This window comes from Callospermophilus lateralis, chromosome 18 (genome assembly GCF_048772815.1).
Source record: "Callospermophilus lateralis isolate mCalLat2 chromosome 18, mCalLat2.hap1, whole genome shotgun sequence".
Classification (NCBI taxonomy): Eukaryota; Metazoa; Chordata; class Mammalia; order Rodentia; family Sciuridae; genus Callospermophilus; species Callospermophilus lateralis.
This window is the reverse complement of record NC_135322.1, coordinates 63,050,535-63,156,371: the sequence shown is the minus strand read 5'-3', so window position 1 is coordinate 63,156,371 and position 105,837 is coordinate 63,050,535. Positions and strand designations below refer to the sequence as shown.

At 59.7% G+C, this 105,837-nt stretch overlaps 1 protein-coding gene and 1 long non-coding RNA gene across 4 annotated transcripts; one reads left to right on the top strand and one right to left on the bottom strand.

Moving 5' to 3' along the window:
- Positions 1–9,720: 9,720 nt before the first annotated feature.
- LOC143383922 (uncharacterized) lies at positions 9,721–11,593 on the top strand. Of its 3 annotated transcripts, none has more exons than XR_013154562.1 (2): positions 9,721–10,042; positions 11,249–11,593. It is a non-coding gene; the product is annotated as an uncharacterized LOC143383922 (long non-coding RNA). The 3 variants fall into 3 exon arrangements; XR_013089219.2 differs by lacking the exon at positions 9,721–10,042 and adding an exon at positions 10,065–10,840 and having other exon boundaries at positions 11,317–11,593; XR_013154563.1 differs by lacking the exon at positions 9,721–10,042 and adding an exon at positions 10,065–10,840.
- Positions 11,594–24,923: 13,330 nt separating this feature from the next.
- Positions 24,924–73,897, bottom strand: Crispld2 (cysteine rich secretory protein LCCL domain containing 2). The gene is made up of 15 exons (XM_076837750.2): positions 73,800–73,897; positions 60,290–60,599; positions 55,741–55,859; positions 53,653–53,785; positions 53,140–53,255; positions 50,737–50,837; positions 47,431–47,574; positions 46,047–46,107; positions 43,123–43,189; positions 42,524–42,654; positions 41,965–42,008; positions 40,515–40,587; positions 37,957–38,032; positions 34,519–34,652; positions 24,924–25,044 (listed from the first exon to the last, which is right to left on the bottom strand). The coding sequence occupies exons 2-15, from the start codon at positions 60,542–60,544 to the stop codon at positions 24,990–24,992; spliced, it is 1,509 nt and encodes a 502-aa protein (XP_076693865.2). The 5' UTR covers positions 60,545–60,599; positions 73,800–73,897; the 3' UTR covers positions 24,924–24,989.
- Between the last annotated feature and the right edge of the window lie 31,940 nt (positions 73,898–105,837).

Sequence of the window (105,837 nt, the reverse complement as noted above, 5' to 3'; positions counted from 1 at the left end):
CTGCGGTCACCACGTCACCCACCGTGCCCGTGGCTCACACCGGATGGACACCTGGGAAGGGAAACACCTGGCAGAGCCGCCTGGGGCAGAGGCCCGTTCCCCGCCACCCCCACCCCCCATGAAGAGAGAAGAGGATTCCTGGGGTTTGTCCTGAAGATGGACGGGGAAGGGGAGGACGCCGCTGCCCGTGGGCACTGTGGCCCCCTGAGGAGGGCTGTCTGAGCTGCGAGGGTGGACGGTGTGGCTCCTGGCCCAGACCTGCACTGGGCTCCTGACGTGTGTAGCTTCGTGCTGGTGGCTTTGGGGTCCTGTCCCTGGGGTGACATTAGCCACTTTCCTCTCTGACTGAGGTGGAATGGATGTGCCCAAGACCAGCTGTGCCCAACCCAGTGGCCCCGTCCCTCCCAGGACCAGCCTGCAGCCTGGCCTCCCTCCAGCCTCTGTGGAATGAGGTGACTGGCGGGTGGTGAATCACCCCCAGATGGCAGGTGGGCCAAGGACAGCTAAGAGTGGGTGGGAGCAGAGGCCAGGCCCCCACTTAGACAGGCGGGATGAGAAGCCGGAGCTGCCCGCCCAGGCCGCTGCCCGCCCAGGCCCCAGCCAGGAAGCTGTTGGCAGGAGGCGGCTGTCGGCTGGTCCCCGGGGCAGTGCCAGTCAGCTCCGGGACAGACGCAGGCCCCACGGGAGGCCAGGCCGCTCCCTGGCCAGCAGCCTCGGGTGCCCCATGACAAAGACCGTTCCTGTTCCTGAGAGGAAGTCGGGGCCTGGGGCCTGACTGAGGGGCTGGAGAAACTCGGGGACCTGGGTGCTCTTAGGTCACACGGGAAGTGAATGGAGCCACGGCTCTGCTACAGCCCTTCCACTTCCGGGTCACAGCTCTGGCTCACACTCAGCCCAGCAGCTGCCCGTGGTCCAGCCAGATCCCAGGACCCAGTGGCCCCGCGCCTCTGCTCCTCTATTGGAAGAATCTCTGTGCTGCTGACATTTTTGAAGAATATGGGCCAGTTACCCCATCCAGTGTCCCTCAGTTTGGCTTGTCTCAGCTGAGATGTGGGTGGCCTGCTTGGGTAGGGACAGCGCAGAGTGACGCGTCTCCTAGTGTCCTGTCAGGGTGCAGGCTCAGCCCCCGGTGGATGCCAGTTTGATCACTGGTCATCCTTCTCCACTGAAAAGCCACTGTCTCCGCTTTGTGAATAAAAGACACTTTGTGGGGAACACTTTGAGGCTGTGAATATCCTACACCAAAAACCCGCCTCTGGCGCTGCACACACGGAGGGTCTGCTCCTAGTGCACTTGTCAGTGGGCCTCCTTGGGGCCAGGAGCAGAGGCCGCCAGAAGCTTCTGGAAAGAGATGGGTCAACTCAGGTGCTGGGTGGTGGACTCTGTGGCTCCCTGGGGGACTGTCCTTCCCAAGACACTCAGACGGCGAGATTGGGCGGCGTCTCTGGGGAAAACAGCCTGCCGAGTGGCCGGCTCCACCTGCCCTGCCACTCTAGGGGCAGAGCCTGTCTCCGTGGCCATCTGGCGGGACATGGGTGCGGGGTCCATTGGGGAGTGCTGTGGGAAGAAGGCCACCCCGTCCAGGTGGGTCACGGGGGCAGTACTCACATGGGAAAAAAGGAGGTCATGGGAATCTGCTGTCCCCGCCCTGTGTCTGGGTCCCCTCTCTCCCCTCCCAGGGCTGGAGGCCGGATCCCTGGGAATTGTCACACCTGGTCAGAGACAGAAATGAGACGGGGACACCAGAGAGTCAGAGGAGCTGCGTGGCCTGCAGCCGAACCCAGGACAGCGCCCAGGGGTGGTGGGCACCAGCAGGGCCGCTCTAACCAAGCGGCCATTTTGCTGGGCCTCTGGCCGCTTTCTGTGATGGCGGCAGCAGTACCTGCCCACCAGTGGCCGGCAGAGCGTGTGGCACATGGGCAGCACTGATGGCCCTGGCCGTTCTCACAGCTGAACCCCCACCCAGGGTTCTGGGGCACGGTGACCCTCCCCGACTGACTGTGTCTGTCTACACCACGGGCTGGCCTGACTGTGACCTCATGCCCTGGCCCTGGTTTCTACTGTGGCCTGAGACTCATGTCCCCAAACTTCAGGTGGAAACTTGGAGGCCGAGAATCGGGAGCTTCCGGTGGCACAGAAGGTCACTGGGAGGGGCAGCTGGGCAGGAAGGACACGGCCCCCCGGGTGGCCCTTTAGGCAGGGAGTGTGGGGAACAAACGCCCATTCACCCTCTGGTCTCCCACAGGCGCCACCCTAGTTGAGGGCAGCGGGTCCCTCCAGGTGGGTCCCCAAGGCCAACACCACAGTAAGGAAGGGTCAAAGGCCAAGGGCTCTCTGCGTGGACACGCAGGACCCCATGAGCCCCCTCTGCAGTTTGTGACTTTGGAAGACCAAACCCCCCGCTGCAGGCCGCGCCTGGGTTTGCTGGAACATTTGGAAAAAGTCACCCTGTTTCCCAATTTCCACTGACTGCTCCTGGGCGGTGGGACACTGCCCTCCGTCCACCACGTGAGGGACACGGGGAAGAGAGTGGCCCCTGCACTTATGCTGGTGAGTCACGTGACAGGCAGGGGCTTGTGTGGCACATCGCCAGCTGAGAGGCCGACCTCACGGAGCTCTGTCGCAGAGGGTGGAGACTGCAGAGGGTGATCCGGAACCTCCGGACCATCTTCCTAGATCTGTGCTCCTGGCCCAGGGCCCTGTGGTTCCGCTGCCCTGGTCTGGGGGTCACACTCTGCTCCTTGCCTCCGGGATGCCCCCCTTCAGGTTTCCCAGAACATTCTCTCTTCCCAAACTGGGCCAGAGCCCGGTGTGGGTCCCCAGGCCAGTTCCACAGCCGTGACGGAGGGTCTCCCCAGCAAGCTTGGGCTGGGCTCCCCCGAACTGCCTCTCGAGGGGGCCTGGACCTTGGGGCTTCTGGGTGTCCTCTGTGCTCTCCTGCTTTAGCGAGAACCGCTCCCGCCCGCTCAGTGAGAACCCCCCTCAGTGGGTGACACCTTTATCTCTGGCCCAGCTCCTGGTTGCACTGCCCCAGGTGGGCTCTGGGGTGGCCACCCTGCCCATGCCGCCCTGCCCTGTGGCCACCCCGTGGGGAGCGAAGCTGGCTCCCCCCATGGTGATGCCTCAGGAGTGTCCTTTGTCACTTTTCTACTCTGTCCTGCTCTGGTCTTTTTGACAATCGCATGGTCCGTCTTGCCCACGGCCAGCCCCAGTGAGCGGGTGTCCACCCTGTGCAAGGTGGACGCGGGTTAGGGCATCTGTAGAGTGACTGGATCGTGACTGGAGACCCTAATACAGGGCCTCTTCCGAGCTTGTCCCCAGGAGTGGACACGCGGTTGATGGGCTCCCTTGCTCTCCTTCCCCGTGTTCTTGGTGTCTGCGGTGCCAGCAGGTGGGACAGCAGGAGCCGTGTTCTGGAGGAGAAGCTGCGCTGGGCCACGTCGCGGCTGCTCTTGACCCCCAGGGGGCCGAGGTTTTACGGCTGGACCCCCACTGTCCAAAGACCTGGGCTCAGGGGAACACAGAGCGTCCTCCTGGGCTCAGGGACTGTGCCCAGGATTCCCACATGACACCACGGGGTCTAAACCTGGGGCAGGATCAACGTTCAGATTCAGGGCCTCGGGTCCAGGTTTGCGTCCAGGTCCCTGTCAGGAAGGGGACGGAGGCCTAGGTGGCCAGAATGGCCTGCGACACAGTACAGAGAGTTCCCCTGGAATCGGGGTGGGGACCCCAGGGAGCCACAAGGCATGTGGACAACACTGCCCAGCCCGGCCTGGCTGTGGTGACCGCCTGGGCAGGAATGGCCGTGAGCCACGGTGGCTCTTGGGACACTGAGGTACGCAGACTCCCTGGGCCCGCTAGCAGCTGTGCAGAAATCCAGGTCTGGAAAATTTGTGCAAGAAAAAAAAAAAAAAAAACGGAAACAAACAAATGTGAATAAAGAGGGAAAATGTTTCCTGTTTTTAAAAGGACTGGAACCAATTCTGGGGTTGGACCCAGCTGCCCACACAGATTCATTTCGTCTTTTAAGCGTTATTCTATATGATTTATCTCCTGCTGCAGCGTCTGACAAGTATTGTGTAAACATTTCCACTTATTCCGAGGGGCCTCGGCTCCTCTGGGGCAGGCCTACCAGGCCCGACCAGATCGAAAACAACAACTGGTTTTGATTTGGAAAAACAAAACCCAGAAGAAGACGGAAGAGTAAAATAAATGCTGATTCCAAGAAGAGCTCAGCCGTCCCACAGTGAGTCACCAGGCCCCTCTGCCCTGGCGAGTCCTGGGGTTGAATCCTGCTGTGTGTCCTGTCAAACTGACTGACCTTTCTGGGCCCTGTTTCTTTATCTAAAAATGGGACACGGAGGATGTGATGGGCTCTCGCTGAGACTGGGCCGGGAGCCTTTGGGAGGCCAGCTGGGCGGCTGTTCTTGGACCAGGAAATGGTTTGAAGGTAAAGGACGTCCTCCTCCTCCTCCTCCCCTCCTCCTCTTCCTCCTCCCCCCTCCTCCCCCCCCCTCCTCCTCCTCCCCTCCTCCTCCTCCTCCCCACCCCCTCCTCCTCCTCCTCCTCCCCTCCTCCTCCTCCTCCCCCTCCTCCCCTCCTCCCCCCTCCTCCTCCCCCCACCCCCTCCTCCTCCTCCCCACACCCCCTCTTCCTCCTCCCCCCTCCTCCTCCTCCCCACCCCCTCCTCCTCCTCCTCCTCCTCCCCTCCTCCTCCTCCTTCTCCTCCTCTTCCTCCTCCCCCCTCCTCCTCCCCCCCTCCTCCCCTCCTCCTCCTCCTCCCCTCCTCCTCCTCCCCTCCTCCTGCCCTCCTCCTCCTCCTCCCCTCCTCCTCCTCCCCTCCTCCTCCTCTTCCTCCTCCCCCTCCTCCTCCTCCTCCTCCCCTCCTCCCCCCTCCTCCCCCCTCCTCCTCCTCCCTCTTCCCCCCTCCTCCCCCCCTCCTCCCCCCTCCTCCCCCCTCCTCCCCTCCTCCTCCTCCTCCCCCCTGTGCTCATTCATGAATGGGCTTGTGCTGGAAAGGCTCCAGAAAGACGGGAGCGGGTTAAGATCAGACCAAGGGGGCGGGGGAGGGCTCCTTTGTTCAAGGACTGGGTCAGCTTTTCATCTGAGAGTGGAAATGGGATTCCGTGCAGGAAGCAGGCTTTGCAGACCCCAGCCAGGCCTCCCTTCACAGCCCCCAAAGTCCTTTCCCAACTCTGTGAAGTCAGTGGGAGAAAACAGCTTCCCTGAGCCAGGATCCAGGCACGTGGGGTTGGGCGTGCAGGGGCTTCTGGGCCACTCGCAGGAACCAGGGCTGAGCTGGGACAGGCGAGCCCGCTGCTCCTGCGGCAGGGCCAAGGCAGGGCCAAGGCAGGGCCAAGGCAGGGCTGGGGAGACCTTGCATTTTGCCGTGTAGACGGGGAGGGACTGCAGATGGCAGGGCTGCTCTGGCCTGCACAGGGGTCCTGGAAGTCAGGCCCCAGAGGCTGCCATTTCTGTGGGATGTGAGGGGATGGCCTCCTGGTTTGGCCAGAGTCCAGATCGACCCCATCTGGCTGGCTGGACCATGGCTCCAGCCAGGTCAAACTCAGAGACAGGCCCCCTGCCACCCTGGTAAGTCTACCAGTTCATCTGGGCACCCCGTGGCCACCGGAAGAGAGGGGCTGGGGGCCAAGAAGGCAACTCAGGGTCAGCATGGCAGGGCCAGGCCGGCCCCAGGGCCAAGCCAAGCACTGCAGGCCAGCCAGCACCAGGACACTGACCAGGCCTCAGAAGGGCCCAGCAGTGGGTGGGAGCTGCTTCCAACCCCAGGGACCACAGCAGAGCCCTTGAGGACCGGAATGCCTGCCCTGGCTGTGGCCCCTGCCACCCAGGCCTCTGCCTCCCCAGGCCTCTGACTCCCCAGACCTCTGACTTCCCAGGCCTCTGACTCCCCAGGCCCCTGACTCCCCAGGCCTCTGACTCCCCAGGCCTCTGCCTCCCCAGACCTCTGACTCCCTAGGCCTCTGCCTCCCCAGGCCTCTGACTCCCCAGACCTCTGACTCCCCAGGCCCCTGACTCCCCAGGCCCCTGACTCCCCAGGCCTCTGCAGCCAAGACCTCTGCCTCCCCAGGCCTCTGCCTCCCCAGGCCTCTGCCTCCCCAGACCTCTGACTCCCCAGGCCCCTGACTCCCCAGGCCCCTGACTCCCCAGGCCTCTGACTCCCCAGGCCTCTGCCTCCCCAGGCCTCTGCCTCCCCAGACCTCTGACTCCCCAGGCCCCTGACTCCCCAGGCCCCTGACTCCCCAGGCCCCTGACTCCCCAGGCCTCTGCCTCCCCAGGCCTCTGCCTCCCCAGGCCCCTGACTCCCCAGGACCCTGACTCCCCAGGCCTCTGACTCCCCAGGCCTCTGCCTCCCCAGACCTCTGACTCCCCAGGCCTCTGCCTCCCCAGGCCTCTGCAGCCCAAGACCTCTGACTCCCCAGGCCTCTGCCTCCCCAGGCCTCTGCCTCCCCAGACCTCTGACTCCCCAGGTCTCTGACTCCCCAGACCTCTGACTCCCCAGGCCCCTGACTCCCCAGGCCCCTGACTCCCCAGGCCTCTGCCTCCCCAGGCCTCTGCCTCCCCAGGCCCCTGACTCCCCAGGACCCTGACTCCCCAGGCCTCTGACTCCCCAGGCCTCTGCCTCCCCAGACCTCTGACTCCCCAGGCCTCTGCCTCCCCAGGCCTCTGCAGCCCAAGACCTCTGACTCCCTAGGCCTCTGCCTCCCCAGGCCTCTGCCTCCCCAGACCTCTGACTCCCCAGGCCCCTGACTCCCCAGGCCCCTGACTCCCCAGGCCCCTGACTCCCCAGGCCTCTGCCTCCCCAGGCCTCTGCCTCCCCAGGCCCCTGGCTCCCCAGGACCCTGACTCCCCAGGCCTCTGACTCCCCAGGCCTCTGCCTCCCCAGACCTCTGACTCCCCAGGCCTCTGCCTCCCCAGGCCTCTGCAGCCCAAGACCTCTGACTCCCCAGGCCTCTGCCTCCCCAGGCCTCTGCCTCCCCAGACCTCTGACTCCCCAGGCCCCTGACTCCCCAGACCTCTGACTCCCCAGACCTCTGACTCCCCAGACCTCTGACTCCCCAGGCCCCTGACTCCCCAGGCCCCTGACTCCCCAGACCTCTGACTCCCCAGGCCCCTGACTCCCCAGGCCTCTGACTCCCCAGGCCTCTGACTCCCCAGACCTCTGACTCCCCAGACCTCTGACTCCCCAGGCCTCTGACTCCCCAGGCCTCTGCAGCCCAAGACCTCTGACTCCCCAGGCCTCTGACTCCCCAGGCCTCTGCCTCCCCAGGCCTCTGCCTCCCCAGACCTCTGACTCCCCAGGCCCCTGACTCCCCAGACCTCTGACTCCCCAGACCCCTGACTCCCCAGGCCTCTGACTCCCCAGGCCTCTGCCTCCCCAGACCTCTGACTCCCCAGACCTCTGCCTCCCCAGACCTCTGACTCCCCAGGCCCCTGACTCCCCAGGCCCCTGACTCCCCAGACTTCTGACTCCCCAGACCCCTGACTCCCCAGGCCTCTGACTCCCCAGGCCTCTGCCTCCCCAGGCCCCTGCCTCCCCAGACCTCTGACTCCCCAGGCCCCTGACTCCCCAGGCCTCTGACTCCCCAGGTCTCTGACTCCCCAGGCCCCTGACTCCCCAGGTCTCTGACTCCCCAGGCCCCTGACTCCCCAGGCCCCTGACTCCCCAGGTCTCTGACTCCCCAGACCTCTGACTCCCCAGGTCTCTGACTCCCCAGGCCCCTGACTCCCCAGGCCTCTGACTCCCCAGGTCTCTGACTCCCCAGGCCCCTGACTCCTCAGACCTCTGCCTCCCCAGGCCCCTGACTCCCCAGGTCTCTGACTCCCCAGACCTCTGTCTCCCCAGGCCCCTGCCTCCCCAGACCTCTGACTCCCCAGGCCCCTGACTCCCCAGGTCTCTGACTCCCCAGACCTCTGACTCCCCAGGTCTCTGACTCCCCAGGCCCCTGACTCCCCAGGCCCCTGACTCCCCAGGTCTCTGACTCCCCAGACCTCTGACTCCCCAGGCCCCTGACTCCCCAGGCCTCTGACTCCCCAGACCTCTGACTCCCCAGGCCCCTGACTCCCCAGGTCTCTGACTCCCCAGACCTCTGACTCCCCAGGCCTCTGCCTCCCCAGGCCCCTGCCTCCCCAGACCTCTGACTCCCCAGGCCCCTGACTCCCCAGGTCTCTGACTCCCCAGGTCTCTGACTCCCCAGACCTCTGCCTCCCCAGGCCCCTGCCTCCCCAGACCTCTGACTCCCCAGGCCCCTGACTCCCCAGGCCTCTGACTCCCCAGGCCTCTGACTCCCCAGGCCTCTGACTCCCCAGGCCCCTGACTCCCCAGGCCTCTGACTCCCCAGACCTCTGACTCCCCAGACCTCTGCCTCCCCAGGCTCCTGCCTCCCCAGACCTCTGACTCCCCAGGCCCCTGACTCCCCAGGCCTCTGACTCCCCAGGCCTCTGACTCCCCAGGCCCCTGACTCCCCAGGCCTCTGACTCCCCAGGTCTCTGACTCCCCAGGTCTCTGACTCCCCAGGCCTCTGACTCCCCAGGCCCCTGACTCCCCAGGCCTCTGACTCCCCAGGCCCCTGACTCCCCAGGCCTCTGACTCCCCAGGCCCCTGACTCCCCAGGCCCCTGACTCCCCAGGCCTCTGACTCCCCAGACCTCTGACTCCCCAGGCCTCTGACTCCCCAGGTCTCTGACTCCCCAGACCTCTGACTCCCCAGGCCCCTGACTCCCCAGGCCTCTGCCTCCCCAGGCCCCTGACTCCCCAGGTCTCTGACTCCCCACGCCTCTGACTCCCCAGACCTCTGACTCCCCAGACCTCTGACTCCCAGACCTCTGACTCCCCAGGCCTCTGACTCCCCAGGCCTCTGACTCCCCAGGCCCCTGCCTCCCCAGACCTCTGACTCCCCAGACCTCTGCCTCCCCAGACCTCTGACTCCCCAGGCCCCTGACTCCCCAGGCCTCTGCCTCCCCAGACCTCTGACTCCCCAGGCCCCTGACTCCCCAGGCCCCTGACTCCCCAGACCTCTGACTCCCCAGGCCTCTGACTCCCCAGACCTCTGACTCCCAGACCTCTGACTCCCCAGGCCTCTGACTCCCCAGGCCTCTGACTCCCCAGGCCCCTGACTCCCCAGGCCCCTGACTCCCCAGACCTCTGACTCCCCAGGCCTCTGACTCCCCAGGCCTCTGACTCCCCAGGCCTCTGACTCCCAGGCCCCTAACTCCCCAGGCCCCTGACTCCCCAGGCCTCTGCAGCCCAAGACCTCTGACTCCCCAGGCCTCTGCAGCCCAAGACCTCTGACTCCCCAGGCCTCTGCAGCCCAAGACCTCTGCAGCCCCAGGCCTCTGCCTCCTCACCCAGACTCCATGCACCTGGCCTAAGTGCCGCTCTCTCCCCTGAGCTCTTCTGAGGGCTTTTTACAAATAAGCGACCCCATGTGCCCAGCACTGTGTCCAGGCTCCCAAGCTGCACCACCCCTTTAAGCACCACAGGTGTCCTTCAGAATGGGGACATTAGCACACCCTGCTCCCTTCAGCCACGAGGAACAGGGGAGGGCCCGGGCAGGTGTAGTGGGCATGGGTCTCGGGCTGCTGCAGGACCCGTCGCAGAGACCCTGAGTCCCTCTCACCCGTGGGCTGCACATCCAGCTCTTCTTACAGAGGGTGGCCCCCAGATCCCTGGGGACACTCCCTTTTTCTGATGTGGATGATAGACCCGCTGGAGCCGGTCCGGGGCCAGCACGGCTCCTCCTGCTTTAGCTGGTAGCCCAGCTCTGGGCCAGGGTGGTGGACCAGCAGAGGTGGCCAAGCCCTGGGTCAGGCTCCTCTAGGCCAAAGGAGACATGGCCCCTTGTAGCTCTGCAGAGGCCTCGTCCCAAAGTCACCCTTTCAGAGTTGGCAGAGGGCCTGAGCCCTTGGCCAGGCGTCCTCAGTCCTGCAAGCCCACCAGCTGAGGAGGAGGAGCTGGCCGTGAGCCGGGCGCCGAGCCCCACTTCTCACCTGCACAAGGAGCAGCTGTCCCTGGCCTCCAGGTGCTGGGCAGACCAGGCGAGATAACCGAGGGCCAGGGCTTGGGAAGGGCACCCGCGGCTTTGGGCACCTCACCAAGAGCCTGCGCGTCCAGGCGGGGGAGGGAGCGGGCAGGGGACCCGCAGTGTGAGCCCTGCCCTCCGGGGGTGTCGGTGCAGCCTGGGAGCCAACCAGACCAACTAGTCTGCAGGGTGGGCCCGCTGGGCACAGGAGGAGCATCTGGAAGGTTCAGGGCAGGGCAGGAGGGGAACCACTGGAGGCCCGAGTGGGCAGTCTGCAGGCCACAACAGCGCTCCTGGAGGGGGAGTCTTCGAATCCTCAACCGAGGCACCAACCGCCCCAGGACGGCCCCCTCCACTACAGGGACACTGAGCCCTGGAGGGAGGGGCTTTCTGTGGGCATAGAGCTGGGACCTGGGGAGCTTGGTCCCCTGGCCTGGGCAAAGGCCAGAGGTACAGGGAGGTGGGGGGGCAGGGTGGAGCCATGAGTCCACAGAGGCCACCAGCAACCGGGTATGGGGCCTGAGGGTCACCCCCTAGCCTGATGGTGAGGGACGTGACCAGGTGGGAGGGGGCCACCCAGCAGCTTCCTCCAGGAGCCCTGCCTGCTCCCTGAGACTCACCCCTGCCAGGGCAGGGGGAGCGGTTCCTTCTGGAGGGGCCATGGCCTGTCCCCACCCCCAAGCGTCTGGAGCAGGACAGGATCAGAGCCTCCTGAAGAGGCGGCCAGGCCTCGAAGCCTCCCTCCCTGGCGCTGCCTGCAGCAGGGTCCGGCTCTTGGGGCCTGGAGCTGCTGTAGTGGTAAGTGGCCAGCGCCCGACCCCTGCCTGTGGACCTTACGGGCTTCGCCTCCCTCGAGGTCCCCGCGCTGTCTGCAGGCCACCTGCGTCCTGCAAACCCCAGCTGCAAAACTGCCCTTGAAACCCCTGGTTCACAGGAGCCCTCAGCTCTGCTGTGCCGAGGGGCCTGGCCACGGCAGCAGGGTCAGCGCAGAGCCTGACCTGAGGTGACCTCCAGCTCAGGGGCTCAGCTGGACGTCTTTGCTTGGGGTTTACAACTGAAACGTTCTCGGCAGCCCTGTGTCCCCATCAACAATAAAAATGGTCCGGAGGGTCTCGGGGAGCGTGGATTTTAGAGCAGCTTGTTTAAAACGTGATCTGCACCCTGGCAACTCGCCAGCTCAAAGTGTGCCCTGGTGGCTTCCCACAGGGGCCCCAAGGCTTGGCGCTATTTGAACTGTTCTGACCGTAACGGGGTCCCTGGCCTTCTGAATGCAGCCCCCATCGCCCCAACTCACTGGCCTGAGCACACCACCGGAAGGAGAGGCCTGCGAGGATCTGGACGTGGACACCTCCCAAGTTAACAAGGGAACCCTGGCACCAGGGCGCCCGGGGCCCTACCAGAGCACGCCTGGAACGTGACCCTTGAAGTTCCTCTAAAGCACCCCTCCCTGTCCCTCCTGAGGGGGAGACTCGCAGCCTTTGGGACGGGGGTTCCCCGGTGTTTCTCCTCTGATAGCAAAGCAATAAAACTTCTTTTTCCTTTTTCTCAAAACCGTGTCCTCATTATTAAATTGGCACTGGGGACAGGGACGGAGCTTCCGGTCACATTTCTAAGGCGCCCAGGGCTGACAGCCGACCTCTCCCAAGGACTCTGTCCTGGCGACCAGGAAAGCCTGAGGAGGACCCGGGGCTTCTGCTTGAACACACTGGGCTCATTTTGGAGAGTGGACACTGTCCCGGCGTTGCTCTCCGACCCCTCCTGGGACGTGCCCTGGCTTGGTGGGGTCACCTGTCCGGGGCTCTTATTCCTTCGGCACGTGCGCACTGACTCAGGGCCTTGGAGAGAGGGGCCTGTCCCCAAAGCCCTTCTTGGAGAACAGGTGTAGTGCCTCTGTGTCCCCCACCTGCGCGTGTCCAGGGCATGGACGGAGCAGGGCTGATGGAGGGAGGAGGCCCTGCTTGGGTGGGGGTCGGTTCACCTTATGGTGGCCCCACAAGTCCCTCTGTCCTCGGCCGTCCCCAGTGCTCTGCTGCCCTCTAGTGGAGGGAAGCTCTCTTTTGAGAGGACGTAAAGGGGCCTCCCCCAGGACCCCACGGCCAGGGGGCCCATGATTGCTCTCCCAGGAGGGGACCGCTATCGGCCACCTGCGCCTCAGTAGGAATGAGCTCAAGTCCTAGGTTCTCTTCTCCTGGGGAGAGCGACGCTTACACCCTTGGACAGGAAGGGTCACGCTTGCCTTTGGGCCTCACGTACAGGGACAGAAGAGGGGTCCTCCAACAGCCTTGCTGACCCAGTGCTGGACCCCTGCCCGAGGGGAGGGCTGTGCCGTGAGCCTCCTGCCTGGGGAGCCGCCAGCTCTGACTTGAGCCCCCACCAGGGGCTGGGTGACCGAGGCGTCTCCCTGGACACTCCTGCAGGCCCCGGGTCAGTGCCCATCCCCCTCCTGCAGACAAGGAGTGGGGGTGCCCCTGGCTGAGAGGTGCTGCTTCGTCCCTGGGCAGCCGAGCATGGAGACGGCCACGGCCAGCGGGCTCCACAGCCTGGAACTCAGGAGAGCAAGAGCTGAAGAGGGGTTCGGGGTCCCCACCATCCGTGCCACTTACAGCCAGGGACAAGACGGCTCTCAGGGACAGAGGCCAGAGGCCAGGCTGGCCTGGCAGCAGGAACCAGAGCAGAAGCCTGGGCGAGAGTCCAGGGAGAAGGCGGGCGGCCTCGAGGGTGTGAGGACGGCGGGCGCTCTCAGCAGACCCCGGCGGAAGGTCCACTGCTGATGGGCAGCTGTGCTTGGCCGAGGTGCAAAGCTGCCTGCTTGGGAGAGGGGCCTGCCCAGCCCGAGGCACCATTCTTGGGTGGACGGACTTTAGGGTGGACAGACTTTAGGGTGGATGGATTTTAGGGTGGACGGACTTTAGGGTGGACGGACTTTAGGTTGGACAGACTATAGGGTGGATGGATGTTAGGGTGGACGTCCACGTTCCTCATCACGTTCCTCGCATCACACAACACGTAGTAGGTCCATCTGCCAAAGACATGCCCACATCTAAGCCCTGAGACCTCGGGTGACCGCCTTTGTGTGACCAATTTAAGGATCTTGAGATCGTCCCGGAGGGCGGGCTGACATCTAATGACAAGGCCCTCAAGGGACAGAGAGGAGAAAACAGGAGATGTAACGAGAAGACACGAGCCAAGGCCGCTGGAGCCGCCACAGCTGAAAGAGGAAGGAGGGACCTCCCGGAGCCTCGACACCTGCAGGTGACCACAGCCTCCAGAGCCAGGGATCCGTTCCTGTGGTCTTAAGCCCTGCTTGTGGTGATGTCACGGCGGCCCCAGAGGCTGAGACGTGGCACCGACGTCTGCGCGTCTCTCAGCCTCCCCTCCCTCACTGGGACATGGACGCCCGCAGACATGGAGACATTCTGGGGGACCACTTCACCTACAGTAGCACAGGCCGCCAGCGCTGGCCTTTCTCCAAGGACGAGCTGAACTCCTGCATCAAACAGCAAAACGAAGGCCCCCGGCCACTCCTGGACCTGAGCTTGGACTCTGGGGGTGGCCCCTGCGTGAGCAGGCAGGACGCAGGTTCCTGATGAGGCCGCCGGAGGTCTGGAGCCGCACAAGGCCCTGGACATGCTGGGAGGGTGGCCTGGCACAGGGACATGGCCGGGAGGGAAGGGAGAGACAGAGCCATTGTTCAAGGGGAGGGGAGGCCACCCGTGTGCCTTCCTCGGGGGCTGGGTGGCAGTGTGTGCTGTGGGTCCAGGTGTCCAGGGTCACGGGGACCCAGGGGCTGCTGCTGGGTCAACGCTTGCACTGGGCACGCCGGCTCTTCCTGACGTCTGCACAGCTGCTCTGTGTCCAGGGGAAGTGGCCGTGGCTGACGTCCCGGGAGCAGCTGGCGGGCTGGGCTGCAGGGCCATGTGGAAGTTTTCAGGCCTTGGGGACACTTACGTAACTGGCTCCAAGGGGAGGTTGGACGATGGATGGTCAGGGGCCAAGATCAGACTGAGCGCTGCACAGGCGGGCAGGGCGGGGCAGGCCGGCCCAGCAGCCCGGATCCTGTCGCGTCTTCAAGGTGCTTGGCAGGGCACTGGGCACGTGGCGGGGGCTTGGATGTGTGTGGATGGACATGCGTGCACGGGAACGGACCGGGCAGAGAGGGGTCAGCCAGCAGGACAACCAGACCGGCAGCGGGGTAGAACCCGGGACAGCCCATCCGTGGGCTTCGCCCTGCTGGGGGTCTGCCGCAGGCTCCAGAGTGAGCGGCTGGTGGTCAGGCAGTGAGGGCGGTGACAGCCACTGCACACAGGGGTGCCTGGGGCACTCAGCCACCCAGCCCCTGCCAGCCTCAGGCTGAGGGGACCCGCGTCTCCAAGGTGGCCCAGACACTTAGTGGTGCCCCGTGCCCCCTGGGCGGCGGGCTGAACCCTGGCTGGATGGACAGGTACCAGGGCGGGGAAACCTCAGAGCTGGGTGCAGTCCTGGACGGCCTCTCATGGCCAGCAGGCCCCGGAAGTCACTGGAAAGCCCTGTGCCTGCTCCCCCCGCCTGCAAGCGGAGGGCGGTGATCGCAGGCCCCTCCCCAGCCGTGGAGCCTGACTGCTCAGGGACAGTGAGCAAGGGGCCACCGTCATCGCTGGGCTGGTCCCTCTGCCCACCCTGCCATACCTGAAAGAGAACGTCTCCCACGGCACACGCCGTGGTCTGGTTGGCAGGTTTTCTTGGGAGAAAAGATTCTGTTGAACTTTAAAAGGAATTTACAATGAGCTGTTGGAATTCAGAACCCGAGGCACGGACCTAGATTTGACAAATGCACCAAGATGTCTCTTTCAGAGAGGGTCCCACGGCGAGGGCCAAGGCTGGAGGCAGTCACTGTGGCCACGAGGACGTCAAGTCAAGGGTCCAAATCCTGAAAAACCCTCTCCACGAGGGGATGCATGAGTTTTCCTAGAGCTGTTTTCCCAAGTGTGATTCCCTTAACTATATTCGCAGTTGAACATTAATGAAAATCTAAGTCATAGAGTAAAAGAGAAGACGATCCTATGTTCCCAGAGAACCTCTCTTAAATTCAGTGAATTTCCTTTCTTCTGTACATTGTATCTTATTTTTCTCTACGAGGGACCAAGTTTTCTGTACATTTTAGAACAAAGATGCTTTCACATGGTGGACGACACTCCATATCTTTTCAAAACCTGATATGACAAAGAATTTTACTGCTGGCTCCCTCCCCAACTAGAGTTACCATCCGTCTAGTTTCCTCTCCCCGCAGTCCTGTGTCCCCGTCAGGGACTGCAGCCTCCTCCGCACCCCGGTCCCTCCCATGGGGCCCCACCCGGCCTCCTGCTCCGGGGTGACCGACCCCTCTGGGCAGCCTGCCAGTCTTCACGGAGCCGTCCCCACCTCCAGCCTGCTGCTGACTGCCACCGTCGCCCCCAGGAGCTCCCCGTACCCCGAGAGTGGGAATCGGGGCCTGCAGGAAGGACTGTGTCCCCACGCTCAGCCACGGCACTTGCCAGGGAGGACCGAGGGCTGTGGCACCTGTGAGCTGTCAGGGCCGGTCACGATTCACACGGGCACTCGTCACTGTCTTTGTCCCAGCTCGGTTGGAATCTGGGCCATGTGGCCCCTAGATGACTCATCTGTGCCCCCGTAGGGCTGTGGCATCTGCCAGCCCAGGGCCTGGGGCATGGCCACTCGGCCACTTGGCCACTCGGCCACTTGGCCACTCGGCCACTCGGCTGGGAGTCGGGCCCTTGGTGTAGGGATTTGGGGAAGGGCTCCTCGTGGCCTCTGGTCTCTGAGCGCTGCCTGAAACCTCAGGCCATCTGAAGTCCTTGCTCCTGGGTGGAAGCCCAGAGGCCGCCCGCATCCCACCTGCAGTGGCCGCCCACTCCTCCCTGGAGATGGGAGATGGGAGTGTCTGTCCACGCCTCGGCCCAGCCAGGAAGGGCCGCCTGGGGCCATTTGGAAAGGCAGCTGGCGAGGTGGGCTAAGGCCACAGAGCAGCCCGGAACTCCCTGCCCTTGACCACAGTTTGGGTCGGGTCACCAAGTCCCTGGGCGCCTGCAGGACTCACAGGAAGGGCCACGCGGGGTGAGGCCCTGGGTGTGAGGTCGCTGGAGCCGGCCATCTCTGCCGACCTCCCAGTCCTCCTGCTGCCCCCGGTGTCCCTCTGGGCAGGATCGGCTCTGCTCTCCCTGGCCGCAGGTGGTGGGCCTGCTCCTCCGGCCTTCGGCAAAACAACAGGAAGGAGAAGAGCCCACCTGGCCCGTGGAGAGGCCTGACCCTGGCACCTGGACAGGGGCGCGTGTCCGCCTCAGCGCTGCCACTCCACCCAGCACTGGCCGCCTACAAAGTGGCCAACCGTGGGCCGCGGAGGCTCCTGGGGGTGACCAGGGTTCCAGCCTGGGCCCCAGGGTGGCGGGTCCCGACCTGCAGGTCTGCAAGGCTCCGGGCGGCTCTGGCAGGCGGAGGATGCGTGGTGGGCAGAGGAAGGGCAGGGGTTCCCGTCTCCCCAGACTGGGGGCCCGGTCAGGGTGGGGCTGGACGCAGTCTCTGACACTTGCTGTGGGTCAGGGCGGCCGTGCAAGCCAGGCCTGTGTCCCAGGATGACCACCCCATCCACAAAGCGGGGCTGTGTCCATGGATGGCTTGGCCAGGGTCTTGGCAATGACTTCAGTTCTCACCTGACAGGTGGACGCAGGACTTCCTGTGCCCTGGAGGGCTCTGCCGGCCGAGCCCAACCACCCTGCAGATAAGGCCTCCCAACCACGATCCAGCTGCACCACGTTTGTCACCTGTCAGAGGAGAGGAGGCCGGGGAAAGGACGGAGAGGAAGGAGGACAGGCGGACAGTGGATGGTGGACAGTGGACAGTGGATGGGTGGAGGGTGGACAGTGGGGGTGGAGCAGTGTCTCCCTAGCACCCAGCAATGCAGGGAGACGCTGGGCTTGGGCTGCCACTTGTTGGGGTTGGCCCTGGGAGGACCGGCTCTCCCACCCCGGCCCTCTCTGGTGGACACCCCTTCAGGACCTCCGGCCCTCCCCTTGGCAGCTCCAGGCCGCTCCCGGGTGTTGGGGCCCAGGCAGGCTGTCACACAGAGCCCCAGTGGTCCCCCCTCTCTCGGGCCTCCAGAGCCCACTGGGGCCTCCCCCCTCAGCAGTGACAGGTGGCACAGGTGACTGCTCCCACCACCCGGAGCTCATCCCCCTGCAGATTCAGGGGGAGCAGGAGGACCAGGGGGGAGGCTCTGCCTCAGAAGGCCACCCAGGGTCACATCACAAAGCTGGTCAATGCATCCCTGGGCAGGGAGCTGGCCTGGCCAGTCAGTCCCTCGCCTCAGGGGCAGGTGGAGGCGAGGAGTCCTCAGGACAAGCGTGTGTCCTGCGATATCTCATGGCTGTGATTTCACTCTGTCCACCACGCCAGAGGTCGCCCACCCCGTGGTCTCGAGAGGTGTCCAAGCCCCGCTTCCTTGTGAGTCAAGGCACGGCACGTCCCACGGTGCCCGGCTGCCAGGGCAGGGCGAGCAGCAGGCCCTCCAGGCGTCTACACGGCAGGCTCTGCTCTGGGACTGGGCCCCTGACCTGCAGGCATCTGGTTTGAGGCTTCTGCTCCCCGTTCTCAGGCCTGGAGGGGTGAGGACGGACGGCCCCCGCCCGCCGCTCTGGAGGCTCGGGCCCATTTCCTCCTGCCACGGCTCCCCCACCGTCTCCTCTATAGTGGTTAGACTCAGTGAGGGCGGGGGCTCCTTGGAGGGACGGCTGACTCCAGGGCTGGCCAGGATGGCCAGGGGCACCTCACGCTGACAGCAGGTCAGGAAGTGCCCGGAAAGCATGGGACCCTGTCAGCAGCACCTGAAGCCAGTGGATGGGTCCCCGTGTGCAGCCTGGGACAATCCAGGGTAAAGGGTTGCCCCCTGAGCGAAGGAGAAGGCGGAGCCACGCCCACGCCACCAGGGAGCTCAGGGTCCTGCCTTCACATCTGCGTCCGCCTGTGCCCACGAGTGTGGGTGGGTGGCTGAGTACACTGGGGGCAGGTGAGCTCCCTGCAGCGCCATGCCACTAGTGGGCACAGAGGGGCCGGGGATCCGCGCTCTGTCCTGGCAGCTGGCACGGGGTGCTTCCTTCTGGCAAGATTCGGAGAGGATCAAAGCGGCGGGCGGAGGTCTTACGGGAGCAGGGCGCCTGCCAGACTCAGCGGCTCTCCTCAAGGCGAGGTTTGTCTTAAAGATGGGGCTCCACGATGGCGGCATCTGGGCCTCCTTAGCCGCGTGGCTGGACACCAATGGGGCCTCCCCATCTGACGCAGGAGAAGGACACAGCGTCCCCTCTGCGGTGTCCCTGCCCAGCACACCCAATCTGACTCTCATCAGGAAGCACTTTGGACAGCCCGTCAGAGGCCCGCTCTGCAAGCATCTGCCATTGATCTAGAAAGAATGTCAACAGCAGAAAGGGGGATGCGCTTACTCCAGACTCAAGGACATCAGAGGGACGTGGAACGGCATGTGGCCCGGCGCGAGGTCTCCCCCTGCCATGAGGACATTGGGGGATGGGGGTGGCACCGAGCCAGGCCTGCGCGCCTCAGCAGGGGCTCTCTGAGTTGTCCCCTCAGTGCGAGGCGGTCCTCTCCCCAGGAGCACAAGCCCAAGGACAAGGACAAAAGGTCTCCAGGCTCTGCACGCCACGAGACACTGAAGGGAGATTGTGGCCAAGGGGTGGGATGCAAAGCTCATCTCTGGGGAATCGGAAGGGCGTGTGGGGTCCCCACTGCTGTCCCCGCAACTCGGAAGTCACGTCAAGTCGGACAGTCCAGAAACAGAGTCTGCGGGGGACTCAAAAGTCACAACGCCTCTGTCCCTGCCCTTCCGCTGTGGCCGCCTTCCCCAAGGGAGACGCCAGGACGGAGAGGGCTGAAGCCGGGAGCCAAGGAGACCGTGAGTGAGCTCAAAGCCGTGGGCCCATGTCACAACAGTGGTAGGACGGGTGACAATGGCACGGTGACCTGCGGCCCCACAACTGTGTCACCTGGTCTGACGGCACGGCACCCTCCGATGTGGCTGCTAGGATTGCCCCCACTTAGTAGTGAGGAAACCGGGGCCCACTGGACACAGGCTGGCCACCCGTCCGAGCGCCGGAGACCTCAATAGAGGAGGGAGGGTCTGCACAGGGCGCGTCTCCAGGTCCTCTCTGGGCCTCCGAGGAGGAATACTTATGAGGAAGATTTCGGGGTTTCAGACCTCGGGGGCTGGAAATGGAGCGAGGGCTGGAACAGGGCCAGGCCCCAGGGTGTGCCAGCCCAGGGAGAGGAGCCGCGGGGCCAGGAGGAGAAGGGCCAGGCCACCACTGCTGGCCCCAGGGACGTGCGCGCCTCTCTCCTTGGGCGGGAACGTGTCCCACACGTGGTGTCCTCCTGGAGCCTAGAATGTGACCTCATTCTGGAAGCAGGGTCTTGGCCATGTGACTGGTTCAGGTTCTCGGGGTGAGATGATCCTGGATTCAGGGCGGTCAGTCCCAACTCCAACGACATGTCTTGGTAAGAAGGGAAAGGACTGCCGGCCAGGGAGAGAGGGCCCAGCGGAGACGAGAGCAGAGGGCGTCCGTCCCCAGAGCCCCAGGGTGGACGCCCCCACCCCACCTTGGTTTTGGACCCCTGGCCTCCAGAACAGTGAGAGGGACACTTCCTGTTGTCTCAGGCCACCAGATTCATGGTCACTTGTCCCAGTAGCCCTAAGATTTGAGACCCTGCCATAGGTTCTCGGGTAAACCACCCTGGGCCCACCCAGGGCCCTTCCTCACCTTGAGCCCCTCGGGTGGGAGCCTCGTCCCCGGGCAGGGACACTCACCACCCCCCCAAGCTCCCTTGCAGCTAGGAGCAGCCGCGGGGCCACTCTGACCAAGGGGCCAGTGCAAATTACTGGCTGAGACTTTTAGAAAAACTGTGGCTCTGCGTTTTCCCCGAACAAAGTTGTAGCCTCGGGGGTCCTGCGTCCAGTGATGGCCAAGTGGCCTCCGTCAGACCAGCCTCTGCTCGAGAGCAACTCGGCAGGCAGAAACGGGGTGTCAACCCTGAGAAGGGGCGACACCCTGAGTCCCTGGTTGGTGCCACAGGGGGTTGGCTAAGTGTCCGTCAGAGCCCGTGGTCCCAAGGACCGGGTCACAGCAGTGAGGATGCGGAGGAGAGGTCATGGCCTAGGGTGAGGGTGAGCGTCCCCCAGAGGCCTACATGTGGGGGCTCGTCCCCAGCCGAGGCTCCACTCAGGTGGTGGGGACCTCAGCAGGTGGGGCCTGGGGAAGGGAGCCAGGCCATCAGGGCTGTTCCCGGAAGGGGTCACTGGGGCCCCAGCCCTTCCTCTCTGGTTTGTTTCCCACCTCCATGAGTCCCAGCCTCCTGTGTCCTCCAACATGACGCTCTGCCTCACCACGGGCCGAGCAACGGGACCAACCAACGTGGCCTGAAACCTCCAAAAATCTGAGCCAAAATGAACTTTTCGTCTTCATGAGTGGATTATCTCAGGTCCCTTGTCACAGTGGTGCAAAACTGATGGACACTTAGAAACCGAGGCACCCTTGGGCCAGCCCTGCCCACAGCCCTGGCTGCCCCCTGGGCCGGATGGCAGGCCGACTCCACGTGGTCCAGCCAGGTGACAGATAGCATAGGGGCTGTAGCAGCGGCCACTGCCATGGAACAGGACTTGGGTTTGGACCCAGCCCACCCAGTTTCCTGCTGAAGCAGAACCACAGCGAGTCTCAAACGCAGACTCGCCTGGTCCAAGAGGCCCCTGAGCATCACCCGCACCTGCGGACTGAGGGCCGCAGTCGCTGCCTCCCGCTCCACAGGGACATCATTGTGGGGAGGGACCTGAGCTGGTTATTGGTGGGGTCCTTAAGAATTTGCTGCCACTGCTCAAGAGAAAGGGCCACCAGACCCTGGAGGACCCAGAGACAGAATCAGCTGACGGGCCTCAATACTGAGGGTGTTGGGAGGTATCTTCCAAAGAGGTCGTTTTAAAAAACTGGAAATGTTATGGAGAAAATGGACCAAACGGGAATCCTGGAGCGCAGAGAGGGACGGAGGGAGGGATGGAGTTCAGCAGCCGCCTCTGGCCCCTCACCAGGTGCCCCTTCCCAATTGGCTGGAGATGCAGCGTGGGGCAGAGCCTGGAGACTGGGGCTCGACACTGCCCTGCACTGCCCGGACCCCACGGCACTGCCCCGTGTTTCCCCAACCCCATGGTGGCTGCTGTCACCTGCCGACAGTGCGCTCCTAACTGCCACTTTGACACACACTTGAATTTGCCTCCGGGAAACAGCAAGTCACCAAAAGACGTGAGATGTCACACTCAGTGCCAGGTGGTGGCACCTGGCATAGGTGAACTCCTTTTCCTGCTTTCCTGAGTCAGGCTGTGGGGACACTGCTGAGGCTGGTGACAGGGGGTGGGGGATGTCTTCAGAGCTTGGCTCTCCCTGGTGTGGCGGACTGAAGGCAGGCCAGTAGGTGCCAGCGAGGTGCCGTGCCCCTGGAGCCGGCTGGGCATGAGGGCCATGAGCCTGGTTTGGGTGAGGACGCTGCCAGTCCACTTGGCCGCGGTGAAGGGAAGAGGAATGTTACTGATATTCCACAACCCAGGCCCTTGGCCACCAAATGTGTTTTAAGAGCCCGAGACTTCTGAAGCCTCCGAGGCAGTCCAGGGAGGCCTGGGGCAGGGGAGGGAGGGCGGACATTCAAAACCCAACAACCACCCAGGAAGGGGCGGGTCTGGGAGCCCTCCGCAGCCTGAGGGCGTGGGGGCTTGTCCCCAGAGGGACGACACCATGGTGCCTGAGAATCTGCACCTGTGGCCAGGCCCAGGGAGGCTGGCTGGGGCCACAGGAGACCTCTGCAGGGCTGAGCCGGCCGTCCTCTGCAGACCGGGCTCTGGCCTGTGAGAAGAGCGTGGTCCCAGTGCCGGGCCTTGCACACATGGCTCCGCTCCTGGCGCCCTCCTGCAGGGACCCTCCACCCCAGGAGGAGCTCTCCCCAAAGGCACCCCTGCTGGTAAGAGGCAGAGGTGACCAGGGACGCCCAGGCCTGGCTCCCTGTCCCTGAGTCACCTTGGAGGCCCTCTGCTGGTGGCTGTTGCCCAGGTGCGGTGGGACTCAGCCCTAAGAGGAGTTCCGCCACCTCCTCCTGGACACCTGGACAGCTCTCAGGGCTGAAGGTCCTGGGGTCCTGGGGCAGGACGCCCCTCCCAGAGGCAGGAGGCAGGCGGGGGCCGTTTCTGGGCTGTGAAGAAGGTCTCTGTCTTGGGCCAATCATGTCCTTTCCAAACGTCCCCTAGGGAGCCCCGGACCCCAAGGTGACCGCATCTGGACTGGGCCTTTAAGGAGCCGTTAAGGTTAAATGGGTCATAGGGTGGGAAAAGAGAGGAGACCCCGGGCGTGGGCACTGAGGAAAGGCCTCGGAGGACAGAGAAGGTGGCCACCTGCCAACCCAGGCCTGGTGACACCATGACCTTCGGCCTCCAGGACGGTGAGGACGAACTGTGGTGTTCAAGTCCCCCCAGGCGGTGGGATGTGGTGAGATGGAGACCACAGGAACTGGGACCGGTCCACCGGGACCTGGGGCTGCAGACCGGCACCTCCCGGAGCCTCCGGGAAGCAGCTGCAGGCCCTGCCCAGAGTCTGCACTTTGGCAAACCGCAGTCCAGAGGGCTCCCGGCCGGGCTTGGGGACACAAGAGCAGCTGGGCACAGCCCCCAGGAACTGGCGCACCTGGACCGCGGAGGGCTGCAGGGGTCGCGGATGTCTATTGCTCAGACTCGTCCCTAAAGTGGGACACAGACGGCTTAGAAATCAAACCAGTTTTATTGAAATAACAGCAACAACACTGTGGCCCGTGTTCACGCAAAGCACAGAAAACATTCACAATAAACTTTTGTACACAGGAAGTAGTAAAATACATCGTTTTTCATAGAAAAAAGCACACACGTCAACTGCGGGCTGCGTGAGCCTACAGAAAATAGGGGACCCGCTGCCCTCGGAGCACAGGGGGCGAGAGTCTGAAGCAAGTGCAGACGTTGGTGGGGCAGGAGGCCCAGCGATGCCCTGGCTGGGCACCGTCTCCCGGGCACGGCTGTGCTGAAGGCACTGGGCACTGCTGACCGCAGGTAGAAGTGGTCCCCGATCACAGGGGCTTATCCTTTGTGTCTTATTCCCATTTTCTGGGGAAAAAATGGTTCCAGTTTCAAAATGGTCCTGGGGAAGAAGACGGCCAGGCGTGGCCCTGGGAGGACACTCTGGTTGGAGGCTGGCCAGGAGGCAGGAGGGGGCCCAGGGCTGTGGGGCCAATCACACTGGAAGCCTCCACTCCCCAGAAGCAAACCACCGGGTCCCCCGGGAGTGTCCACTGATTCCAAGACCCAGCAAGCGATCCAACTGTCCCTGCAGCGGTGACCTCGCCACAGCCAGCAGGCAGGATGCACCTTGCATCACGAGGTCCCCAGGTGCCAGGTGGGATCGAGACTTACTACCCAACAGGCTGACAACCCCCTCCCTGCGCCACGTGGGGCGGAAGGGTTCGCACCCACAAGGGCAGAGGGAGACACGGGCCAGGTGCCGCGCGTCAGGCCACGAGTGCGACTTCTTCGCAGGCCCCCGAAGGTGTCCTAATCCTTTCACCTTCAGTTTCCGCGCTAATTAGGAAACAGGAAAGGCGCCCGGGGTCCCCAGGCAGAGCTATTTTATTTTTAAACGTTCTGCTCGTCACTTTGCCTAGCACGTATTTTGATGGAGAGCAGAGTCAAATTTGCAACCAGGGCTCACAAAAGTGAGGTGCCGGCGGCCTGCTGCCGGGGGTGAGATTTCACCTTCTGCTGAGAAACGGATTTTCGGGGATTTCGTTTCACCGAGGGTTGCTGGTCTGGTTTAGGAAGACCTTTTACAAGTGATGGACGCCCACGCACCACACGCCCGGGAGCCTGGGGACCTCTGGCAGGACGCGCCCCACAAAAACAGGAAAGGAGGCACCTCTGGGCCCTGCCGTCCCTCTGCTGTCCACGGCAGGACGGGGTCGTGGCCACAAGCAGAGCCGCTAACCTCGGTGAGGAATGTGCCCGGGAATCCGTTCCTCCCGCTGCTGACCTAATTTTTAATAGGTCAGTGAAGATGGCGGCTGGCACGTCGCACGGTCATTTAAGAAGTGGCACCCAGCCTGGAGTTCAGACAAGTGGCCCCGCGGGTCTGCCTGCCAGCGGGAGCCCCGAGGCCAGCCAGGGGCGGCGGAGGCCGGGCAGAGGGGAGGGGAGGGTCCTGGTCATCAGTCCTCAACGAGACCAAAGGTCACAGCGGGAAACAGACGGGCCACAGGGACGAAGCAGTGAGGACACAGACCTCTGGGCCCGAGGTCTAAGGCACCAGCTCTGCTGAGCTCTCAGCCCCCAGGACTGCGGGCCGCGGGCGCCTCCAGGGCCAGCGGTAGGCTCCCGCCTGCCCAGCGCACTTGTCTGACCAGCAAACACTAAGCCCACTTTCCTCCACGTTAGGGACGGACTGTGCTTTTTCATTTTTAAATAACTACTTTATACCCCGTTTCCCAGACTCCCTGCGCCTGCTCCCTGACCGCCCCACGCCCCCCACCTCCGTCTCCAGCTCTGGACCCTCCGTCTCTCTAGAGCTCAGGGTCCTCCCCTCCACCCACAAAGGAACCGTGGCCAGAGCACCTTGGCACTGTCCCCTGGACGGGGAGAGGCCCCAGGCCTGACTGCTGAGCAGACAGCCCCGGAGGCCTTGCTCCAAAGGAGGGGTCCCACGTCACCCTGGCCAAGGCCACGGAGGGCGTGGCCCTGAACGCCAGCCACAGAAGCTCCCTGACTCTCTGCACCCCCACCCCACCCGACCCCAAACGACAAAGTCAAAACCAAAGCAAAACCGCGAAGCCCTGCTGCTGACGCCCGTGTCCCGGTGGTGAGCGGTCACTGCCTGACGGCAAAGATCCGGAAGGCCTTCCCGTCCCCGGGCGAGCTCAGGCTGAAAGAGAAGGGAGAGGGTGTTACTGAGGGAGCGGGCGGCAGGAGAGCCATGGAGAGCAGCCCCACAGAGGGGCGAGTGACGAGGGACACTCCCGCCGCCCGCCCGGATGAGTCAGGGACCTGGCAGGCCCCCGCTTCCGGTGCACATGAGCCCAGTCTGAATCTAGGTCAGGGCTGGTAAGTGCTTCAGCCCAACTCGGGATCCTTCTGCCACACCTTCCACCAGATCACGGCCACCTGAAGGACAGGCTCTTAGGATGGTACGAGAAGGCACAGGCTCTGGAACAGGCTCCCGCGAGGGCCTCAGCCTAGTGCACCTCCTTCCCCTGGGTAGGCTGTCCCAGGTCCCTGCACTCCAAGGAGGAGACCCGGGCACCAAGAAACCATGCGGCCAGGCCAGGTCACACGGCCAGGCCAAGGTCACACGGCAGAGTCGCACCCTGCAGCCAGCCCAACCTCCTCACCAGCTTATGGAAGTCTAAGCTGCTGTGACGGGTGCGAGTCACCAGTCTCCAAAGGCCTAACAGGGTCGTGCACTCCTCTGACGGTCAAGTCAGACCGTTTCAGTCACCCCAGAGCCTGAGCGCCTGTCCCACCACGCCCGCTGCCCCCACGTGACTGTTCTGCTGGGTCGTTAATGGAGCCACACAGGGGTCCTTTGGCCTCTGCTTCTTTCTCACAGCGTGACGCTCCTGGGCTGCTCCACGCTGCAGCAGGACCAGAACCCCCTCCTTTTCATGGCCAAGGAGTACTCCATCAGGGTGGGCCACAGCTCATGGCCCGTTCCTCAGCTGGTGGGCGTTTGGATTTTTTTGTTTGTTTGTTTTCTGTGCCAGAGATTGAACCAGGGGTGCGTTATGCAGACATGCTCAGTGGAGCCACAACTCCAGCTGCTGTTATTCTTTATTTAGAGACAGGGTCTCACTAAGCTTCTTAGGGCCTCACTAAATTGCTGAGGCTGGCTTTGAACTTGCAATCCTCCTGCCTCAGCCTCCTGAGGCACTGGGATGACAGGTGTGGCCAGTGCCTCAGTGACAGGCGTGGCTGGACATTGAATTTGTTCCACTTTCCGGCTGCTATGAAGAGTGTGTGGGAAACGTGTGTGTGAGCTTCTAGGTGGACGGCTGTCCTCCTCTCTCCAGGACACACTGACGCCAAGTGCACAGTCGGCGTTTTACAAATCTGAGTGGCACGTGAAGCAGCTGAACCAGGTGCATCCCCACCCCGCTGGCTGCTGTCTATCTCGTGGCTATCATGCCGGTGGCTGTGCGGTGGCCTCTTGGTGGCTTGGATTTGCATTTTCCTAACCACATTTCCAGGTGCTTATCAGCCACCATGTGCCTCCCCTGGCAAAACCTCTGTTCAGCGGTTTCTTGTTCTTCCTGGGGAGTTGTTAGATCTCACACACAGGCACATGTGCACACACACACACGCACACGCACACACGCACACGCCCATGGAAGACCCTCATCAGACACAACTGGTGAGAACGTCCCCTCCGTGTCCTGCCTGTGGAGCTCCTGGTGCCTGTTTAAGAGGTGCAGGGCCTCACCCGTGCTGAGGTCCACTCTGTCAACCTTTGTTGACCTTTGAACCTGTAGATGAAGCACTTGGCACTGGACCTCAGAGGTCACTGCCTGTTTCAAGACCACGGGGATGTGGGCTCACTTTCTCCTAAGAGTCTTCCAGCCCCTGCCGTGGCCCTTCCCTGGATCCATTTTGAGTTGGTTTTCACGGTGGGAAGTGGGTCTGGCTTCGTGGTTCTGCTGGACAGTGCAGCTGGGAGCCCTTCCTAATCACGATTATGATGGAGCAGAAGCTGGGCGCGGTGGTGCAGCCTGTAATCCCAGCAGCTTGGGAGGCTGAGGCAGGAGGATCGAGTTCAAAGCCAGCCTCAGCAAAAAGCCAGGCGCTCAGCGACTCAGTGAGACCCTGTGTCTAAATAAAATACAGAAGAGGGCTGGGGTGTGGCTCAGTGGTCGGGGCCCTGGGTTCAATCCCTGGTACCCGTCCCCAAAAAAAGATGGAGCAGAATCGTCCTGCCAGCACCTTCTCCTGTGTGAACAGACCCTGCTGTGCATTGCTCTGGTTTTAGAGGGACAAAGGCGACCCCTCCTTGTCCCCAGAGGCCTCTGATGGACACAGTTACGTTCTCCTCACCTTCTCCCAGGATCCTGCGTGCCTGCCACTAGCCACAAGCCACACAGAAACCCTGTTGTGCGCTGGCTCGTGCCGCCTCCTTGCGCGTGGAGACCCTCCCCAGGCTGCTGGCTCTGGGGCGCTCGGCCTGGACCCTGTCAGCGGGTGTTTAGTTCTTGCTCATCACTTGGCAGACCAGGCCTCCTGACCAGGTGCTTTCCTATCTGTACGCGTGTCCAAGGACAAGCTCCTAGCAGAGGCCGGCTGGGTCAGCGCAGGGGGACCCTTGTGACCTGCACAGCTGCCAAACCGCTCCCCACAGAGGCCACAGGGCTGACAGCTCCCGGGCGGGCATGTGAGGCGCCTCTTCAGCCTGTGGGTGTGCCAGCCCAGGACACTGCCCAGCTCTGTCCTCTGCCCGTCCAAGGTCAGGAAGGGCATCCAGTTTGGACCTGCACTTTGCCTGGTAGTAACTGAATCTGAGCAGGAGATGAGCGCCAGCCCGACTCATGAGCACTGCCCCCTTCAGGGCCGACTGGCCTCAGCTGCTGGACTCCACAGTGTTCAGGGCTCGGGGAAGCCTTGGGGAGACGGGTCCTGGGGGAGACGGGTCCTGGGGGAGACGGGTCCTGGGGGAGACGGGTCCTGGGGGTCCAGTGCTGGAGCGCCTGGCTGGTTTTCTGCCTCCCCCGGGCAGCTTCTGGCTCTTGGCTACCCTGGGACTGAACCTTGAAAACGTGGGTCAGATGGCCGTGCTCGGCAGGAGGGCCAAGAGCCCAGACGCAGCAGGACGTGCAGCCACGGGGCCTCCGGGGCCCGCAGCTCCCCTGGGCAGGGGGGTGGCAGCCTCGGGCAGGGGCTGGGGCCCAGGCTGCCCTGCGGGCTCTTGGGAATCCCAGATTTCACAGCCTTCCTCAGGTTCTGGGGCTTCTCGGTCCAAAAGGGTCCAGGAGAACTACCAGAGCCACGAGCTGCCCAGCTGCACCGCCTCAGGTGGACCCCGCAGGGAAAACTGCCAGGGTCAGGTCCTCCCGACTCGTGGGCCGGGGGTCATGGGAACAGGCGGCTCTTGCCAGCGCCCTGAGCCACCCTGACGAGGGGCCACGCAGGCGCCGTCCGGATGAGCGGCTGCCAGCCCAGGCCTGTCCACCCTGGAGGAGGAGTAGGGGGCAGTGTGCCGCCACCCCTGCCAACCAGGGCTGTCTGCGCAGGGTCTGTCCGCTCCACTGCCCCGGTGAGGAATCCCTGGCCTGGGCAGCAGGAGGAAGCCCTGGGCCCGCTGTCCAGGCCCACTCCTGTGAGGCTCCGGGGATGGCCGCCAGCGTGATGGCTTGCTGGTCTGGTAAATCACAACCCTGCAGCCTGCCCGCCAAGTCTGGCCACCCCGATGTTTGGGGCTGCCTTCCAGCGCCCGCCCGGCATGTCTGGGGGAAGGGAAACGGCCACAGCCCCTTTTCACGTGAGGAGACTGAATGACTTTCTTAGGAGCCACCAATAGTTTTTGACACAGGAGTTAAAATCCCTTCCCTTCAACCGGTTCTGAACTCAGCAACTTCCCACCATTTACCAGCGTTTACTGAGAACCTACTATGGGCCAGGTGCTGAGCTCGGTGCTGGGGAAGTGGGGTCGACAGGACTGATGGGTTCTTGCTTCATGGAGCCCACAGTCTGGGGAGGGGAGAAAAGCAGTAAATACAGGTAAGAAATAATTCCAGAGAGAGGTGACCCTGGGGGGCTAACGGCACAGATCAGCTCAGGGAGGAGGGCGACTTCAGTAGGAAGACGCGGTCAGGAGGGAGCTTCCCAGGACGGTGACATTGGGGTTCAGAGCCACAGGACCAGGGGATTTAGCCACAAGCCCATACAGGAGTTGAGGGGGCCCAGAATTGGATTACAGCAGATGCAAAGGCCCGGGGGCAGGAATGGTTCACTGTGTTACCAGAGTAAAGGGAGGGCCAGCTGGAAGAGCAGAGACCGGGCAGCCCTGAGATGTGGGCAGGGCCGGGGCAGCTGGGACCTCATGTGGCAGGGGTGGGCTTCGTTCCCATGCAGTGGAAAGCCACTGAGGAGCGGTCACGCTGCAGAGGTGCACGCGACATCAGGAGGCGCTTGGAGGCCGTGGTCATTCTGTGGTGGGGAGTCTGCCAGGAGAGCGCAGGAAGTGCTGGCGCTTGTGCAAAGATGTTCTTTCCGGTTTGTTCATCACAACAAAGAAGGACAGAAACCACCACGTCACCACGTCGGTGAGCAAGGACACCCCGAGTGGTTTGTGCGCGGGTCGCCGTGTCACCGAGGAGACCGCAGGACAGGGCACCGGGCTTGGAAAGCCACCTTCGCTCTCAGCGGCCACACCAAGGGCGTGACCCCTTCCTGGAATAAGTCTTGTATGTGAACAAAACATCACACGGTCTCGGTGGCTGTGCTGGGTGCGGGCTGTCGGTCCCGTCTCAGGAGTGGCGGGGGAGGAGGATGAGGGTCGTGAAGGCCAGGGCCAGGAGTGGACGCCAGGGGCCCTGTGAGAGAGCGGCCTGGACACTGGCTTCCTGCCCCCAGCGTTCTGGATCCTAACCAGGGAAGAGCTGGCCACGGGGGACCCATGACATAGAGGAGGACAGCAGGCACAGAGTGGCGCAGCCCGTGAAGGACGGGTCAGGAGTGTCAAAAGGACAGCAGAAGGGGCACACCTGGCCTCCTAGAGGGCAAAGTCCCTCTCATTCTTAAGGAACAGGCCGGACATGTCCACACATGCCCTCCGCTCACACACCGTGCGTGCGCACGTGGACTCTTTCTTTAAAGTATCCCAGCCTCGTCTCCGAGAGCCTCGGACCTCTGCTGAGGGAGGAGCAAATCGGCGGGACAGGCACGACCCCGCTGGCGGGGCCTGGTGCTCCCTCGTCTGGAGCCTCAGCTTCCTGTCTGTAAACATTCACGAGGTGCTCCCTCCTCGGGACGTGAGCAGAGCCAGCTCTCCAGAGGCAGCGGGTCAGCGACTGGCACGCAGCAGGTGCTCAGCAGCCAAGAGCCACAGAGTCCCACGTCCCTGGGCCTGTGCTGTCCAGGTGAGGACAAGCCCGCCCATGGCGGGCCCCCACGAATGATCCTGCGAACCCCGGGCCCAGGGCTGCCCTGACGCGCAGGCTGTTTAGAAGGAAGGAAGTTCAGCACCAGGGGCCTCACCCCAGCTCTGTTTTGGTTTTTATGTGTGCACTGCTCCAAACGCTGAGGGCAAGCTATGAATGTGCAGTAGACGGACAGGGCACTGCGGGGCCTTCAGGGGACCCTGGGTTTCTGTTCCCTAGCCTGACTGTTTAAATAACAGCACACATTTCCTTTACAACAAAAAACTTTTTGTAGTTGTAAATGGACAGAATGGCTTTATCTTATTTGTTTATCTTACGTGCTGCTGAGGATGGGACCCAGCGCCTCACCCATGCCAGGCTAGTGCTCTGCCACTGGGCTGCAGCCCAGCCCTACGACAAGCATTTTTTAAAGACAGAAGCACCTGCAGCAGCATCCAGTGCATCCTGGCTCCTCCTGGGGAGGGTCTGAGCGGACGGAGGGAGCAGGGCATGCTGGGTAAGAGCCCGGCAGCCCTGGGCAGCCTGGGTCAGGCCCAGCTCTGCCTTTGCTGGCTGCGTGACCTTGGGCAAGTTGCTTAACCACTTTTCTCCCCTTTTCTTTCTTTTTTGGGGGATGTGGGTCCGGGGATTGAACTCAGGGGCACTTGACCACTGAGCCACATCCCAGCCCTATTTGTAGTTTATTTAGAGACCGGGTCTCACTGACTGGCTTAGCCCCTCGCTGGTTCTCAGGCTGGCTTTGAACTCGAGATCCTCCTGCTTCAGCCTCCTGAATCCCTGGGATTCGGTGTGCACCACCAACCACCTGCCCCGGCTTCCCTTTCCTTTGTAATAAGATGTGGACAGTGGCAGCCCCGCCCACGGGGCCCCCGGGGATCAGATGTGCAGGAGGGAGGGAGGACCCCAGCCTGGCCCTGCCTGGCACCGGAGCCCTGGGCCCATCAGACCTGGAAATAGTGGCTCGGTGGCTTTTGCTTCTCAAATTCCTAGAAACAGATTTGAGTCGCCCAACCTTTGAGATACCCAGAGCCAGGCTGTCCGCCGGTCATGGGTGGCTGCTGGACTAAGTGGCAGGTTTGCGCTACGAGGTGGGCACAGACCAGGTCTCCGACATCTGAACAGAGGATGCAGGTCTCTTTCTGTTTTTTTGGAGGTGCTGGGGACTGAACCCAGGGCCTCTCAAGGCAAGCACTGAGCTATGTCCCCAGCCCCAAGATGCAGGTTTCTTGTTGGTGACTTTTCTACTGGTTACATATCAAAACGAGAAGGTGACGGACAGATGGAGTAACTAAAATGTGCCCGCGCTCTTCTCTCTGTCACCTCCCACAGGGTCACCGGAAACTTTAGAATCCAGTGTGTGGCTCACAGTTCACGTCTGCTGGCCCTGCACAGTGGACACCAGCCCTTGGAAGACAGGCACTTCTGTCCCTTCTGTTCCCTCTTGTGTCCCCCGGGCACAGAGGGGCTCCCCACTATGTTGCGTGAGCTCACTAGTCAGACAGAGCCCAGCCCACACACCTGGGCACACTGGTTAGGTTTTTAAAGACCGCGTGACCAAGGACGCCGTCACTGTTGATGCGTTTCCCAATCTCCCTTGAAATCTGTCTTTAAAAATGGTCCTGGTCTAGAGAAGCCCTGGGAGATGTGCATGGGGAAGGCCAGCTTCTCCCAGGAGACAGGGCCGAGCAGGGTCCAGAGCCACGGGCCCCCAACCCCCTTGCTCCTGCTCCCGGCCCTGGGTAGGAGAGAAGGGGGTTCCCTGCTGGGCCTTTCACAACCCCCGGAAGCCCTCGTCTCAAGAAGGCCATTGTGAAAGCAGAGCCGCCCCTGAGCCAGCAGCCTCGGCCGGGAGCCGGGTTCCTCTCCGGAGCACCTGGGTTTGGGGGCTGACTAAAGGGTTATGTAAATTTAAGATGCCATTTGTCACACAGCGGTCACAGTACATCCTATGTGCGCATCTCCCTTGGGACCTTGTGAGATCCTGACAGGGTCTCAGCAGCCGCTGGGGACAAAGCCACCCTCTGGCTCCAAAATAGCTTCCCATGTTCCCAGGTGGGGATGGGCTGGGGAGGCCCCGGGCCCCACGGCCCTGCAGGGCAGGGGGCCGGGGCTCCATCTACACAGGGGGGTCGGGCATGGCCACAGAGGCATCTCTGCAGACCCTCCACTGGGGCCTCGTCACCCAGGACCCCTAGACAGTGGGCTGAACCCTGTTGGGATCTCAGCTCCCCCAGCACCCCTCCCTGACGGTGACCCTGGGCCTGGGGACAGGGGTTTTGACTTCTATATTGCCCGTCCCTCACTAGACACAAGCCCCACGAGGGCAGAGATCTGGCTAAAGGGCTCCCTGTGTCCCCTCCGATCCTCAGGTAAGGACCAGGCTCAGGGGGACCTGCTCAAGGGCAGCCCGCTGACAAACAGCAGAGCAGGGCCCCAAAAGCCACTGGGTGCCACATGCCTGTAGCCTGGCACGCATGTGGCGCGAGCGCTTGTCCCTCCTGGGCTCCGGGTTCCTTGGGTCCGTCCTGGTAGCTGCGGGTGCTCCAGGACGTAAATGGATGACCTTTTTTTTGCAGTACTGAGCTTGAACCCAGGAGGGTCTTCTCAGAGCCATAGCCCAGCTCTCCCCTTCCAAAAAGATGATCTATTTGGAGATGGGGTCTCACTAAGCTGCCCGGCTGGCCTGGAGCTCAAGATCCCCCTCCCTCGGCCTCCGAGTAGCTGGGACAGGCGGTGGCCGCACCCAGGCGATGGAGGAGTCCTGGGGGAAACACAGACCCCCGCCCTTCCTGGCATTTGTGGGTAACTGCTCCAGGACCTCTGAGGACACCTGACCCGAGTTGCTCAAGTCCCTCACGAGCGTCCAGGTGTCCCCGACCTCCACGTGTACAGAAATGGCCGCCGCACGGCACTGCTCAGAGAAAACCCCAGGGAAGAGTTCGAGCATGGTCAGTAGGAACATTTCTGCCCCGTGGCTGGCGGGATCGGTGGACGTGGAACCCGTGGGGACGGGGCTGTGAGCCTGCTGACTATATGCCAGGCACACGGTCCCCTCCCGCGCTCCACACCCCGAATGGGCAGCCCGCCGGGCCACCTCCAGGCAGGTCATCAGGAACGTGCTCGGTGACAAGTTCCCTGCTGATGTGAGGTGGGTGGCCTGCGGACCCCTGGAGACCTGCAGCATTGCCCCCTGTGGGGACAGCACCACACCTCTCCCTTTACGGGCGAGCACACGGGCACGGGAAAGGCAGGCATTAACCGCCACGGTTCCAGCCCAGGGACGGAGGACGCAGGCGGGGAGGAGGCAGCAGCCCCACGGGTGGAGCCTGCGCCGTGACTCAAGCTCGTCCTGTGGCAGCCTCGGGCCCCTCCTGGGGGGACCTAGAGACTGGCAGAGACCCTGGGGGGCCTCAGGGGGCACCCAGTGTCAGGCGGAGGGCCTTGCTCTCTGGGACCACGGCCCCCCCCTGTGCCCCCAGCCCCACCCGCGGCCCTTGCAGCCCAGGGGAGGAGCCGCAATGTGCGCAGGTCCCAGGGGCAGCGGGAACAAGCCCAGCCACCCGACTCAGGAAGGCTGTTTGCTCTTAACTGGGACACAAAGCACTCCGCAAACGGGCGTCCGGGGACTTGTCTCCAGCGTGGCCAGGAAATTCCACCTAATCAGCTGCCTCATTTCCCTCCCACTGGCTCGGTGGAATTTCCCTTCATTAGGCTTCGCCCCAGCCGGGCCGGGAAGGCGGAGCCGTGGACCCAGCGAGTCACCGCCTGCACCCACGGGCGGAAATTCAGAACGCTCGTTCCCAGAGCCCTTCTCTCCTCCAGCCCTCGACAGGCCCCGGCTCAATGGGTCCAGCCAACAGAGGAGGTCAGGACCGCCCAGAGAAATCAGGGGGCTTGCTCAGAGCTGGGGCGCAACAAGCGTCACCCGAGCTTCTAAAACCCTGTGTGACCGAGTCGTGTGCGGGTTTCCATGACTGACCCCGTCTGTCTAGGGGAAAGACGCACGCGGCGCGCCCAGTTCCCACAGTGGCCCTGGGGACAGTGCTGATCAGGGCTGTGCTTTCCCGCAGGCTTATCTGATGTTTCTGCAGATTCTAGATATTCTGCAAGAACACAGCTGGGAACAGAAAGATAGTTCCTGAACGATGAAGGGAGGGGAGGGGGCCCGGCTCAGCCTGCGGCCCTGTGGAATTGGCGCCTCCGCCCACGCGCTGCTGCAAGATGGCCCCTGGCACTGGCCCCGGCCGGCCTACCTCTCAGACTGTACCCCGTTCCTGAGCGAGCCCACGTAGGCCTTCTTCTTGTCCACAGGCATCACGTCCACGTACCCGCCGCTCTCGTCCCCGATGACGCCGGCGTGCACAGCTGTCCTGCAGATGCTGGACTTCTGCAAGTACAGGGCCGAGGGTCAGGGCCGAGGTGGCGCGTCGAGCACCTGCCGATGGGGCTGATGTGGCAGGGGGTACCCGGCGCAGCCCGGCCCCTCGGGTCTCTGTGGAGAGACCCGGCCTCATCCGCTCATCTGAGTGACGGGCTGGGGCTTGGCGCAGCAAGGCCAGGGCTGACCCCAGAGCCACAAGTGACTTTCTGAGCCCGGCATGGGGAGGGCAGGGGGGTCAGCAGGGAACAAATGAAGACCCCACCTCAGGGAGCTGGGGGAGGCGGAGTGGGTCCAGGAGCAAGAGCATCTCAGCCCCAGAGGCTGAGACTCTTGGCTGGGTGGAGGCCGTCCTGAGCTGTCCTCAGGGAGACCCAGGACATCTGCCCAGAGCCCCCAGGAGGCCCAGCAGGCTCCAGCCGAGTGTGGGTGGAGGTGGCCTTTGAAAGCAGGCAAGGCCCCTGCTCAGGGCTCACGCTCCTGGCAGATCTGCCCTCAGGGGCCAGCAACTTAGCAGCAGCCCCAGAGAGATCCGAGACCGGCTTGCAGGGACTGGGATGTGGGCAGAGGTCCCTTCCCTTCCTGCCCGTCTTCCCGCCACCAGCCTCTCCCCCTCCAGGCATCTGCAGAGAGAAGGCTCCGCTCCCTCCTCCGGGCCTGACGCACACGAGCACCTGAACACTCACTGACCTCCCCACGACCCCCTGGCCCCCCACGCCACAGCTGAGCGCCCAGTGACCTGCGTCCACCCAGAGCCTCTTCCCTCCAGGGGGCAGGCCAGCACGGAAGCCCTGGGGGCCTGCCCTGAGCGTCTCCAGCCCTGGCACAGTGAGCCGGGGGCCCCAGGAGGCAGCTCTTATCATCACGGGTCCTTCTTGATGGACGGGCAGCCCCAGAGCCAGGGAGCTGAAGGCCAGACCCAAGTCACTCGGCTGGCAGTGGCAGAGCCAGAGACCATATTGCCCTCCACAGGGTGGCCACATGACCAGGAAGACCAGGGCTAAAGGCAGGTGTCTCCTGAGGTGGCACTAGTGAGACAGACACGGGACCCAAAGTCAAGGACCACTCCAGATAGCCACCCAAGGCTCCAGGGTGGGAATCTGCCTCAGGGACTCTCGAATGTGGTTCCCAGCCAGCAGCAGCCACGCCAGCTGGGACACCTTAGCAACGAGTCTCTGCCCCAACCCCTCCCCCCGCCCGCGGCCCACGAGGCGAATGGCTGCAGGGGGCCGGGGACCTGTCCGAGCAGCGCCCGGGGCTCTGAGGCAGTTAGGGTGGGCACTTCCCAGGCAGCGGGCAGGGAGGACCCAGGGAAACGGAGGTCCAGGAAGCCTCGCCCAGCATCCCACCCCGGGGAGCGTCTGCCAGGCCGGCCACTCGGCCTGGACCCAGGCTCCGCTCGCTGGGCCACGCCCGGTCGCCTCTGCCGCAGCTCGACCCAAGGCCAGGGGCAGCGCTTCAGGGGAACGGGCAGGAGTGTGGGCACTGCTAGGCCCTGGCAGGGCTGGGGCTGGCGCTCCCAAAATAAATCTCTTAGCTAAACAGACGTTTCCAGAAGCCATCATTTCCCAGAACCCAGCGTGACCTAGAAACTGAGGCCAGAAGCGAGCCGCTGCCACCGAGGCCGCTCGCCACCTCTGCCTCCTGACCTTCTTTCTGCCCGACTTTCCTTCCGTTAAGACTCTGAGCCCCTCCATTTATTATGCCTTCAACAAGCCGAGCCATCGCGGGACCGGCCCCGTCAGGAGCCTGAGTGTCAAAGCTCCAACCCGAGGGGACAAGTCAGTTCCAGGGGACACTTGGGTTCCAGCCACACGCCCGTCCCCCGCGTGACCGGGTGCTGGTGAGCTCAGCGGGTGGAGCAGCCTGGGCCACGTGCTCACTGTCACCTGGGGAAGGTGACCTGAGCTGTTTCCCCCTCTGTAGAATGGGGACAAGGACACCTGCACAGGGTGTTTTAAGGAGCCTAAGGCCGCAGGTGTTGGATACAAAGCAGCTTCACGTCACGGCCGCCCGCTGGCTGGGCATCTCTCCCTCGTCTTTGCTGCACACGTTTAGCTGTTTGTTGTTTGCTGTGTACAGATTCCATCTTGTCACTGCACTCTGTCACCACACAGGAGTTGCGTTGTCCCATTTGCTATATATGAGTTTAAGCCCACTGAGCCGGCTGGGGACGGGGACCAGCTTTGCCCATCCATCTACTTTAAATATCTTAAATCACCATCTTTCTCTCTTTTAAAAATATTTTTAGTTGTAGAGGGGCACAGACGTTTATTTACTTGTTTCTTATTTATTCATTTAGTTTCCCTGACGGCTGGGGACGGAACCCAGCGCCTCACACCCACGAGCGAGCAGCGGCCACGCAGCCCGGCCCGGCCCTCTCCGCCTCCTGACCAGAGCTTGGTCCAAGCACTTAGTTTAACAATTGCCACAGGAACTCGTTCCCTCCCAGGAAGCCTGACTTTTAGAACTCAATCTTAGCCGAACAGCTTTCAAGAAGGAAAAAAGCTGATTTAAAGAGGAAAGAGAAACGAGGAGGCAGAAAGCTTAGTCATGAAGGTCGCCTTGACCTCGCAGAGCTGAGTGACTTCACGCTGACAGGAATCGGGGACAATTGAAGGCAGATGGAGGCAAAGATGGGGGGGGGTGCCCACAAAAACATCAGGGAACACCGAGGGACGTCAGCTGGACACCAGCATCTGGGCCAGTCCCGGGGCTGAGGTCTGGAGGTTCCTGGACTAGACCACCCAGCTCTGGCCCACTCCACAGAGAGGGCAACTACTTGGCAAGGTCACACAGCCTGTCCACAAGAGAGCTGGGACCATGTCACAACCAGCCCTGGGCACCGGGGAGCAGCCAAGCCCTAGAGGATTCACTGAGAGAAGTCAGGACAGAGCCTCCTTGTTGGAGTCGGGAGGGAGGCCGGAAGGAGCCTCCGGTGCAGGAACAGGGGTCACCGCGAGCAGTGGGGTGGGGTCGTGTGTCTGGCTCTGAGCTAAGGGTGTGCAGAGCCAGAAGGAAATGCAGCGAGGGTGGAGAGATCACGGGACGTCGGGGACATGGGGCACGTGAGACCAGAAACCCTGAAACCCTGAAACCCGCCCCGCGGGGCGGTGAGGCCTGCGTGCCCTTCCGCGCCTCAGGACGGGGTGGGGACACCTCCGTGGATGCAGAGACACGACGATGCTCAGAGAAGTGACAGTCCAGATTTCCCGACAGGCTCTGGAGTGAGCTGCCAGGTTCTGGGTCCAGGCCTGGGACCCTGAGGTCATAGCAGGTCCCAAGAGGCCACAGAGGAGGCCAGAGTACTCACATCTGCGTAGATGTTGCTGCCAACCACGGGGGCCCAGTAGGACGGCTCGTCCCTACAGCGCGCAGGACAGCGGACTCTGGAAAAGAAGCGGCATTTGTGGGAGGGAACAATCAGCAGAAGGTGGAATCCCCTGAACTTGCTCTTTGTTTGCATTTCCAGACTCCAGTTTGGGAGCGCAAGGGACCCGCCCGCCATCTCGCTCTTTAGGAAAGACAAGGCCTCTCCCAGGCAGCGGGTGCTGATAACCTGGGGGGTCAGTTGCCACAGGCCGGCTCATGACAGGGGTTGAAGGGCTGGACTCCTGGTGGTCCCAGAGCTTCCAACCAGGCAACCGCATGAGCCTGACTGAAGGAGAGGTCTTTAGTGTTTATCCGGAACACTCTGCCGCAGGCTGGAGCCCAGGGACCAAGAAACCAAGATGGCGTCCAAGAGCCAGCTGGCCCCAAGGTGGCAGGATTCTTGAAGGGAAGAAGGCCAGGCAGAGGACCACAGAGGTCTTGAGGAAGCAGGGAAGGGGCGGGCAGGGAGAGAGTGGGCACTTGAAAAAAAAAAATGTCGCCCCATTCGGTCTATGAGTTTAGGTCCACTGGGTCAGCTGGTGACGTGGACGCTGCTGCTCTTTTTATTTGTATTTGGGTGAAACAGCTTTGCCCAGTAAAGTGTCAGCTGGACACCAGCATCTGAGCCAGTCACGGGGCCGAGACCTGGAGGTTCCTGGACTAGACCACCCCAGCTCCGGCCCACTCCACAGAGAGGGCAACCACTTGGCAAGGTCACACAGCCTGTCCACAAGAGAGCTGGGACCATGTCACAACCGGCCCTGGGCACCGGGGCTATTCAGGTCTATTTTTAAATCATTTTAAAGTCACCATCTCTGTCTCTCTTTTTTTTTAAATATTTTTTTTGGTTGTAGACGGACATAATACTTCTATTTCTTCTCCCACTCCTCCTGGAACGGCAGGCTGAGACTCACATTTTGGATGCTCTCACTCTACCAAGATCTTGTTAGTGTTTGTATTTTTCTGAAATTATTTCCTTCTTCTTCTCTTTAATATTCTACTAAATCTACTAACAGGCATTTTAGGGGCTGGGAACTTGGCACAGTGGAAGAGCGTGTGCCCAGCACGTGCGAGGCCCTGGTTTAATCAACACAATAAAGGCATTGTGTTCACGTACCACTAAAAAATAAATATTAAAAAAAATTTAAAAAAACCAAAAGGCACTTTAACATTGAGGGGGACCAACGAGGAGGTGGGGGACTGAGAGCCAGGGAGAGGCTCCCAGGGAGGATCCCAGGCCCCACGGGCCTCTCCTGGACAGGCACCTGCTCAGATCTCTACCTATTGTCCCTTCCAGAACCCACGTGTCCCCGGGTCCAATGAGGGCTCCCGGGCCACTCCTCACAGGCCACCAGGGGGCCTGTCTTGTCCCCTGTGCTGGGGACTCCCACTGTGTTCAGCTGTCACAGCTGTCACAGAGCTGTGGCTCTGACGGGGCAGGTGCACTCTGCTCTACCTCCCGAAGGCCGTGCAGTGGCCGCAGGACCAGCGGGCTGGTCCAGGAAGCTTGAGCCTGGCTAAGGAGGCCTCGGAGTCCACCAAGGAGCAGGTTTTCCACATCTCTCCTCCAAGGGGCTCGACAGGAACGTGGGACAGACGTGGCCAGGACACCCCCCGCTTCAGGAGAGAGGGTGTCACCCTCCGAGGACCAGCCTTCCCAGAGGACCTGCTCCTCCAGCAGGCAAGGTGGCCCTTGAGCCAATGGAACCCAAACTGAGATGGTGGCAGAGGGGACGGGCGGCTGCAGGGTGTGGGTGGGCGCTGGAGGAGGCCGCTGCATCCCTCACCTCGTACTGGTGGCTGTGCCCCACACGTCCCTCAGACACACCAGGTGGTCAACTTACACTGGCCAGTTTCACTGAGGCCTTTAATAAAAGTCATTTTTAAAAAGCTACTTCTAGACTAGGGTCCTAATTAGAATAAGAGGGACTCCACGTTTATACAAACATGTCAAAATACACTACTGTCAGGCGTGACCAGAGGACAGATTTTTAAAAATGAAAAAAAAAAAAAAAAAAAAAAAAAGCTACTTCTACTTCTAGAATAATCTGCCCAAACTAGACCAGGCCAAGAACAAAGAACGCTAAGATAACCAAAGGGGACAGAGGACAAGCAGCTTCCAGGGTTTCTGCACTGACCTAAGAGAGAATGGCAAGTGGTGCTGGAGGGAGATGGTCATTTACCCAGGAACAGGATTCCCTCCCTGAGTCAGTGTCATCCTGAGGGGACACTTCCACGTTCCTGTCTAGGGCACCATAGCAAGGATCCAGGGCTTTGGGTGGCCTGGACAGGAAGCTTAGCAGCATCCCCACCGAGAGTGGTGGCTCAGGGCAAGGGCTGGAGGACAATGACAGCACCCATTCTGGGCACGACCGCCTGGCGTCTTCCTCAACCCCGGGAGACGAAGCCAGATGCCAGCGAGGCCCCAGAGAAGGGCCTGAGCCCCGAGCCCCTGCCCACCACCCCCCGCCCCCCCATGGTGGTCACCCCGGGCCTCACCTCGGGCAGTGGGAGGCCGGCTTTTCAAACGGGCAGAGCTGAGCCACGGTGGTGTAGCAGTCCACGTCCTGCACTGAGGGGCAGAGGGGAAGGTCAGGCCCCACGGGGGGTGGGCAGTGCTCTCCCCTTCAGGCCACCTCTTGTGAGAGGGCAGCTCTGACACCAGCCTCCTGGGGTCCCTCCCCAGGCCAGGGCTGGACAACCTCTTTCTTCAAGGCTCAGAGCGTGGACATTTTTGCTGTGGCCTAATGTCACATCAAGACCGCTGGATGCTGCTGGAGCAGCAGGTCCCCGTTGGTGACGTGTGAGTGGGGGGCCTGGCCGGGGGCCAAGGAGGCTCCATCCACAATGAGGAGGCAGACAGACCCGGCCCACAGGCCAGTTTGCCAGCCCGGCCCCGTCTGTCATTTGGACGGGTCACGGGTTTCTGCAGCTGCCCAACAAAGGAACTGGCTCCGCACCCCAGGGACTTCTATTCCGCGGGATGCTGGGGCACGGGGTGGGGTGGGAACATTAAAATTGGGTTTAGAAGACTATTTACAGGCATGGAAATGCATTCCCGAGCCACAATTATTAAAGGAAAAAAATCAATTTGTAAGCTAATCCCTTTTAAATTTTAAAAGTTACCGCTTAAAAGTATACGCTTTTGAAATACAGGAAAAATAAACTAGGACATCACCCAAGGATGTGGTTACCACTAACCAGTAGAATTTAGGTCAAGTTAGCGTTTCAAAAACATTTTAAAGGCTCCACGGTATCTTTAATTAGGTGGATACACAAACATCGTTTCTGTCGTAAGGAAAGCTCTGTGACAACGTTTTTATAAGGGCAACTAACAATTCTTGCCTCTGGGGCAAATGACTAGAGTTGCTTTCCCAAAGGACGAGAGGGGTGAGCAAGTCCAGGGAGGGCGCTGGACGGAGCCCCGCTGCCTGACGCGAGCAGCCCAGGCAGGCCCACTGGGACAACCCTCGATCACCCGCTCCATCACCGGCTGGAGCCACCTCCCACGTTACCAAAGGAAGCCCCAGGGCAAGACGAGCTATCTGCAGGGGTGGCAAGTCTCCCTCCCTGTCCAGGCAGGCCTACTGACCATTACGCTCGGCTTCCTGCTGAGTCCCCGTGGAGGCTCAGAATCCTTCTCAACACAGGGCTCCAGGGGGCCACTGCCCTCCCATTAGTAACTGCAGCCCCAGGCACCAGCACCCCTGTGACATTCAACAGGACAGCCCGGACCTGCTTCTGACCCTGCCGTCAGTTTCGAGTCCAGTTATGTTGAGAAGCCAATCAAAGAAAGGACCTCTCAGGAGCCTCTGGAAACCACCCTCCTGACAGTGGGACAAAGGTGCTGGCGGGCGTGACGGAGGAGAGGGCAGTGACCCCAGGAATAAAGCTGGCAGGGGAGCGGACGTCACCCACGTGCAGTTCCCCCTAAGTGACCGCGGCTCACCTCTCACTTTGGACACCATGAATGAGCTGGAGGGCTTGTATTTGCTGGAAGAGAGAACGTCAGGTCAGGGAGCGGAACACGCCCCGGGGCCCATCCGCCCAGCTCAGCCTTCCCAAGTTCTGGAGCAGGGCCGCTTAACCTGTCTGTACCAAGACTCCTCTGGAAACCCAGTGAGACCTACAGACTCTCAGACAACGGTTTTAAGATGAGAGGATACATTCCAAACACCCCAAAGAAGTTGGCTGTTATTATGCGATGACTGAATACTGTGCTTCTTGGTTAATGCCCAGCCGAGCGGGGTCAGGGATGGGCCCTCTGGTGCCCGTCATCCCAGGGTGACCACTAGTGGGACAGGGCTTCAGACATCTGCAGCGACTGGTTCTACCAGCAGGGACGTCACCTCCCAGGGGTGCTGCATGGAGGCTGTGCCCAACATCAGGAAGGACACACTCCACTGCGCGGCGGGTGGCAGGCCTGCCCAGCCCAGGCAGCAGCCAGAGGCACCCTCGGAACAGGAAAGACTGTTTTAAGGAGCCCCGGGCACAGACACAACAGTTACCTCAACGACTCCACGCCGTGTCTCTGAGACTTGACGAAGAAGGGCACCTGCCCGTTCCTGGTGATGTCCACCAGGCCTCCTTTGTCGTCGAGGACTCCGGAGTGGAGGGCGGCCCGGCATATGCTGGACGACTGGAGGGGGGCGGGGAGGAGGCCACAAGGACAGCCTGAATCAATCTTTGTTAGAAATACCCAAGAGGTTTGTCCTTAAACCCCTGAAAGCCAAAACGCCAGGCCAAGGCTCTCTCCACCCCTGACCGTCCCCTCCCCATAACCTGGTCTTTGTTCCTGGGCTTGCTTATCTGGAAGAACCCATGCGAGTCGCTTTACCAGCTCAGGACGGTGACAAGAGCCCTTTCTCCCCACTCAGCGGAGCATGCTAAGTCTGGGTCTGACGCGGAGACAGGCCCCGCGAGGACCAGCCCCCGTCCCCACGGGTGGCTCTGACAGGCTGGGAGCCCCCGAGCCCTGATCAGTTCCAGACCCTCCAGGGGTGACCCAGGGGTGGAAAGGGAGCCCTCTGCTGTGAAGCCACCGCCTCTTTAAAAACACGCGGCAGCGTCCAGCCGAACCGCCCACAGCCACACTGACCACACTTACACTTTCATAGAACACGGACCCGAAGACCTTCGCCTTGTGGCTCAGGCAGCCTCCTGGGCACTGGTACCTGAAGACAGAAATGGCGATCAGAGGGCGCCTCGCCCATGGGGCTGCCGGCCACCTGAGTGCGCTTCCTTCCAGAGCTCCATTATCACATCTAGAGAAGCGTCTCCCAGGGAGACTCCGCGGCTCCCACGGTTCACCAGGGCCCGGGTGGGCTCACCGTCACACACTGGGGTCTTGATGACAATCACACACTTAGGGGGACGCGTCACAGGAGAAGCCCCGACTGTCCCCAAGGACGTGCAGGTGATGAGGGCCGTTTTCTGGCTGCCACTCACCAGGGCACTTGGTCAGGGGAACCTCAGAGAAGCTGCTCTGTTCGTGACCCCCAGACCCGCCAAGAGACTCCCGGGCGTGGGGCCACGCCTGTGATCCCAGCACCCCAGAGGCTGAGGCAGGGGCGTGGCCGGCTTGGGGCCAGCCTGGGCAACTTAAGGAGACCCTGTCTCAGAAAAAGCAGAGAGGGGGCCCAGGACGTGTAGCTCAGCGCTGGACCCTGCCTGGCCCGGGGAGGCCTGGGTCCTTCCTGGGACCACACAAGCACAGCACGCCTCCACGTCCACTCCACGGGCCCCAGAATTTCCCTCCAAGTCCACATCCCAAGCAACAAGTCACACGGTCAGCCCCACACCCAGGCCAGCTGTCACCATGGAGACGGGGAGGAGCCACAGGTGACCTGAAAGGGCCCAACATGGTTTGTGTAGCCGAACGCCAGCGTGTCCTGCAGCCACTCAGAAGGAAGTGCTCGAGGGATATTTCTGGACTTTGGAAAATTCTGAGGGTCCATGGGATGCAGCCGCTCCTGCTGACCACGTGCTGCCGGGAAGCTGCATGGAAAGTCCTGCTGGGCTCCGGCTGCCCTGCCCTCAGCACAGAGAGGTGGACGGAGCCTGACAAACACCTGGGCCGGGGAGACTTCTGGTTTCTCACACACGTCGGCTGTGTGACCTCTGGCCTGTCTGCAGCTGGGCAGTGCTCGTTAACCAACAGCCCAACCACCTGCAACTCGGGCACCTGCTGGAGGAGTGTCCAGCCTTGACCGGCTGAACAGACACAGCGGATAGAGGGAGCGCCACAGACACGGAGAAGCCTCGAGTGGCCTTAGGTTCTGTGAAGCCACCCCATTCCAACCGCACCGCACCCCTGCTGCGTTAGGAGTCTGCCAAGTCACGTTCCAGCTAAGTGACCAGGCCTCCCGATTGCCCAGGACTGCAGGGTCTCCCAGGACCTTTCCTACTAAAACCAGGAAAAGTCCCTGGCAAACTGGGGCCCGCTGATCAGCTGCTCTGGGGCTCTGGGGCCAGGAACCCACTCATTTCCCAGGGGCGTGCTGGAGAGTGTCCCGGCGAAGGGCTCACTCTGCGGTGGGCATGAGGGTTACTCTGGTGTTCTCAAGTCCTCTCTGCTCGGCCCCCGCCCCAGCCTGGCACTTACCCCCTTTCGGCTAAGACAAGTGAACCTCTGCAGGCCCTAAGCGGCTTATCCGCGTGCAGCTGGAAGACCCTCCTGGTCCTGGCTCCATAGGGTCCGGGTTAGGGCGACCCACCAGGCTCTCGGGTTTGAGGACAATCGTGCCATTTAGGGTTCACAACACCAGCCGCAGGTCAGAATTTCCCAGGGAGCTAGGGAAATGCTCTGGGAACCCAAAGGCCCTTGAGAGGCTGAGCCCTCTCAGGCAAAGTCAGCTTCACGGGCAGCGGCCTCTGGGACGAGTCCCTTCTGAAAGTCCCCTGGGAGCTCCTGGTGGTGCGGGTGCCAGGTTCCTCTGGCAGGGACAGCTTGTTACATACTTCGACACTGAGAGCTGGCCCTAACACGGCTGGAAACCCGGGCACGGAGCACATTCGCCCCTCAGGGACCGCACAGGCTCACGCTGCCATCGCCCTCTTGAGAGGCACTTTACCTGCACACCGCCATCTGCTGTCCCCAGGCTGCATGGGGTCTCAGTTCATGGCCCCAGGAGGCAGCTCCTGGTGTGCAGGGTGTGAGCCCCCCATCCTGGACCCTCAAAGGGAGTAAACACCTGGGCGGGAGACCTAGCTCCGTCACCCCCATGTGCCATTCTCACCTGGGGGTGCTGTCACCCCTCAGGGACATTTGTAGTCCCTGGAGACATTTGGTGGTCTCCTCTTGGGCAGCTTGCTACTGGCACGTGCTGGGTAGAGGCCAGGGAACTGTCGGCCCCACCAGGAAGACCAAGCTGTCCCCAGTGCCAGGACAGCGCAGCCCGGGCCCTGCCTGGGTCAACAGAGGAGCAGCCCCAGGGGCCAAGCTCTCGGGCACTGAGGGAAGTCAGAGGAAAGGCGGGGTGCCATGGCCAGGGCACGCCTGACCCGGGCCTGCTCCTGGCTCGCTGGGCCCAGCCTTAGGGCTCTAGGGAATTGGGCTTGGGTGTGAGGTGTCCCCAGAGCTCCCGTGTCCATGCAGAGGTGGAAGGAGGGGAAATGGCAGGACTGAGAGCTGGGACCTGTCAGCCCACCCAGTGTGACTGGACTGTCTGGACGGTCACTGTCAGCAGGCAGGCGTGACTGAGAAGGTGGTCACTGGGGTGGGCCCTGGAGGGGAGAATCTGCCTGCAGCCTGTTCCCTTCCCTGCTTGCTGGCTGCCCGGGATGGACGGCACTCCTCCCCCATGCCCTGCCTCGGACCCCAAGCGATGGGGAGGCTGACCGTGCACTGACCCTCTGACACTGTGAGCCACAACCAACGGCTCCTCCTCTGAGCTGTTCTTGTCAGGCACGTGGTCACAGTGACTCCAAGTTGACCAACAGCCAGTGTCTACGAGTGTCCACGCACCCGGCCCAGGTGCAGTGAGCCCATCTGCGAGGACCAGGGGCTCGAGGGGCAGGTCAGCCACTCACCTGTTGCACGTAGACCCCTTGCACTTGTCCTTCATCTTGGTGTCACAGCGGATGACCTGGGCTAGGAGAGAAACGGGGAGGTGTCCATCACAGCAAGAAGCCAGGAGGGCGAGTGCGGGCTGGAAGGCCTCCCCGCAGGCCATTCCGGAAAATTCTGGAGCCAAGCCACACAAGAGAAGAGCAATGCCTGGCAGCTGTGACCTTCTGGGGGCTCGTCACTGTGGTGGGACCCTGGGTGTTGGTCACTCTCTGAGGTCCCAGTTCCACACGGGGATAATCATGGCACCCGCTTGAAAGGCCCTGTGAGCATTAAAGGGTGAGCAGTGTGGCCCAGAAGCAGCCTGGGACCACCGGTGCCCTGCAGCCCCGCCAGGTCCTGGCGGCAGGACCCACAAGGACAGGGTCCTTGTCCCAGCCCAGGTGCCGGACATGGCCGCCTCCCCACAGCCAAGTGAGCTGTGCCCAGAGCTCCCGTGGCCTGGTTTACAGGGACATGTCAGGGTCCAGAGTGGGGTGGCTGGAGAGGCCCTGGCCATATCATGACTCCATACGACTACAACTGCCACCACTTCAGAGGGACAAGGGACCAGCGTCCTGGTCAGAATGAGCTGCAGAACAGTCACTGCCGTGAGAGGCTTGAAGGCCGGGGAGGAGAGAAGGATGGACGGGGCCAGGAGGACAGAGGAGCTGAAAAGACGGGAAGGGTCTCCAGGGCCAGCAGGGTCAGGGGCTCTCACAGTGAGGCCAGCTTTGTGCTTCTTGGCCCTTGGGGGGAAACGAGCCTCAGCACTCACCCGGGCCATCCCGGCCGAGGAAGTGCCCGGCCCTCAGCCAGGCCGTCCCTGGGGGCCAAGCTCTAGCCAAGCCCAAAGCTCCGGGGTGCTCAGCCAGAGGTCAAGAGTGAGCGGGGGACACTGTGTGGGCTTCCTAGTCCTGGGAGAAGCACTTGGCCTCCCGCCCATCAGGGATCTGGGGGCGCTTCTTGGTGGTCTAGAGTAGAGACACTGGACGGTCCCATCAAAGCCAGTAACCCCCAGGACTGCCCAGCGCTGGGCATGGTCTCCCCACTCCACGGAGGAGCACAGAGCCAGAAAAAAGCAAGGGGTCACCTGGCCCAGAGCTGGAACCTGCAAAGGGGTGGCGGAAGGTGCCCGAGCCCCTGGACGCGGTGCCCGAGCCCCTGGACGTGGTACGTGCTGCATTCCCCTTGAGAGGCCAGCTGCCCCGGGAGGGACCTATCTCCTCCAGGTCTCCCAGGAAGGACCTGGGGAGCTGTCTACTCTGGCCAGCCGGGCACCCCTTCCTGCCCCCTGCCGTCCCCACCCAGCTCCCCTCAGGGCACCCAGGTGGCTTGGAGAGCAGGAGGCAGGGGACCAGGACTCACTCATGTACTTGACCGCGGGGGTTTTCTTGGGCTTCGTGGGTCTGACCACCCTCGGCTGGACCCAGACGTGCTTTTCGTCAGGGACGGGGGCCGTTTCCACCTCGTTCATCTCGTCCGTCTCGGGTTTCTGGACGTGGGTCTCCTCTTGGTGGTGGCGAGGGAGAGAGTACACACTGGGAGTCAGCAAGAGGACTTGGGGGGACAATTTGAAAACGGAACTTGTTGGGGGGTCAGTTCCTCAGAAGTCATTTCAGCAGCAGAGAGAAGGTTCCATCGGGGACAGACCCAGCCGCCGGTATTCCACCAGCCAGGAGCTGGGCTCTTCCCACCACCCACGATGGCCATGGGCCCGAGGGCAGGGGGGACCCTGTCCAACCAGAGCTGTCGTCCATCTGCCGCCCACGACAGCTGTCCAAGAAGGCAGCTTCAAGGAGCTTCCCTGGTCACCGACCCAAAGCCCTTGCTGTCCCCGAGGCCCCTCTGCCCTTTCATTGGGGGAGGGTCACAGACCCAGGTTGATGCTCTGGGACCCCAGCTGCACCTCCGGCCAGCCACCTGTGCCCTGGGGAGTGACTGTGTCACAGCTTCGGGCTCATCACACACGACCGTCCAAAGACCTGACTCCGGCTATCCGGTCCCCATCCTGCCCCACAAAGGGCACGTGTGTCACATTTCTCCAACCATGACCAGGACCCCCAAGTTTTAAAATCTTTTAGTTAAATAAACAAGTTGCACTTATTAAATATCAGTCCACTTTCATTTTCGTCTTGATGGACAGTCCTGAGCTGCTGGCCCACCAGGACACCAAGCTAAGTCCAGCCAAAGCCAAGAAGTGAGAGCCAACCTGTGGCCCCGGGACCTTATCAGGGTGAGCAGATGTGGGGCTCTGCCGGGGGCCCTTTCCTCCGTCATCCACAGCCTGCACCTCCTGTCCTCCGAGACTTGGGGTCCCCTGCCTCCCAGGCTCCTCAACTGAAAGGGACAATACAGACGCTCCTCAGCTTACAAGGTGGTCACCCCCCGCCCCCGAGAAGAACTTAACACACAGAACTGCCACAGCCCAGCATGGAGAGCGCTGGCCCCGTGTCTCAGCCTGGAAGATCAAGACGCAGAGCTCTAAGTCGGGTTTCCACGGAGCACATGTGGCTTCCATGCCGGCAAGGTCAAGAGGCCGCCAGTCCAGCCACCCTGTCGCAGGCCTCCTGCCTTCCAACCCATGAGCTCTCTGCCAGAGGGCAGAGCAGGGGTTTCTGTGCACACAATCCAAAGGTCCAGCAGCACCCTCAAGCGCCATTCCAGGCCCGGCCTCCACACTGTTCCTGGCTAACTCACTGCCCACCACCCCACCCAGCCAGCACTCCAGAGGAGCATGGGCCGGGGAGCCAGGAGGAAAGGGGGCCCAATCCTTTCTTATGCTCTGCTGAGTTCACCCTCCAGCTGTGAACTCCCAAGACCAGCGGCCGCCTGCTGCCCAGGCCACGCTAACCAGCCCCCGCACTAGGAGCCACCCAACGAAGCTCACCGAGGGAGGACGGTCACCCAAAACAAAAGAAGGCCTGGCCACCCAGGTAGGACACCCAAGGAAGGGACCGTCGGGCGCCCGTGCAGGGAGCTGGAGGGGGAGCTCCCCAGACGTTGCTGGTGAACACGCCCGGCACACGGCCCCTCCTGTCCCCTGCGCCCGTCAATGTGGCTATTCAGGGCTGCCCTTTACTGAGGCCAGAGCTTCTCGGCAATGAGCTGGGTTTCTTCCACTGGCCTTTGGGATTTTACACCTCATAATCGTGGCTTTATGTAGCAGGATATAGCCTGGTGAAGCGTCCAAAGCGTTTGAGGGTGACCATTGCAGGGCCGGGCAGACGGGTCCTCCCTCAGACGCACACAGGAAAAGCGGGCTGCTCCCCGGGCGACTGCAGTTGGGCACCTCCCAGTGAGGATCCCTGTGAGGCCCCACATGGGAAATTCCTGCCCCGTGCACCTCAAGATCACTGGTCCCAAGATGGCACTCCAGAGCGTCACTTACATCCCTTGCAGGCTCTGCCTGGCCCCGCGGCTGGAACGGAGCACAGAGCTCACGTGACCCCGGGCAGCGTGGGTCCCAGCATCCCCCCACTTCCCCTCGTTCCCTTAGAGACACCATCAGCCCCACCACAGGAGACGGGGCTCAGAGAGGGGAAGCAGCCTTCCCAAGCTCACACAGCTGGGAAGTGGCCGGCAGGCATCCAGCCCCACTCCCCGACCTCCCATCCCACACGGGGGGGCTGGAGGGAAGCCAGCTTCTCTTTTCTCTCCTTATCCTTAAGCCCCCGTATCTCCATGACGGGTCAGGGCCTTGCCCGGCACCCGCGACGCGCACTTATTAAGTAGCTTATGCAGGTAAGCGGCTCTCGGGGGACTTTGCATGGCTGGCCGAGGAGACAGGAATGCCTGCCAAGAGGAGTTGGGCGTTTTCCACCAAAAATAAAGAAATATGTACACGGGGCGTCGTTTCGTGGGTAAACTGGCATCTAAGGTCTCTGTGTGCGTCTGTCCTTTGAAAGTGAGTCTCTGTGGAAATTGGGGGCATATTTAACCAAAAACCACGCAGGACACACATGCCACGTGCCCCGGCGGCCCTGAGTGCCCGGCCGGTCTAGCATGGCAGGGTTCACGGGGAGCTGGGGTCATGAGCACATGGGGCAGGTGCTCCCAGGAGGAGGCCGCCCCAGGAACAGCTGCAGCAGGGTGCACAGCCAGGGGCTGGCGGGAGGGGCTCCTCAGAGCAGACTGCAGGCAGGCGGGTCCCTCCTCCCCACGGGGAACAGTCAGCTGTACACAGCTGCTGGGCAGCAGAGTGCCCGGGTCCCTGCCACCTCCCTCTAACCCTCCTCTTCTCCCTGCCAGAGCCCCGACCGACCCCGGGTCTCCCTGCCAAGAGGGCGACTCCCGCCTGCCCACCTCCCCTGACGCAGAGCCACCTGCCCTCCTGCACGGCCCGCGGTCACTGCTGACAGTGCCGCACGAGCCTCAGCGGCCAGGGCCCATTTGGCCCTCCCTGGAACATGGCCCCCGGAAGCCCAGGGAAGGGCAGGGACGGCAGTGGGTGTCCACGCACAGCAGCAGAGGACGTGGGGACACTGCAGGCCCGGCAGCGCACAGGAACAGCGGAAGGGCTCAGGCCTTGGTGCTCCAGCTTTGGCCGCGGGAGGAGAGAGGTTCGGGGGCGAGCAGGGGCCTGGAGTAGGGTCTGGTTCCCTGCTTGGTTCAAGCCGTCTGTGACTGGGGTCAGGAGGTCCCCGTCACTCGGTGGCTGTCCCGTGCTCCTACCTCGGTAGCACAGGTTGTTTCTGCAGCTGCCTCCGTAGCTGGGCGGGCACTCGGAGCAGGGCCGGCCGCTCTTGTAGGGGGCTTCTCCGATCCAGTTCCCCCTGGAGGAGACCAGGAACACTGTCAGGAAGGCCTCGGGGCCTGGAGATGAGGCTCTCCCAGACCCACCGGGGACCCCGAACACAGTCCCACCAAGTCGGGGAGGGGGTGTGTGCCAGGGACAGGCAGCCACCAGGTCCTCCAGGGCAGTCTGGAGGATTCCGAAACCCCACAGAACCCGGCAGCTGAGACCCTTCCAGCCGGCACCTGGTCTGCCTCCTCAGCCCTGAGTGAAGCCTGGACCCCGGATGGACACCAGGTCCAGCAGAGGGACCACCCCGCCTCAGGCCTGTGGTGAGGCCTCAGCAGGTGGCCAGTCGGAAGCCCTAGGGCTGCTCAGGAGGGTTGGTAAATCAGAAGCCCGTCCAGGCTCTCCTCCCACAGCTTTCCAGGGAGGTGGGGGCCTGCTGGTGCTGGCCAGAGGACCAACTGCGGAAACAGTGCCCCTCTGTGGCCTTGAACCTCCAGATGCATCAAGGGGGTGGAGGGGTGGCAGGGGACGGGGGGCTCCACGGCTGGGGGAGGCTGGGTGCTGCCTCCATCCTCCTCACGCATGAGGCCACCACAGCATGAGCCCTGCACCACTCCTGAGCCCACCTTCTCAGCCAGTGTCCACCCTTGTGCCAGGGACAGTGCCTGGCCCAGCCCAGGATCTTGGGCTCTCTCCTTAGGACAGAAGCTGTGGACAGAGCTGACCATCACATGGCCACAGTAAGCACACACACCACGGGTGCCTCTCACAGAGGCGATGCCCGGCAGAAGGTGCTGGACACCCAGAGCCCACCCACAGCCCCTGCCGCGGGGTCCCAACCAGACAGGACCGCCAGGGGTGCCAACTGGGGCACTTTGGGAATGAGGGAGCCTGGGGCACTGGAAACATTCAGCGCTGACGCAGGTGTGGCGCTGTCACCAACGCGGGGCCTGCTGGGACAGCAGGTGTGTGCGAGCACAGGTGTGTGTGTGGGTGTATGTGGACATGTCCACGCTCGTCCCCAGGATCCGTGCATTGAAGCCCTACACCCATGTGGCCTGCATCCCGAGATGGCTGCACAGGAGGGAAGGACGCTGCAGAGGCCATCGGGTGGGTCCTGGTGCACCCGTGAGTGTCCTTCCAGAGACAGCCAGGGGGCTCACGCCCTCGCTGCCCAAGGAGCACACGCCAGGAGGCGGCCTGCCAGGAGGTCGCCTGGCCAGAACCCTGCGGGGCTGGGGCTTGACCTGCAGCTCCTGGGACCCAGCAGGGAGCAAGGAGCCTGCGGTGGAGCTGCCCCTGGCCACAGGCTGCTCGGGCAGCTTGTCCTGCACATGGCTTCCCGAGCAAGTTGGGTGCTGAGGCGGACTCCGTTCCGACTGCACCTTCCAGGTGTGTTTTTCACATAAAGAAGAGTCAGTCCAGTCACCCCTCCTCCCCGGGAGCAGTGACGGTGCTCTGTGGGCTCCTGAGCCTCCTGGCAGTGACGTCACCCTGCCTGATGGCATCTGCAGAGCTTGCTTCCTCCCGGCCTCGGCGATTCCCCGTCACCTACCTCCCAGGGCCACTCCCAACCCAACCCAAGCAGATGAGGTCATTCCCGTTTCATTCAGTCACTGGGCAAATACGCTGTGAGGGCCCCTCTGCAGCGTGCCCTGCGAGGACAGCGGCCAGCGGAGTGATCAGCTGGCAGACCGCGGGCTCACACGGGGACCGAAGCTCCAGGGTCAGCACATATTTGTGCAGTGAGCAACGGGGTGAATGAATAAGGGCTGAGTGACACGATGACAGGTCCCCCGAGGAGGGGCCACACTGAAGTCCTGTGGTCCCTCGGGCAGGACAACAGAACGAGGACGGCAAGTCGGGTCCAGCGTGAAGCTGGGTTTCCTAGGGTGCCTTCTGGGCATGCCTTCAGAGAATAGCAGCAACAGCACCTGGCAGACCCTCTGGACGCCCAGACAACAGCCACTCCTGCCTCTGTGTGCTCCAGTGGCCCCAGGGCATGACTTGGGCAGCCACCAGGGCAACCTCCTTACCACCTGCCCCATTGTCTCTGATTGGTCTAGTTCTGCAGAAGTGCCCAAGGGGAGCCCTCTCCTACCATCCTACCTCCTTCTTCTTGGGAAGATAGGATGCAGGTGGTCTGCAGCCACCTTGGGGTCACAAGGTAAGGAAGGCACAGACTGATAGGGCTGGAGTCCCCCCGACACTGCTGAGCTGCTAAGATGACCCTAACCCACTCCTAGACCCTCACTATGAGAAACAGCTGAGAGTCTTTGCTGGCGAAGCCAGTTGTAGTGGGGACCCAGCCAGGACCCGCGGCAGACGCTCACTTTGGAGAGTAGTTGCAGACGAGGTAGACGGCGTTCTCCCAGATGTCTCCCCACACGTTCATCCTCCGGCAGGTGTTGACGGCACAGCCGATCTTGGTGGTGGTGGCCCAGACCATCTGCAAAGACAGAGCAGCGTCACGGCCCAGGCGCAAGGAGCGCCTCCTGGGCTTGGGGAGGAGCTGGCGGTGGAGAGCAGAGGGGCGAGGGTCTCCCCGATCCCCGGGGCGCAGAGCTCTTTAAAAAAATAAATAAAAGATGAAAAAGCCCCGCTATTCACACATAGTGAAAATCCCCCAGCAACGTGCCAGAAGCTTCCAGTGCTGGCCGGGTCCTGGCCTTACTGTGAGCTGGGGACAAAGAGCTCAGTCCCCCAGCGGCACTCTGAGTGGCACCACGGAGGGAGCTCCGGGGCGGTGACAGCACAGAGAGGCTCCAGCTCTGGCCTCAGTCCCCAGGGATGGGGAAGCCTGGGTCGGGGGTGCGGGGCGGAGGGGGTGGCCGGTCCCGAGTTACCTGCGTGTAGTGGGTGCACATGGCCCCCGAGCACCTCTCTGGGCACCAGGGGCTGCACTCGTGGGGGTAGGGGTAGGTGTAGTCCTTCACCTCATCGTACCAGGACTGCACGTGGAAGCCCGGAGAGCGGTACCTGCGGGCAGAGAGGGCGGTTGCGTTCCGACCGCGGCCCACGGCCCAGGAGGACCCAGAGCAGGAGGCCACGGGAGGATACTGGTGGCGGCGGCTTTGAGGGTGGCCCCTGATTCCACCCTGCATCTGGCAGCGGGGCCTACAACCAGAATTGGGGGTACCCCCAGGCGTCGTGGTAGCCCTGGGCCCAGTGGGCTCCCGGGCACCCATATACCATCTGTGCGTGCCGGAGACTCTTCTTGGCCCCGCGGGTCCTTTTGGTGTCAACTGTGCACTATTCTCACCTACACTAGGGACCGTACACGCACCCACGAGCCCCACACTTCAGATTCCATGGCTTAAGAAAGTCGGGATTTCAGAGCTGAGACCACTTAGAAGACCTAAGGCGGCCACCCTCAGACGGGACACCCCTGGGCAGAGGAGTCTGAAAGTGGGGGCCTTCCCAGCTATGGGGGGCAGGGCAGAGGGGTCCCTGCTGCCCCTCAGGGAACCAAGGCCTCAGGCTTGTCCCCCTCAGGACCTGGCTGCAGGGTGCCTGAGGACTCAGAAGCTCACTGGACAGACGCATCCAGGCGTGCGGGCCTCACAGGTGGGAGGGAGGGCGAAGGCGGGAAGCCAGTGGTCTAGGGCCACACCCCCACGGGGAGGGCCGGGCACCACCTGTCCCCGAGGTGTCCTCCCCGGGGAACTGGCTCTGTGGCCGCTGCCCACCCACCAGCTTGGCCCTGTTCTCTTTTGCTTTGTTTTAACCAGGAAAGAAAACTGGATGCAAATCCATGGTCATTGTCACCAGCAAGCGTAAACAAAGTGGTTTCAATAAGGAGAAAAAGCTCCGGGGGAGTGGCCATCTGTCAGGGCCATGTGGTCAGCGAGGCAGTTGAGGTCTTGTAACAATTACTGCTTGTACCCAGAGCCAAGGGTCGCGGTCAGCCAGGGCCCAGGAACAGCCTCTCTCGTCTTGTCCTGGGGCCAGCTCGGGGACATTCAGGCTCACAGGAGGAAGCCTCGAACAGAAGGTTCCCCATGTCCACCTCTCGCAGGCCGAGGACACTGCTGGGCAGTTTGGAGGGGGACACTCGGCCAGCACAGGGCCACAGGCTGAGCAGCCCTTGGGGAAACAAGTGAGGGAGGTGCGTGGAGAAGCCCTGGGCCCCTGACCATCAACCCTGCTCCTCGGTGGCCCCAGAGCTGACGCAGGGGAGTCCCAAAACCAAACCCATGACGAAGCTGTAAGAGCAAAGGTGAGGTGCTGCCGTGAGCTGCGGCCTCTCCAGGCAGGACCCGAGGCCCGTGAGGTGAAGCAGGAGGTGGGGAAGGACGTGCACCCCGGGCTCCAGGTGCAGCCAGGGAACGCGGCTCAGCACCCGCAGGCGCCACGGAGGGGCCAGAGACCAAGGACGGAATTCAGGTCTCCCGCCTCGGACCGTCCGTGGGGCCAGCAGAAGGCCGCGTTCACAGAAAGCAGTGCCCACTGAAGGAAGCGCTCCTTCTCCCACCGTGAACCCCTGGGGCCGTCCTCAATGCCCAGGTTTGTCACCGACCTAGAGGACAGCATGCTGCCCATGGCCATAGGAAAGGCCAGGCCACGAAGTGGTTCTGTTCGAAGTGACAGCGAGCCCTGACCTCTGTTGGACAGGCCATCTCAATCCCAGCCCAGCTTTTCAATGACCAGGGCAGGAAGGAAGCAGACCCGGGCCCTGGAGAGTGGCCGGTGTGCCCGAGAGAACGGGGACTCAGGGCCAAGCTGGCCGAGTCTCTGCTGGTCACCAACACCCGTCCTGCCTGTGGTCAAAGGACATCTTCCCTCTCCCCCTCCCTCTCCCCCTCCCCCCCTCCCTCTCCCCACTCTGGGCTGAATTCGAGGACGGGCAGTAGTGCCACACCTACTCGGGGTGGGCACCTGCAGTGGTGGCAGGAGGGAGGGGACCGGGCAGCCTGGGGGCCCACAGCACTTACCTGCCCCAGTGCACGGCCAGGTTCTGCCCGATGGACACCAGCAGGCTGGCGGGCCCGTGCTCCCAGAGGCACTCCTCCGCCCAGGCCGCCGCTGACCTCTCGAGCTCTTCGTCCCAGGTCTGCAGGGCAGAGGACAGGAGCCGGTCAGGCAGGGAGGGGATGGCCGGGCTCCCTGCAGGACGGCTGGTTCCAGGACACCGCAGGAAGGACCCCGGGCTCCCTGCTCAGCCTCTACCCTGCTGCGACCTGGGGAAGTCCCTCCCCTCGTCTGGCCTTGGTGTCTGAAATGGGAAAGGTGCTGAGGCCACTCCAGCAGGCTGGGGAAGGGCCTCCCTTGGTCAGGGTGTGCCGGGGGCCTGGCCTTGGGCTTTATCCGCACCCTCCTTGTGGTCCAGTGAGGACATTGACCTCGACACTCTAATGACCAATTTCCAGGATAGAAAACCAAGATGCAGAGAAGCATGGCCACCCACCAGGGTCCCACCGCGGTCCCACAGGGTCAGGCCTCTGGCCTGCAGGGGCCTGGAGCCTGCTCTCTCCACTGGTGCCATGGTGACCCGAGGCTCTTCCCGGCCTGGAGTCTGAATCACAGGTCACACATGTGGAGAAGGCCCTGGCTCAGGTGGGTCCTGGTTAAGGATGGGTCCTGGTTAAGGATGGGCCCTGGCTCAGGGTGGGCCCTGGTTAAGGATGGGTCCTGGTTAAGGATGGGTCCTGGCTCGGGATGGCCCTGACTCAGGTGGGTCCTGGTTAAGGATGGGTCCTGGTTAAGGATGGGCCCTGGTTAAGGATGGGCCCTGGCTCAGGTGGGTCCTGGTTAAGGATGGGCCCTGGCTCGGGATGGCCCTGAGCGACCTGTGAACGCGTGTGCGACCGCGCCCAGCCCCAGACTTCCATCTGCAACACGGGCACGCGGTACCCCTGGCTGAGGGCAGCAGCGGGGAGATGAAGGGTGGAGGTGCCCAGGGATGGGGGTGGCCGGTGGGCATGGAAAAGCCATTGGGACTCCTGGGATTTTAGATTCTTGGTGGCTCTCATGGGGGACGGGACAGAAGCACAGGACTACTGGGTGTCTGGATGGGACGGGGAGAGTGGCGGGCTACCTCAGGTGCCTGCACACAGTGCCCTGGAGAAGATGGCCAGGTGTGGCACACGTTCACCCCATCCTAAGGGAAATCAGGAAGGGCTTCTGTCTCCTGTGCTGCCCAGCCCCCCGCACAGCCCGACCTGGACAGGGGCCGGCTGGGGTCTGGGCCAAGGCACCCGCACATGAGGGAGGCAGCCAGTCGGCCCCTGGGCCACGGAGCAGAGGACGCCTTAGGAAAGAGCATTAGGAGCGGGGCCAGGGCCCTGCCCTTCTGCAGGGGGAAGACCCAAGAGCCCTCCCGGCTCACCACTGCCCTCGCATACAGCAGGTGCCCACCTAAGGCCAACCGGCAGAGCCCTGGGGCCTGTTAAGCCAGCTTCAGGACCCCCAGTGCGAGCTGCTGTGGAGCTGCCCTATGCTCCCTCCCTGCCTGTCCTGTGACCCTTTTGGCCAAGATAACTGAGACTGTCCCGTGGAGGGGGGTCCCGCCCCATGGGGGGGTCCCGCCCCAGGCAGATGGTGCGGGCATCCTGGGCCACCCCCTTTCCCACCTCTCGTCTCAGAAGTGGACAGTGGGGAAGCGGAGGCTCCTCTCTGGGTGACAGAACCCCAGCTCAGTGTCCACTTAGCCCAGACCTCCCCCCAGTGCTGCAGAAGCCCCCCAGGCCTGTGCCCCCACAGCCAGAAGAGGGGCAGTCCACAGCCCTGGGTGCCCTGGGCCCACGGGGAGCCAGCCTCTGGGGCACACAGTGCCTTCCGCTGCAGGGAGGGGGCGCCAGCTCCCTCAGCCGCCCAGGGACCCCCATCCCACCCCGACACCCTGCTGCGGCCCAGGCCGGGCTCTTTGATCCTGTCCTCCGGGCTCATGGTCAACCCCCCAATAAGCCCCCGCACAGGAGTCCTGTGTCACCCGCCCCAGAGGGGCCAGACTAAGGCCCCCACACCAGGCTGGGTGGGAACTCTGCGTCTGCTGGGCCAGGTGCCTGGCTCTGCCGAGCCCTGGCCTCGCTTGTGTCCAGGAGGCAGGGGTGGAAGGACACTCCAGCAGGCTGGCCCAGGGCGACCGTGCTCCATGGCCCTGGGGGTCCTCAGCTCTCCACACTGCGGGGACTCAGCTCTCCACACCGGCACCGTCCCACGGACATGTCACGCCCTGCCCACCCCACCCGAGGGACAGCTCATGTGAGGTGCCCAGGGGACCTGGCACTGAGGACAGCAGGTGTCCACAGAGCCTGCCACACCTGGGTGTTCTTCCAACGTCCTGTGAGAAGGACGTGGCCTCCCATCTCGGATGAGGAGGACGAGGCAGGGGCAGTCGACCCACGGGGCACAAAGGAGCCTCGGACCCCACCGGCCTCCACCGCAGGTCAGGAGAGGAGACTTGCGCCCACCCGGCCTGTAGCATCGTCACCAGGTGGGGCCCAGGGACGGTTCTGAAGACACCAATGAGTCAGAGCTGTCACGGGAGGCTGTGGGGCCTTTTGAGGACCACACCTGTGCACACGGGCCCCCTCAAAGACGCCCCAGAATGTGGTTCTGGAAAACCAGCCAGGAGTGAGGCTTGCACACTGGAGCTGAGGGACAGATGGCAACGCCACCCAAGCTCACCAGGAAGCCGTCCCAAGGGCTCAGAAGGGAGAACCGCGATGGCTTTCTGTTACTCTTGGCAAAGGCCAGGATCTAGGGAAGCAGGCCACAGGACAGGAGAGGCACAGGGAGGCTGAGACATCTGGCCATAGTCATACAGCAGAACTGGGGCCCAAATCCCGCAGGCTGGCTCCTGGTGAGCTCCCACCTGCAGTCACCATGCTCAGCTGGTGGCACCTGCCCTGGCATCCAGCCAGGGTCCCAGCAAGGGTGGGGAGGAGTCTGTACCCAACTATACCCACAGTTTTATGTATTTTCAACCTAAAACAGCTCGCACAAGCTGCCCAGCACATTGGAATTTGAAAGAGCATCCATCCTCTCCCCAAAATTAGCACAAGCCTTTGAAATGAATGGCTGCACGACGTTCTTGAAGGGAAAAAAGATGCAGACTCCTAACACGTTTCCAAAACTCAGCCTCATCCCGTGGCCCTGACCGGCCAGCAGCCCTCACTGTAGGTGTGCAGCGCAGGTGTGAGAGGGCAGCAGCACGTGCCCCTCTCCAACCAGGAGGCCACACCGTCAGCAAGGGACAGTCGGCAGCTGGGTCCCAGGGATGGGGGCGGTGGCTCGTATGACGGAGGGGATGGGGTTGCAGAGGGCAGCGCCCGCAGAGCACCCGCTGGGACGCGGGTACACCTCCGGCTGAAGCCGGGAGAGAGAGGTCAGTCACTGAGACAGACAAGCGCTCCTTGCAGAAGGGCGTGCGAGGGCTGCGTCCAGACGGGAGCCAAGGCGGCCCCCAAGCAGGAGGAGGCAGGGAGCAGTCCCAGGACGGGGTTCAGGACGGGGGAGAAGGCGCTGGGAGGCGTCAGCCCCACCCGGGGCTGGGCGGCCTGGTGAGCGAGGTGGACGGCACAGGACCCGCAGAGGGTGGCCGTGCCCGAGAGAGGCCGGTGCCGCAGGGGCTGGCGGAAGGCGGCAGGGCTGGGGTGTGCTGCTGACTTCAGCTGGACCTGGGCTCAACCCGGGCTCTGGTCTCCAGCCTCTGCCTCCTGATCTTGGGCTGGAACGGCAGCAGCCCTACCTCAGGTCAGAAACGGGGTGTCAGGGGAGCAACGTTGGGGGCGGGTGGTTCACGGTTTTCTGACGGCCCCACACGGCAGTGGCTGGCCACGGTGGCTGAGTCCTTAGCCAGGCGGCGGCAGGTCAGGAGCTCAAAGCCACGCACCGGGGAGCTGCCAGGCGTGGGGGTTCTCTGGTCTGGGCAGCGCGGCCTCAGGCCGGAGAACGCACAGTGGGCGCTTCCACCAACCTGGGGGTGGGGGTGAGGTGGGGCTGGAATGAGGACCCGCTGCCAAGTGTGGGGTCCTCCGGGTCTGACGGGACCTCCAGGTCCTTCCCACCGTCGCACGCCCGGCAGGCAGCCCCCTCGAGGACTCGCAGACGGAGCCAGAGGGCGGGCGGCAACCAAGCGGGCATCGTCACCCCGGTACGTGCGGGCCTTTCACAGGTCCTCCCAGCTGACCGTCACAGGAGCAAGGGGGTGGGATTCTCAAAGTGGAAACTGAGGCTCTGGCTGACCAAGGAGATGTCAGGCCCATGAGGGCCGCAGAGCTAGGACTGGGACCCCTGTGCCCAGGCCAGTCCTCCCCAGGCTGCCCCGGGAGGCCTGGTGGATGGGTCAGTAGGGCTGGCTGAACCAGGAGGAGGAGTCCCAGGGAGGAGGCAGCCAAAGTGCCAAGGACAGAGCCGGGGACGCTCTCTTGCCAGAGGACACCCTGGGCCTGCCACCATCCACCAGCTGGTAGGCAACCAAGATGGCAGCCCAGCCTCCCGCCGTTGGCGCCAGCCTCTGTGGCTGCCGCCCGTGCTCACCATGTACTCCATGTTGGAGGCCGGGGGGTGCACCTGGCCCCGCAGCTTGTTGTGAAGCATGAGGATCTCCTCTCGGTCTGTCCTGGGGATGGCCCTCCGGGCGCGGGAGTGCGGCTCCGTCTGCTGGTATCTGCTGAGCAGGCTCTCCAGGTGCGTGACGTTGGGCAGGAAGAAGCCTTGGGCTCCGCAGACCAGCAGTGCCAGCCCCAGGGAGGCGAGGCCACTCGCGACACCACTCATGGTTCTGCCCAGCATCAGCAACTTGGTGACAGGACAGCCTGGGCCTGGTGCAGAGCTGGTGTGAGGTGCCCTGGAAGGAAGCAGAGGGGAGGGGGAGGAGCCGGTCAGCGCTGGGCAGCAGCGAGGCCGAGAGGACAGGAGGAAGACATGGCCAGGCTCCCAGACCCTCTGGGCCCACGGGGTGCTGTGTCCCCAAGAGTGCTCCTGCAGCCAGCACACGCCGAGGAGCCCCAGGTCCCCTCAGGGGGATGCGCCCCCTCAGAGTCCCAGGGTGCCCGCTGCTTATTAAAGACATTGAATGTGTCCCTAACTTTTGCCACCCGTCCCTCACATCAAGGTCAGAATGTCCTTGAGAATTTTGCTGTACCATTTGGTTCTTTCAGAAAACCCATATAAGCATCTATCCAGGTGGGTCATTAATGTCATTTTCAAACACTGTGACAACCCAGGAGGCCCATGTATCAGGACCCACTTACCATGAGATGGCAGAGGCCTCTGGTAGCAGCAAAGCTGCCCAAGTCCACCCTCGTCAGCCTCCATCAGGGAGGCTCTGTGGACCTGGAACTTCCCAGCAGGCCCCGTGGCCCTGTCCCCCGGCAGCCCACGTCTCCCTCCATGAAGGACCATGCTACCGACCCCAGAGGCAAGAGAGGACGGACAGAGTGCAAGGTCTACTCCCAGGGGAGTCCGGGGCCACCTAGTGGACTGCACCCAGCACTTGTGCTGGGCCTGACGAGGGGGAGGACACGTCCCTGGCCACAAGGAGCTCAGGCTGGGCGGGAAGCGAGATGGGCATCCCGGGACTGGAGCCCTGGGCACCAGAGGGCAGCGTAGGGGCCAGCGACTGTGGGAACACGGCCGTTCCCATCTTCAGCCCTGGAAGCCCTCCAGGGCCTGGCCAGCAAAAATAGCCTGCGCCCAGGGAGAGGCTCGGCGCTCTGTAGTGCTGGACGCGCTGCCCTCCTCCTCCAGGGGCGACCTCCTGGGGCAGAGCCAGGAGGCTGGGGAGGACCTCTGCGTGCCGGCTGGCCTGGGGGAATCCAAGCCTGAGGACTTGTCCCGTCCCGCCTCTTGCAGTTGGTCCCACGACCATATATGCACAATTCCAGCTGCAGGCCAGGGACCACGCCTACCCGCAGAGGAACACTGACGCTCGCTCGGGGAGGATGTGGGGGGCGGGAGCTGGCACCGTTGGGGTCCACCCCGCGTCATACCACGCACAATCTGCTCTGCTCTGTGCTCCGGGAGTGGGAGGCGCAGGGCCCCAAAGGCACGCAGCATAAAGCCTCACGTGACTCCACTCTGCCCAACCTGAGGAGGACCTGGTCTGATTTCAGTAGGTCCGGCTCTGGGGCTGTGAGCAGGGCGAGTCGGGATGGGGGGCTATGATGCGGTCGAGCAATATGCAGCCAGCAAAAGGAACGACTCAGACTGCACCCTGGCATTAATAAAAGAAAATGCAACAGGCAGTTCACAAAGCAGCTGTAGAACATTACGCCAATGATGCCATCTGTGGGAATTTTAAAATAGGTGGCTGGGCACGTAGCTCAGAGGCAGAGTGCTGGCCCAGCACGCAGGAGGCCCTGGGTTCAATCCCTAGCACAGCAAAAAAAACAAACAAAAACCCACTGTGTATCTGCATATACCAAATTCTGTATAATGTATGGATATATTACACATACACATTTGTGTGTCTGTATATGGATGCATGTGGTGTGTGTGTGTGTGAGAGAGAGAGAGAGAGACCCAAGACTGAATTCAGGGGTGACTTCTGGACAGAGGACAGGAACTAGGGGAAACAATACGAAAGGCTTATCTTTACCTTTAACATATATTTCTATTTTTCAAATCTCAAGCAAATATGGCAAAATGTCAGTGTATGCACACGTGCAGGGAGCTGGCCAAGGGCGCAGTGCGGCACCGTGATGAGCCCAGGGCGGCCCGGGTGGTGGCCTTTCTGTCCTTTGTGTGGGTCCATTTCTCTTGGTTTGAAGTTATTCCTCAACAAAATACAAGCTGCCAAGGCATGAAACAGCACGTGCTGTTTCCAAACGCACCCTTCCAGCATATTCTGACAGGTGCTGCCCTTCCTTCAGAAGCTGAGGGACTTCCCTGGCCCACAGGCCACCTCCTCAAGGTTCCAAGGGGAGTTATAAAGCCTGGGGTGGAGCTGGAGAGATGGCAGCCACCAGACATGGTGCAACCCTCGCAGCAGAAGAGGAAAGAAGAGGGAAGAAGAGGGGGACCGAGGCCTCTCCACGTCCTTCCTGGCCCAGGGGCAGCCCTGCCTTGGCCGAGGCGCTCAGGGCACTGTGCAGGTGGCACACCAGTAGCACAGGGTCGGGAATCAGCCTGGCCTGGCCAGCGAGCGCCCCAATCTGTGCCAGGGAGGGGACGAGGTCCAGTCTGGATGGCTCCTGGGTTCTGGCTGCAGGGAGCACTGAAGATTCTAAGTAGGAAAGAAAGGTCAGCAGGGCCAGCAGTGCTCCAGAGCCAGGGCCGCGCTGGGCACGTGGGAGCTCGCAGTGCTCACAGGCTCAAGTGCACCCAGATCCGCGTGCTACGGTCTAACCCCGGGGCCTCAGAATGTGACTGTATTTGGAGATAAAGCCTTTGAGGAGGCAATCGAGCTAAAGAGTCCTTAGGGTGGACCTGATCCAAGACGGCTGGAGAGGAGGACACAGATGCGGGCAGAGGAATGGTCCGCCAGGGCACAAGGGAGACCGTGTTGTCTGCAAGCCAGGAGAGGACTCAGGAGGAACCAGCCCTGCCCACACCTCAACCCTGGACTTGGGGCTCCCAGACCCGAGGAAATGAAGGCCACTGGTCTGCGGTGAGGGGCCCCACAGCCCTCGCAGACTAGGGCACATCAGATAATGAAGGGCTGGGGTCCAGATAGCCCCCAGCTGCTGAATGGAAAGAGGTGGGAGAGAGGCTGAGGAATTCAGAGGCTGAGACAAGATCCCAGAGGGACCTGTCTGTCAGAGCAACAGGTGCGTGGGCAAGTGGCCAGTCCACGGGGCTCTCTGCCCACACCGAGCCTCGCTGCCCAGACAGCTCAGCTGGAGGGGGGCCGAGGCTCTCCTGCCTTTTTCCTAGAGAAAATTGAGAAACTCACACTTTTTCCAACTGAGACACTCAACAGGCTGAGCTCCTGCCAGAGAGACTCAGGGCAAAGGGCTTCTGCCAGGGAGACCCACCCCCCACCAGTCCACATCATGTCCCCTCTGGGTCACCCAGAGGTTTGGCCTCGTGACTCCCATTCTACAGGTGTGGAGGCCAAGTCTGTGGGCTTAGGAGGCTGCCCAGGGTCATCCCACCGGCAGGCAGAACCTGGCACTGGGGCAGCGGGCGGCTCCGTCCAACCTCAGAGTCCACCCGTGCCCTCTGCTCAGTGCCCTCCTGCCCCCAGAAAATCCCAAGCCCCTCCACACACAGGGCGACTGAGTCTTGCCCTGCAGCTCTTCTCCGCCCCTTGGGAAGGCGGCTGGGCTCTGGGGAGCAGAGACACTGTCCTCCCAGGCCAAATGACAACTGTGTCAAGGAGAAGGTCCCCACTGCCACCTCTCAGGGAGACTTTACATTATGGCGACACTTCACCAGACACGTCCCTCACCAATGTGGGGCACCCACGCAGCCCCACCTGTGATGCGCGCTGACTCCTGTGCTGAGCTGACCTCTGACCCCAGCCATCGGGCTGCTGAGGCATCCTAGAGACAGCCGCGCGGCTCAGCTAGGCCTGGCATCCCCGGGCACTGCCAAACTCCAGCACCATTTCCAGAGAAGCCTCAACTTGTCCCCCTGGTGGCTTCCCAATAACTGGACGTGTCCACCGAGGACTGTGGCTCAAGACGGCCGACGGGCTCTCTGGAAGATTTTGTCCTCTGTTGCAGGAATTGCAAAACAGCAATCAGATCCCAAGCTGACGGCTCTGAGGTCCTCGAGAGGATGCCAGACGCTCGGGCACCTGGAGGGCCCAACAGAGCTGCCAGCCCCAGGGCCGATGTCAGACCCAGCAGGCAGACAGGAACCGCAGGGCCTCGGGCATGGCCCAGAGCTTTGCAGCCCACTGTGGCTCTTTAGGGACAGTGACTGCAGCCCCCCACCGGTTACAGCCACTGAGCCGAGTGTGCAGACACCAGCTGGTATTTGTGGAGCTGGGTGACCAGCTCAAGATGGCCCACTGCTTCCCACTTCCCACATACCTCTGCCGGGATACAGCCCTCCCCATCCCCCACAATCCGGCCAAGGCTCCCTGGACATGTGGGGGCCAGCAAATCCAGCAAGCATAGCACCCGGACTCAGGGGCCAGGGAGGGGAGGCGCTGCGTCGGGGCCTGGGCTGCGTTCACCGTGTTTCTGGGAGAGTCTGCCAGAAAGATGAGTCTCCGGCCTGGGCCGCCAGCCGGGCTCTGCTCCTGCACATGCTGTTCCCACAGCCCAGCCCATGACCCCGCGCCCCAGGCCCAGGCGGGCAGATCCGCTCCTGCTCGTCACTCCCCAGCTCAAGGGAGCCGCTTCCTGGAACCCTCCTGGGGCTTCATCATGCCGCAGACCTGCGCCCCCGTCCACCAGCCGCCCGGCGTCTGACAAGCCACAGTCGGATAAATATTTATGGAATGAATGTGCCCCCCTCCTGCCGGGGAGATCAGAGGGCCATATAAGGCCTACGTGTGACTTCGGCCTCCTCACTGACCGCAGGCTGGGCTCTCGGGGAGGAACCTGGGCTCAGTTCTTATCACAACCCGTCACCAGCTCTGTGGCCCTGGACGCAGTGTGCAGCCTCTCTGGGCCCAGTTTCCACCTGGGTAAGGTGGAGGGGAGGCCCAGGGCCTCGTCCTCCAGTCGCACGTTGTGTGGAGGCTCGACCAACAGCGCGGCCTGCGGTCCAGGGGCCATCCTCTCAGCCACTCCTTCACCTTTGCCTCAGCAAAATCCAGTTGCAGGTATCCTACTAAACGCCCAGTGCCGGGCGAAACTGACGCAGCCTTCCCCAAGCCTGGAACAGACCGCGCTGGGTCTGACCTCCGAGCCCTGGACACGCCTTCGCAGCTCTCTGAGGAGGTCGGTTCCAGGACGTGACCAGGCCTGGAGGAGCAGGTCCGCCCCTGGCCAGGAGCTTCTGGGCCAACGCCGAAGGGAGCTTGGGCCGAGGATGATGACCCAGGTCAGACACCAGGTCAGGCCGGGGTGTCCACCCGTCAGTCCTGGCGCTCGGCAGATGCCACCTGGACCAGAGGGGCCCAGTGTGAAGGACCCACTCTCAAAACAAACTGAAGCGCTGGCCTGTGTGGTCGCCAGTCCCCTTGGTGTAAACACCCCATCCAGCGAGAAGGCACTGAGGGAGGCTGGCAGAACCGCCAGAGTCCAGACAGCGGGCGAGGCCGCGTCCCTCCCACCAGGTATTCCTGTGACCGCTCCCCCTTGGAGGGACAGACTGACCGCCTCAGACTCAGATGACAGCAAGATGCAGTCAAACGCCAGAATAGGTTCTGAGCACTCACCGCCTTGGTTTTTCGTGTGGCTTACTGGCCGACAGGCTGGTGTCACCCGGCAGCCGGCGGTGGCTGTGCCGCTGGGCTTACTCCTTCTGTGGTACTCACCCCTGAGTGGCCCCTAGCCCCCAGCTGGACTCCAGCATCAGCCCTCGGGAGCCGGGTTGTCCACATGGTGAGCCCCAGCCAGTGACTGGCTCCCTGGACCCCCCAGTGAAGTTTGTGACCAGTCACGGGCCTACAGCCCCGGGCAAGGGGCCGCTCCATTCCAGCACCTTAAAGTTACCCTCTCCACAAACGGGTGGGGCGCTGCCATGAGCAGCTGTCCCAAGATGAGGACACCAAGGCTCTAGAAGGACAAGAAGCCTCTCAGGGTCAGCAGAGGCCTGCGGGTGTGCCTGTCCGCTCCTCGGGCTCCAGCACCTCCTGGCCTGGTCATCACGAGGTGGCTCCCAAACATCAGGGCACTGCTGACCTGCTGGCACACAGTGCGACCCATCCACAACGGTGGCTGACCCCGAAAGGCCCGGGGCTTCCCTGGACTCTGGTCCTTCTCAGAACTAATCAAGGAGAACTCAAAATCTGAGCAGGAGGCCAAGGACAGATCCAAGTCATGGCCACAAACCACCCAGAAATCCCAGGAATGAAGCCGTGGCTGGAAGGAGGGACTCCCCCCGCCCCAGCGCGTCTCGGCAGATCTGGGGCTGGGCAGAACGTCCCGTTACAACCCGGAGAACCAGACAGCGGGCGAGGCCGCCTCCCTCCTCCACCGGGTTTTCCTAAGCCATTGGACAGGAGGGGCCAGACCCCAGAGGTGACCGGCTGGCTCTCTCCCTGGCCTGCCACTCTGCCCCCCCAGGCTCCACACAACTAGGGGCGGCCAGCCGTCCACGGGCCGGCGGCCACGCCAGCCCACAAGCGCCTGTTTCCCCAGAGTCCTCTGCAGAGCCAGGTCCTCATGGGACTTCAGGAAGTAGGCATCAGGATGCTCAACGACTGGTTGGATGATGCTCAAAGCCGGTGACATCGCTATACTGTGCTGAGAAAGTACGTCCACTCCAGACAAGAGCAGAACAAACCTTACCTAACCTCCTCTGTGGGGAGAGACCAGGAAGCCAGGCGTGTTCCACACAAGCCAGGCAGATCACAGACAGACAGGACACACACGGGGCACGGCCCTCGGCCGATGCGTGGATGCTCCCCTGGAGACAGGTTCAGGGAACAGCAAAACTTGGGGTGAGGGCAGCAGCCATCATCTCCAAAAGGAAAGACCTGGCCCCAGAGGGCAGCATGGACCGAGCGGGCCTGGTCAGGCCTGCATTGGATCCCAGCCCCTGCCCCATACTGAGGGCTGCCCAGGGGGCAGGGGTCTGCAGCCCTTGGGGCCTCCAGGCCCCCACAAAGGGCAGCTGGGCACAGTGCTCTTGAGGGTCCAGCAGGGGGAGGGGCTCCACCATCCCTCCTCCCTCTAGGAGCTCGGGGCCTGCGCTGTCCCTGCTCCAGGTGACAGGGCTGTGCTCACCAGCTCCCCTGTGAGATCCACAGGGTGATGGGGGCTCCAGCAGGGGAGGCGGAACTGGGGAAGCCCCTCCACACTGCTGTGCAGGTGAAGAGCCCGGGACACCCTCGGGGCCCTGGGGCCCTGCAAGTGAGCAAGACAGAGCCTGTGCCGGGGATGGCAGGAGATGGTGAGCATGCCACGGGGCTGCTGGGCGGTCAGGGCCACTCTGGCTGGAGTGGACGGGTGGGCCACCGACATCTTGAGGAAGGGGAACGAGCAGGAGTACTGCTGGGTGGTCGGGTCGATGTGTGTGGCACAGACGAGGCACAAAGACAGGGGCTCAGGAGAGGAAGGGGTCACGGCAGCCGGGCTGGGTGTGTGGGCCGTGATTTTATTCTGATGTAAAGAGGGGCCTGCAAGGGAGAGAAGCCGGAGGGGACAGGCCTGACTTACTCTTTGAAGGCCCCTTCGCATGCGATGACCCAGACAAACCTCACAACACACTGCACAGGAGCCTGACGCCAATGACCGACGTGCACAGGTCCGTTTATGCCAAGTTCAAAGCCAGGCAAAACCAGCTCTGCCATTGCGAGTCCACACACATATCTACCCAGGGGGTGTGGGGACATGGGGGCCGGGATTCTGAGGACGGATCTCTGCAGAGTCATCTTTGAGAAGATCCCCTGACATCACATGAATGACTGTGGGCTCCTCTCCAGCAATGTTCAACTGCAATAACAAGCTGCTTTTTAAAAAGTTTGAAGCCCTCTAACTCTGCCTGAAGAAGGGCGGCCATGTGTGTGAGGGGCGCGGGGAGAAGGCCACTGGCCTGCCCTGCAGAGGTCTGAGCCGTGACAGGTTCCAGGTCTGGTTCCAGGCAGCCCTTCAGAGTGAACTCTGGAGGCAGGAGCCCAGATAAAGGCCTGCCAGGGCTCCCACTTGGACCAGCACAGACTCCCACAGAGGCCCGGGTCATCCCCAGTCTGAGAGGCACTTTGTCCCGGTGGCCAAGGCCCTGCTGAGAATATCTGCCGCGTCCGGCTGCCCGGCCTCGAAGATCCCAGAATAAACGGTGTGTTCAGCGCGGTGCGCTGGGGGGAGAACAGACGTGCTGTGTTGGGAGCTGGCTGGGGCGGAGCACCTGGGGCAGGGTGCAGCCGATCCGCCTCCTCGCAGCTGTCCTGGAGGCCCCAGGGTGCACTCACCCTTGAGGGCTGGTTTTGAGGGGTTATAACGGTGCACGGAGCAGGCTGCCGGGACCCCCAGGACTCAGGCCTGCACACGGAGGGCCACCCGCTGGCGCACCTTCAGGGAAAGGGCTAGGAACGCGCTGGCGACTGGCTCTTGTCTTGTTTTCTCCTCTGGTGCTGGGACCAGACCCAGGGCCTCCCACACGCTCCCCTCATGCTCTGCCACTGAACTACACCCGGCCTGGCTGCTGGCTCCGGAAGGTAGCCGTTCCGCAGCCACAGAGCCACTCGCCCCACTGCTGCAATGCTATTTCTTTTTGGTCACATCAGACCCTGTCACGAGAACCTTCCTTCAGCTTCCCCCCTGCCCTGACCAGCCAGTCCCTCCACACCCCTCCTCTGTGCCAGGGCCCAGGGTTCTCCTTTGCCAGCTTTCCAGGACCGTGGGCCTCACACCTGAGCCTGTCCAAGCACCAGCCGCCCCGCAGGTTCTGGCTCAGAGGGCCTGGGTGGCCGCTTGGAGAAGCACTGCTCAGACCGCCACAGCCCGTCTCCTCCCTGACCTCCTGCACCTTGATCCCGGTTCCCGGATCCCAACCCTGCATGGCCCCCTCCCAAGCTTCTCTCCCCTCCCAAACATCTACCTGTACCAGCAAATGTTTTGCATTTTTTTTTTTAAATCAGTTTGCTCTTGAGGTTCCAAAATATTTGCTTCAAAAAGGTCAGTTTCTCCCCTACCACTCGTGGAGAACCTCGTCCTGCGGCCTTGAAGGAGTGAGCCAAACCCAAGAAAAGCAGGACAAGGCCCTGCTCCCGGCTGGGCGCCAGGAGGGCCCAGGCTCTGGGTTGTAAAGGGGGGTCAGGGTTGGGAGGGCGTAGGCACAGATGGCCCCACCCCAGGCAAGCCTCCGGGTGAGCAGAGAGAACAGCCCCTGGTGCAGGGGTTTGCTGCAGGTCTGCACATGCTCAGTCACCTGGCGGGCCTGGGGATGGAGCCCCCCCACCCCCCACAGACTTCGTGGAACTAGCTCATTCCAGAGCAAACTGTCCTCGAATGCAGACGCTCCATGTCACTCTCCTGTGTGAGCTGCCCCCTGGGTGGTGCCCTCACCACCTCAGGCCTTGGCCACGAGGCCCCCCACCCGGTACACCCTGCCAGCTCCCCTCCGCCCGCTGGTCTCTCCCTGCTGGCAGAACGCCACCTCTTCCTTCTAGGAGCCCCTGAGCTCTTAGAGGTCAGTCTCAAGGTCAGCTGGCCACCAGCTCCCGATCGAGAGAACCCACGGGCTCCTTCCTGTCTGAAGGGACTGGGGGAGGGTCAGCTCCAGGCCCCCCGACTGTGTGCAAAATGGGAGCGCGATTCTGTTTCCTTCTGGAACACGGCCACGCTGCACGCAAGATGGGAGGCAGGCCAGAAACTCGGGCTGGAAACCTGGGATTTCATAATCTATAGTATTTAAAAAACAAGGGCCCAGAGGTTGCAAAATCCTTCATCAGGCTCTCTTCTCCTGATCCTGTGGTTTTGGGCTAAGCTGATGCCGCACTTGAGATAATCAAAGATAAATCTCCCTCGGGCTGGACCACGATGTCCCCACAGCCTCGAAAGGGGGGGTCTGCGCTCCCCAGCAGCACCTCAGACAGGACCCTGCCAGGGGCTGCCGGGACCCAGGTGTGGAACAGCCACCCTGCCCGCACCAGCCCCGGGCTTTCCCCACACCCGTGGCCAGGGACCAGAACGGGACCAGCAAGTCCCAAGTGGCCCAGCAAGTCCCCTCCGAGGCCTGCACGCAGGAGCAGTGAAGACTTGTGCCCACGGTGGAACTGCCTGTGTCATCAAGGTAGGGAAGCCTGGGTGGCCATCAGTGGAGGTGGGGACACACAGATGTGCACCAGCCATACGGTGGGACACTTTCAGCCACAGAAAAGGAACGATGCTGTGATGTGTAAACTGTAAGGGGGACGGCCACACCCCGGCACGTGGTCCCACCTGTGGGAAGTGTCCAGAACCAGCCACCGAGACAGAGGCAGACAGGGGCTGCCTGGGCTGGGGGAGGGGCTGGGGAGGGCTGCTCACAGCACAGGGTCCCTGATGGGATGACGAAAATGCCCTGGAATTAGACAGCAGTAGGGTCACCCAGCACTGCACATCTGGGAAAGCCACCGATGGCACAGCTCAAAGGGTAAAAGGGGAAGTTGTGTGCTCATGTGGATTTGTTGGTGGTGGTGCTGGGGGCTGAACCCAGGGGTGCTCTACCTCTGAGCCACATCCCAGCTCTTTTTTTAAAATTTACTTTATACCTTTATTTTGTTTTTATTTCTTTATGTGCTGCTGAGGATCGAACCCAGTGCCTCATGCACGCTAGGCGAGCGCCCTACCACTGAGCCACAGCCCCAGTCCCCCCAGCTCTTTTTTAAAATTTTATTTTGAGACAGGGTCTCACTAAGTTGCTGAGGCTGACCTTGAACTTGGGATCCTCATGCCTCAGCCTCCAGAGTAGCTGGGATTACGGGTGTGAAGCACCATGCCTGTCTGCTTTTGTGTATTTCACCGTAATAAAATATTTTTCAATTAAAAAGAAAAATATGCAGCTGTTACTGCCAAAGCCCCCGGTGTGCCTGACCCTGCCTGCTCTGGGGGAGAGCATGCTCCCTCTGGGACTTGGAAGGTGCTCCGGGTCTGCAGCCCGTGGAAGTCCGAGCATCTCCTGAGTTCAGTGGAGTGACATAAAGTCACGCCTGCCTTGTGTGTTCCCTTCTTGACAAGCCCTCAGCCCCTGACTGATGCTGGGTCTGCACATCTGTGACTGATCAAAAACCAGTGAGTTTGCAAAAAAAAAAAAAGCCTCCTGAGCTGGGAACAGCAGACACGGCGGCACCTCCCCACACAGCAGATTACGCTGGTGACAGAGAAGAGGGACGTTCCAGCCCCCTCAGGCCAAGGAGGTCGGCACTGGGGGGTCCCACCTCTAAAACACTCCAGGTGCAACCCACACAGGGCCAGATATCCCCTCTGGGGTGGAGGGGCTCTCCAGGGCCTTGCGCTCTTCTTCCCCAGCTCCAGACCTGGCTGGGGTGCCAACTCTCCTCTCCAGCCCCGTGGCAGGACTCTGGGAGACAGTATTGGTCCAGGTCCCGGGCGGGGCTCTCAGCGGGCAGAACCAGTGCCTGCTGGCAGAGCTGAGCCCAAGCCCCGTGTCATCGGAGCCCTTCCTGCCCCGCCCGAACCCGGGCCAGGGACCCAGAGCCCCGGCAATGCAGAGTACCCATCTGGCACCAGAAGCCTGGTCTCCTGGCAGGCTCTGCTATGGCAGCCAAGTGGCCTCTCCCTCCAGCACCTGGGCAGGGCCCAGCCGGGAGGGCCGCTCTCCCCCGCCCCGCCCGATTCATCCTGAGCCTCAGTGTGCTCCCCCCTCACAGGGCAGCCGGCGAGATCATTCCTGGAAACCTGGCCGTCTGGTCCACGTAAGAGCCGGGACAGTGCCAGCTGCCAGCACTGATTGTCACGACCCCTACTCTTACCCCTGAGGGGACTCTGAAAATCAGAGTCTCTCCCTTCCTGTGTCCTCCCTGGGCACCCATCCAGCTCTTTACCTGGCGCCCCTTTCAGACAAAGCACCTGTGGGAAGGTCAGGCTCAAGGGCCGAGTTAGCGGTGAGGCAGAGAAGTGCTGAAAGAGGCGGGACTGGGGGGCAGCTCAGCGGCAGAGCACTTGCCTGGCATGTGCAAGGCCCTGGGTTCCATGCCTAGACCCACAAAGGAAAGGAGGTAGAACCCAGGTCACGTGTGCAGGGTCTCAAGCCAGATCCCTCACACCCAGCTGGGCCTCCTGGGCAAACACTCACTTCGCTGACCCTTTGGTTCCTCAGTTGGGAGGTGGGGACCAAGAAGCCCACTGCCCAGGTGTGTGAGCAGGGTTGCTCATGTGGGCAGAGTGTGTGGATGGGCCTCGCCCGGCTCCTCAGCAACACAGCCCACACCTCCTGCCCCTTCCCCAGGTGCAAACAGCTAGGCCAGGCAGAAGCAGAACCGGTTCACACAACATAAAGACCCCGGGACATCCCCCTCAGGTGATCTGGGCTGGGGGCACGTCCCTGGTCTTGCTCTGTAGGAGCTGGTCACAGTCTAGATCCTAGACGGAAAAGACAGGCCCACCCCATCCCACCAGAGCAAGGAGGCCAAAGTCTCAGAGTGGAAATTCACGGTCCACTCCAGGGGCTGAGTGGACTGGGCATGCCCACAGCCCCACAGGCTTTCTCAGTCAGACCAGCAGCTCAGCTTTTGGTTGAAAGATGCCCAGTTCAAGCTGGACTGCAGTGAGTACACCTGGCTAAGCCCTTCCGAGCTCCTTCTCCAGCCAGCCCTTGGCAAGGAAGGCTCTGGGTCTGTACCACACAAGGGGTTGGTCCTGGCCCTCCCTGTGTGGCAGCCGACTCCCAGGACCCTAGAGCCACCCGACCAATTCTCCCCACGCAAGGAGTTATGCAGATGCCTACTCCAGCTAGAGGTCCAGAAATGTGTTCCCTGGAATTGCCGCACACCTGGACACACCCGCCCGAAGCTGTGGAGCAGAGAGTGCTGGGTTCCAGCTCTGGCTCTGCCTGGACAACTCACTTCAACTCTCTGACCTTCAGTGTCTTCATCTGAAATATGGAAAGAAGGCCACTTTGCAGATGTGCTGCAAATGAGGCCATAAGAGGCGTGGCCCTGAAAACTGTCAGGTAGAAGGCACCTGCCAATCACCCACCCTCCACATGTGGGTGGAACACTTTCCAATGCTTGCCACATCCACGTCAATGACGCCCATCCCGAACACCAGAGGCCACAAATGGTAGCGAACTGCACCAGGAAGGCAGAAGAGCATCCAGCCTCCCGGGAGCAGGGATCTGAGACCAGACAGAACGAGTCCTGGCCCCTCGGCTTCCTAGCTGTGAGCCCTGGGCAAGTGGCTTAGTCGTCGGGCCCCTGTTCCTTCGTCTGTAAAAGGGCATGCCTCAAAACAAGGCTCTGAGATGCAGACAGAGCTGCCCCAACATCAGGGAGAACAGACCTCAGCTTGCAAAAGGAGAGGATCTAAGTGACACTTACCTCCGCAGGCCTCCAATCAGCACCTCGTCTCTTGTGTCCAGCGGGCAGCGCGGGCGCAGAGAGCTCAGCGGGGCGGCAGCGGGTCGGGAACTCGCACTGGCCGAGAGGCGAGCGGGTGCCGCTGCCAGCGCGCAGCCTTTTGAAGGCTGTCAGCGAGCCCAGAGGCCACGCCCCCCGGTGACTGGCGACGCCGATTGGGCTGCTCAGGCCGGCCCCGCCCCCCGGACCCCCCCCCCCGCGTCCTTCCCCTTCCCCCGCCCCGCGGGCTCCGCGGGCGGAAGGCGGCGCGGGGGCCCGGGTGGGCGCGGGCCGGCAGCCAGCTTCCAGAGCTGGCGTAAGAGGAGAACGCGCGCAGTTTCCGCACCGGGACCATAAAAGTCGTTTTCATTGAGCGCTTACTACGCGCCCGGCGCAGTGCCAAGCACTTTCCGCCAGGGGGTTGCGAGTTTAATAAATCCCAGCTCTGCGCAGCTCAAGTGGAGAATGGGGTCAGGGGGGAGACCTCCCAGCACTGTCGCAAAGGAAACCCGAGGGGCGTGAGCTCTGCGCACAAGTCCGCAGCACACCGGCGCTGAGTTCATGCCCACCTTCTGCACGTCGTAGAAATCCGCGCTCAAGCTGCCCGGACACACGCGGCTCCAGGGGCAAATGAATAAACGGAGACGGGGGATGTTGTGGAGGGGACACTATGGAGGGCCCTGGCTGCAGCTGCACTTTCCCCTAACACCTGCTCACGGGAGTCCAGTGAGCTGCACACGCCCCCTTCCACAGGTCAAGTAGCAGGCTGGAGAGAGGGCCTGCGGCTGGGAAGGGAGCGGGAACAGGTGGAACCCTCGCTCCTTCGACGCCCACCTGTGCAGGGGTAGCCCTAGGGCAACCGAGAGTCGGAGGCGCCTTGGGAACACGTAACTCCGGGTCCTTTGCGGAGAAACTGAGGCGAGAAGAGCTGAGGACCTGCCTGCTCCCCTCTTGGTCAGGTAAAAGTGGACCTGGTGTGTAAACTGTGGTGCTGGCGCAGGCCCAGGACGGGGGCAGCCTTCCACCTTGCTGAAGTTGCATGAAGACCCCGGCACAAGCTCACCCTTCCTCAGTACCCACTGCGGCCTGTGCTGGCCCTGTGCTATGCAGCCATGAGCAGCCCGGAAGGCCCCTGCTGGGGTCCCAGAGCATGAGGGGAAACAAGAGGGGGCCGTGGGGAAGGACGTCAGAGGACCTAGACAGGACCCAAGACAGGAGCCCTTGCTGGAGCCGGGATGCAGCTTGTCTGCAGACCTCGTCCCCTGTTGTCTCTTTCCATTCCCTTTTTCTTTTCTCATTTCCTTTGCTTTTCTTCCTCCTCTCAGATCAACACACTCATCTGACACCGGGAGGCACCTGTTGGGCTCGTCCCCCGAGCCAGAGTGGGCAGCAGTGAGCAGTCCTCCCCAGAGCTGCAGCCCTTGGTTTGCAAACCCAAGGGGGAGGAGAATATGTCAGCAGGCACCCCTTGTCTCTCCCAAGACCCAGCCCCCGATACATGTGCCATTATTAGCAGCCCCACATTTTGGGGTCCCCTTCCTTTGAGACAGGGTCTCACTAAGTTGCCCCGGCTGGCTTTGAACTTGTGATCCTCCTGCCTCAGCCTCCTGAGCAGGTGGGATTACAAGCATGTGCCACTGCGCCCAGCTCCCATTTTTCCAATAAAGAAACTGGGCACAGAGAACGCAAATCACTTTCCCAGAGTCACAGAGCTCCAAAGTGGAGGAGACTCTAGGATTTGAACCCATGCGTTTGCCCACTCAGCTGCCAGTGCCTGTGGCCTGTAAGCCTGGTGTACAGGGGGTGAAATAAACTGCATCGTTGCTCCAGGCTCCCTCAACACGGGGCAGGGAAGTTACAGAAGATCAGAGTTTTCATGGGAGACATTTGGGTGGGGGGCGGGGGTTAACAATGAAGTGTCCACTACTCTGCTCTGCGACCTCCACCTCCTGACAGACGCTTTTGATGGAAAACTTGCTGACTCCTTGTTGGCCCAGGATGACCCAGGGGACACCAGAGACACTGAGGGCAGAGTTGCCTGCAGGGAACAAGCCTGTCACCCCCTGGCCGAGCTGCCCCAGCTGCAGAATCTTCCAGACCTCCCTGCCTCCTTTCCGTCTGGGGTCTTCTTGTCCTCCCTGCTGAGCCCCCAGGGCCTAGCCATGCCCACCACTGAGCACTGCCTGCTGGGCGCCAGGTGCCTGGGAAGTGCAGGCGCCTGGCTATTCACTGGTCCCGCTGAGACCCCAGCTCAGGCAGCCGGGTGCCGTCCCCAGGGTCTGGCGAGATGTCCCATGTTGAAACCCACTGCCAATGGGAGGACAGTAGGTGATGGTGCAGGAGGTGACTAGGTCTGTGGCTCTGCCACGGGATCAGTGTCCCTATGAAGAGAACCAGTGAGCTTCGGGACCCTCCCACCATGTGCGACACAGAGACCCTCAGCAGACGCTGGCTCTGCCGGTGCCTAGACCTGGACTTCCAGCCTCCGACTGTGGGAAACACGTTCCTGTGGTGTGGGTGGAGTTTTTTACAGCAGCCTGAAGGGGCCGAGAGACCATGACCTTGGGGGTGGGGGTGTGGGTCTGCCGCAGTAGGGGACACATTGGATTTTCGGGGCTATTTCATTGTGTTAGTATTTCAGGAGAGAGAAACAGATTTCTCAGATGTGACGTTATAGTTAGTATTGTTGTGTAACAAGTCGTCCCAAAATGTAGGACTTTAAACAACCATTCTTTTTTGCCTGGGATTGTGTAGGTCAGGAATGTGCAACAGGTGCTCTACGTAGGGACCCCTTGCGTGGGCCAGTCAGGCACCAGCCGGGGCTCCCCTGTGTGGATGCCCAGGCTGGTTCCCCGACAGGGCTGGCATTTGATGGGGGACGGTGGCTGCAGGGTCCCCAGGTAGCCTTTCCTGCCTGGCAGGGTCCGGTGGGGAGATTGTGGTGAAGTGACTGGCTCCCCGGCACAGAGCTCGCCCAGGGTCAGGGGAGGGAGCACAGACCATATTTCTGTGCCCATGGAAATCAGAGGATTTGCCAACCTGTTTAACAACCTATAACACAGGGCCTGGCAAAGCAGACACTCAATGAAACCACCTGTCCTCCTTAGGGAGCTCGGCAAGGGAGGCAGCTCAGTGAGGGAGGGAGCTTGGCGAGGTCACCCAGCAGAACAAGGCGCCATCTTTGCATCTAGACAAGCAAGCTTGAATCCTGACTTCTGTGCCCCTGCTGTGTGTGTTTGCTGAAGTCACCTGACCTCTCTGAGCTACAGTTGTTTCCCAGGCTGACCACCCCAGGGGCTGACTGAGTCCTTTCTTTGCTTGTTGGTGCCATGGTCAGGGACCAGTCAGGCTTGGTTCATATCCCGGCAACTCCACTCCCAAGCTGTTGGCCTTGAGCAGACCACTTTCCCTCTCTGTGTTCAGCACCCCATCTGCAGAATGCTGGTAGTAACAGGGGCATTTCTCTTCTCTCCCTTAAACCATTCGACGGGTAACAAACAGAAAAGAGCTGGGACGCGGTCGGACTCGGGGTGAGTTCTAGTCGATATTATTTTTAAATGGGCCAGAGAAGTAAGAGGAGGGAGGTTTCGCTTGATGAACTTTCCCATCGTTTTGCAATCTCAGAGTAGACTTTCCGGAATTAAATGGCACATCCTGGGCAAATGCTGTCATCCCGGGACGTCCCTGGTGAGAAGGGACACCATGCATCCGAGTGTCCTCCAGGAAGGAACGGGCCACAGATGTCCTTGGGAATCCCAGCAGGATCCCGTTCACCACCCAGGCAAACAGAGAGGCCGAGACAAAGGGACGCTCCTCGGTCACAACGACATCAGTGTGGAACAGGTCACATGTGGTCCTGGGAGGGACGTCCCACCAGGGCCCAGCCCCAGGCACTCGCCCTCAGAGCCCTGCAGGCTGGTGGCAGGACCAGGCACGTGTGCAGAGAGGTGGCGGGGCAGCCGTCCTGGGCGCTGGTGTTCAGTGTGAGGACCGGGTCTCACTTCTGCTCCCGTCATCCCCATGAGGTCCCCGTGAGGTTCCCGTGAGGTCCCCGGCTCTGGGCCCCACACCAATTTCTTATCCACCTGTTATTTTTTTTTTTTTTAACATCGTTATTTTACTGACTTATTCCTATGCGGAGCTGAGGTGCGAACCCAGGGCCTCGCTAGGCAAGTTATTTTGATTGGAGGCTCTTGAACTGGACGTGGAGAGCCAAGGCCAGGAGTTCCAGTGCTCATCTGTCCCTGCCGCACCCTTCCAAGGGTGGCAGAGGGTCACCAGGCCTCAATTGGGCATCAACGACCACTAATCATCGAAGTCACAGAGAGAGACATGGGGGTGCCATTTGCGGTGGGTATGGCCTAGAAGAAGACTCTGGGAAGACAGAAAAGGCTGATGATTCCGCAGTGACAGGTGCCAATCATGTGGGCCCCTGGCTCTCATCACCTGCTGGAAGGCACACATGGCCTCCACAGCTCACAGTGGACAGGACTCTCTGGGGCAGTGCGGGCCCTGCCCGTGGGGCGTCGGGAGCAAGGTTCTGACCAACCTGAAGTTACAGGTGACAGGAGGTGCCAAGCCAGCTCCTGCAGGTCCTGGATCCTTGGGAACAGGGCAGTCAGCAGGAAGCCAAGTGCCCTGGACAGGGGTCGGGGGCCCTGAAGTCCTGCTGTCTATCCTCCCTCTCCTGGTGGGGTCCCTTCCGTCTTTCTCAGCAGCCAGGCCTTGCCCACTCCCTGTGGACATGGCCATCCCACCAGCATGGGGCCCGCACACCCTTGTCCGGGGGACAGCCCAGCCCAGCTGCTCCCCGGGGCTTATCTTCTTTCTCACTCAGTGACAGTACTAGTCGCTCAGCTATAGAAAGACCACACCCCAGCCGCGGTGCAGCTTCTCCTCTCTGTGCAGCTGAGTGTGAGGCGAAGAGAGTGAGCGGGGCAGCTGGGCATGACTTCCAGGGCCTCTCTCTAGAGAGGGAGCATTCCCTCCTCATGGACTTTGGGTATCGGCAGCCCAGCAGCCATTTTGAACCACGAGGTGCCTTGAGCACAGTGGACGCTGACTCCCTGACACCACAGGTCCTGTGCCTGTCCCTCTGCCTGAGGGAGGATAAAAGTCTGACCCTATTTGGGTGCAGGGGAAGGGCAGGATCTCTGTTGCTTGCTCTGGCTAATCCTGATACATCTTTAGTCTGAAAGCGAAAATGGTTCTAGCATTGAGCAGAGGATCTCTTTGGTATTGTTTGAGTTTTCTGTCCTTTGGATCCTTCAGATGGCAGCTGCTCATCCTTGGAGGGAGACGGGCACAGAACGGAAGTGACTGCATCTCATTTCACAATCCTGTGAGACTCCTTGCTCATGCCACCCTGCGGGCAGGGGAGCAGGACGGGACAGCCCCGACACCTGGTGAGACACACCTGGATCACGATGCCCAGCACAGGAGTCGACCAGGGCAGGGACGGCCCGGGAGTGCAGATGCCTCAGTAAAACAGCCCCTGAGCCGACTCCTGCCTCCCCAGGGCAAGCCGGCTCCGTGGGGCCAGGCTGGGCCAGGCTGGACTCGCGGCCTCACGCCCAGGGCGTGGTGTTTCTGGAAGCCTCCAGCCCTTCCAGGCAGCGGGGGAAGCCAGCCGGTGACACAGCCGTCCTATGGCTCCATCCTCTGCCCCGGGCTGTGCTGGGTCCTCCCCAGCCCTGCGCCGGGGGGAGCAGAGGAGAACAGACACTCTGCCCTCGGGTCCCGCAAGGAGGCGGCCCCCACGCAGTTCCAGGTCCCCTCAGGCCCTCCTGGCTGAAGATGGTGGACCAGCGCCTGGTCTTCTCACTACCTCGGTCTCCCCACCTGTGAACGGGCGGTCGTGAGACACACCCCAAGGCTGCTGCTCTGGGGCAGGGCACTGTGGAGAGCCCGGTCGTCAGCGTCCCTGCACCTCTGTCCTTCAAGGGGTCAGCGCTCTGGAATCGACTGCAGGCCTTGCCTCCCTGACCACCCCACCCAGAAAAGGCCAAAGACATACCTAGGGTCAGTGGCCTAAAGGGTGGGGGCCTCCAGCCTCTGCAGCTGCCCGGTCCTTGCTCCTGGGGCTGCGTGGCCACGCGGCTGTGTCTTCTGTTCTGACCAGGCCCCCAGTCCCTGGGGCCTGCCCCGGTGCAGCAGGACCTCCCTTCACCTACCTCGTCACCTGCGTGAAGACCCCACTGATGAATAAGGCCGTCTGAGGTCCCGGGGACATGAACTGGGGACAGGGGACCTTCCATTCCTGTACCAGGAGTGGACATGTGGAGCGCTCAGGCCCATCGTAACTACCTGTGACAGAATCTGAAGTCTGGCTTACCGAGGTCAATGACAATGGTGTCATTCCCGGGTGAGGGACTCAGCCTCCCCCTCCCTGGTGTGGACCTCGCGGGAGCCCATGCTGGCTGCGCGGCCGGAGCGGGGACGGATGGAAGTCCGGGGACACGTGGCCAGAGAAGACGAGGCACACCTGATCTCCGCGCCTGGAGGCCACGTCCCGTGGCAGAGGCCGGCTCCTCCAGGCCAGGCAGGGGCGCAGCTGCTGTGAGCCCCAGGGGCAGGGATGGAGCCCAGGCCAGGGACACTCCCTGGTTGGGGACATGAGAAGGGCAGGTGCACTCAGGTGGGCGGGCACCAAGGGGCCAGGCCAGGCCCAGGCCTCCCCAGCTTCCTCCTGTGACCGGCTCTGGAACGCGAGAGGGTTCGGTCAGCTCCCCCAGCTGGGTCTTGGTACTTCCTTACAGATGGCCCCAGGTGCTCTGACCTCCTGTCTCCTTCCCAACTCAACCACGCGACCTGGCCCAGGCAGGGGCGGACCGTGCCTGTTGGGGGCCCAGAAGGCACCGGCGGCTCATGCTCCCTCCTGGGACCAGCCCCACACAGGGAGGGGCCGAGCTCTGGAGCAGGAAGCCAGCAGCCAGCGCCAGGGTGCTGTCCCCAGTGCACCACCCAGAAGGAGTCCTCTTGGCCAGCAGAGGCCGGGCCCGGCCACGCCTGCCCATCCTGCAGATGTGTCCATAGAACGGAGGACAATGCTTCTCCAAACTCTGGGTGGGGACAGGCCTGTCACGGGGCACCAGCAAGCCCAGGGAAGAGCTGCCAGCCCTGGATCTCCGGCACAGCCGGGCGCACAGTGGGTGCTCACTGAATGTCTGCCGCCTGGAGCAGTGTCATCTCCAACCCAGGAAGCCACACGACGTGGCTCAGACCAGCCCCCGGGGCAGGGCCTGCCTGCACCAGGCTGCCCCAGCCCTCGTCCTGCACGGGGGCTTCCTGCTCCAGTTACGCAGGCGACTCTGGCCCCCGATGGAGACAGCCCGGGCCCCGCGTGATCTCGGGGGCCACAGCAGCACAAGGACCACAGCGGCCCTTCCTCCTGCTACTCCAGCCCGGGGTGGGAGGACAGGCTGCTCAGGGTCTTGCTGAGGACGTCTCCTGGGCGTGGCCCGTCGTCCCAGTGACCGCTCAGTGAACCCCAGCCCCGCACCCTCGCCCCTCATTCCGTGCACCCCATGAGGTGGGAGGGGGTGACGGAGCATCAGAGCTGAGTTCCCGCCCTCGGACCTGAGATGGTGACGCTGCCCACAGCGCCCAGCCAGCATGGAGGGCTGCCCACAGCCCCACCGACACCCGGAGCCACCTTGGGCCCTGCAGACCCAGACCCGCCATTGCTCACTGTCCCTTGCATGAGGGTGCCCTGAGGGCCTAGCAGCAGGACGGTCAGAGCAGGAGGGGACGCAGCGTGGCCGTCTGCATCTCTGCAGCCGGGTGTTGTCAGGCGGCAGAGCCAACAGATCGTGTCAGGTCGCAACAGACCAGAGGAGGGACCATCCCCTCTGACGTTCCTCCCACTGTCCTCTGAGAACTCGGGACGCCGTGCCTGGGCAGTGGGCTGACCACATCCTCTCCCAAACGCCCGCTGACCCCAGCTCCTCAGCTGTGTTGCCTCTCCAGAGATGGCGAGGGTGGGACGGTCACACGGCTGAGCCCCACCGGCAGCACAGGTGTCCTCCTGGGAGAGAAGGTGGGGACCACGGGGAGACCCAGCAGGAGACGGCCACCTGCCGCCCAGGAGCGAGGCCTCGGGACCAGCCCTGCGCACGCCTCCGTCTCGGACTGTGAGGAAGTGACTTCCGTTGTCTAATCACCAAGTCGGGGGCGCTCCGTAGCCGCACCCCCGCACACAGGGAGCTCCTGCGCGGCTCTGGCCATTCCGCGGGCTGGAGGTGGCTTCCCGCCCAGGCGGCTCCACACCGGGAGCTGGAGGTCTTCCCGGGCTGCAACCCACGGCCACTTGTTGTCCTCTCCCAGGCGCCGGGCAGGCTTGGTGCCACACAGGAGCACCTGGGGCTGCTCTCCCCTCGCACCAGAGAAGGCCGAGGCCTGAGGGCCACCCAGCCCCAGGGGACACAGCTGAGGCAGAGGCAGAGACTCAGGATGGCCCTGTGACAAGCCTTGTCACGCGTTTCCAGGTGTCTGACTTTGACACCTCTGCCACTCCTCCAGGGGGCACTGAGACCTGCAGTGTCCAGCAGAGCCACAGCCATCGGCCAAGCCGAGCCCGGCCATTGCCACGGGCATCCCGGCTCTCCCTCCAGCATTGAGGTCAGCCGGATCCTCCTGGCTGCCAGGGACCTGGGGCCAGCTAAATAACGGCACCCAGAGCAGCCCGCCTCCTGCTCCTGGACCCCAGGAGTCGCGGTCACTCAGGAGCTGTGACCCAGCACCACAGTGGGCTCGAGACAGCAGCACCGTCTTCTCTCAGGGTCCTGGAGGGGGGGCCTGGGGTCAGGTCCCCAAAGGGAAGGTCCCCTCCCGACCTTCTCCTTGGCTCTGGTGGTGGCCAGCATCCTGGTGTTCCCTGCCTTGTGACTACGTCCATCCCTGCCAACATCACATGGCCTGCTGTGTCGTACAAACACATCATTGGATGGGGGCCATCCCAACTGAACACGGCCTCTTCTTAACTGGATGACAGCCTCAGAACCCTGACTCCAAATAAGGTCGCATTCTGGGGTGCCAGCTGGACACCAACTGTTGGGAGACACTAGTAACCCCGTCCAAGGGCCTTTGCAGATGCAATTAAGTTAAAAACCTTGACATGTGGTGCATCCTGAAGTGTCCGGTGGGCCTGACAGAATCACAGCATTGCTCAAAGAGGGGCAAGAGGGGCAGAGGAGAAGGGGACATGGTGACAGGAGCAGGGACTGTCAGGATGCACTTGAAGGATGAAGGATGGGGCTGCCAGCCAAAGGACGCAGATGCCTTTGGAGCTGGAACAGGCAGGATAAGGGTTCTACCTGACCTCCAGCTGCTCTCAGCAGGACCAATCTCAGACTTCTGACCTGGGACCATGACAGTCAGCGCATCCATGCTGTTTTAAGCTACCGAGCTGTGGTCATTTGTTACAGCAGCTATAGGAAACTCATACAGCTTTACAGCCAGCTGCATCTTTGAGAGGGCACTGGGGAGGCTGCAGACCCAGCCACAGGCTCCTGAGCCAAACTCCAAGGGAAACCGCTGTGAATCAACCCGCAGCGCCGCCAGCTGTTTCCAGGCAGAGCCGCGCGGCCAGGAGGCTCCAGACCACACACCACTCGGCACAGCCCTGAGTCATCTGGCTCCAGAGGGGCCTCCTTGGAGTCTCTTTACCAGAAATGCCCTGCATTTGCCCTGATTATTTTTCTAGCAATCAATTAACACATTCCAGATGCAAAAGTTGGCCCCCGGCCAGACTGAGACTCTGCATGGTCCGGGATGCCTCGAGTAAGGGACGCTGGCTTGGTCCTCAGCCCCAGAGGCCGTCACCGCCCCCACCAGGGAAGCCAGAAAGACCTGCACAAGCTCTGGCCCCTCACCCCACCAGCACACGCACACCATGCCTCAGCCTCACCACCTCGTCCTGCTCCCTGCACCCACAGGGGCCGTTGGTGCCTCAAGGCCTTGGCACATGCTCTGCTTCGTCACCTCGTCACCTGGAGACCCAGCTGTGCCTTCTCTGTGGAAGGCAGAGTTGGCAGGCAGCCCTTCTATCTTCTCTAGCAGTGTTTGGCTCCCTGTGTTTCTGCATTTATCATGCAAATAACTTCACTCTGTTAAACGATGCTGGCCCCGATGCTGAACCCGATGCTGACCCCGATGCTGGCCCCGATGCTGCCCTCTACAAGGTGGAGACAGGTCTCACTGCCCCTCATCTCCAGCATCTGCACAAAACTGACCCCTGAAGGCAAGCACAGTGCACGTGGCCTCGATGACATTGACATTTACATTAAATGTAAATGCTCTAAACACTGTAACTAGATGTAGAGGCTGTCAGACCACAGGACAAACCAAGGCCTGGACATACGCTGTCTACAAGAAACAACTTAAATACAAAGATCTGGACAGGATAAGAACCCAGAGGTGGAGAAATGTGGACCGTGCAGCAAGCATGCCCACAGTACAAGCAAGCTGGCATGATGATTGTACCCGCAGAGCCAACTTCAGGACAAGGACTGCTCCAGAGGTGAGAGGGGCTCACCGTCATGATGACAAGGCCACCCCTCAGGAATATGGAAAGTTCCTAAATGCATATGTGCCCGATAACAGAGCTTTAAAACACATAAAGCAAAAGCTGACCAAACTGAAAGAAGAACTAGACAAATCCAGATTCTAGTTGGAAAGTTCACGTTCTTCCCTCACTAATGGATGGAACACAGAGACAGGAAAGCAGCAGGGTTACCAAGACTTAGAAAGTGACTAACTGGCTTAACATTATAGAACACTCACCAATCAGCAGGATCTATATTCTTCTCAAATGCATTAAATATTCACTAAGCTGTTCTGAGGAGTCAGCCTGACCTGACCACAGCCATCTAGAGTCATGACCACCAAGCCTGCTCCAGAGCAGTCTTGCTGGGTTTTCCTGCAGTTTCTCAGCAAACCATAGACAGATAAAGCAACAGAGTCACACGTGGGGCTTTACCACCAGAGCCTGGTTCTGGGGATGCACCTGGCTCTTCAACATCACCTGAAGAGAGACAAGGTCCTTTCCAGCCAGGATGAGCTCTCTTCCCCTAACCCAGTGTTTCATACACTGGGTTTTGTGACCCAAACTTCAAGGATCCAAGTGGTCTTGCCACCTAAGACCACACTTCTGTCAGTGAGTCCCCAATAAACTGTCCTCTGTGCAATCCTGGATCCGCCTGCCTCTGGCTACACTGGGACTGGGTCATCACAAAACCACAGGCCATAATCTGAGCCATATCTCAACAAATGAAGAATATTTAAATCTTATATGTGCTCTAACCATAGTAGAGATCAAATGAAAATATTAATAAAAGAAAAATATCTCCAAAATGTTCAAACACTTGGAAAATAACACACTCCTAAATACCTCATGGGCAATTGAAGAAATCACAAGGGAAAATCGAAAGCATTTTGACGAATGAAAACAGAAACATGACCTATCAAAGTCTGTGGGCTGCGGGGCTGGGGCTGGGGCTCAGCGGCAGGGCACGGCCCAGCATGTGTGAGGGGTTCAATGGGCTCCATCCTCAGTGCCGCATAAAAATGAAACAGATAAAATGAAGACACGTTGTCCATCCACAACTACAAAAAAATAAATAAATAAATCTGTGGGTGTAACTAAAGCAGCACTGGAAATTAACACTACAAACGCTGATATCTGAAAAGAAGAAAAGTCTCAAATCCACGACCCAAGTTTCTCCCCTAAGAAACAGAAAGAGCCAAGCAGGGTGACACACGCCTGAAATCCCAGGCTCAGGAGACTGAGGCAGGAGGATTGCAAGTTCTAAGCCAGCCTCAGCAACTCAGCGAGACCCTGTCTCAAAAACAAAACAAACAAAAACCGGGCTGGGGATGTGGCACAGGGTTGAGCACCCCGAAGTCCATCCCAAAAGAAAAAAAAAAGCAGAAAATATGGCCAGGCGTGGTGAATTCCTGGGGGCCCAGCTACTCAGGAAGCCGAGGCAGGAGGGTCCCTAGAGCCCAGGATCCCAGGTCAGCCTGGGCAACTAATCGAGATCTTTCTCCAAACAATAAGAAAAAAGAGCGGAAAAGAAAGCTCCAATTAAATCTTGAATAAGAAAAAGCAAGGAAATGATAATGCCGACAGCAAAAATTCACGAAACTGAAATTATCAAGAGAGAAAATGAACAAAGCCAAAAGCTGGATCTTGGGGAGTCTGCATACCGCTGAGTATGGTCGTACCAGACTCTGGTCAAGACAAGAAGTGGCGAGGAAGACGGGCATCGGAAAGACAGAACCACTACAGACCCTATAAACAGCGAAGAGCAACCGGAAACATGCTGAAGAGTTTTATGCCGATGAATCTCCTCACTTGAGAGAGATGGACTAATCCATTAAAGACCAACTCACCAAGGTCATCGGGGAAGCGGCACGGACCGTTAGCAGCCCCATGTCTGTGAAAGCCGCGGGTCCCTGAGTTAGGGCCTGAGATATCTGACTCCAGGGCCAGACAAGGATGCGACACAACACAGGACCACGCAGACCCCAAGAAAACCTGTCATAGTCCTCAGCAAGGTCCCCGCAAGCTGGGGCCAGGGCTGAGCTCAGTGACAGAGCCTCTGCTCCGCGACACAGGCCCTGGCTTCAGTCCCCAGAGCAGACCCCACACAGAGAGGGGCCCCGCCAGCACCCACCCTGGGCTCCCCTCACTGCGGCCATCTAACAAGGTCCCAGGGCCTCTTGGAGGAGCAGTTGGCCCTCCACTGGGACATGCCCTGCCCTCACAGGGCTGGGGGGTGGTGGCAGAGACATCAAACAAAGAAAGAAAGAGAACCAGCAGCACATGTCCACAGGACACAGGGGCCACCCAAGAGGCCGGCACGGCCAGGGGGCCATGTGACCATCACGGTAGCGCAGCTCCAGGCGCACTGAGTGCACACGGTGACTCTGGGCTGTGAAATCTCGGATTATTCTAAGATTAAAAATCTGTTGAAATCGATCAACACGATTCACCACATGAACAGATCAAAGAAGAAAGACCGCAGGGTCATCTCAGTGGGGTCAGCGTCATCCCCTCCTGACTAAAAAGCCAGCCCATAAAGGGCGTTACATAGGAAACAAACTGCCGTGACTTCCCAATCAGTGGAGAGAACACGCTGCTTCCTGGGAGCCGGGGCAGGGCCAGGCCGCCCCACCCCCCCTGCCAGGGTGACAAGTCAAGAAGGGGCCCCGAGGAGGGGAGTGGACCTGAACCCTCTGTGCCGAGCACTCGGGCGGCTGGACACGTGTGAGATGGGACAGGAAGGAGATGAGAGGGGAAGGAGGAGGCGGGTGGGCAGGTGGGACTGCTGGGGGGACTTTGAGAGCAGGGCAGTCCATGGCCTTAGGGCAGATGGGGTGGCCCCTGTCACAAGTCCACACTGGCCTCGTGGTACCCTGAGAAGTGAGGGCAGATGGACAGGCCACCACCTGCTTGAGAGCTGAGACAGAACCAAGCCACCCCTGCACCTGCACGGGGCAGCTGGCGGGGACCAGGATGCCCACCTCCCGGGCAGCCACGTGCCCTGGTCGTGAGACGGGCTCAGGACGGAGTGACAAGGAGCGGAGCTGCTGCTCCCCCAGTGCTTCCCTCGGGGCCTGAGTCGGTCCTGGGGCAGGCTGGGGTCACTGCAGACGGCTGTAAAGTCCCAGGGACAGATCCTGCCCGTCCTAGGGAGGGGCCAGCGTGTGAGGGGCGGGGAGTGGCAGCTCTCCACGCAGATGGACGCAGAGGGACGTCTCTGGCTTCCCAGAATTCTTAATCGAGGCGGGGCGCAGGGACCCGCGGGCTTCTCCAGGGAAACTGCGCTTCACAACTTTTCCCACCAACGAACTTAAGTCACCGCAGGGGAAGGGCACGACCCGTGGTTCCCTGTTCCCGAGGCCACAGCGCGCTGCTGGTTGAGGCGGTGGCTGCTGCATGGAACCTGTGCCCGGGTTGAGTCCTTGCGGTGCCCTGAGAAGCTCGCTCGCCCACCGGGCCTCACTCAGTCCCTCCCTGTGACGAGGACAGTGAACCCCACCGTCCTCACGGGGCTGCTGCGGAGATGGAAGGGCGGACAAGTGGGGGAGAGGGCCAGCTTGGTGTGCCCCGCGAGGGCTCCTACTTACTGAAGGGCCACAGTGCTCCCCACCTCCCACCCTCACCCTAACCCCAACCCTGATCCACCCATCAGCGTCCCAAACAGCAGGCGCCGGGAGTGACCTCAGCCCTGCCACAGCGCCTGCCTGCCACGTGCTCCCTCTCTGCCTCGGTGGGTGTCTCTGTTGGTAACTGATGGCGTGGCCGTCTCCAGGGACCCTGCCCTCCGTCCCTCACTTTGCCAATAAGGGCCAGACCAAGTTCACCCAGAACACAGGACGGGAAGCGTGGGGTGAGGCCCAGGCGCACACGGAGGGCTGGAGAAGCTGGAGCCAGAGCAGAGTCCTGCACCGTCCAACCTGCGGGCTTCCCGCTCGCCGACGCCAGGACGCCTGGGCTCAGCAACACCGGCCACCGCGCCCAGTTACTGCTGTTCCTGGGAAACCGCGGGGTCTGGCTAGCCAGGGGGCGAGCCCTGGGCGGCTGGCCTGTCCCTCTCCTTGGAGGCAAAGCCCCGGGCAGGGTGCGGCACCACACTCTGGGGGGCTGAGGGCAGTCAGGGAACCCCCTCCTGTCTCCAGGCCTGGCTCAGAGCCCTAGAACCTCCCAGAAAAGGCGCCCTCAGGTCCACTGGCAAAATCTGCCAGATGCCTGGAGGAGAACCCCGCGCCTCCACAGTGAGATCAGAGCAAGGAGGGTCCTCGGGTTCGTCTGGGAGTCCAGGGCTGCCCCCGAGCCAGCCCTGCAAGGCAGCAGGAGAGCATGTGGGCAGCACGCAGACAGGAGAGAGCTGAGACAGAACCAAGCCACCCCTGCAGGCACGGGGGCAGCTGGCGGGGACCAGGATGCCGACCTCCCGGGCAGCCATGTGGCCTGGTGGTGAGTCGGGCTCAGGACGGAGCGACAAGGAGCGGGGCTGCTGCTCCCCACCAAACCCCAGCCACCGAATCCAGCAACATGCACAATGTGATCCACACGACTGAGTGGGGCTTGTCCTAGGAGTGCCAGGCCAGTGGGATATTCCAAAAATCCACAGTTCAACTCAACATGTTAACTAACCATGAAAAACCTCATGGTCACAGCAGCTGACACAGAAGAAATGTTTGACAAAACTCAACAGCCATTGCTGACAAGGGCTCTTGGAGAACTGAGAAATGGAAGTTAAAGAGCCTTCTTTAACCCAACGAGGACACCCAGCCCCTGTCAGAGCACCCACCCCAAGGCCAAGGGCAGGCAAGACCCTCATCCGCCCAGTTCCAGCATTATCAGGAGGCCTGGCCTGTGAGATACACAAGAAAAAGAAGACAAAGATATCAGCCTGGATAGGGATAGGGGCACAGGGAGAGAGTGACCCAGAGTGACAGGCAGGGACAGGGAGAGAGGGGCAGGCAGGGACAGGGAGAGAGGAACAGAGAGGGACAGGCAGGGACAGGGAGACAGGGACAGGCAGGGACAGGGAGAGAGGAACAGAGAGGGACACGGAGGGACAGGGAGAGAGGGAGAGAGGAACAGAGGAACAGGGAGAGAGGGAGAGAGGAACAGAGAGGGACAGGGAGAGAGGGAGAGAGGAACAGAGAGGGACAGGGAGGGACAGGGAGAGAGGGAGAGAGGAACAGAGAGGGACAGGGAGAGAGGAACAGAGAGGGACAGGGAGAGAGGAACAGAGAGGGACAGGGAGAGAGGGAGAGAGGAACAGAGAGGGACAGGGAGGGACAGGGAGAGAGGGAGAGAGAGGGACAGGGAGGGACAGGGAGAGAGGAACAGAGAGGGACAGGCAGGGACAGGGAGAGAGGAACAGAGAGGGACAGGCAGGGACAGGGAGAGAGGAACAGAGAGGGTCAGGGGACAGGGAGAGAGGGATAGGGAGAGGTGGAATTCTCCATGTCTGCCACAAGACTCTCTAGAATACACTAAAAAACTATTAAACAGCTTATAAAACAATGGGTTTTTAGCAAGGTTCCATAGTGCAAGTTCAACATATGAAAATCAATGATTTTCTATAAACTATCATTAGATCTAAGTATTAGATCATGGTATTTAAAAAAAAATTTATAACAGCTCTACAAAAATGAAATTATGAGATATAAATCTAACAAAGTTTGTACATCTGTATGTTTGATCAAAACGCCTTGGAAGAAATCGAGGAAGACCTAAACAAATAGAGGGGCACACCATGTCTATGACTGGAAGACTTAACTCCATTCTCCCCAACCTGATGCATGCTCGCAGGAAAAGTCACTATTTCAGCATGAATTTCTGTAGATACCAAAAAATCAGTGTGGAGAGGCAGCGAACATAGTTGAAGGCCCTGCTCGGCGGTCCCTGCTCGGCGGCCTTGGTCTGGGCTGGAGTGCTCTGTGTTAGCCCAGCTCTGGGCCTTGCTTTCTCCCCGGCTGCCAGCTCTTTAAGACAGGAGTGGTTAGAATCCTGCCTTTCATTTTTGGTTGCAACTACAAGCAAAACCTGGCACATTTGGTGCTCCATAAATGTTTGATGAATGAATAAGTAAATACGCTTGAAACTGCCCCAGACCTGCCTCTGGTCCTAGCCGACAGCAGGCTGGGGTGAGCATCTGTGGAAACAGAAGGCCTGTGTGTGGTGGGGGAGGCTGCGGACAGACCGCTGGGGTCCGGGCCCAACCTGCATCACCAGAACCTCTCAGAACAGACCTCTCTTCAGGCTCTCACAGGAACAGTAATTGACTGAGAAATTATTAAGCGTCAATTAGGATTCAGGCTGGAACCGCGCAGGGTTTGGAAAGATGTTTTCAGATTACTTTCCAAGTGTTTGATGAAACCCCAAGACATTTTTCCCAGGCATATTTTCCCCTGAAGTTGGAAACCCAGAAATATTTAAAGGAGAACTTAATCCTTAGGTTTAGGATCTGTCTGTGCTGAACTCATCTGAACGGAACGACGCTCACGCCCACGAAGCCTCCACTCCCCGTGCTTCCAACATGGAATCGGATCCTTGCATCTCGGTGCAAGTCACTGAACCTCGGTGCTAATTCTCAAACCAGCACTTGAGCTCACTCACGGGGGCGTACACTTGGCAAATCGCTCCTGGGTTATGGGAATCAAGATAAGTCCCGCAGGTTGTAACAGGGCCAAACCTCGGGCCTCAGAGAACCGGAACCCTGGTCTTTGGAACCCTTCATGGGGGCAGAGAGGGAGGTTGAAGCAGCCACCCTGGGCCCGCCACCCTCGGGCACGCAGCAGACAAGTCACCAGACCTACAAGGAGAGAAACGCCCACCTCAGAAAACTGGGAACACACGGACAGATGGGAAGACAGAGCGCGTGCCCTTGGGGACGGCTGGCAGGCTCACTGCCTGCCTCCTCAGTCCTTCCCTCCTGCACTTTGGGCGTGGCTCCCGAGGTGGCAAGCAGGTGCGGAATCAGAGATGCAGCTGCTCCGGTGCAGTGAAGCTCAGGGAACACTGAGAAGGAACGGGCACCTGGCCCGTAAGCCACGGAGCGCAGGGCTGGCAGGCCAGGTGCCGGCCCGAGCCAGCTGCACCCGCACTCCCACACCCCTCCAGAAACAGCCTCCAGTTCTGCTCCTGAAACAGTGATGGCAGAACCAGGGGAGAGGCGGTGTCCCTGGGGGGCGAGGTACGGTGACTCTGAATGCCACCACCAGGCACGCATTTCCTCACTCATGCCTGGCCTCATCCCACCCCGTCCCAAGATCCTGGTGAGCGTTGGGAAGAACTTAGATGGACTGACTTTAGCTGTTCAGGGTGGTGCCTGACTGCAAGTGACAAAGGGTGTCGTACCATTCAGAACTATGAGAGCCTGACCTTTTGACAATGACTTATTAATGGAGAGACTGTTATCAAAACTGGCGGAGTCTAAGCTGGGTGTGGTGGCGTGCACCTTTAATCCTTGTGACTCAGGAGGCTGAGGCAGGAGGATTGCAAGTTCAAGGGCAGCTTCAGCAACTTAGTGAGTCCCTGTCTCAAAATAAAAACATAAGAAGAGCTGGAGATGTGGCTCCGTGACTACGGTGTCTCTGGGTTCAATCCTCAGTATCAAAAAACAACAAAGCCCATCAGAGCCAACATGTACTTATGTGAGTTCAAGTCCCTGAGAGTGACCTTCATTAAACAGGGCTCGGAGCACATCGACTCTGCATTGACCCTGCAGCACCTGTGGAATAGCCAGGGCTCAGGTTGGCTCCCTCCATGGCTTGGTGGAGTGGACGCTGGCACCATGGTGTGACAGTGTCTGCTTGTGCTGAGCACATGCCTGTCCCAGTCCTTGCTGGTCCACTCCTGAGCATGCCCCTCAAGGACATGTCCAAGAACGTCCAGAACAGCCCTGGCTGGCAGCCAGACTACTGTCCACATGGAATGAACAGGCAGCAGCGCCCGTTCTTACAGGGGCACACGGCTTGGCGCCGAGGAGGGAAAGACATGGTGTGGGCACGCGTGACCTTGCGGATCTACGTCAGGGGCATGAGGCTGAAGAGGAGGCGGGAGTGCAGTGCAGGGTGCCATGGACGGAAGTGCAAACTGGACGTCACCTACGGCAGTTTCCCAACCAGAGTGGCTGCCCCCAGCGGATGTTTGGCAATGTCTGGAGGCACTTTGGGTAGTCACACTGGATGGCAGGGGTGCTACTGGCATCCAGAGGGTGGCAGCCAGAGACACTGATGCCCTACAACAAGCAGACAGTCCCTGCCACAGAGGGGCCCTGTCCCCAAACGCCAAGAGTGCAGGGCCAGGAACGCGGTAGCCTGGCCTCTGCTCCATCCTCCTCCCGCCAGCCCTCACTTAAGTAGGACAGGACATTTGAGTCAGTGTATCACTTCTACTAAAGTGAAATGAGGGGTTTGGCTTTCGCGTGTCCCAAGGCAAATACCAACCACAGGAACACGCCGACTCATGGTGGCCACTTGGGTCTTTCACAATATTTTCCAAACCACATGTCGCAGTACAGGCAGCAAAAGCACCCGGCACTCACAGGCTCCCCGGATCCCACCGCCCCGGCCCCCACCTTCTAGAGCTCTCACGCCACGCTCAGCCTGCCTGGGGGGCTGGGGTGCCAACAACTGGCCGGCACTCACAGACCTCGGGGTCCTGTGCTGAGAGGCAGCAGTCAGTGCGAGGAGTGGCTGCCGCTGCCTGTGCTTGGATTTGGCTTTATTTGGCCCAGCCCAGGGCACACATGGGGTGAAGCAGGGCCCCGGGAGCAGGTCCGCCTGGGCACAGCTCTGTGGGGAGCAGGCTCAGGCTGCCCCCGGGGGCGGCAGGGCCTGGGTCTTGGTGGGTTTTGTTTTCTGCTAGGTTCACATGCTCTGGCCTTTAGAATAACAAGACCAAGACACTGAAATGGGACTCAAAGGCACAGCGAAGGCGCGTAGGCACCAACTGGAGTAGGCCAAGGCCCCAAGACAGAGGCAGGGCTGGCCGGCACCGAGGGCCACAGGCGATGGAGACACTCACACATCTCCAGAGTGAATCTCTCAGACACAAACGTGCTCTTGGTGCCCTGAGACCTCCAGAATCCCAGAGTGAACTATGTTGCAATGTGAATTTCAGGAGAGACATGACCAGTCTACTTTCCAGTGGAGGTCAGAGAGTCCAGGCGATTCCAGGGCCTTGTGATGGCCTGGGGTGGCCCAGGGCTGAGGTGTGTTCCTTGCTGCAGAGCCATCCTCGGCCTACAGCCTGCCCGGAGCCGAGCCTCCCGTGCCCCACGGCCTCGGTGAGGAGTCAGCACCTTCAGGACACTTGCTGCGCTACGGAAGGGCGTTTTCCCTCGGTGTAAACGGGCAGGCTGAAGCTGTTTGTCCCTTTGCCCCCAGATCCTAGGGTGGACGCTGCCTTTCCTGGTTGATTCCAGTGCACAGGGACTTTCAGTGTCCTAGGAGCCCCTCCTGTCGCTGTCAAGAAGTAACAGAGCACAGGGTGTGCTGCCACCTCCTGACCGTGCAAGGAACTGCAGGCAGTGAGGCCACCCGGGAGTGAGCTGGCAGGGCTCCTTGGGGCAGCTCACCCTGGCGTCCTTAAGGGACTGACCCCCACAGACCCTTGGGTTTGTTTCTGGTGGAGATTCGCCCAGGTGGTCCCTGTGGGTGGAAGTGTCCAGAGCGGACAGGAGGGGTTGGGAAGCAGGGTTCAAGATCAAAGGGAGCAGGAGACCAGACTCCCCAGAGCCATTTGCTCCCACCAGAGGCCCAGCCCCAGGCCCCCTGGTGCGCTTCCTTGAGGGGGGCCACGGCGCAGCTGCTCTGGTGTGCCTCGTTCAGGTGCAGGTCCGCCTCAGACAGCCCCCGCACTCCGGCCCGGCCAGGGATGGTGAGGGCCGCCTGGTGACCTCGCGCAGTCTCAGCAGACAGCAGGAGCAGGGCCCGACAGCAACACAGGTGTCTCCGGGCCAGCCCTGCCACGAGCCTACAGGGAACAGGTCACATCTAGTCCCTCGCTCCTCCTGCCAGCAGGCCCAGGTGGCAGTGCCACTCCTCGTCACTCATAGGCAGAGGGCTCAGTGACCAGCCCAGGGGCAGAGCCGGCTAGTGGCAGGGTGAGGGGCCTGCTCTGAATGCTGCCAGCGCCCAGTTCATCCCCACTCCTAACTGTGCTCTGCTGTTCACCATCCCCACTCACTCCCGAGTGCCAGCGGCCAGCCTCAGCCAGCAGGGCAGGTGGCAAGTCTGACGGGGTGGGAAGGCCAGGTGCAGAGGCTGCAGTCCAGCCCGGGAGGCTGAGGTGCGAGGAGCTCCTGTCCTGGGTCAGTTTCGGCAGCACAGAGAGACTCAGCTTGGCTCCCAAAAAGTAAAACAGAGGGTGGAGCACCCCCCCAGCCCAGCAGTGCACCGCGCGCCGGGCCACAGACCAAGTCCCGAGTGGCCTGGTGGACAACACGGACAGTATTCCTTGTAAGGCCCTCAAGTGGGGAGAGCTCAGGAGCAAGCCTGTCCGCAGGAAGCCCAAACCTCAGCTGTTCCCTTTTAAGACAACAAACTTGGCCTTAAAACAAAGAAGAAGCCGCGCTCCAGGGAGGGGAGGGGTGGCAAGCCTGGAGGGAGAGCCTGAGGCAGCAGGCCTGACCCCTCAGACTGCCCACTGTGCCCTCAGGGTCAGAGCACAAGAAGGTGTGGTCCTGCCCGGAAACCACGAAACCGGTGTCTTCTTAATCTTCTTAAAAGTGAATTTTACTCCCTGCAAAGCTAACTGACGCCTTTTCAAAAACATGGAAATCACTCATCACAGCCCCTGTCCCCTAGCGTCCCTCGCCTGCCTGATGCCAAAGGCCTGCGCTGCACCGGAAGTCCAGGGGCACTGTCCTCTCTCTGCAGAGCACAGGAGTGACCTCCTGTGCACTCATGTGACACGTGAGACTAGAACACCAGACCTCTTGCAGCCCACAGGCTTCAGAATGGCAGGAACAGCCACAGACGGTCACCAGGGCAGAAACCCAGCAGGGGCAACAGGCCAGAGCTAGCCCCCGCCAAGTGAGGAAGACATCCCCCGCCTCTCGGGAGGCTCGCCACACCCACAAAAATACATGTAAGTGCATATTTAATACGTATTTCCACACACACACCTGTACGGAATGCCCTCTTCAATCCAACAGAATGTGGGCGGGGGGTGAAAGAGAGCAGTGTTTTCTGAAAGGTAGGCAGGAAGCTCAAGGTCAGGTGTTACCAGCCCCAACCCAGAAACCCCGGGCCACACAGAACACTCTGGAAACCACAACGTCCAGACCGAGGCGATAAACCAAAACACACTCCAGACGGGCTGAGGTTTGGGAAACAACCACCTTCCAATTATTAAAAATAGAAATTGTCTAAAAGGTTATCTGCACAGTTCTCGGATGTGCTCAGTCCCCTGGCGTCCTGCAGGCCGCATTGACTCGTCTCACCCACTGACCACCTTCCCGTGGTGCTGGCCTCACGCAGGGCACTCACTACCCAAAGAGGCCCGGATGTTTCTACAGCATTAAATAGAAAATACGGTCCTCCCAAACAACCGGTAAGACAGAGCAGGCATTGAATAGGCTGAGACAGAGGTAGATGAAAATTTTTAAATGGAAATATCTTCAACAGAATCACTCTATGAAACCCCGGGATCAAAGAAACGCCCTTTAAATGACAGCAGCCGGACTGCGTAGACCTCCTTCAACGCAAACACAGTGATTTCGAAGCACACTTGTCAGTGTTTCCAAACCGCCTCACAACAATCCATGTTCAGCCAATCGATGCAACGGGTCCCCAATTAGGGCCACGTGGACAGGGGAGGTGACACCAAGTCTGGGAAGCAAAAAAAAGCAAGCACAGTTGACAAGTAAATTGACACTGAAATCCTAACCCCCCACACTTGCTAATTAAGATAAGGCGACATTGCTTACTGGGGTAGGGGATGATAAAAGGACAGGTCAGAAAAGGGAGGCATCTGCTCACCCGTTAGTTGTCCAAAAGATGGACAGCAGCCTAAAAACAATTCCCAGGAAGCAAGGGGGACAAAGCTGGTGCCCTTGATCATTGGTTGATTTTATAGAAAAAAACATGACATTTGGCTGGTGAGACGAGGCATCCCCAGACGTGTTACTTAACACCAGCATCATTTTGTGTGTTTTTTAGGTTCACTGTTGCTTGGGAAACTGGGGTACAGGACACTGGGGACAGTTGACAAGGCAGTTGCTGGAACCAGAGAAGTAACAGAAACGCCTGGACCTTCCGTCTCTGCCACAGTCCGGCTGGGCAAAATAACCGGGAGGTGACAAGCAACTTGAAGGTTGAAGCGGGAGCTGCTTTATTGCGGGGAAACTCAGCGGGAACTGAGCGGGAACTCAAGGTAGCGGGCACCCAAGGTAGCAGGAGCCGCTTTATTGCGGGACAGCAGAGGTATGTATACCTAACTGATTACACACAGCTTGACTCAATTAGCATCATCTAGATACAGCAATCAGCCAAATAGGAATCCCCACCATCTAAATGGCTCGGTGGCCTTGCTTCACAAACCACGCCTCCTGGCAAACTGTCAGGCGCCATCTTGACTTGATTTGTGGTCCCCAACATCTCCTCCCTTTTGTTTTATTGAACAACAAGTATGTGGCTTAGGGACCGTGCCTGTTTTAGGTTGTCCAATACTACATATGGATGGTCTGACCTCAAATCGTCAGCCTCCTGGCTGAGGTTGGTACCACTGTAATTGGATCTTAACCATTTTGACTATCGGCCCAACACACTTAGCCATACTTGTGGATAACGACCATAGTGGTTTTTACACAAACACCATAAACAACCTGCCACAAGCAGAAGGAGGAGGATACAAAATGCCATGATACCAAGCCATTGACGACTCCAAGAGAGAAACCCCTGGAAAAACTGTACCACCGATGACACCATCAGCAAAGACACCCTGGTACTATTAAGAGTTACAATTTGTTGTCTCAATAGATTCATAATGCTTAGAAGTGATACACGGTCCAGGTAAGTTCTGTAAGCAGCTTAAAGCAGAGGAATCCATTAATATGTCTATTCCTTCTTGAAGTATTGATGCAGCAGTTTGTACAGTTTGTGTGATAGCTATCGCAGAAGCTGTAGCAGTAGCAGCAGAAACAGCAACAGCGGTAATGATGGTAGCTGTAATTCCAAAGTCTCATTTGGTTTTCAGTAACACTGGAAATTCTTCTATTTTTGTCTAAAGGTAGGAATTCTGGCAATGATGGCTAAAGAAAATTGTGTAGCATTCCAGCAGGCACTAAGAAAACAATTTTCTGAACAATTTAGGACATTATCCTGAACAAAATTATTAAATATAATGAAAAAAAAAAGATGAAAGTAAACCTCCTTTTTTTGTTCACTTTTTAAAACAATGCCCTATTTAAATTAAACTGTTTAAATCACGTGAATAAAAAATATTTGGATCCATTTTTTCATGAGTGCTCCTCATATATGATATATGGACATACGCACATACAGACATACAACACATAACACAAGTGTGCACACATTACACAATAGTAGAGGCCTTGTAGCTTTTCACAGGTGAAATCTCCATTGCAATGTTTAAAAACTCCATAGTTGATCAAAAATTAAAACTGATTAGAAAAACATTAACCTAGGTCTGTATGAGCTCAAAAAATAAAATAGAAAAAAGCATCCTGGCTACCACCTGGGCTTGACTCTTCTTTGATATCCCATCCTTCTTCTTGTAACTGGCATATGGGTCTGAAGGTATTCCCAAAAGTAAGCCTCAAGGTTTTTTTACATTTGAAATAGGCCTTAATGGTGCTCATTATTCATTAGCCTCCAGGTGTGGGAGAATCACTGTCGCAGATGTAAGAATAGCCAAGCTGGAGCTCTGGATATCAGCTGTTACGGATTTGAGTCAAATCATCTTCTTTTTGGTCTGTAGAAATCACTTTAGTTAATCTCTCTGGAATCCAAATCGGCTGCTGTTCTCCCTGTGAAAACACACAAACAGACCCCCGACTCCAGACAATCACTGAGTCAGGACCTTTCCATTGTCCTGTTAGAATATCCTTTCAAAGTACCTTGGGCTTATGTACAGTTTTTGGACACATGTGCCTTTCCGCAGCACTAAGCCCTGATTAATCCAAATTTAAACAGTTTAAAGTAAAAAGGGTTATGTTAAGTTTATCTTTGGGGGATATATACCCCTTCCCAATTCCCTCTTTTTGCTTTAATAAGTACACTTAAATAGTTTGATGGGCTCTTTCAACTATGCCTTGTCCCTGTGGATTATACGGGATGCCTGTTATATGAGTAATGCCAAATGATGAACAAAATTGTTTAAAAGAATCAGAAGTATAGCCAGGGCCATTATCTGTTTTTAACTGTTTTGGAATGCCCACAGTGGCAAAATTTTGTAAACAATGAGATATAATATCTTTAGTTTTTTCTCTGGCATGAAGGGAGCCCATCAAATATCCGGAAGAAGTATCAATTGTAACATGCAAATATTTTAATTTTCTAAATTCTGGCAAATGTGTGACGTCCATTTGCCAGATATGATTAGATATCAGTCCTCTAGGATTGACTCCAAGATTAACTTGTGGTAAAAAGGTCACACAATTTTGACATTGTTTTATTATATGTCTAGCTTATTCCTTAGTTATTCTAAAACGCTTTTGTAAAGTATTAGCATTGACATGGAAGGATTTGTGAAAATTTGTAGCTTCTTCTAGTACAGAAAAAAACATGTATGTCATGTGTAGTTTTATCTGCTAAATCATTACCCAAACTAAGGGCTCCAGGCAATCCTGTATGTGCCCTGATATGTCCTATGAAGAATGGATCTTTTCTGTCCCAGATAAGACTTTGTATAGCAGAAAACAAAGAGAAAACAGTAGAGGAAGGGGAAATCCTACCAGCATCTTCAAGGGAATATATTGCATTAACTATATATTGACTGTCAGAAAATAAATTAAATACAGAATCTTTAAACATCACAAAAGCCTGTAATACTGCATTAAGCTCTACCTTTTGAGCTGATTGTTCGGGTACTAAAAATGTAAAAGCTTGATCAGGGGTAACTACTGCTGCTGTACCATTATTTGACCCATCAGTGAATATATTTGGAGCATTCATGATAGGGGTTTTTCTTGTCATTTTTGGAAAAACTACAGGATGTGAGGACCAAAAAGACAGCAAAGGATTAGATGGTAAGTGGTTATCAAATGAACAAATAGATTTGCACATGATTATTGCCCAAGTATTTAATTCATTAGCTAACTCATCAATTTGATCCATAGTATATGGAGTAATAATTTTATTGGGAGAAATTCCAAACACTCTCTTTGCTGCTTTTATTCCTTTGAGTATTAATTGTCCTACAGCCTCAGGATACCTAGTAAGAATAGTGTTAGGAGAATAAGATAAATGTATCCACAATAATGGACCTTCTTGCCAAAATACTCCTGTAGGAATATTTTTAGTTGGTAATATAGTAAATAACAGAGGCAAACTTATATCAATTCTATCCAAATGCGTATTTTCCATATATGTTTCAATGAGTTTTAATGTCTTTCTTGCTTCAGGCATTAACATGTGGGGTAAATTTGGATCCGATGGACCTTTTAGGATATCAAATAAAGGTTCCAACTCTCCTGTTGGTATGCCTAGATAAGGCCTTATCCAATTTATGTCTCCTAATAACTTTTGAAAGTTGTTAAATGATTTGAATTGATCTACTTGTATCTGAATTTTTGGTGGACAGACCATGGTTGAGGATAATAGAACTCCTAAATAATTAATTGGAAAATTTAATTGTACTTTATCTATTGCTATCTCTACATTATAGTTTTTTAATAAGTTTGTAAGTGTGGCATAACATTCTAGCAATGTATTTTTATCTTTGTGTGCTAATAATACATCGTCCATATAATAAAGGATTTTTATAGTTCAGGATTTTGATTTCTAAGTGTCTGGATTGCATTGTTAACATAAATTTGACACATAGTTGGGCTGTTAGCCTTCCCTTGAGGGAGTACTTTCCATTCATATCTCTGATCAGGACCTTCATGATTCAGCGCAGGAACAGTAAATGCAAAACGTGGACTATCCTCAGGATGAATTGGAATGGAAAAAAAATCTTTAATATCTATAACTAAAACATACCAGGTTTTTGGCAAAGCAGACAATTGAGGAATCCCTGATTGAGCAGGTCCCATGATAACCATCTTGTTATTAAAAGCTCTTAAATCCTGTAATAGTCTCCATTTGCCAGATTTCTTTTTGATAACAAAAATGGGAGTATTATGGGGAGATACGGAAGGTTGTATATGTCCCTCCACTAATTGTTGATTGACCAGGTCATGGGCTGCTTGTATCTTTTCTTTAGTCAGGGGCCACTGAGGAACCATACTGGCCTTTTTGATTTCCAAAAAATTTTTATTGTCTCAGTGACCCCTCCCGAAAACCCAATCCATGTCTGTTTTTTGATCTATTTGTATTGGTGCCGCTATACCTTGTCCTTGTTCCCCTAATCCTTTTCCTTTCCTAAAACCTTGTCCAGCCATAATAGTGGGCGCATTTGGATTGATATGTGGAATGTTATTAGTTAATGTTAATCCCAATTGACCTAGAACATCTCATCCCCATAAATTTATAGGAAGATGACCCAATACATATGGCTGTATAGTTCCTTCACATCCTTCAGGATCCTTCCATTTTAATACCATCACACTTCTATGGGGATTAGTCGCCACCCCTAGGCCTCGAAGTGTTTGAGTGGCTTGTTGTAAAGGCCAATCTTTTGGCCATTCTTGACGAGAGATGATGCTAAGATCTGCACCTGTGTCTAGTAGTTCATTGAAATTTTTTCCTTGAATAGTTAAGTTTAACATGGGGCGAAAATCTAAAGAAAGCATAGCCCAATCTATACCTGTGGAGCCAAAACCTTTGGAACCTCTTTCTACATTATGACTAGCAAATTTGTCATGTGAGCTAGGGAGTATTAATAACTGTGCAATCCTACCTCCTGGTGAAATTACTGAGACACCCCTTGGAGAACTAGCTATAATTTTTATCTCACCTTCATAATCGGGATCAATTACCCCAGGACTTATCATAAGTCCTTTTAGAGTAGAAGAACTGCATCCTAATAATAAGCCTTGGGGAAGAGGTCCTTTTACCCCTGTGGGAATGATTTGAACTCCCATCTCTGGAGTTAGTACTGCTCTGGTGGAGGCGCAGATGTCCAATCCTGCACTTCCTCTGGTTTGTCTGATGAGGGAGTTAACGGATAATGTGTCCTGGGCTCTACCCTGATGGTGTTGCTGGGTTCCTTCAATGCCCCGTATATTTGTGGTTGTGGGCCCCGGGGCATCGGGCCCCCTCGTTCTTTTTTTGGCAATGGAGTACCCTCTACAGTAGTCTGAGAACGGCATTCACAAACCCAATGTTTTCCTTTACGACATCGTGGGCAAACACCTGGTATTTTTCTTTTTTGATCATACCCAGTTTTGTAACTTGTTTTAAACCCTCCTCCTATGGGGCAATTCCTCCTAAAATGTCCTGCTTGACCACAATTATAACATGTTTTTGGCCTGGCACCTAAAGCCTGTTGTACTCCCGGGGTTACTGCAGCTGCCAAGACTTGCCCCTGCATCACTGGTTCACCAATCTCTCTACACAGTTTAATGTATGCATTTAAGTCTTTATATTTCCAAGGTCTAGTAGCCTCCCTACACCATCTATTGGCTTGTTCGAGGGTAGTTGCTTTATTAATGGCATCACTTGTTCTACATCCCCAAAGACTCTGCTTTCTGTTTGTATAAGCCTATCCACAAACTCAGTGTAAGGTTCATTAGCTCCTTGTATTACCTTAGATAATTGACCTTGTAAATCTCCTTGTCCTTATAAAATCTTCCACGCCTTAACCGTAGCTGAAGCGATTTGTGAGTATATGGCAGGATCATATCTAGTTGCTGCTGATCCTCATAAGGTCCTTCTCCTAGCAACATATCTAGATTTCTCTGTGGATACCCGGCTGCTGCATTTCGCTTGGCAGTCTCCATACACAATTCCTGATTAGCAACTTTCCATAACAGATATTGTGCTCCATTTAGCACTGCCTTGCACATGCTAGCCCAATCTGCTGATGTCAAGTTATAATTTGCAATGGATTCAACCATGCTTACGGTAAAAGGGGCTTGAGGACCATAGGATGCTACAGCTTCTTTTAAGTGCTTTACAGTTTTAAAATCCAAAACCTGGTGATATCGCTGCCCTCCCTCATCTTCAAGTACAGGGCATGCTAATCTTCGAGGTCTTCTCTTAGGATCCCATCTATCAACTATGGGGATTGGGGGCCACCCAGCATATGTTGTCTCCATAGGTGGAGCTGTTGGTTGAATATTTACACCCTCTGGTGATAGAAAGGTGTTAGTAGCAGCCTCCTGTTGTAACTTCTCCCCTGATAGTCCTTCCTCCTCTAAACTTTCTTCTCCTGTCTGACTAGCTCGAGAGACTTTCTCTTTTACTTGATCTAAGATGTCTTCTCCTTCCTCTACCATAGTCTGAACTGAAGGCTTTGGACTAAGCAAACGAGATCGTATCAACGTCCATAATGTTAATATGCCAACTGGCAGAGTTCTTGGGTTTTTCTTTTCTATCTTTTTAAAATATTCACCATGATGGTCCCATTGTGATATTAACAACTCCTCCTTAAAGAACCATGGGCTACATTTTTGTATCATATCAACATATGCCCTAATTATTCTTGGTTTTACTGAGGCGCCTCCTTCCTCTAGCAATTTACTTAACACCCTTTTGGTTTGATTTTTACTAACTTCTGATCCCATTTTTCCATAACAAAGTTAATGCAATCCACTAAGATAACAAAAAACAAAACCAAAACAAAACGAAACAAAAATGGAACAAAAACACACTGTATCAATTTTTCTATTTTCTTGAAATGTGCATCCCTTCTCTCGCCCTATCTGTTCCTCAGGGGCAATCAGCTTTTCTCCTGTCCTATTTATTTCTAGGGACAGGCAGCTTAAAAATGAAATGAAACCAAATGAAACAAGAACACACTGTTTCTTGAAATGGTCAGCCATCCTCTAAACCTATCCTCAGGGGTGAGCAGCCTTATCTTGTTACTTACTCCCAAACGTCCTGGAGCTCCCCGTACGGGCCACCATATGCCGCAGTCCGGCTGGGCAAAATAACCGGGAGGTGACAAGCAACTTGAAGGTTGAAGCGGGAACTGCTTTATTGCGGGGAAACTCAGCGGGAACTGAGCAGGAACTCAAGGTAGCAGGAGCCGCTTTATTGCGGGACAGCAGAGGTATGTATACCTAACTGATTACACACAGCTTGACTCAATTAGCATCATCTAGATACAGCAATCAGCCAAATAGGAATCCCCACCATCTAAATGGCTCGGTGGCCTTGCTTCACAAACCACTCCTCCTGGCAAACTGCCAGGCGCCATCTTGACTTGATTTGCGGTCCCCAACACGTCTTGCCTGTCTCCTTCCTGATGGACTAACAGAGGTCAGCACACCACCGACTGCCGTGTCCCCACTGGCTCAGCTTGGTCGATTCAGAAGCAACTCATGGACTGCACTCAGCTTTCCTAGCAGCACCGTGGGCCGGTACCAGAGCTGCTGACAGCGACACCCAGGGATGTCACTGAGGGAGGTGATGTGATGCCTTCTACGCAGTTCTTGCTTGTGTCACCCACAACACACCTAACACAACTTTGCTGAGAAATGACTGCAGAATGCCCCCAGGAGACTCCCAGTGGCCGAATTATCATCACACCAACAGGGCAGAGAATGGCCACCACTTTACAGCCTGCGTCAAAAGCACAGTGGCTCAGGCAGCTTGTTGGCTGGTGGGACTTCATTAGGCTCCTCCCTGAGAACGTCACCCCGTGACATACTTGCTACAATCTTAGCATTCACTTTTGATTTACAAGCCACCTAGAGAACTGCCACATGTTAGTGAAGGAAAAATCACCAATTTTATAGCTGCTAACACTGAAGTTAACAGGCAAACCTCTAAGTGTAAATGAAGGCCCAACGCCAGGGTGGCCGACAGTGCAAGACTTCAGAAAATGTTTGGATTTGCTGGAATCATCCAACTCTCTAGCTATGGCCAGTTAATGCCAGGACTGAATGCCGGTCATTCCCAATTCTAGGCTGTCCTCTCCCTGGTATATTCGGCTCCTCTGGGGTTTGCTCTCCTGCCTGCAGCTGGTGATGTGCTGACCTTGCTTGGACAATACAAAACCAAAAGTAACTTTATCTCCACCCTAAGTGCGACCTTAAGCGCTTAAAGGGATGCTGTGCTGAAGCTGATGCCCTGAAATGGTACCCAGAGGCAGGGCCCGAGGGTGTTAGGATTAGAGGGAGGTGGGGGCCAGAGGTGGGGGCCAGGGTGGGACGAGGGTCCTTGTGAGAGGAGACCAGAGCTCATCCTGCCATAGGGGCACATAGCAAGAACACTGATCTGCAGGAGTTCGACCTTCAACTTCAGGCTCCATGAGAAACAGAGCTGTTGTCAGCTTTTTACACTTGTTAAAGCAACCCAAATCCAGGCCAGGGACATGCAGTGCTAACACAGACACAGGAAGGTGACAGGAGACTCCTTTGCTGGCTACCAGGTGACTGTCACAAAGAGACAGTGACCTTAGGAATAGATGCAGCATCCCAAGCCACAAGTGGACTACGGCACCTGGATGTCCCAATGGACATAATCCATAGCATCTTGAAAGAGACTCTCAATCCTCAAAGGGTCTCCCTTGCCCATGCTTCACAACCCATCTTGGGCTTACAAGCAGACACTATCATGATAATTTTCAGACTGGCGGGAAGCCAAGAAAGATATTCCAGGGGAAATTTTCTTATCTGCAGACACAGGATGCATTTGCAGAACTGGGTACAGGTCTGGGCGCCCAACCCACTTCAAGCAGGCCTCTTCTACCACTGCCTGAAAAGGTGCTCCACCAGACCCCCCATGGAACACCCAGCAACAAGGCCACTTCTCTTGACCGACTTAGGACAGAGAGGGCCCTAGGCACAGGAGGAGTCTGTGAGCGGCTCAAGTAGCCCCATGTAGAACTTGACTAAATGCCATGGAGTCAGGTTCTGCTTCATCGTTGGCTAGGTCTTTGTGGGTGTGGGTTGCTCCCCGCAATGCTAACTGGCTGCCAAACTCCATGTGTTCCATAGGAATTGTACATTATTCTAACAAGAAGCTAATTAGATTGTAATTCAGCCAAGCAAATCAGAATGGGGTTATGACTGGGTAAACAGGCCAAGCCGGTGACGTTAGTACTGTAATTTTACAGGGTAAGCTCTTTTTCCTCAAATAACAGCACCAAGCCATGGGAACATCAGGCGGTAAAGGAAGAGATGGAGAAGGGCTCAGCCATATGAGAACCACTTCTCTGTGGATCTGGCACATTTCTAGGAGTCGTCTTCACAGG

Bases quoted from the DNA above. Each gene is read 5' to 3' on its own strand.
- Crispld2 (XM_076837750.2), bottom strand. From the start codon at position 60,544: ATGCTGGGCAGAACCATGAGTGGTGTCGCGAGTGGCCTCGCCTCCCTG. The intron at 43,190-46,046 runs GTGAGTGGCTGA...TTCTGTCTTCAG, and splicing joins AAGGGGTCTACGTGCAACAG to GTACCAGTGCCCAGGAGGCT. The intron at 40,588-41,964 runs GTGAGCCGCGGT...TCTGCCCCTCAG, and splicing joins CATGGTGTCCAAAGTGAGAG to TGCAGGACGTGGACTGCTAC.